Consider the following 113,442-nt stretch of genomic DNA (forward strand, 5'->3'; position numbering starts at 1 on the left):
AGCCTGCCGCTCAGAAGGCAGGCCCTCCCCGGAGTCACGCCCCAGCACACCTGCCAGCCTCAAGGGCACACCCCCCCCAGGTCGCACCCCAGCCAGGGTGGACGGCACCACTCGCCCCCTGCAATGGCCATAACCACCACACCCAGTGGCTACACCAGTGACGCCACAGGGCTGCTAGCCTCAAGGACACGCACCCCCCAGGTCGCACCCCAGCCAGGGTGGACGGCACCACTCCCCCCCTGCAATGGCTGTAACCACCACACCCAGTGGCTACACCAGTGACGCCACAGGGCTGTGCACCACACCTTCTGCTCTTGTCACCTGTTTCCTGTTGATGCAGCTGGGATGAGGCTGATGGCAGGAAACTGGCAGCAGTGTGAGGGAGGGAAAGAAGGGACGGCGGAGCTGCTCGCCAGGCCGCTGGCTGTGCTGCTGTCCCATCTGGGTCTCCCTGGGCAGGTGACCCCCAGAGGTGTTCCAGCCCCAGCCTCCCCAGGCTGACACAGGGACAGGTTCAAGAGCAGGAAGTCCCCGGACAGGTGCATGTGTGCACGCCCCTGTACGCCCACACTGCCCTGCCCCAGAAAGAGTAGCATGCATCAGCTGTTCCTTTTCTGGCTCGGTGGTCAAAGGGTTGGAAAGCCTCCAGGGACACACTTGGGTCAGGGATCCCCACCCACAGGCCCTGCCTCGGCCGGCCAGGCTGCGGGGCGGCCGCCTTCCTCCCTGGAGCTGCTGTGTAGCCAGCACCGGCACACGCCCCACTTCAGGGCCTCTGCAGCGCACGGCTGCAGCTTTGGCATCTCGGCTTCTCGCAACACTTGTCTCAGGTCTTCTACCCAACACAAGCACCTCCAGAAAGGTAGATCCCGAAGGTTTCTTCCGCTTCTTTCACACTTTCCAGAGCTGGCACTGGGGCACAGCGGGTTGAGCTGCCACTCACAGCACTGACATCCGTGTGGGTGCTGGTTCGAGTCCCGGCTGTTCCACTTACGACCCAGCTCCCTGCTGATGCGCCTGGGACCCTTGGCCCACTGTCACCCACGTGGGAGCCCCAGAAAAAGCTCCTGTCCTGGCTTTGGCCTGGCCCAGTCCAAGCCCTTGCAGCCATTTGGGGGTAAACCTGCCGATGGAAGCTCACTCGCGCGCGCTCTCTCTCTCTCTCTCTCTCTCTCTGTGACTCTGCATTGCAAATAAAATACATCTTTAAAAATTTTTTAAAAAAAGAGTTTCCTGACTCACTGTGTTCTGTGCTGGAGACAAGAAGGAAAGAACATGGCAGCAGCCCACGCGCTCAGATCCATGCATCCTTTATTCTGTTACCAACCACTGTGTCCCATCCAAGCAACAGTACACAAACCGGCCATCAACCGCAATCCAGTTGTACAATGATCCGAGGCTTACAGTACATTTAAGGCTTTTAAATTTGAGGGCAAAAAACAAAAAAGGAGAGAGAAATCAAACCAAAAACCCCCAAACCCACACCCCCAACCGATACAAGCAGTGTAGCGATTCTGAACATCGTACGTTTCTGATGCCTGGCTCAGCTCCAGTGTCAAAACCCAAATGAGCTCCTCAACTAAAAAGATTAGTTCAGCGGAATTTTAATCACATAAATTCTTCAAAGCATAAACTTGGAAGTTTCGTCTTGGAAATGTTATAAAATTGTTTTTTTTTCCTTAATAGCAAAACATAGGAATAAAAACATATTAACAAAAGGTATTCAATCATTTACATTACAAACAAGGAGATCTGCTGTTCATTGGAGCAGCCTGACAGAAGGGAACCCCCCTTGGGAATCTATGCACAATGTCACTGCAGGTATGTACAGTACTTGTTAAAAAGTCTCCTGGGAGGACGTCAGGGTAGCAAAGGCCCCGAGGCTCTTGGTTAGACCAACCAGACACTCAAAATAGTAAAACTCTGTTGGCTGGTAAGAAATTTACACTTAAAAAAAAAAAGAAAAAACACAAAACCCCAGTGTCTCAGTGTGTAAGAATGCTCCAGTTCAATTTGTACGGTTACAGTTGATGAGGCTGCCCGGGAGAGTCGCGGGAAGTCATTCTCCACAGAGTTTGTTTTTGGGGAAAAGACGCGCGTGGGAACCGAAATGCAGGAAGGGGTTGTCACCACGGTTGTTCCCCAGTGGCACCGCCACCGCGGCACGAGGCGGACGGGACCCACGAATCCAGCGGCTGAGAAAAGGAGAGCTGAGTGTCAAATGCTGGCAGCGATGGCGGAGACGGGCTTGGCGGGGAAGCAGGAGGAACAGGTGCGTGAGCGGACTCCGCCCCCGACACTGGACGACAGTCCCACGCTCAGCGCTCGTTCCTCCGCCTGCAAGGGGACCAGGAGCTGGGAAATGTCACCTGTTGTGGGGACTGGCAGAGCCGGCTGGGACTCCCCCCCAGCTCTTTGACGAGCGCACCCTGAAGGCTGGGCACTTCCTCCTTCTCCACGAGCCGAGCCGCGGCGGCGGTCGAAGCAGGGGCAACACGGAGGGCTGCTCTGCGCACAGCCGGGGAGGGAACGGCGAGGCGTGGTCTTCAGGAGTTGGGAAGTTCGTGGGAGATGAACTGTTTCAGTCTCTCCAGGTACTGTGCGTACAGCTCGATGTCATTGTGCCCGGCCCCTTCCACCCAGAGGGGCTCCACGGCCCGGGGACAGCGCTCGTACATGGCCAGGCCGTGGGAGAAGTCGATGACCTCATCCTCCGTCCCGTGGATGACCAGCACGGGAGACGTGACTTTGGAGATCTTGTCGATGCTGCAAGACAGAAGGGGGTGGGGACAGAGGGAAGTCCTTGAGAATGTCCAGCATCCTCTACGACGGAGGCCAGTCGCCATCCTCAAGCAAGCGAGGTCCCCCTGAAGACTTCAGACTTCAGAGCGGCTTGGGAGGAAGCCACAGGATCCACACTGTGGCTGCTCCCGCACACGCACGCGCAGTCTCCCACCAGGGGCCAGCGCTGAGACCTGGCATCCCACATAAACGCTGCTTCAACTCCTGGCTGCTCAGCTTCTGATCCAGCTCCCTGCTAGTACGCCTGGGAAGACAGCAGCGGATGCCCCAAGAGCTTGGACTTCCGTCACCCATGTAAGAGACCTGGATATTACAGCCATTTAGGAAGTGAACTGATGAAGACACCTCTCTCTCTCTTTCTCTCTCTCTCTCTCTCTCTCTCTCTCTCTCGGCAATTCTGCCTTTCAAATAAATAATCTTTAAGAAAAAAACCCCACCATCAGAGTGGCATATTTGTCACGGTGGATGAACCCATCTTGGTATACATGTATTTCAAAAGGCTCATGGAAACTGGAATTAAAAGCTTATTCTGATGCAAAAAATATGTAAATCCATGCACTTTTTGAAAACTCCCTATACATCATGATGGCTTGGCTCCAAGTCCCTCCTTCCTCCCGGAGTACTTTCCACTAATTCTTTTATTTTTTTAAAAGATTTATTTATTTGAAAGGCAAAATTACAGAGAGGCAGAGGCAGAGGCAGAGAAAAAGAGAAAGAGAGAAAGAGAGAGAGAGGTATCTTCCATCTACTGGTTCACTCCCCATATGGCCGTAACAGCCAGAGCTGTGCTGATCCGTAGCCTGGAGCCAGGAGCTTCTTCCAGGTCTCCCACGTGGGTACAGGTGCCCAAGCACTCGGGCCATCTTCCAACGCTTTCCCAGGCCATAGCAGGGAGCTGGATTGGAAATGGAGCAGCTGGGACTCGAACCAGTGCCCATATGGGATGCCGGCACTGCAGGCAGTGACTTTACCCACTACGCCACAGTGCCAGCCCTATGAGGGGAATTAAAAAAAATAAATAAACAGGGCAGAACTTTCTGTGTTCGAACGCATCTGTCTTTGGCATCTGTCTTTGGTAAGTTGGACACCTAATCCAGTGCCACTCACACTTCCTGAACGCCTCTTCCGAGAGCCTGGATTAACAAGACAGAGGCTCTGTCTCAGGCAGGAGCCTGGCCCATCAGATCAACTTGAAGATGACTTCTTAATGGCTGTCGTTTAAGCTACCTGCTCATTTAAGAGCCCCCTCCCTTCTCTGTACAAGGACGCTTCGAAAACTTTGTGGAGAGACAGAATTAAAAGACAAGGTTATGGCCAGCATAGCAGCATTGTAGGTTAAGCCTCTGCCTGCGATGCTGGCATCCCATATGGGCACTGGTTCAAGTTTCAGCTGCTCCACTAAAAACCCAGCTCTCTGCTGTGGCCTGCAAAAGCAAAGAAGACAGTCCAAGTGCTTGGACCCCTGCACCCATGTGGGAAACCTGGAAGAAGCTCCTGGCTCCTAGCTTTGGATGGGCCCAGCTCTGGCCATTACGGCCATTTGGGGAGTGAACCAGCAGATGAAAGACCCTCCCCCATCTGCGACTCCACCTCTCAAATAAATATTTTTTTTTAACAAAAGACAGAGTCCGGAGGCCCCCAAACTCTCCAAGACATGCATCCAAGCACCTTGAAGATGCTCAAGCAAATGGGTGATGAGAAAGCTATGTGTGCTTTCAAAATGTTTTGTACCACAATAAGCTCATCTTTTATTTCTAATTTCCCCCAACTTGTTAAGCGTCCTGTGTCGCCTGGCTGAAGAAGCAAGAGAAAGGTCAATCTCGTGCTTGCTCATGGTGCTTGGCCAGTGAGGGCCCCATCACACATGTGGCACGCAGCGCTCTCTGAGTCAACCCCACGTGTTCCACTCAGTGGATGAGTGGGTCGTGAACTGCAGGTTCCTACTTAGGATGCATGGTTGGGCATCTGTCTTTAATCCTGCCCATTACAGCTGAGTCAGTTAGCCAGAGGTCCTCGTGCCCCAGCCGGGAGTTTTTCACCAAGTCTCTCAACAGCATCCCTGGCCCCTGTGGCGGTCACCCCATGCTGCCCAGAACACCTGGCCCAGAGTCCGAGCTATACTGACGTCCGATCTCAGGCAAGCGCAGGCTGCCGGCACTCACCTGGGGAAGGCATCGAAGCAGTAAGTCTTCCTGGTGTCAGGGAATGCCACGCGCAGACCGGACATCAGAGGGGAGTGCAGGATGACAGCAGCGCACTCGTACCGTGAGGCCAGGTCCACGGTGGGCACGGTCCCAATGCTCTGCCCGTACAGGATAATGTTCTCGGGACTGACACCGTAGCTGTGGAAAGCACAGGTGGGGTGCCGTCAGCTGTTGTGCCAGGAGACAGGGACAGAGCAACTCCCATCCCCTAAATCCACAGCCCTTCCCATCCCCCCCACCCCCGCCACCAGCTTACAGCCCCATCACCCATCACACGCAGATACGACCTGGACGACACACGCTGGCGCCTCTTTCGGTGCCAAGAGAGTGAGATCCGGACCTCCCCAACACTTTGCAAGACTAACAGACACACCTCTTCCCCCCAGCTCACTGATTGACTCCATTATTTTCAGCGCCGCACAACCGTCTTTTTCCTACCATCCCCCCTTGTGGTTTCTCTGTAGCCATTCATGCATTTCTCCAGGAGACACGAGAGCAGCTTCAGCGAATTCTAATACTCAGGATGTTTCAAGTCAAGTTTTGAGGGTAGGAAAGAAACCTAACGTTTCCCAGAAGGAGGTCTAGCGGGAGACAGTCCTAGTCACTGCACCCATCAATGATCTCCCCCGACTTTTGTGGGTAATTGGCTGTGTGGAGTGCAGGCTGCATTTCCCAGCCTCCCCTGCAGGTTGGGGCACCCTGAGCACCAAGCCCTGGCCAATGGGATGTGAGCAGAGGTGACCCGAGTGAGCCCCAGGTCTCGGCTTTGAAGAGAACCCCGTGCTCTCTCCTGTCCCCTGGCCCTCCCTGTTCATGCAGAGCAGGTGTACCGGCGAAGCCACCAGAAGAACACAGCAGCACCCCCACAAGATGAGGGGAGGACAGGGGAGCCCATGAAGGAAGCATAGACACAGTGCAGAAGAGGGGCGCGCACGCGCACACACACACGAGAAGATGGGACACCCGTGTCCAGGGCCGGGTGACGGAAGCGACACTGTGCTCTGAGCCGACTCTCTCCCTTGGGGGTCCCGCAGGAGATGGCAGAGGCAGGAGCCCAGGAAAGGGACGGCTGAGCCCCGCGGGGGTCTGGACCTGGAGGAGCAGAAGTGGAATGCGGGGTCCCGCATCCTTTCAGGACCAGTGTGGAAGCCAGGGGATTCTTCACTGGGGGACTCGTGGAGCTGAGCCCTGTCTCCAGGCGGAACACACCTGGCGCCGCCCTCCGCGAATTCCGCCAGTGCTTCCCCATGACCACCGGCGCTGTGCACCCCAAAGCTGGCCCCAGGAGCCAGCGAAACACAGAGCGCCAGCCACGCAGGAAAAGCCGACAAACTTCTCCATTACGACCGAGAACTTCTCATCGTCCTTCCCCCCTGTAGGATTTCACTCTAGGTGGTTTTTTTTTTTTTTTTTTTTTTTTTTAATTATAATTTGCTCTTTTGGGGGTTGTCACAAGGGCAAAAGGTTAAAAGCGACTCCTGGGGCTGGTGCTGTTGCACAATGGCTTGAGCTGACTCAGCACACCGGTATCCCACACGAGCGCCAGTTTGAGTCCTGGCCGCTCTGCCTCCGATCCAGCTTCCCACTAACGCACCTGGGAAAGCAGGGGAAGGTGGCCCAGGTGCTGGGGCCCCTGCCACCCATGAGGGAGACCCGGATGGAGTTCCTGGTTCCTGGCTTCGGCCTGGCCCAGCCCTGGCTGTTGCAGGCATTTGGGAATGAACCAGCGGATGGAAGCTCTCTTTCTGTCTCTTTGTTTCCCTCTGTCACTCAATCTTTCCGGTAAATAAATATATACACATTTTTTTTTTAAAGATTCCACCCAGCAAGCATCACTCTTGTGGCTAAGATGCAGGGGGACCAGAGAAGCAGCAGTGGAGGCTGAGGGACCTGCCTGCATTCTTCATCGCTTCCAGTCCCCGAGGCAGTCTTTCCAAAGCCAAGGTCAGGCCGTTCCCCTGCCCCTGCCCTGGACGTTTCTGGAAGGAGTGCGGCTGCCTCGCCCCAGGGCTGCAGTGGATTCCCACCCCTCCCCCGCTGTAACCACCTCCTCCTCCAGGCTCCCAGGATTTCACTCATTGTCCTCTCATTGCCATGGACACATCCATCTCTGAACCCGAGAAAGGACTTGTCTCTGTCTGTGCTCTCAGCTCCAAATGCAGCCCCGTCTCCCACCTCCAAGCCCCCATCATCCCATACACTTCCAGTACCCTCAACCTGAGGCCCCCGGAAATCTACCTGCAGCCCCGCCCATGTCCTGCACACTGCTGCCGGGAGAACCAAACCCAACAGCCTTTGGGTTCACACAGAGAACCACGCCTTTCTCCGTCATGGCATTGCCTGGCCTCTGCAACCTGGGGTCATACTTGGTGTCTCCTTCCATCGCCACCACAAATGGGCTGGGCCCCTGGGCAAGCTCACCCTGCCCGAGCTGCTGTCTGCCTATCACACCCTTGCGTCTCCTCTCCATCATTTCACTGCTGGCTCCACTGGGAACTCTGTGTTGCTATGGTGGCTGACTGTGTGTCGGGGTGACCGGGCTGAGGATGGCAGCCAGCCGGTGAAATGTCCTTGCGGGGTGCTTCGCCCTCCCAGTGTGCGTGGACCTCATCCAACCAGCGGGAGCTCCGGCAGAAGGAAAAGGCAGAGGAGGGGCCGGTTTCGGCCAAGGAGCGGCTGAAGCGGAGGAAGAGCGGGCAAAGCCGTAGGATTTGGTCTGACAGTAGCTGACAGGCGACTGCAGGAGAAGACAGAGGTGGGTCTCAGTGGGCGCAGGGCTGAGTGCGCACAAGTGGTGAGCAAGAGGCAAGGCACGGGCCCACAGCTTACGGCATGAAGCACGCAGGAAGGGCAGACTGTCCCTCGCCTGCCCCCGGACACTGCAGCTCTGCTCCTCGGGTCTTTGGACTCTGGGACTCTGGGGTCTATCTCCTCTCTCCCTCCTCAGTCCCCAGGTTTCCGATATCTGCACTCAAATGCACACTCCACCAGCCTTCCTGGTTCTTAAGCTTTCAAAGGGCAGAGTGTGGGGTGACCCCGCCCCCATGAACACATGAGCCAATTCCCATAATAAATCTCTCTTAGATGTAGGTATGCACGGATCTATATCCACCCATCCCTCCCTCCCTCCCTCCCTATCCATCCATCCAATCATCCATCCCTCCCTCCCTCCCTACCTCCCTATCCATCCATCCAATCATCCATCCATCCATCCCTCCCTCCCTATCCATCCCTCCCTCCCTCCCCCCTCCCCGCTCCCTCCCTCCCTCTCCCCTCCCTCCCTATCCATCCATCTGTATCCATCTCTCTGCTACTGGCTGTGTTTCTGGAGAATTCTAACACATCAGCGAGTCCCAAATCTTTACCCCCAGCCCTCTTCTTCCTTCTAAGACCCAGAGCAAAACGTCCCCTGCCTAAGGAAAGAGCAGGTGGACAAAACGAAACGGCTCTTGTGACCCCTGGCCTCACACATGTCCTTCAATCTTCGTGTGATCTTGCGAGGGAGTGAACATTCCCGACCCCACTTTATGCGCACGAGACTCGAGGGCGAGGGCTAGGCAGCTGTGCGAGTTTCCGACAGCTACCAAGCGCCAGGGCCACGGATTTACTGCAGGCCCCTGACGTGGCCCCTGATGTGGGCACGTCTCAAACCCAGCATGCCTAAGACCAGAGTCATCGTCTTCTCTCCTCAAAATCTTCCCAAGGACCCGCCCATCAGGGGGAACCTGGAAGTCACACCCCCCTCCCTCACTGCCGATCTCTCATAGCCATAGCTGAAGTCAACTGGAGAGTAGCACCAGTTATGCAAAGCAGGTACTGTTAAATGTCAAGTTCAGCTGAGATATTCTCTCTTTCTCTCTGTAACTCTGACTTCCAAATAAATGAATAAATCTTTTAAAAAAAGGCTGTGTGGGCGTAAGGCCTGCTGTGCCCCTGGTCTCCAGGAGGCCTGTGTGTGTCCCAGAGCAGCCCAGGTTGGGATCAGGCTCGCCCTGGACCCTGTCTGGATTCTGGGGGCCCGGCGCCAACGTGTAAGCTGCCACGCACCCTTTTCTAGGGGAGGCCATGCTCCCCAGGTGAGACCGAACACACAGGCTTGTCCATCGTCACCACGCTCTGAAACCTGACCCTGGGCTTGGGACGGCTCAGGTTTCCTGGGCAGCGCTGGAACCGGATCCCACAGCCCTGCGAATGACCGGATGTCTGGGGCTGTGGGAGAACCACGCAGGGGCCTGGGATTGACTGCATCCCCAACCTCAGCTTCCTGTGACTCTAACATCGCCACCTCTAAGAGGCCCCTCTGTATTACGACCCTGTCACTCTACTTCCTGCCAACCCTGCTGTGGACGTCAGGACTCCCGCTCTCTCCCAGGCCTGTCTTCCAAACTAAGTGTGACCCATCGTCTTCCACCCCGGGATCCTCTTCCCTCCCCATCATCCGAATTTTGCCGAACTCCAGTTCTGGGGTAGGCAAGAGGGTCTGCCAGAGGAGAGGGTGGGGAGGCAAGTCCTCTCCCAACACCGAAACCTCAACTCCATCCCAGCTCAGACGTGGCAGTCCCTGGTGTTTCCCAGTGGAGCCCACGGTCAAGCAGAGAAGATTCCAGTCTTCTAAGGAACGCGGGATGAGCTCAGGAGAAGAGGATACCCACAGGGCAGCCCCGGGCAGGCGTGCACGCTGAGAGGAGTCGCAGGAGAACAAGGAACCAGGTCAGGAGGAACCACAGGTCTGAGCAGGAGGTGGGATCAAGGCTGTGGGGTGCAGCAGCATCCAGGGGTTCAGCAGTCAAGATGTCTGCAGGTGCGGGCAGGGCAGGGCAGGGCAGGGCAGGGCAAGGAAGCCCAACAAGCAAAAGCAGACCGAGGCAGGGACCAGCGGCATGGCCGGCACACAGCAGCTCCTCTGCCCTCTCCCTCACACACTCTCCATCACTAAGCTCCCCTGCTTTGGGGCTGGTGCTGTGGCGCAGTGGCGAAGTCTCCGCCTCTAACAACGACACCCCATCTGGGTGCCAGTTCTGAGCCCCGGCTGCTCCACTTCTGATCCAGCTCCCTGCTAATGCACCTGGGAAAGCAGTGGAAGATGGCCCAAGTGCTTGGGCCCCTGCACCCATGTGGGTGACCCACATGAAGCTCCTGGCTCCTGGCTTCAGTCTGGTCCAGCTCCAGCCAGTGCAGCCAGTTGGGGAGTGAAACAGCGGATGGAAGATTTCTCAATCTCTCTCTCTTAAACTCTGCTTTTCAAATAAAATAAATCTCTAATAAATAAATAAATAATCTCCCCTATTTCCAGCCCTGGGGCACTTCCTGGACCCATCCTCTGCCTGGGCCCACTCTGTTGCACTGTGTCTGCCGCACACATGTGGCCACCTGATTGGGGTGGACATGTCAGGTCACCCAGAGGTCCTTGGGGGATCCACACTGTCGCTGCCCGGCCACGCTCTCCCATGGGCTCAGAAGGCTGCAGCGTGCCCGAGAGTGTTCACGCTACCGCACAGGGTTCAGCGGTCGATCGGGCGGCAGGGGTCCTTGTCCCAGACCACAGACCCAGTTCCCACCCCCACAAAGAGCTCCCCCTCGCGGCCCCTCCCCTCGTCCCGGGCAGACCCGGGAATGCCCCAGGCCCGACCTCTGTCTACGGCTGTGAGCTGCCACACCCGGCTATCGGGTGCCCCTCTCCCCTCCCAATCCATCTTCAAAGCAAAACCACCTCTGTCGGTTCCTTTGCCGGTCAAAGCGCAGCATACTGCCGTACTCGGAAATCCCTGCCTCAGATCAGCCCCACATCTCGCTCCACCTCTTCTCTCTCTCTCTCCGAGCGAGACTCCTGCCTGGAAGGCCCTCACTCCTCGGCCACTGGGAAACCCTGGGCTCCTGCAGGTCCCTCCCAGCGCTGCCTCCTTCGCTGGCTCCCAGCATCTCCATGTGCTCCCAGCAGGTTCTTCCCTGAGCCGTCCACGTGGCTGCATGTGCTTAGTGGACGCTCATCACCCTGGGGCGAGCCCTCCTGGGCCAAGCCCCACCAGAGAGGGTGTGGCTGCATCTCCCCCTGGGAAGCAGTCCAGGGGGAGATCCCTCCGGGAGCATGGAGGCGCCTCTGTGCTTTGAACAGAATGCGACAGTAGCCAAAGGCTACTCCTGAACAAATACAACTGAATCTCATACAGGACACCACCCCCCCACCCCCACCCCCCGCCGCCACCCCGGGGACGTGGGGAGGAGCAGACTCTCGGCTGCCAGCCAGCCAAAAGGAAGACTAGAGGCCTGGCAAACACGGAAGCACTGATGTTTTAGGCACGGTGTACGGTTTTTCTGAAAACACAGCCCAAGATGTGAAAGGCTCACAACTTTTCCCAGGAGGAAGCCGTGGCCCTGGGCAGTGGCTCCCCATAAAGGAAGCTGCAAGTTTTGCTCTCAACTTCTCAGAATGTCGACCCTTCTTTTAAAAAAAATTTATTTATTTATTTGGCCAGAGTTACAGAGACATGGTCGCAATGGCCAGGTCCAAGCCAGGAACTTCATCTGGGTCTCCAACATAGCTGCCAGGGGTCCAAAAATTTAAGCCACCTCCTGCTGCTTTTGCCAGGCTATTAGCAGGGAGCTGGATCGGAAGCGGGGCAGCCGGGACTCGAACCGGCACCTGTATGGGATGCCGGCGCTGCAGGTGGCAGCTTTACCTGCTACGCCACAGCGCCGTCCTCGTCTCCCACCTTTTTGCAGATGCAAGCTACTCCAAGTATGGGTCGGCCATCGCAAGTGCAGGCTGGAACCCCTCCCCGGGCTCCCTGAGCAGCCCTGAGTCAGCGGCAAGAGGGGCGGCTGAGGTCGGCAGTCCCCTGCTGGAGCTGAGAGGGGCACGGAGACAGGCCCCGTGGGAAGGATCGGCGCTCCAGGTGAACATCGGCGTGTCTGGGTTTCAGTGCAAGGCTTCCTTTTCCATCTACAACCGTGAGCAAGCCTGGCCTTCCTGCGTCGTGTTTAAGCTGACGGCCTTGACGCTGTCCTCTGTCGAGAACGCACCCACTTAGCTTCGAAGGAAGCACACTTGGCACGGTTCCGCTGGCTTTGAAGTCAACAGTTTAAATATTTCAGAGCTAGAATTCCTGGTGGAAATACCTTAAGACGCAGGATGAAGATAAATACAGAATGTGATGCGAACGCTAGCCGAGGAGCGGGCCTGAGGACGCCGAGAGACCCTGGTACGCTCCGGGGCAAAGCCTCTGAGCCCAAGACGGACTGCGGCAGGCAAGCAGGTGCACCAAGAGGACCAGCAAGGGGGCACAAGGGAGACTGCCTGAGGCACACGAACGGTGAGCCCGTCTTGTACTTTCCGTGGCCACAGCCTAATGAACGTGCGCTTCGTATTTTAATCAGGAGGAAGAAAAAAAATGCCTATGGCCTAAACTATGCTGGTTCCCCCCCCCCCTTTTTTTTATTTGACAGATAGAGTTAGACAGTGAGAGAGAGACAGAGACAGAGAGAGAGAGACAGAGAGAGAGAGAGAGAAAGATCTTCCTTCCGTTGGTTCACCCCCCCCAAATGGCTGCAGCTACGCCAGTCCGAAGCCAGGAGCCAGGTGCTTCTTCCAGGTCTCCCACGCGGGTGCAGAGGCCCAAGCACTTGGGCCATCTTCCACTGCTTTCCCAGGCCACAGCAGAGAGCTGGACTGGAAGAGAAGCAATCAGGACTAGAACCTGGTGCCCATATGGGATGCCAACACCGCAGGTGGAGGATTAACCAAGTGAGCCACGGCGCCGGCCCTAGTTTTCCCTTTTTTAAGTTGTACCATTAGAGACAGCACTGTGGTGTAATGGGTGAAGACAAGACCTGTGTCTCCGGTGTGCCATGCAGGTATCGGTTTGAGTCCCACTGCTCTACTTCCAATCCAAATCCCTGCTAACAGCCTGGAAAAAGCAGTGGAGGATGGTCCAAGTGTTTAGGCCCCTGCACCCATAGGGAGACCCAGATAAAGCTCCTGGCTTCCTCATGGCTCTGCCCTGGTTGTTGGCACCACCTGGGGAGTAAATCAGCGGATGGAAGATCAATTCTCCCATCTATGTAACTCTTTAAAATGATTAAATTAAGGTTAAGCGCACACACACACACACACACAACAAGATGTACCACTGTAGGTTTAGTGAGTTTTCCAGTGTTATGCTCATCAAAGCTGCACAGATTTCTATCAGTCGTCGGTTGCAATGGCAAAGCCATGGAAACACATTTTAAAGCGTCTGCCACACGGAGCTGTTTGAGAACATTTTAAACATGAAAGGTCAGAGACATCGGCTGGGTATTGGCTTCCTTTTCTGTAATTTTAACTGATTGGTTAAAAGGGACTCTTGGAGACAAGATGATTCTAATTCGCAGGCGTTTCAGGGCTGCGCGCGGCAAGGTGCTGCGTTGGCAGTGGTTATACAGTAAAACCACGGTTGGCGCGAGATGAAAACAGCCTCATGTCTCCCAGGAGCTCACTGGGAGGGCACAAACCTGGCCCCTGCACTACGCGTCTTTGGGGAAGTAAAGATGGCAACGAGGGGCGAGTGTCTGCTCAGCAGTTTAGACACTGCCCGAGATGCTTGCAACCCACACCAGGGAGCTAGGGCTGCAGCCCCAGCTCCACTTGCGATCCCCAGCTCCCTGCCCCTGCACACTGAGGGAGGCGGCAGGTGCTCAAGTTCCTGGGTCCCTGCCTTCCACCATGGGAGACTCCAACTGAGTTCTGGCCCAGCCCTGGCTGCTGTGAGCATCTGGGGAGTAAACCAGCGGACGGAAGACCTCTGCCCCCATCTCTCTGTCTCTCTTTCAAATAAATGAAACATTTTTAAAAAGGAGGAAACTAGACTCAAGCCAAGAAATAGCACTAAAACCAAGGATACAATAAAGCAAAGTAAACGCCGAGGTTAGCAAGTTTATCAAAACATCGCAGGTGAGGGATCCACGTGGGGAGGAGCTGGAGGGACGGCCTCCGAGGCAGGGAGACGTGACAGGCAGTGGTGGCAGGAGGGGCAGACACCCCGGCTGCGTGGGACTGCAGCCTGGCCGGCTGGGGGCAAGGTCTCAGGCCACACGGCAGCAGAAAGCAAAAAGAAGGTGCAGCCAGGGCTTGAGGGGTGCACACAAGATCCCGAGAACACGGAGGCGGCCGCGAGCCGCGGCGGCAGGAAAGGAGATGACGGTGGGGTAAGAAGGGCTCTGCAGGAGTCTGGAGTTGCTGGCTTCAGGTCTGTGGGCTGAGGGACACTGCAGGGAGGGAGGTGAGTAGGGATCATCCCAGGGGCAAGAGCTGGGAAAAGAGGCAGGCGCTGGGAAGCCGGGACTGTCTGGGACTTGGCTTTCCCTAGGCACCAAGTTCTGCTTGGGAATGTACACTAAGGAGCTTCTTCCAGGTCTCCCACGTGGGTGCAGGGGCCCAAGGACTTGGGCCATCTTCTGCTGCTTTCCCAGGCCACGCAGAGAGCTGGACAGGAAGTGGAGCAGCTGGGACTCGAACTGGCGCCCATATGGGATGCTGGCAACTTTACCTGCTATGTCACAGCTTTGGCCCCTTTTTAAAAAATTTTAAAACAGGTCTGAGCCAGGCAAAAGTCAGGAGCCTTGAGTTCCATCCAGGTGTCTCACATGGGTGCCCTTGGGCCATCTCCCGCTGCTTTCCCAGGTGCATTAGCAGGGAGCTGGATCAGACGTGGAGCAGCAGAGGCTCAGAACTGGTGCTCCAACATAGGGTGGCAGTGTCGCAAGCAGCGGCTCAATCCGCTGTGCCACAACGCCACTCCCTCCTCCCATAAACCAGCTCCGGATCACTGATAACACCTAACACAAGGTGGGTACTGCAGAAAGAGTTATTACGCTGTCTGGTTCGGGGAATAATGACAGGCGGAACACCAGAGGCTAAGTACATACATGCATGACTGAGACGCAGAGCAAGCGAACGGTGCTTGGACAGGGAGCTCTGGAGGGAGCGCACGGCCCGTGAGATACCACAGGTGGCCACGACAGCCGGCGCCTGCACCGCTCCCGACTCCCCGTCCTGTGAATTCTCCATTGTGCTCAGAGCACGGCAAATTCAAGTTCTACTTTTTGGAACTTTCTGAAAGTTTTTTTTCCCCCTCAAATGTTTTCCAACCACAGTTGGATGAATCCATGGGTATGGCAAGTGCATATTCAGAACACGTGGGTGCGCAGAGGGCTAGCGTGGGAGGGACCTCACGGCCAGGACCCCACGCACAATGACGACAATGCCACACAGAGTAACCAGGGCTTTCGGGGGGCACACGGCTTGCAGGCAGCCACGATGCAGGAGACATGTGCTACGCCACGCAGCCTGTCTTAAACAAAATCACTTGTTCCACAGGTGTAAGATGCATATCATGCACCTGGTGTGAAACAATGTCGTCCTTGGCCTTGAAGTTTCCTTCTTGAAATCTCGCTAACGGTGCGTGGGGAAGGGCTCTCTCCCTGGTGGGTCTAACCCAACCTTCAAAACAACTCAATTCTCCGTGACATCCAAGAATGATCGCTACTCCCACAATGCTCTTTCTGTGTCAAAGCAAAAAATAAACAGGAGCTGATGTGATGACTTAATTTTTTTTTTAAAGAATCATCTTTCGGTGAAAATGTTACAGTCCCAAAGAACATACAGTTAGCTCTCTTCGGATCTGTTACCATCCACACAGAGAATAACTTGCTTGAACTTAGCTGGGTATAATTGTGCACGAATTGTTCTAATGATAATTGAGACCCTTTTGGTATTCCGCAATTATCTAGCTGTTGGAAGGGCCAGAAAAATCCATCCTTCCTCCCACACTGCACAGAGAGACCTGTTAGTGGTTCCAATGCCACCTACCCGCCAGGCCTTCATGGGCGGGCTCATGTGGAACACCTAGCAAAGGTATCTGTTATCTCAATAAATATTACTTCTTAGCTCCACCAAACACAGCCAAAGGCACACGCCCAAGCCAAGACAGAACCTAAAAAAACAGACACACTGTTCTACCTCCCAGAAAAGCCAGCTGAGGGGCTGGCACTGTGGCACATGAGGTTAAAGCCCTGGCCTGAAGTACCCATATGGTATGCCGGTTCTAGTCCCGGCTGCTCCACTTCTGATACAGCTCCCTGCTAATGCACCTGGGAAAGCAGCAGAAGACGGCCCAAGTCCTTGGGCCCCTGCAACTGCGTGGGAGACCCGGAAGAAGCTCCTGGCTCCTGGCTTCAAATTAGGGCTGCTCTGGCTGTTGCAGCCATCTGGGAAGTGAACCAGTGAATGAAAGACCTCTCTCTCTGGCTATAACTCTTTCAAATAAATAAATCTAAAAAAAAAAAAAAAAATTAAAAGAACCAAGAATTCAAGCGTCCAACTTCCCATGATTTCATCTCAGTGCTAGGTGATTGCAGACAGGAGCGGGGGCAGACACGGCAGGTGGTGGACATACACAGTCCAGTGCACTTGGGTCACTTCAGCTCCCACTATGATGGCCAAAGTGGCCACTAGGAAGTCCTGGGTGGTGACACCCTGGGGACAGAGTACACCGTGACCTGCACCTCTCAGCCCTCGCACTCCAGGTGTGAACTCACATCCAGGTGCCAGATCCCCTGGTCAGTTCCCAGCCTCCCCGGGATGTCTGCTGCCCCTGGGACAGGACCCCTTGCTGCCCACTTGGAAAAGGCTTTCTTGAGGACTGCCACGCGGGAGGCGGCGGGACCACGAGTGCAGGGCAGCCTGGGTCTCGAAGCTGCCCACACACGGGCTCTGGCTCGGCTGGAGCCTGGGCTGCTGTCTCACAGCTCAGCTCCGACTGCAGGTGGGCGGGTGCCCGCCCGGGGCACACGGCCATGGCCGTGGCTGTGCAGGGGTATGCGGAGCCAGCGAGAAGGAAGGACTGGGCTCCTGTCGGGCCCTGCGCCAGCTCTAGGACAGGACAACCATCCTGATTCTTCATCCATAAGGGGAATCCTGGTTTCAGTGAGCGTTCCAGGGGCTGATGCGTGTGGCTGTAGCCTGCCCAGCCCTGATGCTAACGACCCAAGGAGAAAGGGTGAACCACGCCTTCTGAGCGTTCCCCCTCACACACAGACCCTGAATCACCTCTCCCCAACTCCCCAGTGGGCTTCTCTGGTTCCCACGCCCTGAAGCCAGCACGGGTGAGGGGGCCCAGGACCCTCGTCATCTGAAACCAGAACCCGGCTGGCCAGCTCCGCCAGCCCCTCTGGCTGTTCTCTTCTGGGTGCACTAAAAGCCTCAGCATGTTAAACGGACTCTCTGTAGTGGACGGACACAGCCAGGGAGCCCTTCGGCCCCGCTCCCGATGGCTTTTCTGGGCTCTGCCTCCTGGGCCTGAGCCCCTCAAGGGTGCCTGTCTGGTGTTCTGTCCTTGTATTCTCCACTTTCCATTCTGCTTCCCGCAGGTCGGGGTGTCTCAGAGGCCCTGGGGGAATCCCACGGGTGAGCCCCGGTATTTCACAGAGGACACCAGAGCTTGGGGAGACGGACGGCCAGCTCCACCTCACAGCCCCGGGAGGTGGACCACGGCGGGTGTCTGGGGGAGAACTAGGACTCCTGTGATCCGAAATCAACCAGCCTGAGGGTCAGGGAAGTGGGGGCAGCGGGCGTGGCTTCCGGATCAGGTGTGATCGTGGGCAGCCCAGCTCTGCTGCTGGCTGACAAAGTGGAGGGCGCTGGGCCTTCCTGCCCTGGTGTGCGACATGACATACGGCATGACATACCATCTCCAGAACATTCCACCTGCGAGGCTCGGAACCCCAGCGCAGGAAGGTGGCAGTCTGCAGACAGAGGGCACATGGGGGTAGGGAGTGGTGCAGCCTGCACAGGAAGACGGATGCTCCTAATGTCACATTAGGGCCATTTTTATTTATTTATTTGAAAGAGTTACACACAGAGAGAAGGAGAGACACACACAGAGAGAGAGAGAGAGAGAGAGGTCTTCCATCCACTGGTTTACTGCCCAAATGGTCGCAATGGCCGGAGCTGGGCCAATCCAAAGCCAGGAGCCAGGAGCTTCCTCTGGGTCTCCCACGGGGGGGGGGGGGGGCAGGGGCCCAAGGACTTGGGCCATCTTCTACTGCTTTTCCAGATGCATTAACAGGGAACTGGATTGGAAGTGGAGCAGCTGGGACACGAACTGGCTCCCATATGGGATGCCAGCACTGCAGGCGGCAGCCCAATCCCACTACGCCACAGCGCCGGCCCCTATGGCCATTTCAAAAACAGCAACAAGGGTCAATTTTGTGTTATGTATTCATGGAATACAACTCAAGGAAGGTGTGGATAGTGAAAAAACTATGGGTGGATTTTCACATTTTTTGCACCAAAAAAAATCTTTCGATTTCACTTTTCTGTAAACTATTTGACGTTTCCTATTTGGCCACAACAACAACAACAACAACAAAAAAGAGAGAGAGAGAGAGAGAGTGTGAACATTCCTCGTACATCAGACTTTTCCTGACCATGTCTTTATTAGGTCGTACAAAGGAAACTGCCAGCCCCTCCGAAGCCTGGGTGAGATTTTATGGAACATTAAGTAGCAAGGCAATGACGAATCAGCTTCGTCTTTACTGCACGACCTCTGAAACCCAAGGACACTAACACTCACTAGGGGCCGGGGTTTGGCAGAGCAGTCGGGATGCCATCGGGGACGCCACACCCGTACCAGAGGGCCTGGGTTCAAGTTGAGGCTCTGCTGCAGCTTCCTGCAAACACACGCCCTGGGAGGCAGCAGGGATGGCTCAAGTCCTTGGGTCCCTGCCACCCATAGGGGAGACCCAGACTGAGCTCCTGGCTCTCGGCGGCTGCCTGGCCCAGCTCCGGCTGTTGTGGGCACTTGGGGAATGAACCGGTGGGTGGATGGGAGCTCTCTGTGTCGGTCTGCCTGTCTTCCAAATAAATAGAAATAGACTCAAATTTAAGGTGGCACTGTTGGGCTGCAGTGGGTCAGGCCACTGCTTGCGATGCCAGCAACCCACACTGGAGAGCCAGTTTGAGGCCTGGCTGCTCCACTCCCAATCCAGCTCCCCGCCAATACACGTGGGAAGACAGAAGAAGATGGCCCATGTATCTGAGCCCTTGCCACCCAGAAAGGAGACTGGGTGGAGTGCCTGGCTCCTGGCTTTGGCCTTGGACTAGTCCTGGCTATTGAAAGCATTTAGGGAGTGAAGTGGATAGAAGATCTCTCTCTCTCTCTCTCTCTCTCTCTCTCACTCTCACTCTGCCTTTCAAATAAACCTTTAAAAAGAATTCAATAAAATGTACTGGCAAAGTAAAGAAAAAAAGACCACAACCACACAGTGAGTATGTGAGTGTGAATGTGAATGTGAGTGTGTGTGTGTGTGTGTGTGTGTGTTTAACCAACCCGGTAGAGTATTCTCGGGCATATCTGGCAGGGCAGGCAGGGCTCTGGGGAGCCGCACGGTGACAGCACAGTGACTCTCTCGCACGTGGGCACAGCACTGACTTCTCTGTCTAGGAGCCCCTTCCCCCATCTCTACTCTTCACCCGCCGGGGGTTTCTTAGAAAGCACAACAGAGGAGATGCACCCCTCGGGGGCACCCTGTTCTGTTCAGCAGCGGAACGCATTCCCCCAGCCTCACGGCAGGAGGCAGCAGACGTGAACAGTAACGCTTCTCGCAGTAGCACCTGCCACGGGACAGAATGGGGCGGGCTCTGCCGTCTGTCCTTGGACATTCAAGGGCAGCCGCGTGGAGAGCTCACGCGTTGGGGGTTCTCTGTGCCAGATCCGAGCAGCGGACGGGGCTGCGTGGTCCACGGGCCCGCCCCGCGCGGCTTCTTCCATCTCCAAGTCCGCCTACAACGAGGCCCGGAGGCAGCTTCCACGTCGGGTTTTAATTATCCTAGTATGCAGTGAGTGCATAAACCCAGCGGAGCAAACCCCGAGCTCTACTTTGTACACAGGAAGCTATCACTGGCCGCTAAGAACGCTGTGTGCCATGACATGAATAATTCACGATGCCCAGCTAACCACACACTCCATCCCCTGCACCTCCCCATCCCCAGTGCTCACAGCCCGGGCAGCAGCATGCAGGAGGCAGAGAGGGGTCCGCGGCACCGCGAGGGCGCCCCCGGCTTCACCCCGCGAGGCCACACTCCCGTCCACGCTCCCCACCTCTGTGTCTCCCACGCGTCTAATGCAGGTAACGGCTTTGCTCTGGCAGGACGAGAGCTACCATGCCTCCTGTTTCCAGTCCCTTTCAGAAACAAAGGGAAGCCTCCTACGAGCTGCACGCCCACGATGTCGCGAACAAACACGAAGGCAGAGCCGGGCTTAAGACGCCGTGCGCTCACTGCCAACACTTGAGAACTACCGCCGCATCTGGGCTGCTCCTGGCTACTCTCTGTGATGCTCATGCCGGCGTCCAGCGGGGTCCCAGAAGCTGCTCCCCTCACAAGCGCTGCCCCGGCCCCTCTAAGAGCTCTGAAACCCCACCCGGGATGCTGGGGAGCACTGAGCACATCCTACCCCCACGGGCCTTTCTGCACCCTGGGGTGGGCCCACGAGACGGGTTCTCACACACCTGACTCTCCACTGACAATTTACCAGGGTTGACGAATTCTCTTAACCAAGTAGAGCCAGCTGGGGAGGTTTCGCTACTGGATTTTTAATTTTTTAAAGATTTATTTATGGGGCCAGTTCATGTCCCAGCTGCTCTACTTCTGATTCAGCTCCCTAATAATGGCCTAGAAAAAGCAGCAGAGGATGGCCCAAGAGTTTGGGCCCCTGCTATCCAAGTGGGAGACTCAGATGAAACTCCTGGCTCCTGCCTTTGGCCTGGTCCAGCCCTGATGGTTTCAGTCATCTGGGGAGCGAACCAGCAGATGGAAGACCTCTCTCTCTCTCTCTCTCTCTCTCTCCCCCTCTCTCTCTCTGTGACTCTTTCAAATACATAAATAATGGGGGAGGGGGCACAAAGCAAAACTGATGAGCAAGGTTACAGGTTTATAAAGTGAATAATGAACTAATACGTAACAAATATCTCAGTGTTTTTGGCCCTGCCAGTCACACACACACAGGCTGTCTGCCCACCCCCAGGGGCCGGGGGTAGAGAAAGGAAGAATTTTCTCCTCCAGTGGCGACTGAGTACTCGGTGCCACAAGCCGAAGAGATGACAGATGACGTCTCCCGAGTGTCCAGCCTAATATCCGGTCATCAACCCTGTTTTATTCTCAAGCAAGAACACCTGGCTTCCAAGACCTGCCAATCGATGGGTGGCCACGGCCATGGCCACAGCCATGGCCACAGCTGACACACACCTGCCTCATTCCCTCTTGTGACGGACACAGCCTTTGGGAGAATCCGTGGCTTCAGGTCACTGGTTTGATGATCTGGAAAGACGAGCCACTGTATCCTCAACAAGAGGTCCGACTTGACTCCCATGTTGGGGGGTCCTGCAGTTCCGTTGTGCGCCTGGAACCACTGAGTTGGATGTGGCACCAAGGGCCCTGAGCCCACAGAAGACCACTCCTGGCTCTGCAGGCATGCATGGGGCCCACCAGCTCAGAGGGGACCACCCTGTCTTGAGATCTCCCAGCTGTCCAGGGCGGGCAGAGGGTCAGGCCAGGATCTGCCTCCTGCAGCTCCTCCCCTTGGAGTCACTGTCACTTCCACACACAGGCCCAAGTGGGCCGGGAGTGGGTGGAGCAGGCCCGGCCAATAGGGCTTTCCAGGGAGGGCTGGGGCCTCCCCCATTGGCAAATCATAGCCGTGGCTCTCAGAGGGCTCCCTGCACACCAGGGACCATTCACACGTGTGTGCATGCATATGTGTGCGTGCATGTGTGTGGGGCATGGGTGTTTGTGCATGTGAGTGCAATATGGGCATGTGTGTGTGTACACAATGTGCTTATGCACCCCCCTCCCGCTCCAAGCAGGGGCTTTGCTCTTGTTTTTATTTATCTATTCATTCATTCATTCATTATTTGGAAGAGTTACAGAGAGAGAAGGAGAGACACAAGGAGATTCTCCATCTGCTGGTTCACTCCCCAAACTACTGCAAAGACCAGGGCTGGGTCAGGTCCAAGCCAGGACCCAAGAGCTGCATCCAGGTCTCTCACATGGGTGGCAGGGACCCAAACACTTGGGCCATCTGCTGGTGCTTTTCCCAGGTCACAAGCAGAGAGCTGGATCAGGAGTAGGGCAGCTGGGACACGAACTGGCGCCCATGTGGGATGCCGGCGTCACAGGTCCATAGGTTCACTCCCCAAACACCTGTTCTGGCCAGGGCTGGGCCAGGCCAAAGCCGGGAGCCAGGAAATCAACCTACATCTCCCACATGGGCAACAGGCTCCCGGGGTCTGCAGTAACAGGAAGCCAGAATCAGGAGCCAGAGCCGGGCACTGAGACCAGATACTCTGACGTGGGATGTGGGCCCCTTAACCGCTGGGCCAAACGCCCACCTCCACCCTCACAGTATTAAATGAGCAGGTGCCACACCCTCACCCTCACTAGGAGGCCCCAGAATTCAGGGTCTGGCAACAATCAAGCCACATGACAGCTGTTCTCAGGCTCGCCCCCGGCTCTACCGACCTGGGACACTCACAGCCCCCACGGCCTGCAGCTCTGGGGACACGGCGCTTTGCACCTGATGCTTCCCCAGGGATCTCAGGGAAATCCTCTGGGTGTCTGCCATCTGTTATTCTATCCTGGGACACCGACTGTTAGCCTAAGGCTCAAGAGTCGCTCGGAAGAATGCAGGCTATTCAAACCCTCCGGGAAGGCACAGGGAACCCTGCTGACACTCGGCATTCTGGGTGCCACCTGAAAAAAGGACCGCGGGCAACCAGACACCGTCTGGCCAAGTGCCCAAGGGCTCCGCTGGAGCGCACTGAACCAGCGAGCCACACTAAGAAAGTCCTCTCTCTCGCTACACAGGAGGAGACAAGATGTCGAGTTTAGTTCCGGTGCAACAGACACTTAGTGTCGAGGTGAAGATGCCCGGGTCCCACATCCGCGTCCCTGGGTTCGGTTCCCAGCTCCGGCTCCTGATTCCAGCTTCCAGCCAATGCAGACCCTGGGGGCAGCAGGTGCTGGCTCCCGGAGCTGGTTTCTGCCACCCACGGGGGAGACCTGGATCTCATCTCCGGCCCCAGTCGTAGCAGGCTTTGGGGGAGTGAACCGGCAGGTGGAAGCCCCTTCTGTCTGTGTCACTGTCTTTTAGAGAAATTGTAAAGTTCAGTTTCCAAGAGCCTGGAGATGGCGTCAAGGCCAGGTCTCCTTCAGAAGTCATCACACCGACCACAGCACCTTGAAACAAGCTAGTGTACTTTTCTTTCCCCTTGCTGGCATGGTGAGTCTAGCACTTCTTTCTCTGTCTTGGTCTACAGGATCTGGGCAGGGCTAGCACGGGCAGGTGCAGGAGCATTTCAGCTCTCAGCATCAGGCAGCAGAAGGCACAATCAGTTAATGGAGGACAGGAGGAAAGCACTGGACCAGGGGAAAGATTCCATCACGTTTAAAAGGGGACAAATCTTAAGAAGCAAAGTAGCCAGCGCCACGGCTCACTAGGCTAATCCTCTGCCTGCAGCACCGGCACCCGGGGTTCTAGTCCCAGTTGGGGCGCCGGATTCTGTCCCAGTTGCTCCTCTTCCAGTCCAGCTCTCTGCTGTGGCCTGGGAGTGCAGTGGAGGATGGCCCAGGTGCTTGGGCCCTGCACCTGCATGGGAGACCAGGAGGAGGCACCTGGCTCCTGGCTTCAGATCAGCGCGGTGCGCCGGCAGCGCACTGGCCGTAGTGGCCATTGGAGGGTGAGCCAACAGAAAAAAAAGGAAGACCTTTCTCTCTGTCTCTCTCTCTCAATGTCTAACTCTGCCTGTTAAAAAAAAAAAAAAAAAAAAGAAGCAGCAGCAAAGTAGATGTCATATTCTGTGTCCACAATGCAAACAGTAAGAATAGGGGGAATAAATCAATCCAGAGAGAAAGGAACTCCTTGAAATATAGATATAAATACACACACACACAAAAAAACTCCAGTAAACAATCCTGGAAACCAGGAAAAATCAAAATGGCAGTGAGAGCCTTATGCATAAAAAGACAACAACACCTTGTGCATTCACACAGCCAAAGCTGTAACAACGCTCAACTGGAATATCAATGCAGAACTTAATGAACATGCAGATATGCACCCTTGCTAACCTCCCGGGGCAGGAATTCTCAAACACTCCACGTCTGCACCAGCCCTCCGCTCTCACGGAACGTGCGAGGATGAAAAGGCGGATGATCTCTATTCCACGGGTCTCTGTGTGCTGAGAAACTCCAGAGAAAACCTTCCAGAGACACGAAAGGACGTCAAAAAGTTCATGGAAAGTGGAATTAAAATCTGGTTGCTTTGGTGCAAAAAATTTTGAAATCAGTGCACAGCTTCTTCGTGAACTTTGAAAGACTCCTTATGTGCGTGCATTTCAAATTTTTTCTCACACAGAAATAATCTTTTAATTCCATTTTCCACAAAGGGAATTTTATTTATTTGAAAGGCAGAGAGAGAGAGACAGAGACAGACAGAGAGCGCTCCCACATGCTGGCTCACTCCCCCAGTGCACACAACAGTGGATATTTGAAGCCAGAAGCCAGGAACTCCATCTGGGTCCCCCAAAAGGGTGGCAGGGACCTAACTACTCGAGCCGTCGCCGCTGCCTCCCGGGGTCTGCACTGGCAGGAAGCTGGAGTCAGCAGCGGGAGCACTCGACCTGGGAAGTGGACACTGTAACCCTGCACTAAATGCCAGCCCTCTACAGACTCCCAGAAGCACCCCTCCCTGTGGGTTGTTGGAGGCAACAGTGGGCAGGTTAGGGAACCTCGTATCCAGCAGGCACCAACAACTCCCAATGCGACCACTCTACGGACCAAGCTCTGTTGGTTTGGAGCACCGCCCACTGTGCCTTTACCATGACATCCTTTGACCCCTGGTGACTCTGGAAGAAATAACAGCGTACGAACACAGTAACAGAGGCAGGCACTGGGACACAGTGGGGGTCAAGCTGCCTCTTGCGACACCTCCATCCCATTCAAGGGTCTCTGGCTCAGAGTCCCAGCTGCTCGGCTTCCAACCCAGTGTTCCGCTGATGTCCATCTTGGGAGGAAGCAGGTGATGGCTCAGGTACTGGGGCACTGCCACCCACGAGGGGGACCTGCTGTTGTGGGCATTTAAAGAATGAACCAGCAGATGGGAGATTCTCTCTCTCTCTCTCTCTCTCTGTCACTCTAAGTTTCAAAGAAACTTTTTTTTTTTTTTTAAAGAAATAACCTTGGGGCTGATGTTACAGCACAGCAGGTCAAGCCACTGCCTGAGAGGTTCCAGTTGCTCCACTTCCGGTCCAGCTCCCTGCTGATACACCTGGGAAAGCAACAGACGATTGCCCAATGCTTGGGCCCCTGCACCCACTTGGGGGACCTGGATGAAGCTCCTGGCTCCTGGCTTTGGTCTGGCCCAGCCCTGGCCATTGTGGCCATTTAGGGCATGAACCAGCAGATGGAAGATCTCTCTCTCTCTCTCCCTCTCTTACTGTCTCTTCCCCTCTCTGTAAGTCTGCCTTTCAAATACATAAAAAACAAACCACCTCAAGAACTGGTTCTATTCAAATCATAACCGTAGTGACATAACTAAGATACTTAGTAAATACTGGTGAAAGATTCCGGAGATGAATGACGAGACTTGGAATAAACACTGACAAAGCAAAGCAGTGCTATCCTCTTCACTCTGACGGAAACCCACCCAAGCGATACCTGGGAGCAGAAAACTTCATCCCTGTTAAAACTGAGAGTGAGAAGGGGGAGACGGAGGCCCTTCAGTGTGGGCGCACCCATGGCCCCCGCACTCCCAGAGGCCCAGGGCCGCTGTGCACCTGCACAGACACAGCAGAACTAACAGCAGGTCCTCCTCAGAGGCATCGGCAAAGCTCGCCTGTGGCTCCAGTTCATGTCTGCAGCCTTGTCTTTTCCCGTCTTGCAGGGCACACCCTTTCTGTTTTACACACCGTGCAGGGGAGGGAAGACCCAAGCCAGCCGACAGTCAGAAAGCATGGCAGAGGGTGGCGCCCCACGTCCACGCTGACACCCGCGAGCCATTAATAAATGATTGTGACTGCAGGTTTTCTGCTTAGGACGGAAAGGAGGGACGGGAAATGCTTAGACGGGCTCCGCCGTCAATCCTCGTTACATCCTGATGCTTCCAAGGGTACGGGCCAGGCCCCTGGGATTCTGCTGTGCTGGAAACAGACCTGCAACTGTGCAGAGGGAAGCCCCTCGGTGTTGGGTGCACCGAGCCCCCGAGAGTCCCAGGGAATCATTATTTTAACCCCATGTAAATGACGTGACTGGGTAAATAGTGCCCAAAGGCCCGCGTGCTCCGTCACCTCCCTGGAGAGCACCCGACATGGAGAGGGCTTCCCACGGCCCCTTCGCTTTCTAAAGAAAAAAATGGAAAATTCATTTATGCTACTTGAAAAGAAGAGACACAGACAGACAGGGCTCTGCCCTCTGCTGGTTCACTCCCCAGATGCACGCAGCAATGGGGGCTGGGCCTGCGGCTGATGGTGTCTCCTGGGCAGGCCAGGTGAGGCCCCTTGGTCCTGGGGTCCCTGGCAGTGGGTAGACGGCCCCCACGTGGTGCTGCCCCCTGGGAAGGGACCTGGCTCACGCTGGTTCCTAGCAGTACAAACGGCAGAACCTGTTCCTGGCTCTAACCCCTGCCTCCTCCAAATGCCTCAGTTTCCAACAGCAGCCCGAAAGGCAAAGACTTGGGAACGGGGGAGATCTAGGCCAAGGCCAGCTCGGCACGCGCGCTGCATCTGGCGGTGGGTGCATGGCTTGGCCCCTTTGCCTCCTGCGAGAAAGGCCCTCCCAGACCCCACCTCAGACAGCTGTGGCTTTGAGAGCTGCGCAGAGAAAGCTGTGCCCTGACAGCCCCGGCTCCCAGCAAGTGCTCCACCCGCAGCGCCTCCCTCTGGCTCCCCGCACCCTCTCTCTTCCCTCCCCGGGTGCTCAGAGCCACCAGGGATGGAGTATCAGCTAAACACATTTAGAGTGTAATGCCCAGGATCCTTCCCAACACTGTATTGAGAAAATCATTTTCACATTTATTTTGCTCAAAGGCCCCAGGCGCCTGGACAGAGCCAGTGTGTTTCTAACAATGCAAATATCTAGCGTCCTTAATGTCTCACATGGTAAATGAGACAAGCGTGGAGCATGGATAGCGTGGGGGCTGGGAAAATGCAGTGTCCCCTGTGCTACAACCCCCTTTGGACAACGTTAGGACAACGAGACAGAAGGAACGCAAAGACTCAACACTGGCACTGGCCAGGCCCTTCACTGGCTGACACCAAGTGACACTGACCATCAGCAGGAACGAGACCACAGGAGAGACTCAGCCACGGACAGGTGCACCCGCAGCCGCACAAGCCTGGTCAGGACCACTCCAGGGACACTGCTCACACGCGCTGCAAAGTCAGCGGTGACCCCGGGGGTCCTGCCTGGGATGCACGGAACAGGGGGTGGCTCACCGTGAGAAACTCAATTACAAACCCTCCTTGGTGTTCGTTTGCAGACAAGGGGGTGACTCAGAATCAGCAGGGAGCAGCACCCCCACTTCGGAAAGAAGCAGGTCCTGCCATCTGGCTCTGGAGGTCGTCAGGCTACGTGAGACAAGTGCGCCCCAGGACAGAGGCCAGTCTCACTTACAGGTGGGACCCGGACCAGCGGAGCTCACAGAAGCGAAGGACGGAGAGGCGGTTGGGGGGGTGCTCGGAGGGTACAGAGTCTCAGTTATGAATTAAACTAGGGCCAAGCTCTCCTGGGACGGTGCACGGAAGCCTGAGACAGGGCCTAAGAGGGAGACCTCGCATCAGGCGCTCTCACAAACCCAGGGGCAAAGCAAAGCAGCAGAAGCAAACGGTGGGAGGCGAGGGCCAAGCTGCCTGCACTCACAGTTGTGCTGGCTTGATGGTTTCCTGGGTGCAAACTTGAAGCACATCAGGCTGTACATATTAACTACCTAGATGTCAATCACACCTTGATACAGCTGTACACGCTATTTGTCAATCGCACCTCAATAAGGTGTGTGTGTGTGTGTGTGTGTGTGTGTTTTAAGATTCCTTTGGCCTCCAGTTCAAAGTGATGACCCAGGCCCAGCTGTTTGCATCCCAACCAACCAAAACCCACTGGAAAAGCAGAGGAGTTCAGAAATGAGTAAACCCACGGCAGCACAGGGAATAAGAAATCGGGACAAAATAACGAGACTTCAACAGATGCACAGGCAACAGACGTGTTCGGGAATGCGCTGAGAGAGGGACTGCGGGGAAGGTGGGAGCCACCCCAGCCCCAGGGAGGCTTTGTGCTCCAACAGAGCACGCGACTCCAACAGGTGCATCACCCAAGGTCCCGACAGGGAGTCGTAACAGATCCGCCACGCGCCCCAGCACAGGCAAGCAAGCTCTGTGGAGTGAGCTGTGGGGTCCCGTTAGGGCTCCCTGGGGAATCGTCCTGTCTGGGGGCCTCCCTTCACCCCCAAACAAAGCCTGCAGGGGAACACCGAGCTGGGAGGGGAGCCGGCCACCCTCCCTCCTGGGAAAGGCTGGGTGAGGAACCCTGCTTACACCACAGGGAGGGAGCCCAACCTGACTACCAGGCTGTCCTCCTCCACGGAGAGCCGAGAGCCAGAAATGACAAGGACGCTGCTGCCGCCGGCTGCACGAGGGGCCCACCCCCAAGGATGCTTCAAAGGAACTCACAGAAATGGCGTGCAAAGATAAGTTTATCTTCGAGAAAAACATTTTGGAATCTATGCATACGAGCTTATTTTTGCACCAAACTAAGCTTTTTTTAATAGAAAGCTTTCATTTAATAAATACAAATTTCATAAGTACAACTTTTGCATTATAGCGGTTCTTCCCCTCCTACAGACCATCCCACCTCCTACTCCCCTCTCATCCCATTCTTCATTAAGATTCATTTTTAATTATCTTTATATACAGAAGATCAACTCTATACTAAGTGAAGATTGCAACAGTTTGCACCCACACAGACACACAAAGTATAAAGCACTGTTAAAACTAAGCTTTTAATTCTAGCTTTCCACAAACTTGCCATAGTACCCACGTGTCCTCATGGATCTGAGAAAACACATCTCTAAAACAAGAACAGGATGTTATGAAAAAGGATAAGACATGAAAATGCGGAGGTCGGTATAAATAGGGCTCATAACAGGAAGGAGCCATGGAAATGCGGAAAAGAAACCTTCAAAGAAATACTAAAGGAGCCCTCTCAGATCAAAAAAACCTGTGTCTCCCACTAGGGAGGGTTCCCACCAAACACCCAACATAAACTCGTCATAATTTTAAGGTCCTCCATTGCAATATTTTTGTAGAATTTCAGAACACCGAGAATAAAGAAATGACCCTAAAAGCTTCCTCAGGAGTCAAAAGCAAGTTACTGACAAACACACACCAATCAGCCCAGGAGCTGGCCCTGCATGCAAGAGGTTGGAAGCCAGAAAGCTTCAGGGCAGCTGACCGCCAGCCCAGAAACAGACCATTCAGTGGCTTCTAGAAAGTTCATCACCACCACCCCCTTTTTTTTTTTTGGAAGGCAGAAACAAGAGAGTGTGCGAAAGCAAAAGAGAGAAGATCTTCTACACACTGGCTCATTCCTCAAATGCCCCCAATAGCCAGGGCAGGGCCAACCCAAATCCAGGAGGCCAGAACTCAATCCAGCTCTCCCCCATGGGTGGCAAGGACCCAAGGACCCAAGAGCTTGAGCCATCACCTGCTGCTTCCCAGGGTGCACACTAGCAGGAAGCTGGAATCAGAAGTGGAGCAGCCGGGACTCGAACCAGGCACTCTATAAACTGGGATGTGGGCTTTCCAAGTGGCATCTTTACTGCTGAGCCAAACACCTGCCCACTCCCATTCCTTTGACAATAATAAGAACAAACTCCAGCAAAAGTAGAAAGAAAACCAACAAAGGGCACACAGAATAAAAACAAACAAACTAATGATTCCACCCAAGACAGTCAACACCACAGGGCAGGCCCCAAGTGGCCCTGAGTCATGGGAGGCAGGGGTCTAAGAAGGGAGAAGAGGGGGCTCAGGAGATGAAGCGGGGGTGGTGCTGGGCAAAAGAAGCTGGGGACATCGCACCCAGGATGAGAGCCCATCACAGGTGACCACAGAATCCGGGAAAAGTGAAACCCAGTCCAAAGCCTCCCTGACGCAAAGATGGCACCAGACACACAGCAGCGCCTCTAAGCTGCAGGCGGAACACACAGTGGCCCCGAGTGCAGAAAGGTCTAGAAACAGTGCTCACTGATCTCGCTGGTCCAGAGGCCCCGAAGTTTCACGGCTGCCACGGACATGGTTGTCTCGTGAGCCGTGTGTCTCAGGAGTAAGCTGACCTGCTGATCTTGAACTCTGAGACCAAGGATGGACACCACGACGAAGGTGTTAACATGTCACTCCCTCTTGCTTCACTCCCTACGAGGTCTCCTCACTGTCTCGCCTGCACACCTTACACCTAATGACTGACCTCCCTGTATCGCTCCAGGCGTCTGGAGACCCCAGTGGCGCCCCTTCGGTCGGGGGTGGTCCCCCTGTATTTCACCAGCGGTGACTGTGTGAGGGAAGGAGGCAGCACGGGCGTTAACCAGCCTGACTGTGGAACTGCTCCTCGCCAATCAGCTGCCCCTGCGAGTGCTGGCACACAGCCGTGCACCTCCGCGTCACCAGGTGCCACCTGCAGCCACCAGTTTAAGAATCTAAGAACCAAAACTGAATATTGATAAGGTAGGTGGCAAGGAGATGTTAATGGGTGAAACATGGGGTTTAACATTGTGAGAAGAGGGGGCCAGTGCTGTGACGTAGCGAGTAAAGAGGCCGCCTGTAGCACTGGCATCCCCCATGGGTGCCGGTTCGAGTCCCAGCTGCTCCTCTTCTGATCCAGCTCTCTGCTGTGGCCTGGGAAAGCAGCAGAAGATGGTCCAAGTGCTTGGGCACCTGCACCCACCCAGAAGAAGCTCCTGGATCCTGGCTTCAGATCGGCTCAGCTCCGGCCATTGCAGCCATTTGGAGAGTGAACCAGCAGATGGAAGACCTCTCTCTCTCTCTCTCTGACTCTGCCTCTCTGTAACTCTGCCTTTAAAATAAATAAATAAATCTTCAAAAATAAAGTTATAAGAAGAAACTGGACCTAGACAAATATTTGAAACCTTCAAAACAAGTCACAAAAGAACTAAAACTTGTGAGGCAAAGAGACTTGGCCATAGTTTAAGTGGGAGTGGGAATAAATTTTGGAGGAGGGTTTTAAAATCTATTAAATAGCTTTGCATCTGATGGGACCATTCAGGAAGTGTGGGCTGGGGTGATGGCTAAGACACCAACAGGGACTCCCATACTGGAGTCCCTCAGCAAGTCCTGGTCCTATTCCCCACTCCAACTTCCTGCTGGTGCGCCCCCTGGCAGACAGCAGGTGATGGTTCAGGGACTCCTACCACCACCCCTGGCTTTGTCCCAGCTCGCGCCCTGGCTGGTGCAGGCACTCAGGGAGTGAACCAGTGGATGTAGGATATCCGCCTCTCTCACATAAACATAACTACCCAGGTAATGTCCAACTGTAGAACCCCGGCCCTAATCTAAATCATGTTCTTGTCACCCAGCGCTGGGTGAGGAGGATGGGGCTTCCGACTGGGGGTTCAGTTAGGTGAGCGGGAGCCCCCAGCAGCGGATTGGGAGACCCTGTGTGCATTCCATTGCAGCCCCATCTGAGCTCTACGACAGAGCAGCCTCGGGCCCCCAGCAGCCACGGCCAAGGGACAGCGTGGGCTTCCCATGCTGAGCCAACCCTGGCTGCCTTGAAGACCAAGGTCGACTGCCAAATAAGGATTTGAAAACCACTGTTACGATGCGCTTGGCTCCAAGTGCCAAAATTAACAAGCCTAAGACTTACATTTAGCATGGCTGAAGAAATAAAAACCATTAACTACACTAAACTACTAGACCAAAGTTTTTGCTAGACTAAACTCCTAGACAGAGCCAAGTGTTAGCTAGATCCAAATACGAGATCAAGGTATTAGATGAACCAATGAATTAGATACACAAAAGTATTAGACCAAAGCTTCGAGTTTGTTTCGTTTTGACCTCGTTCGAATGTTCACTGGCCACGGGGTGACACAGCACATGTTCCATCGCAAAGCAAGCAAACCACAGTTAAAGGACATGTCTGAACCACCAGAAATAAATGGTATTTTTAAAACCAGCTAAGAATCAGGATATAATAATAGGGAGGTTTTTTTAAAGGTTTATTTGAAAGGCAGAAAGAGAGAGAGAGAGAGAATCTTCTACCCATTGGGTCACTCCCCAAATGCCCCAAAGCCAGGAGCCAGGCACTCCGTTGGGGTCTCCCACATGGGTATTAGGGGCCCAAACACTTGGGCCATCATCTGCTGCCTCCCCAAGTGCACCAGCTGGGAGGTGGATTGGAAGTGGAAGAGCCGGGACTCTAACCAGCACTCGTGTGGGATGTGGGTGTTGCAGGTGGTGGCTTAACCCACTGCACTGCGATGCAGCCCGTAAGGGAGTCATTTCTGAATCAGCTCTCAGCCAGCGCCGCGGCTCACTAGGCTAATCCTCCGCCTGCAGCACTGGCACCCCAGGTTCTAGTCCCGGTTGGGGTGGTGGATTCTGTCCCGGTTGCTCCTCTTCCAGGCCAGCTCTCTGCTGTGGCCCGGGAAGGCAGTGGAGGATGGCCCAAGTGCTTGGGCCCTGCACCCACATGGGAGACCAGGAGGAAGCACCTGGCTCCTGGCTTCAGATCGGCGCAGTGCGCCAGCCGCAGTACCAATGGTGAAAGGAAGACCTTTCTCTCTCTCTCTCTCTCTCTCTCTCTCTCTCTCTAACTCTGCCTGTCAAAAATAAAATAAAATAAAAGAATCAGCCCTCAGTGAATGCAATCTTGCCCACAACAAAGCGTCCTGTGCTACTTGACCCCAACTTCAGGAGCACCTGTGCGCAGTGGCGGGGCCACCTGTCCCTCCTCAGGCCTCGGTACCTGGCGTGCTGCACCCTGGGAGCAACGGTCCCCTCGCACTGCCCGGGTCACCCCATTCTGAAGTGCTTCTGTTACCCGAGAGCTGGTCCCCAAAACACTGCTGAGCAGGGGTGTGCTCACCTGGGACAAAGAATGGGTCTCAACAACGGGAGAATCGACTCCTCGAATCCCACCACCTCTCCCGCGGCTGCTGCACTGCAGGCTAGCTTCCGCCGGAAACCCAAACAGAAGCGAACTATCTCACAGCGACAGCTCTTTCCCCGAGGCTGATAGGACACTAAGTGGAAGGACAACCAAGAACCGGGATGGATGGGAAAAAAATGAAAAGAGTTGACCTCAGCAGAGGAAACGCTGGTGTTCTGAGCAGGGCTGCTCACAGCCAGGTGCTGAGTCAGTTACCAGTCAGGTGCTGGGACAGGGTGCACGGAGACTGGGTGACCATCCACACACAGCACACAGCCGGGAAATGATGTCGCTTGCCAGGGAGTTTTTAGAATAACTTAAAAGCAACCAGGGGCAGGTGCCTGGCACCGCAGTTCAGGGGCTTCCGGCACCTGGGGTGTCCGGCTGGAGTCCAGCCACCTGCTAATGCACACCCTGGGAGGCAGCAGCCGATGACAACACAAGCGACTTCACAGGGCACGGCTCAGCTCGCCGGAGAAGTGGCCATGGCCTTGACCGGCCCCAGCTGGAACTCAAGCATCACCTGTAGTGGGATGGGGGGGGCACCCAAGATGGTTTCCTCGTCAGTAGCATCCTGCTGGAGCGAGCGACTCTGCCAAGAGACCCCAGATGCTCCCACAGCCGGTGCCTGTGGTTCCAGGGTTAAAGGCGCCCTCTTGCTTCCGAGTGAGTCGTAGGTCACAGGCCCTGTCTGACTTGAGACAGGAGCCTGTCTGGGATGAGCCTGGTAAACCCTTAACTGAGTACTGCCGGGCCCCAGGCTGCTGGTTGCAATAAATGTCGCCTATCCCTGGAGTGTGCCTGACGCCAGGCCCCCCTGCGAGGCTGGTCCAGGGTCCCCCAGGAGGCCCTCCCAGCTTCTACAGCCCTCCCTTAGAGCTGGGCACACAGTAGGGGCTCCAACAACACATCCCAGCGAGTTCTCAAGACACTGACTGCCCCCCATCTACAGAGATGCGGTTCAGAAGTGAAAATCGGTCCTTACTTAAATGATCAGAAGCAAAAAGCTGATCCAGATGTTTCCAAAAGAGTTATTATGGCTCTCAGAACCAACAACAGGGGAGCCAGGCAGAATGGGAGGACTCTAACCCAAGAGCCCGGGCAGGCGTCTTGCCCAGTGGTCCTGTCTCCAGCTCCCTGCCAGTGCAGAACCTGGGAGGCAGCCGGGCAGGTGGAAGTGCTTTGGTTCCTGTCACCCACGTAGGAGACCGGGAGGGAGTTCCCAGCTCCTGGTGTCTGAGGGCTGAGCCCCAGCCATTAGGAGGATTTGGAGGGTGTGTCAGCTGACCGGAACTCCGTCTCTCTCACTGCCTCTCAGATACCTATTTAAAAAAAAAAAATTCTACTGTCCTCAAGAAAAAAGAAAACAAACAGGGTAAAATACAGGCCGCTGAGGCTGCGAACCACGCGGACACCACCGCTGTGTCCACAGGCTGGCGGAAGCAGGTGAAAGCCGACTCCGGCATGAACGGCAGCAGATGAACTCAGGCAGCCGAGACCCTGGGAAAGCTTCAAATCCAGAGCCACGCGGGCTCCGTGCTTGCTAGTTAGCGACCTGAGCCGCCGCTGACCGCCTCTCCACGGCCTTCTCCCAACCCCTCCAATGTGAACAGTGGTTCCTCTCCTGTGCTTTCCGGGACCTGGTCACCACCTCCCCATTCAGAAACAGCGGATGCTATTTTTCCAGTGTCCCATCTTCTCCTCTTCCTTTCAATGGCTCAAACAATGTTATCTTATCAAGCTGACACCTAAGGGCTACGACTATCTATACCACCGTTACCATTTCCCCATTTTACAGAAGAGAACAGTGAGGCACAGAGCGATGAACCAGCACAGGCAGGGTTTAAGCCCGAGCAGCCGGTACCTTCAATCTACCAGAAGCCACAAGACAGAGGGCGAAACGGTCAGAACGCGGCCGTCAGCCCAAGTTCTGAACCGAACCTGGTGGCCAGAAAAGAATCGGTTTTTCTTCCTCCCTTCATCGGATTTCCCAAAAATTCACGAGGCATTCAGTCTTCAGAATCCCGTGGAGCACTGAAGTACAGAGGACTGCGCAGGGGGAAGTCTCTCCAAGGGCACTCACAGCCATCTTTGCAAATGCAAATAGAGCCACTGCTTTTGTGCTGTGGCAGACTGCACGGAGCATTTAGCCGGCACCTGACTGACACACCTCGAGCAGGGGGGCGGGCGCAAAGGCGGAAATTTCTAAACATTTAACTTACTGATATTCTCAGATCCTGGGATTCTGAGGGGAGATGTCCAAAAATAGATTAAGTAACAATAGGAATGGGGACTAAACTTACATTGTGCTTTCTCATAAAAATGGGAGCATGTGATCCCAGTGCGTGTGTGTGCACGTGCATGTGTGCGTGTGTGCGTGTGCATGTATGTGTGGGAGAGGGAGACACACAGCACTGCATGCACGCTCTGGGCACTGAAGACCACAGCAAGGCCCAGGCTGAAGCACAAGATCTGGCCTTTTCTCACTGCATGGAGCCTGCAGCCTTGAGTGCTTCCGGGCGGCGGATCGACCCCAGTGTCCTGAGGACATCGGACTGCGGACTGGGGCTGCCTCAGTTCCGATTCCGGCCCCTGGGGTCCAGGGAGAGTCACCTCTTGGGGTCCTCGGTTTCCGTGTCTATGAAACGGAGGCAACCACGGCTCGCCACAGATATGGCCAGAGTCAAAATTAGGTGATGGGGCCGGTGCTGTGGCCTAGTAGGTTAAGCTGCCGCCTGCAGTGCCGGCATCCCATATGGGCGCCGGTTCAAGCCCCTGCTGCTCCTCTTCCAGTCCAGCTCTCTGCTGTGGCCTGGGAAAGCAGTAGAAGATGGCCCAAGTCCTTGGGCCCCTGCACCCATGTGGAAGACCAGGAAAAAGCTCCTGGCTCCTGGCTTCGGATTGGCCCAGCTCCAGCCATTGCAGCTGTTTGGGAGAGAGAACCAACGGATGCAAGACCTCTCTCTCTGTCTCTGCCACTCTCTAACTCTGCCTCTCAAATAAATAAATCTTTAAAAAACAATTAGGTGATGTGTGAATAAACATGCTCAGCACAAAGCAGACATCCAGCGAATACCAGCTGAACCGGAACCAGCACCTCCTGCCAATCTCCCAATCTATCGAGAGGAGGCACAAAGACACACCGGGCTGACCCTGACCCCCCAGGTGTGACAGCAACTGCCGCCCGGCTTCCAGCTCCAGGCCAGGGCTCCCTGTAGCACTCACTGTCCACTAATTCTAGATCAATGGACACATCCCTGGAGTTCCTGACTGTGCTATGTTTACCAGGCGCATGTTGAAAACCCTGGCCAAACCCACAGTGTCCTTCCCTGGTTAACTCTTTGGCCGCTATCTCCTGCCTCTCTCAACTCTGCTCTCGCACTGCAACCCACCCTTCAGTGATGGCACAGCCCAGTGAGCACAGCACACCAGGGCAAGCGTGGCTCTGTGGCCAGCCCCTGACCACGCAAGGCAAGACGACGCCACTGGGAAATCTGACATCTGTGCATTTCCACACACACGTGCTTTTTCTTAAAAAAAAAAAAAAAAAAAAATCAGCGCTAACAGCCATGGTGGGGGGGGGGGGGGGGGTTGGTAGGGGTGGACTGTGAATGGTGCAGTCGATGCTACAAGAATAGCACAATGTACCTGACCACTGAAGGTGGATGACGGCGCCATCCTTGACCGTGCGTGTAACCCCTGAGATGTTCCATCATGGAGTTCCGCTTTGCTTTCCACAAGCAACACGGCAAGACGAAAGACATGGAGATCGGCCGAAACCGCGGGATGGGCAGTCGGTGACGCGGCGGAGAGAGACATTTCCAATTGTCAGTTCTCGTCACTGCCAACTGACGCTTGGGGCTCACGTGCAGCCCCAACCACAAGCACTGCAGGGTCTGCTCTCAGAAGGCAGCGGCCGGCAATGCGGGCTGCGGACCGGGGGTAAGGCGCTGGGGGGACGACTCGGAGCGCCACATCAAGGGCTCCTTCACCCTCCTCCAACCTCATCCACATGCGACAGAGGCTTCTCCAGAAAGCCAGCTCCATGCCCCCAAAGGCAGGCCAGGCTGTGACAGATCAGACGGTGGGTTCTCTGGGTCTCTACACCCCCTCCGTCTTCCCTGGGCTGGGCGACACATCACAGCCAACCCTGGAATGGAGGGGACATGGGCAGGAAGCTGACGTTGCACCAGCTGCCTGATGGATGCTTCCCTTCCCAGAATCACAGGAGATTCAGACCCCAAACCTTGAACCTGAAAAGAAAGTGGCCCCAACGCTAACCCCGCCTTGCAACAACTCCACCCTGTCCTGCTACGGGCACTGGCAGGTCTTCTGTGCGTGGAGCACTGCGCCGGGCTCGGGGTGAGCCAGATGCAGGTCCTCAAGGACATGGCATTCACTGTTCAACAGTTTGTTTATTTATTTGAAAGGCAGAGAGAGAGAGAGAGAGAAAGAGAGAGAGAATATCTTCCATCAGTTGGTTCACTCCCCCAAAAACCTGCCATAGCTGGGGCTGGACCAGGCTGAAGTCAGGAGCCAGGAACTTCGTGTAGGTCGCCCATGTGGTGGCAGCGCTCCAAGTACCCGCGCCAGCCTCTGCTGCTTTCCCAGAAGCATTAGCAGGCGGCTGGGTCAGAAGCAGAGGAGCCAGGACTTGAACCAGGCACCCTAACACGGGACGTGGTGACTTAACCCACTGCACCACCATGGGCACCCCTAGAAGATGGCATTCCTACAAAGGAATGAGATGCCATCGTCACGAGCCAAAGGACCAGGCAGAACGGCTGGAGGCGAGGTCCGGGGTGAGGGGGCAGAGGGAGGGAAGCCGGCCTCGCTGGGGGGTTGGGGGGCTGTGAGCAGTCCAGGATGCCCCACAGCACCCGCGGACGGAGAAGAGGCTGACGCCGCTTGTTCGGGGTGGTAATACACCCTGCAGTTCTTCAGTAAACAGGAAGATGCATGAAAACGGAAAAAGAGGGAGAAGAATGGATTCTTAGACAGGCCTCTGGATCCAGAGGCCGGCAGGAGTGCCTGGGCAACTTGGGCCCTATTTTCAGTTCGGGGAGGAACTGAACAAGGGCCAGGCATGATGTGTGTGAAAGCCACACCCCTCCCATACTTAACCCTGCTCCAGCGTCTGTGGGTCTCTGCTGTCTCTAATGCACCCCATGTCAGGATGAGGGGTCTCTGGGCATGATGGAGTGGGAAGCAGGACGCAGCCGGTGGCGAAGAGAGCTCCAGCAAAATGCAGGGTGCACGGAGCCTGCTACGGGAAACTGCTCATGTGCTGCTCAGCGTGCTACAGGGAGCATGGAGCCCCAGCGGGCTCTCCTGGGTGCTCAGATCAGATCAGAGCACACGGCGACCCCCTGTGGCCACAGAGAGCGATTTCTGCCTGCGCCTGGCCCCTCCATGCTGGGCTCCCTGGAGGCCTGCCTTACAGGCGCATCACCGGTTCCCCAGCATCAGAGCTTGGACAGCAGGACTCCAGCCAGGGCAGGGGCACAGGCGGGTCTGCCGCTTCCTGCAGCTCTGTTCTTGGTTTCATGAAGTCCCTTTTTTTTTTTTTTTTCAAAGTCAGAGTTACAGACAGACAGGGAGAAGGAGAAGGAGAGAGAGAGAGAGAGAGAGATCTTCCAGCTGCTGGTTCACTCCCCAGATGGCTGCATCAGCCAGGGCTGGGCCAGGCCGACGACAGGAGCCAGAAGCTTCATCCAGGTCCCACGTGGGTGGCAGGAGCCCAAGCACTCGGGCTGTCTTTCACTGCTTTTCCCAGGGACATTAGCAGGAAGTTGGATTGGAAGTGGAGCAGCCGGGACTCAGATGGGATGCCGCCATCACAGGTGGAGGCTTTACCCACTACAGACCCCACTCCTCACCACTGCATGCTGCTCTTACTCTGCTGCATGGTCTGCTGGGGAATCATAAGCACCACCGACGCACAGCCGGACTCCTGACCTATGTCCAGTCCACTTCCGGTGGAGTCAAATTCCCAGGCACCATCCTCACCAGCGACGCCTCCTGCCGCTGGGCATCAGCAGCCGCTGCCAGTTGTGCCTCTGAAAGCCTGCGCCATTCCCCCCACCTCTGCCACTAGCACTCTGGGCCAACCCACGGCCATCTCTCGCCTCGCACTCCCCAGCCGCACCCCACTGGTCTCCTCACTTCCTTCCCTGCACACCAGCTCCTGCGAGGCATCAGCAACCCGACCTTGAAAAGCCTAAGCTGGGTCAATGTCACTCCTCGACCCAGGTCCCTAAAAGCCTCCCATCTCATGCTGCAAAAGCCACAAACTTGGCAGGAGTCTGTGATATCCTACGTGAACCCTAACCCCATCACTCTCCATCCTCATCTACTGTCCTCTGTCACCCGCACCCCTTTCCGGCCCTCCTCCAGCCATCCTGACAGTCTCGGGATGTGCTAGTCAAGGTCTCAGTCCCTCGGCCATTCCTGCACAAAGCCAGCCCCTCACCGCACTGGGCGGGGGAGGACACTCTCTGGAGGCAGTCTATCCTAACCAGCCTTGCAATACTGCAGCTCACAGAGGAGGGCGCTGTGGAGCAGCGGCATCAGCTGCCTCTTGGGACGCCGGCTGCTGTGAGTCCCAGCGCCTCCGCTTCAGATCCAACTCCTTGCTAAAGCGCACAAGAAGCAGCCAAGGATGACTCAAGTGCTTGGCTCCCTGCCGCCCACGTGGGAGACCCGGATGGAGTTTCAGGCTGCCGGCTTCACAGGCATTTGGGGAATGCAAGGCTCCCTGTTAACTGCCTTGCAGGTAGATGGAAATATTTCAAAACTGCAGTGCACACACCCACTATCTGGTACTCCCATCACCTCGCCCTGCTCCGCGTCTCTCTCATGTCCCAACAAACCACTGTTCACGTCATTATCAGGATGACCGTTTGTCATCAACACTTGTGAACAGACTTCTCATGAGCTGGCTGCTGTTTGCTTTGCTCTTAAACTAAATATGTTTGTTAAATAAGCAGGATCAGAGGCGACTGAGAGAGGGCTATTTCAGAATTCGCACTCCGGGGAGTGGAGCATTCCAGGTGGCCTGGGCAGCCCCGGTACAGGCCCTGGAGCTGTGTAGCGAGGAGGAGGAGGGCCAGGCCAGGCAGGGCCTCTCCACATCCTTAGAATACCTGAGCCACACAGGACGGCAGCAGCAGGTGAAGTGGCCGAGAGAACTGTGATTCAGAGGTACTCACCTCGAGGGACCGGCAACCATGTCCCGGAGGCCAGCAGCTACCAAAAGCTTTTTTAAAGAGACTGGGCGGTAGGAGAGTGGGCTGGGCTGGGGTGGAGGGTGAGGGGGCCCCGCAGGGTGCAGCGGGTTGAGCCACCACTAGCAATACCAGCATCCCATGACAGAGCACTGGTTCGGATCCCGCTTCCTACTAACGTGCCAGGAAAGCCAGCAGAAGATGGCCTGGGTACTTGGGTCCCTGCTACTCACGTGGGAGATCAGGATGGAGTTCCTGGCTCCTGGCTTTAGCCTGGCCCAGATCTGGCTTCTGTGCATCTGGGGTGGGGGTGACTAGCAGATAGAAGATCTCTGGCTCTGTCTCTCTCTCTCTCTCCCTTTCTCTCTTTCTGTTGCTGCTTTGCCTTTCAGGTATATAAAAACAGGTAAACGTTAAAAATTTTTATGTTTCTGGGGCCAGTGCTGTGGCACAGTAGGTTAATCCTCCACCTGTGGTGCAGGCATCCCATGTGGGACACTGGTTCTAGTTCCGGCTGCTCCCTTCTGATCCAGCTCTCTGCTGTGGCCTGGGAAAGTAGTAGAAGATGGCCCAAGTTCTTGGGCCCCTGCACCCACATGGGAGACCGGGAAGAAGCACGTGGCTCCTGGCTTTGGATCGGTGCAGTTCCGACCGTGGCAGCCATTTGGGGAGTGAACCAACAGAAGGAAGACCTTTCTCTCTGTCTCTCCCTTTCACTGTCTGTAACTCTAACTCTCAATAAATAAAATCTTAAAAAGAAATTATATGTCTATAAAAAACATAGATTTATAGTTACTTCAAAAGCAAATTCACAACTCCTGCTATAAAATAGGCGACCAAGTGCAAGATGAATACTGCCACCCCAGGCAAAGCAGGGGCCAGCAGATTCCAAGGAAGGAGAACACAGCTCCAGGAGGCACCGTGTTCCCCAGCTGCCTCCCTCAAGAACTTACACGTCCCAGGGTTCCTAAAACACAGACAGCGTGCACCTGTCCCAACAGGCGCCCTGGGGTAAAACGCTTTCCTCGAGCCTTGGCCAGGCCTCAGCTGCAGGCCTGCCCCACCCAGGGCTCTGGCCATGGGGTCCATCGTGCTTCCAACAAGGTGCCCTGGGGCGATTCTGACCCTCAACTTGTGAACTCTGTTGTTGCACTCATGGATTTGCTGCTCGGGTTTCATCCATGCACCAGGCCAGGCTGTAGGCACCTGAGCCAAGGCAGGGAGCTAAGCTGGCCCTACAGATCTGCACCTGTGCCACGTCTGGGGATGAAAGAGAGGGAGGCGGGAGAATGGGCGGTGCGGTCATTCAGGAACAAGTCTTCCAGGGCTCCACAAGGGGGAGGAGGAAGTGGATATGAAAAGCATTCAAAGGAGTAAAGATCAAAACCTGATAGGAGGGAAGGCAGGAACGAGGACTTCCCAGTTCAGGGCCTGGATGACCGGGAGCTTAACTGGGGCTCAGAACAATGAAGGGCTGTGTTTGCACGCCAGGTGTGGCAGGACCATCCCGGGCGCCCAGTCCACAGGGAGCCAGAACCTGGACAGAGAGCCCAGCCGTGTGCACGGAGGCGACAAAGCCACACTATCTGTCATCACAGCTCCGCGTCATCCGCCCCCAGCCTGGCCTCCTAGAGTTATCTGAAGTTGTCCTAAGAAAACTGATTCCAATACACTGTGCCATGGCACGCTCTTTTGTAAACGGTTCATCCAGCCTGGCCACAGAGTCCAGAGTGAGCTTAGAAGGTATTAGCACCTGAACTGCCTTTTCCTAATATTCAGATTAAAACAGTACGGGTTTTCACAAGGTCAAGCAAACACAGAGAATCTGGAACATCCTTGAGTTACTTCGGAGAACAGGGATAAATCTAATTATTTCCGTGAAGCCACACACAAAGATCTTGCCCTGTAGCCTCACCGGGCATTGTGGCCAACATGGCTGTTCCAGTGCAGAGGGTCAGGGTTATGGCCACGACCATCACTCAGAGGCTGGGATTTTCATCTGGGCAAGGCGGGGGTGTGGTCTGCCGAATCAGACTTAACATCTGGAGCCGGGCTCTCCGTGGAGGCACCGCGCGTTCAAGCTTGTTTTACACTTTGTCTCCAGAAGCAACTGCTCAAATTCTACCATCGTCCTTTACAAGCAAGGGAGCAGGTCGGCGATTAGTCTAGGGGGCTGGGCTCTGCCCAGTGATTCAGCGAGGAACCCGAGGAACAGATAGGCGGCTTGGGCTGAGTGCTGACCTGGGATGACCCCGACTTCCTGGAAACAGAGGTTTTCAATTTCCCCCATGGTGTCAAGGGCCCTTGAACACTCTACAGTAATCAATAACGTGGGAGGCACCAACCAGCTGCAATGCACGGGGCCTGACAACCAGGAACCCCAGGTGCAAGGCATTATGGGCCCATTCATATTTTAAAAGGAAGCTTGCAACTCAGGTCCCTTGGCCAACCAAGGTCAGCCTGGGGACAAAGAGCAGCTAGAATGTCCTGAATGGAGTGGACGAGAGACAGGGCTCCCGTGCCCCCTCCTCACCGTCTGTCTCCAACTGCATGTCCACTCCAGGCTCTGCTCCCTGCTCACCTCTTAAAGACCTAGACCTGGAATGAGCAAGGTGGAGGAACGGTGTGCAAAGTCAGGCAGGTCTTGGATGATAGGTGAGGATAGGCTAGGATCCCCTTGGCGGGGACAGCGCTGTGCAAGGTAAAACACGAACACACAGCACACACCCCAGCACAAGTCCTAAGCGCTTCTTCCCAAAGCCAGTTCCAGCCGTGAATCACCCAAATGGAGAAGACTCCGCTGAGGCCAGGAGCGTCTCCCTGGCTGCCCGGCTGTGCAGAGGCAAGTGCACGCCACAGACCCCCATCCTCCCGCTGCCCCCCCATCAGCTGGGCAGGAGGACAGCGGAAGGGGAGGAAGCTCTTTTTCTGTAGCCTGTCACTCCCACGGCGCTCCGACACCGAGCCACAGGCGGCCGTGACGCCACTGCTCCACTGACCTGGTTTAAGGCGCGAACTGCGGCCTATTCCTCCAGGCCACTGCTCTCCGTGTCACACAGGAGGGGCCCTGTGCAGAGGGTGCTGTGCAACCCAGCACAGCTCCAGGGCAGCAGGTGCAGGATGCAGGAGGCGCAGGAGGGCCTCCCCCCAGCCCCAGCCCCCTACTCCAGCCAAGCCCCTGCCCCCAGGTCCCCAAGGAGTGCCCCTGTTTCTGTGCACTGCTTTAGCACCAGGCGTGGCTTACCCAGGGCCACAATGCAGTGAACTAAGAATGGGCACGGGGCGGGAAGCTCTGGGTGGGGGGCCGAGGCAGGGGAGGGGCAGGGACATGCAAACCCCATGGAGGAGGGAGGGGCCTGCTGGGGAGAGGCCACAGAGGGACAGGGACATCTGGCCCATGCCAGCCCTGGAGACAGGGAGGGTCTCGGGGCCCAGCTCCAGCCCCTTGAGACTTGTGGCTACTGCTTCCGACCCCCACCCTCACAGAGCCCCTTTTAGTGAGTTCCTAGTCACCAAAGCACTCTGATGAAAACCACCCACAGAGCTGTGCATGAACAACCTCACACTCCCTCTGCTTCACCTCTTAACCCATTATAACGAGGGCCAACCCCTACAAGGGCTCTTGGATGTTTCTGGGCTGGTGCACCTCAGCTCTGGCTGCGAGCGCACACAAACACAGCTCACACACAGGCGCTACAAAACACCTGGAAAATTCTCAAGCGCAGCCAGGGCTGAGGGCCAGCACACCAGACTGAAGTCATGGAGCTTCCCAGCTATGGCAGGAACAGCAAATCCAGAAACATGAGCGCTTGGCCCCAAAACCTTCTGCCCTGCACACAGGCGGCTCACGCCCCACTGCCCCACGTCTCAGGGGAACAGAGTGTGAAGTCCGTGCGTGTGCAGTGCCTGGTTCAAGCGACTGCTAGGGCTTGGACGCCTGGTCCCCTCCCAAGCACCTGTGGAAACTTAACAGCCTCCGTGAGAGGGGAGGAGGCCGTAACAACTTTGTGCCCTGGTGAGTGGATCGGGGCCCTGTCACAGAATGAGTTTGCGACACTCTCTCCCCTCACCCGCACCTGGCCCCTGGCTCCTGCACCTGCTGAGTGAAGACACAGCCCCCCTCCCTGTCCTGAGCAGGCAGTGTTCCATGCACCATCCTCGGAGTGGAGACAGGGCCCTTGGCAGACGCTGGACCTCCCAGCCCCCTGAACTTGGACTAGTGGTGAAGTAATGAGAGGGTTTCAGAGAGAGCTAACTTTCCTAGTCTGAAAGATCCTGCACTCATCTTGCTCTGGTCGATCACATCTTTCAGACAATATGGGGAATCCCATTAGTTAAAGCAAGCCTACCAAGGCAGCAGGGGTTGGAGGCAGAATTACAATGTTGTCCTATCACCTCCTGAGTGTGCTGAGACCTGGATTCCCATACCTAAGGGTTCCTCTGTCTTCAATATGAGACGGAGCAAAACCCAGCGCCGAGGGAGGGTAAAGCCGCTAACAAAATGAATGTTGTAACTCCCAAAGCCAGATCCTGGAGTCTTAAGTGGGATTATCAACGCTGAGCAGAGCCAAGCAGCTCCTGAAGTTGGAGAGGGGACAGAAACACCAGCAGGGGTGACAGGCAGGCAGCAGCCTCCATGGTGAACCCCGAAGAACCACAGGCGAGAGCAGGATAACTGGCCCCCACACTGTTAGAGCAGTTTGGTTTTAAGTGTATAAATCCCAGAGGCAGAGAGACGGAGAGAGAGAGGCAGACACTGGGACAGAAAGGGGAAGGAGCACTCCCATCTGCTAGTTCAGTCCCTGTGTGTCCACAATAGCCCCCCGCTAGGGCTTGGAGTCAGGGACTCGATCCAGGTCTCCCACATGGGCGGAGGAACCCACTCACCTGAGCCCGCACCACTGCCTCCCAGAGTCCACATTGCGGGAAGCTGGAGCCAGGAGCCGGAGCCAGGCACAGAACCTGGGCACTCCAACACCAAAGATGGGCACCGAATGCCAGCCCCACCATTGGCTTCAAGACTGGATTTTAGCTACGACTGAGCTTCCTAGGGTACCCTAAATGAGAGCAAAGGCTCCTGGGACGGAACACATCAAGGAGTGACTCACACTGAAATCCTCTGGCCAGATCTTTTGTACCTGAGTCACTGGAGAACAGTGAGACACCTTACTGTACATGGACAAGTACAGTTTGGAGGCACGGGAGGGACAGCTCAGATTCTGGTATAGCTGCACAGCGAAAAACCCACATGACGGCAGGGGAGCGTGCCTGGAGGGCCAGGCACCGCCTGAGAGCCCCTGGAAGTGGGCAGTGGATTCCCCAGACACACTCTACCTCCCACAGGTCTGCTCTTGGGAACACACGCCTCCTTCCCAGCGTGACGGGCTCACAAGCCACCATCCCAGCTCCCTTCCTGGAAACATCGCCGTCAAACGGTATCGGCAGCACGTGCCTTTCCTGGTCCCTCCTCAGTGGAACTCCAGCACGCACCCCAGGCTTTCTTCTCTTCTCCCTCGGAGAGATCACACATGTCCAGGAAGGGAAGCATTTTTGCTACTCCCAGGCGAACTGCACTCTGGGAGCGCAACAAGCAGAAGGTGGGCACTCCACCACAGTCCTGCTGGCACCCAGGTTTTCCAGTGACAGATCCTCAGGTTACAGACGCAAAAGTGACAAAGCATGGCTGTATTTCCAATGCCTCCAAATCTATTCCACACACTCGACCACGGCGAGCAGCCTGGGACCAATGGTACTCGGAGGATTGCGCGAGCAGTGGCTGGCACTAGGCCCCGTAAAAGTACAGTTAATGATGAACGGCGTGTTGGTGGAGTGAATGAACAAGAGACAGGGTCTTTTGTGATCTGCCTGTCCGCGTGTAGGCACAGCTATCGCCTCTTTGTCTCCCTCTCTCCTGCGTTTGCCTTGTCTGTGTCCACGTTTCTCTGCCTGGCACCAAACACCTCTCTGTTGCACCAACATCAAACAGGAGGATGAAAGATGTGACGAGAGAGAGAGAGAGAGAAGGAGGGAGAGAGGGAGGGAGGGAGAGAGAGATCGGTCTTCCATGTGCTACCTCACTCCCCAAATGGCCTCAACAGCTGGGGCTGGACCAAGCTGAAGCCAGGAACCAGGAGTCTGGAGCTCCATATGTGTCTCCCACGTGGGTGGCAGGAGCCCAAGTACTTGGGACATCGTCTGCTGCTTCCCCAGGGCCTGAGGGGAAGCCGAGCAGCTGGGACTCAAATGGGTGCTTCGATTCGGGATGTGGGCATTGCAGGAGTGGCTGAGCTGGGCACAGAACACCGGCCCCTCTTTGGGTTCCTCGGTTTGTTGGTTTGCGCTTTCAGATCGGTGTGATTCAGTCTCCCCTAAACCACAGTCCCACTTCTGCACTCCCTGTTGGAAGCCGCTGGGGTTCACAACGATGCCCCAGATGGATGCGTGGTGAGAGGACTGGACGTGCCTATGCCCTCTGCACCCCCAGGCAGCCTGTCCATCCTGAGCCTGCTACCCCCGACCCCAGTGACTGCACAAGGCTCCCAGAGAGACAGCCCTCATTTTACAGAGTCCTTTCTACAAATAGTTCTGAGTGACTGCAAGCCATTCCCTCAAGCACTTGCACTCCAGGCATCTCAGCAACGCAAATGTGAGGTGCGTCCTCGGCTTGGACCAACCCCCCAAGCCCAGGCTCTCAGGGTCTCTCCCCATTGTCCCGCATCATCCCACATTGACCTGCCTCTTCCCAACTCCTTGAAGCCCCTCCCTTCTACACCTTCCCCAGCAACCTTCCAAATGCTTACGACACTCGTGTATCAGCCAAACAGCAATGATCACCTTCCTCACCCCAAATGTAATTCCTCTCGGATCCCTTACCCGAGCTCTCGTGCCCACCCCAGCATTTGTCACGTGAGGGGTTTCAGGGCTTTGATCCATGCATGTGGGATCAGCAGTCCTCCGTCACAGCTGGGCAGCTCACTATGGTGGGCGCAGGAGCTGATGCAGACAGGTAATGACACAGGGTGACGAGAAACACAAAGGCAGGCTTATCAATCCTTCTCCGCTCAATGCAGACACTCCAGTGTCGGAAGAACACCACTATAACAGATACAGCACAGCTCAGACCTCAAGCCAACACATCAGAACCCCTTCCTGGCGTGCACTGGTACCCACAGATATCACACTCTGGAGGCGAAATAAGATCCAACTCTTTGCAAGAAATCCCACTGGGACAAACTGAATGTATCCTATCTATTTATGGGGCAGCCACGTGTCCAGTTCCCTAAGCAAACACTGAGCGAGTGTCTGTTAGCTGAGACTTTGCCAGCTGCTGCGAACTCAGCACACATCCAAACACTGTGCTGAGTGCAAGAGAAGGGGCTGAGTGGCAGAGGTGCAGGAGACACCAAAGCTCGCCTGATCCAGGCAGGACCCAGCCAGGTGGGGTGCTCTGGGCATGCCAAGGGCAGCTGTGAACAGGAAGAGGCAGGGCACGGTGCTGGGCCCGGGTCTGACAGGCACACCTGCTGCCGGGGAATAATCTAAGGGCAGAGACAGAGACAGAGCACAAGGCCAGCTCTCCTGTCACTATCCTGGACAGAAGGGCCCCCGCCAAGGACACCAGGGTGGTAGGGATGGAAGAGAGTCTATGTGGGGCCCAGAATGGGGGCATGAGGGGAAAGGGTGCACCTGCCGTGGCAGGGACCTGAATGGAGCGGTAAGTGGACGGAGTTAGGAGACAGGGTGTGTTCCAGGAAATACTGGTGCAGAAGAATGGCAAGAACAGTGAGAGAGGAGAGACGGGAGGCAGGGGGGAGGGGGTAAGGGGCTGATTGGCTTCCGAGTCAGGTAAGTCCTCGGTTAGAATAACCCAGACACAGAAATGCACCTCTTGAGACATCTGATCCATGTGACTGTGCCGTGCAGTGGAAACAGTCCTAAATTAGTAGTCGGGAGGCCGATGGCTGGTCCACCGGGAGATTATCATGCTGCCAACGAGCGGCCAGGAGCAGCGGCCACACAGGAGGGCGGAAATCAATTTAGCAGCTCCCAGCCAGCTCGCTTGTTCTCCTTTTTTCAGCTGAAGGCAAACAGACCCTACCCGGCTACAGGCTCTACCAATTAAAAAAAAAAAGTTGCCTGTGAAACACCTGCTTCAGGTGTGCACACACGGATGTGATCAAGACACAAAATGTACTTCTAACGGCGATGGGTCATATCCAAAGGGAAAAAACCTCCAAAACAACACAGAACAAGATGTCCCAGGCTCCTCCATTCAGACTCCAACTTCCAATCTGTTTTACAGGTGAAAAAACCAATTTAGATTTCTGCGCTGGCAGAACATTAAATCCTGGGCAAAATTTGGATACACCACCAGCTGATTCAAAGTTTCACACTATCCCTAACAACGCTTATTAACTCGACACAATGTAACAAATGTCTCCAGGAAGTAAGACGCCTCAAATATGCGATAAAGACACACCTGCCTATTCAGGGCAAAGGGCGAGTGGAGGAGGGCCTTCCTCTTCGTGTAGACACACACACCTACAAGCAACATCCTGTAGACTTGTTTATATGAAACCTATAACCTCTTTATATAAAAATTATATATAAATCCAAGGTAGGATTTCACTTTACGAAAAGAACCCATGGCAACCGTCGCATTGATACCCTAACCAACGACTGATGGTGTGAGACTGGAACAGGTGGCCTTTAACGACCCATGCATTCTGACCCTACACACGTGCATATAATGCACTTTTGTCCACCTACACCATTTTCAAAATCTACAGTCCCAGGAAGGACATGGACTTCTGCAGCAACCAGTGTTAAACACCCAGTGCCTCCCGGTGGGACAAGCGATCCTCCCAAAGAGGTAATGGGCATGAAGAAGAGTACAGACAGGCACGAAGTCCTCAATCTTGGCCAGGTGCTTGAGCCCAGCACACAGACTTCAGAGAAACCTCGCAGGTGTCCAGACCCACGAGAGTGCCCGTGGTGCTGCACTTCTGGCCACGCTTTCAACCCAAGAAACCCAATCTCACCACAGACATGAGCTCAGGCATTCGCATCACCACTGCTATGAGACAGCAGGCAAAGGTCGAAAATGTCAAAAACCAGGGCACAAGGACACGCGGGTGACCAGACTTCTGTCTCGGACCAGAACAAAACCGGAGTTTTTCTGTAAGCCCTAAACCATGCCCACAACTGGCGCCAAGCACGCAGAAGACAGTGAATACTTCCCGGTCCCATGAAGGCTCGTTCAAGGTCAAGGGAGTCCCCAGGCCATGGAAGTCTCCAGTTCATCCCGGGCCGGCAAGGAGACTCTGCAGAAGCCGTGCCCCAGCAACCTGCCCCACCAGGAGGCTGCCCCTCTACGATGCCCAGGCACTGCCCCCGGGGTCCCTCTGCAAACCAGAAAGTCCTGTCGAGGTCACCACGACAGAGGTCGACAAACCCCCGTGCGCCTCGCCCAAGGTCACTAGTGCGCGAGGCCCCTGGGTTGGGCGGGGTGGGGGCGCAGCTCGGACAAGCGAGTTGTCCCTTTGCGCCCCGGGGCGCTCAGGCGCACCCCTAGGCTGCCACCTGCGGCGGCGACCAGAAGCTCCCAGGCCCGGTCTGGCCAAGCGCTCCCGACCCTGGGCTCTCCAGCAACAGCGAGGGGAGCCCGCCCGGCTCCCGGCTGCAGGAGAGGACGAGCGCATGCCGTGGGGGCCCCCCCGCCACCCCACCCCGCCAGCCCGCGGCTGCCTGCCGGGCTCACCGGGTGCGCAGCGCCTGCCACGCGGCGTCAATGTCCGCGTAGAGATTCTTCTCGGAGGGCTTGCCCGAGCTCACGCCGTAGCCCGAGTAGTCGTAGGAGAAGATGTTGCAGTTGATGCGCGAGCCGAGGCCGATGTAAAAGCTGCACATCTGGCCCAGGTCCACGGCGTTGCCGTGCGAGAAGAGCAGCGTGTAGCGGCTGGAGGGCGCGCAGCGCACGAACATGCAGCCCAGCCGGTTGTCGCGGGCCGTGCGCGAGAAGAAGACTTCGACGGCGTCCAGCTCGCGCTGCGAGTACTGCCAGTCGGCGCGCTCGCTCAGGTGCAGGCTGCACGCGCCCGCCGCCGCCGCCGCGCCCGGGCCCTCCTCGGCCGCCGCCGGAGGCTGGGCCGCGCCGGGGGCAGCGGCGGCGGCGGCGGCGTTGGCGGCGGGGGCCGGCGCCGGGGCCGGGGCCGCGGCGGCGGCGGGCGCGCCCGGGCCACGCTGCTCGGGCGCCAGCACCGTGTAGGTGGGCTCGGGCGGCAGAAAGGCCAGCTTGGCGGCGATGCGGCTCGGGCAGGGCGGGCAGCAGAAGAGCCAGCACAGCTCGCCCAGCGAGAAGCCGTTCATCCTGGGGCCTGGCTCGGGCATCGGGGCGGCCTGGCGCCCGCCGCCGCCGCCGGCCCTCCGGGGGAGCAGGGCGCGCGGCGAGGCGGGCGGACGAGGGCGCGCGGAGGGCGGAGGCGCGCGGAGCGGCGCGGGCGGGCGGGCGGGCGGGGAGGCGGGGCCGGCGCGGGGCTGGCGGCGGCCGGGCGAGGTCAGCGGCGGCCCCGCGGCCCGGGCGAGGCGCGGGCGGCCGGGGCCCGCGCGCGGCACACAAAGCCGGCGGCGGCGGCGGCCATGGCCGGCTCGTGCGCGCCCCCCGCGCCCGCCGCCGCCGCCACTTCCGGGTTACCGCGCGGCGGCGCCCCCCCCCGCCCCGGGAACGGCGCGGGCGCGGCAGGTGGGCGGTGCTCCCGCCGTCTGGGGGAGGGGGCGTGCCCTCGGCGGCGGCTGCCCAGGTGGGCTCTCCTCGCTCGTTGGGCTTCTCCCTCCTCCCCGGAACGCCCCTCTCCAAATCCGAGCTTCCCCGGGTGTGTAGATGCTTGGGGAAACGCCGGGGGTGCAGGGGGACTGGGCTGAACCCCAAGTGTTCCGCTGGGAGTGTGTGTGGCTTTCTGAGTGGCCTCGCTCACCTGAAAGGCTGGGCGCCAGGTGTGGTGGGCTGCGGGGCCCCAGCGACCTCCCCTGCCTCCTGTGGCCGCTTTCGCGCAGGTGGTAGCAAGGGGGCGGGTGTGGTGCTCCAGTGCCTTCCAGTCCGCGGAAAACTCAACTGTGGTCTCAGAGCCATGCAGGGTTCTGTGTGAACCCTGCTGAGGGCTGCATCTCTGGGCCCTCGTGGGGCGGACTTTCTGAGAGTGACTGGGAGTTTGGTTTCACCAGGATTGTTTTGAGGACCAGGATTTTTCACTGGCCTGAAGATGGAACCCCACCCTCCCCCCCAGCCCCACTTCCACCCCAAACCTGGGTCCTCTTGCCCAACACTGGGCACTGGGGTGTTGGAAGAAAGGAGTTTCTTGCAAAGTGCAGAGCCAGGAGCCCTGTCTACTCTGGGGCTCAGGAACCAAGGTTCTTACACATAGAAGTTGGGGGTGGCAGGAGTGTGTGTTGGGGTCTCCCGCGGGCCCCTGGTTGGTGCTTGTGGCCCTCCTTGGATTGGTCAGCAATGTTGTGTTCTTTTGGGGACTTGGGATGATGGCCAAGTGGGCCCTGGTCCCAGCAGGTGGGAGTGACAGTTTGCCTGGGGCCTGGGATTCCTGGAAAAACTCTGAAGACCAGAGGGAAGAGCATGATGTTATCCGTGGGGGCTGTCAGTGGCCTTGTGAGTCTCATGTCCGGGAACCCTGTGGGGCCAGCTGCACCGCTCTCTGTGTTTGGGGAGCTGATTTTAGCAAGAGAATGATTTGCAGTCATCAAAGCAGTACAAGGAAGCCTTGGGCTAAGGGACGGACACTGGGAGAGGGTGCAGCCCGGGAGGACAGCATCTAGCAGGTGCATCCCCCCACATCCAGGGCCTCAGCTTCAGTCTCAGTCACAGAGAGTCCCAATAACGATGTACATTCACTGTCATCTTGGCAGTCACTGTTAGGTGAATTTTTTTTTTCCAAATACAACTTTCAGCATCTTGGAGCTAGGTGTGCTGGGGTGACAGTGTCACGGAGCTTTGCCACGTCCTGGCAACTGAAGTCCCCCCTCGGGAACCCACAAGAGAGGCCCTTCCCAGACATGGCCTCGCTCCGGACCTGTTGTTTGAACTCACAGACATCGTAGGAAGAATTCTTGCTTTTGCGCTGGCTCTTGGAAAAGACATATTTTGCACACTTCCTCAGAATGAATTTGGTTGGCAGGATTGGGTTTTCTGCCGTAAAAAGCTGGTAAGCGCTTCCATGGTGGGGCGCTTTGCTTGGACACTTTGTGTCTTGAATTCAGCATCTGCAAAAGTTCATGGAAATGGAATTTAAAAGTAAGTTTTTACAAATATGTCTCCTTATTCATTTTCATTGTATTCAAAAAGTGGAGGGGAAGGGTGAGATTTCCATCTGCTGGTTCATGTCCCAAATGCCCACAACAGCCAGGACTGGGCCAGGCTGCAGCCAGGAACCTAGAAGACTATCTGTGTCTCCCCTATGGTGACGTGGACCCCAGTACCTGCCGCCTTCCCGGGGTGCACGTTAGCAGGGAGCTGGATCAGAAGTGGAAGAGCCTCACCTCAAACCAGGTACTCTGATAGGAGATGCACGCATCCCAAATACCATCTTAGCTGCTATGCTACACACTCACCCCCAAATAAGTTTATTTTGATGCACAAACATATCCTCATATGTATGTGATGTTTCTCATGCCCGCAGCTCCCACTGTGTTTGGTGCTCAAACTATAAAAGATACACAAGACAATCTCTGCTCGCAGTTATCTTATGACCCAGTGAACCAAAGATTCAAAATGTTTTCTTACATGCCTGGAGGAGAGGGGATCGGCTCCACACAAAAGCTAGGGGAGCTGGGGATGAATCCTAGTTTTGTGGTGGTGTTTCTGTGGGGAGCTACAGTCATGGACAGGTGCGTTACCCCCTGGTCTAACTCAGGACAAGAAGAGAACTTTGGGAGTGGACATGCAAGGGTGTCCACCCTGCCCTCGTCCCTGTTTCTCGAATGCCACTCTGCCCACCTGTCTTTTGCTAAGAGTTGAATAGCTGACAATTCGTGAAAGGGAGCTCCGGTGAGAGCCTGCAGGATGGGCCTCTGTGCTGCTAATGGAGAAGCCAGCCTTTACATTCCAAATGGTCTAGAGGCAGAGTTAACATCCTTAGGAAAATTAAAAACCAAGTGTTGTTTGTTTATCCCTTCCTTCATTCCACAAAGGATTTGTGGACTGCGATTCCACCTCATGCCAATAAGTAGGCAAGTATATAAAAGGCGGCCGTTCCTTTCCCCGCCATTAGAAGGTTGCAGAGATGGGCTGATGGAGCTTGTTTGGTTCAAGTTACTCTGAGTGTTAGATTGAGATGCCGTGGCCATGCGTGGAGGGCAGAGCTGCAGGCGCCTCTCATGTCACGCCACGCACAGCCAGTCATGAAGTTAGTGTGGCTCCGTGATATGGGGGTGGGGGGATGGGCGGGAATGTGTCCACGATTGAAAATTTCAGAAGCTCAGCGCATCTCTAACCCAGCCACGACAGACATGTCAGCATGCCTCGGTGTGTTAGCTGAGAGGCGTTAACAAACAGTGCAGAGAGAACGTGTTTGCCTCAAACATGAAACTTGGAGATTACCAGCTGCCTGTTTTGACCTGAAAGAATTTCTGTGCAGTTCCTGACACTCCAGTAGAGAAAGGGCTAGCTGTAAGTGCAGATGAGCAAACATCTTTGTGAGGTGCTAACCAGGAAGCAGTTGCTCACGGACCTGGGGGAATGGATGTGGACAAGGTCGTTGTAAGATCTGCTGCTTGAGTAATCTAAGCCAGCCAGGATTGATGAAACACATTCCACGTAGCTAAATGCATTGGTCTCTATTCATTATTTTTTATTTTTCATTTATTTGAGAGACAGAGAGAGAGAGAGAGAGAGAGAGAGGCATCATCCATCCATCTGCTGTTTCACTCCCCAGCTGCCCCTTCCAGACTAAACCAGGCTGAAGCCAGGAGCCCAGATCTTAATCCAGGTGTCCCACATGGGTGGCAGGGACCCGACTACTTGAGCCATCACCCGCTGCCTCCCAGGGTGCACCTTAGCAGGAAGCTGGAACCAGGAGCAGAAGCAAGATTCTGATATGAGGTGCGAGTGGCGTCTTCACCACTGTGCCAGATGCCCACCCAGTCTGTGTTATTGTGCAGGTCTGCTGGACGTGCAGTTGCTCAAGACCTTGATTTGCAGAAGCCAGGCCGTGTCAGCCATGGAATCTAAGACACACTGCCCGATTTTACTTTTTTTTTTTTTTAATTTGGGGCTGGATGCTCCAGGAAGCCAGGAATCACGTCTCTTTTGCTCACATGTTTCCCCCACGATTGGCATAAAGACGATGCCTGGTGAATAGTCATGAGGTTGAGAAATTAAAGAATGAATGAGTGAGTTGGTGAGTGCCTTAAAAGACCAAGCCCATTCCTAGTGGTGTTGACAGGGGCTGGCCAGGGAGTTAGCGAGCAAAGGCTCCAAGTGGTTTTCCATTAGCCTTGCACCTGCGGGAACACACCACCCCCTTCCCACTTTCCCATGATGCACCTGAGCCGTCTCCCTCTCTCTCCTTCTCCTCTGATGCTCTGCCTTTAAATAAATAAATAAATAAATCTTCAAAGCCTAAGTCTTTTTATGTCACTGGAGTGTTTTTGTTACCTTTAACCTAATGCAACTGTAACATATTGTTCTTAACTGACATTGTAACATATTGCTCTTAACTGCTGTCTCAATAAAAGTAGTTCTTTTTGATACATAGTAGACCACTTATGCCTAAATCCTGCTTGTTCCTCCATAGAAAAATACTTTAGATTTTTTGAGGCAGTCTCTATTAAACAAACACACCTGAAGTGTGAAAAAAAAAATGAAAAAGTTTGTAGTTTTGCAAATAGGACCAATGGGATCCACGATGCTTTGAGGCTACACCAGGGACCTGTGCCAGCATCCATTAGGAAAACTCCCCCACCCCCTTCAACTACCAGAACCTTTTCCCGCCTGGCCTGTGGGCTCTTCTGCACCCGTGTTGTAAATGAGATCACCAGGACCCAGCTGGGGTGACCACCAAGAGCCACAAAACACTGAGAACGCACTGCTGAGATAAGAATTGAAAGAAAGCAACTCCAACCGCCCACAGAAACATGTTTTCACACTTCCTCTCACTGAGGTCTTCCAGGGCTGATTGTGTGACTGTGTGGCCTCACACCTGCATCTCGCCTATTCCTGGTTTCCCAGCAGGGGCTGGGTCCCTGGACGGGATCGCAGGCTTTGGGGTGGGTGAACCGCGGGAGGATGTGACCACATCCATCCTGCTCTTCCTGTGGACACCGCACCCATCCTGTCTTCGCACATCTCGGGAGCTCACCACGCATCTGTCAATTGGCTGGAATTACGTTCCCGGCATTTCTAACAGCTTTTTAAAAATGTGCAAATGTGTCATAGTTAGACTGGGTCCACGCAGTAATACGTCAGTTTTGTCTTGGTGAGTTTCTGAAAGGGAAAAGTGAGAAGCAACAGCCTCTCTTCTCCCATGCTGAGCTTGCAAACCTAATTTTAAGGTGATTGTGAACAGTACTGCAGCATCAGTTTTTATGCTTTTCAGGATTTTGGCAGCACACGAAGGATAATTTGTACATTATTCCAGGAAATTACAATGGTAACTCTTAAATGCATAGTCCAAAACCTAGTAATACCAGCATAGGACCAGACAGACAAACCAACATGACCTAGCTGCATAAAAGGATTTCGCGTAACGTTGAGATTTTAGATCAGTGAGGACGTATTACTCTATTGCTTACATAGTTGAAAAAAAATATTTCCAGTTCTGAGGAATCAAAGGTTAAAGTTTTGGGGGCTGGCATTATGGTGCAGTGTATTAAGCTGCTGCCTCTGATGCCAGCGTCCCAAATGAGTGCAGTTCGAGTACCAACTGCTCCACTTCTGATTCAGCTCCCTGCTAATGTCTCTGAGAAAGCACCAGAATGTGGCCCTGCCACCCACGTGGGAGACCAGGATGGAGTTCCAGATCCCTGGCTTTGCTCTGGTCCAGCCCTGGCTCTTGCGGCCATTTGCAGAGTGAACCAGCAAATAAAAGATCTCTCTCTCTCTCCCTCTCTCTCTCCCCACCTCTTCCTCTATCTCTGTAACCTATAAAACAAATAAATACTTTCAATAAATAAATCTCTTAAAAAGTCAAATGTTTCTTTTTAAAGATTTTTATTTATTTATTTGAGAGGAAAAGTTACAGACTGTGAGAGGGAGAGACAGAGAGAAAGGTCTTCCTCCTGTTGGTTCACTCCTCAAATGGCCTCCATGGCCAGCGTTGTGCCAATCTGAAGCCAGGAGCCAAGTGCTTCTTCCTAGTCTCCCATGTGGGTGCAGGGGCCCAAGGACTTGAGCCATCCTCCACTGCCTTCCCGGGCCACAGCAGAGAGCTGGACTGGAAGAGGAGCAGCCAGGACTAGAACTGGCGTCCATATGGGATGCCGGCACTGCAGGTGGAGGATTAACCTACTGCACCACAGTGACATCCCCAAATGTTTGTTTTTTAATGAAAGCAAAAAAATAACAGGAAAATTGTAAATAAAAATTTTGTTACTTTGAGCATCATAGCAAAGGCAGACACCGTGCAAGGAAAGATGGGTGATTTGCGTAAATTTTCAGCGTTCTGTACATGGAAATACTTGAAATGATGTTGAAGATTCGCTGCCCCCAAAAAGGAAGATCCTGGTGGAAGGAGGAGACTGAGCAGCCATGAGTCGATGACTTTTGAGTGTGGGTCATGGCTCACAGGCTTGCCTATACTCTGCACTCCACTTTTACATGTTTGAAATTTTCATATTCATAATAAAAATTACATTTTTAAGTCTTCAGGATTTTGACAAATTAGGCAAAAGTAATTGCTTCAAAGTCTTTTTTTTTTTAATATTTATTTTATTTGAAAGTCACTTACAAAAAGAGAAAGAGAGAGAACAATCTTCCACCCACTGGCTCACTCCCCAGGTGGCCACAGTGGTAAGGGCAGGGTCCAGCCAAAGCCAGGAGCCAGGAGCTTCATCTGGGTCTCCCCTGTGGGTGGCAGGGATCCAACAATTAGACCTCTTTCTACTGCTTTTCCCAGGCTATTAGCAGGGAGCTGGATGGGAAGTGGAGTGGCCAAGACACAAACCAGCGCCTGTTAGATGTTCCAACTGCAGGCAGTAGCTTTGTCCATTAAGCCACAACACCGGCCCCCAAATTCATTTTTAAAGAAAAGTCAAGGGGGCCGGCACTGTGGTGTATTGATTAAAGCTGCCACCTGCAGTGCTGGCATCCCATATGGGCGCTGGATGCTTGACTTTGATCCAGCTCTCTGTGATACCCTGGGAAAGCAGTGGAAGATGGCCCAGGTCCTTGGGTCCCTGCATCCACTTGTGAGACCGGAGGAGGCTCCCAGCTCCTGGCTTCGGATTGGCTCAGCTCTGGTTTTGTATCTATTTGGGGAGTGAACCAGCAGATGGAAGACCTCTTTCTCTCTGTCTCTGCCTCTCTGTAACTCTGCCTTTTGATTACAATAAACAAATCTTAAAAGAAAGAAAGAAAGAAAGAAAGAAAGAAAGAAAGAAAGAAAGAAAGAAAGAAAGAAAGAAAGAAAGAAAAGTTAAATCACACCAATGGGGGAAAATGGACAAAATACGTGGAAAAAAATCTTACTAAAAGGAGTGGCAACAAGCAGTAAGCACATGAAAAAATGTTTATAGAATCATCAGTTTTAAAAAGAGCAAATTTGAAAAAGTACATGTTTAACCTTCTTAAATTGACCCGAATTAAAAATAAAGACCACCAGTGCTCTGTTGGACACGGTGTGGGAGAGTAAACACTTTCATGTTCAGTTTTCTGGTGGAAGTGTTAACTGGTAGAACTTTCTGGAAGGAAACTTGACAATGTATATCAAAAGGCTTAAAAAACATACCCAACTTGCAATCCAGTAATACAGGTTGGAACTTGGTCTAAGGAAATAAGTCATTTTTCACATAGGTTTTAAATACCAGGATGTTTATGACAGCACTGTTTATAGCAGCAAAACAAAAAAAAGACTTCGTTGTTAACATCAAAGACAAAAGAAGCAAACAATCATCCCTTCAGACAATAGATTATGTGCCATCAAAACTGAAACTAAAGAATTGTATTTATTATTATAGCAAAATATCCACAGTATGTTGAGTGAAAACAGAACACAACATAGGTACAATATGTAAACATACTTGAAAAGTTTGTGCCCGGATGGAAATGTGATTATGGGGGTTTTGGTTGGTTGGCTGCTTTTGATGTACGCATCAATTCTGTAAGTTCTAAGCACCAATTAATTTGATAATTAAAATTATTTTACACCAACCACACAGCAGAGGAGGAATGGAAGTAATTTAGGATAATCAGGATGCTGGTCTAGCTACAGAAGTTACAGCCCTGAGATAATAATGTGCTGTTGCTGTAAGAATAAAGTCATGTTATCACAACTGAGTTAGGCAAGGCTTTGCGAGGGAGACCTAGTGAGAGCCATAAACCCAGTCACTCTGCAGGACAAGGGTGAACAAGATGGGCCTTCTCTCCCTTCTTCTTCTTCTTCTTTTTTTTTTTTTTTTTTTTAATAGACAGTGAGAGAGAGACAGAGAGAAAGGTCTTCCTTACATTGGTTCACTCCCCAAATGGCCTCCACAGCCAGAGCTGTGCCAATCCGAAGCCAGGAGCCAGGTGCTTCCTCCTGGTCTCCCATGCGGGTGCAGGGCCCAAGCACTTGGCCCATCCTCCACTGCCCTCCCGGGCCACAGCAGAGAGCTGGCCTGGAAGAGGAGCAACCGGGACTAGAACCTGTATGGGATGCCAGCGCCACAGGCGGAGGATTAACCAAGTGAGCCACAGTGCTGGTTCCAGTTCTCTCCCTTCTCTCTCTTCCACCCTCTCTCTTTGGAGTCCGTAGGTTACCGTGGTATGAACACTCTGACCACACGTGTCACCTTGACGGAGCCAGGGATGCCTGGCTGGCAGATCAAACAGTTTCGCTGTGTGCACCTGTGACGGTCATTTTCCAGAAGAGATCAGCATTTGGAGCAGCAGACGCGGAGTTAGACCAAGGGCGGCAGCATCACTCCGCTGAGGGCAGAATGGCAGAGGAAGGGTGGATTCTCGGCCACCCACAGCCCCACCCCACGCCCTATGACCTCAGACTTAGCAGGGTCACATGATCGGCAGAGCTCTCAGGCCTGCAGACTGAGGGGCCCCTCTGTCCCCAGAAGGGTCTTCCCACTCACACACAACAGGTGCTGGGCCTTCCTGGCCCGGATCCCGAGGTGAGCCATGTCCTGCAGTAAACCTCTTACCTCTGCCTCCATCCAGCCCTTGGTTCTGTGTTTGGAGGGGAACCCTGCACAGCCCAGCAGCCCCCAGGGAGGACGCCCCGGGCCAGCGCCTGCCCTTGCTGTTCTGCGTGACGTCATCTCTCCTGACCATTTCTCTCCTGGACAGCACTGCCCACCACCTGGTCACCCCTGGGCCTTGCCCCCCACCCTGTTCACCCCTGCTTCCGGCCCCTTCCAGATTCTCCCTGTCCAGACCCTCCAGGGCCCCCACCCTGCAGGATGCCCTTCCTGACCTTGAACTCCTGGTGTAGCCCATCTGGGAGGCACCTGGCTCCACAGTTCCATCCCCAACCCTGCCGCCCCTCTGCTCAGCCCACTTTACCAATTCCCCTGCCTCGTTAGGTCAAATGTGTAACAAATATTGCCAAGCCTCTACTCTGTGCCGTGCAGATCAGTAGAGAGCAGGATTCCCAGGTCTGGTCCTAAGTCAAAGCTCTTTTTCTAATACTGAGTTAGAAAGAGTGAGAGACAGCTTGATTTGGCTGGAGGAGCCCAAAGAGGGGGATAGGTGTGGATTTCAATCCTGATTTTGCCACCTCGGGCGAACCACTTCCACGAATCTTATAAACGCGTAAGAGCTCAATATCTGTTTTGCATTTTTGGCTGGCTAAGCAGTGCCAAAGAACCTGGATTCAAATCCCAGCTCAGGGGGCAGGTGTTGTGGGGGCAGGGGGTTGAGCCACCGCTGTGGATGCTGCCATCCCATATTGGAGTGCCAATTCCGGTGCCTGTTCCTCCACTTCCATTCTGGCTTCTTCTTGATAATGCACCCGGAGGCAGCAGGACATGCTCCGAATTCTTGGGTTTCTGTTCCCCACCTGGAAGACCTGGATGGAGTTCCCGGCTCCTGGCTTCTGCCTGGCCCCGCCTGGCTGTTGTGGAAGTGAGCCATAGGATGGAAGACTCTCTCTCTCTCTCTCTCTCTTGCTCTCTCTTACTCTCTCTCGCCATTTCCAGTAAGTTCTTTTTGACTCATTTTGCTTGGGGCTGTGCCTGCAGAGCAAGGTGTCTGGGACAAAATGACAGGTAATGATGTTAATAGTAACTATCAAGGCTGAGACTTACTGAGTACTCTCTGTGCTCTTGGAACAACGTGTTATTAACAGGTGCACCTTCCATGCACAGAGCGTCTTCACGAAATTTGTGGGGAAAGGGTGTGATGACAGAACTACACACGGGTTTCAATTTTCCTGCACCAAAATAAAATTGGAATTCATGTTTCCCGTGCACTTTCTGAAGTTGCTCTCACAACGGTGTGTGTATTATTATTTCTTTCAGATTAGAGGAGGAAACGGGATTGTTAATTTCTGCACAGGGTTTGTGAATGAACCATGGGCTTGCCCAAAGGGAGAAAGACTCGTGGCTGTGGCGTCAGTTTCACAGCCACAGTGGCTGACAAGACGGGCTCTGCCCCATGGTTCCACCTCTTAATATCAGAGCTCGGGCTCAAATGTCACACAACACTCGGCGCCTGGCGGGAGCAGAGTGAAAGGGAGCCATTGCAACGTTATTCTGTACCTCGATGCTGCCTGAATTTGCATTTGTTTCTTCAGAAACGAGGTGCAAGACCTCATAGAATGCTGCTGTGTTTGTGTTCAGACCAGTGTGGTCTTAAAATACAGTTTTTCGTATTTCCACAACAGGAGGGCAACACAAGGAAAAGGTACTCGGAGCGCGGGGAGGACGTGACAAGGCTGCACCACAAACGTCTAATGCGTCCAGTCTTGGAGAGGAAGCCATAAGTGTTTTTCCTCCTGAGATAAATTCCACCCCTCACAAGTGCCACTGATGCCCCACCTCCAGGGATCATTCTAGAAACTTCTCCCTTTTCCTATCAACTTCAGTCTCTCCCGGTTCTTGGATTCTTGCCAAGTCTCCCCCTCTCGTGAACAAGCCAGCCCTCACTTCCCCGGCATCTCCCCAGCTACCGAAGCTTCTGGGCACCTCGTCCCCTCGCTATTTCCACTTTGTCAACATCCGATCGCCCCACAAGGCAGTGGTACCCTGGTTTTCTTCACACTGACACCATCCGAGTATCTTGAACAACTCTCAAGACCCGGGTCACTCCCCAGACCTGGACGCCCCCTTCCCCGGTGGAGGAGCCCCGGCAGGCATCAGTACTGGGAGACTTCGGGTAATCCCAGTGTCCACATCAGTTTGGGGATCATGGTCATGACTTCTGGCCTGGCTGCTCCCACGAAAGTCGCCAGCTGCTTGCCTGTAGCTCAATCGAACTCTCTCCGGTCACTCTGCTCCACTTCTCCAACGTGCCCACCAAGCGCGTGTAAACCCTCTGCTCCCAGAGCCTTCGACAGAATGCAAACCTTGTGCCGCTTCCATAAGAGAGTTTGGTGAGACAGTGTAACCACAGTGGAGGCAGGATCTGGAATTCAGCAAATGATTCACCTTATCTGGTTTGCCAGAAGCGCCAAGAGGGTGGACCCAGCTCTGACAACAGAGGCAAATCCTGCCCGACAGGCAGAACCTGCCCCTTATCCACTCAGCTACCATGGCACACCTGCTCTGTGCCTGTATAGTGAGGGCTGTGCATGCAACAGTCGGGAAGGTGCTGCCCTCAACTCCTGGGAAAGAGGCAGTCAGGGGAGGCTTCTGGGAGGAGGTGGCTTTTAACAGAAGAAAATAACCAGGATGTGTAGCAACAAGCAGTGTAAGCGGCAGCCCGAGGAGTCGGTGAGAAGTGGAGAGGAGAGCTCAGGTTGCTGGAGCCTGCTTCTGCTACAGACAGCACCGTGCAGGAAATGGGTTGCATCCACATCTGTGAATGGGGAGGAGGGGCCGCAGGACTGGGCAGAAGGAAAGCTGGCCTGCGGTGTGTTCTCTCCAAAGGGCCCAACTGCTGGCACCCGAACCTTAGCAGATCAGAGGAGGCCGAACACATTCTCCATAGTCACACAGCTTCCGCATCTCAGAACAGAGCCTTGGATCTGGTTCTGATGCCCGGGCTCATGCTCACTCCAGGGTGTGCGTTCCTAATGGGAGGGTAGGGGTGGACAGGGATATGGTCTCCCAGGTCTGAAACCAGCTCAGGGGGTACAGCATGATCTTAACAGTGATGGGGTTTCTGACTTCCCAAAGTGCGACAGAAGATAAACCCATACAGTATAGCTGTGCTATTATATTGCACTGGAGGGGAAAATGTCTAAGAAGGCCTGGAAGGGGCAGCCATAAGGACCAGAAGATGGAGAGGTTGCGCTGCCAGGGTGGGGAACCGTTTGCCAAGGCCACCGCAGGTGGACTCGAAATTTAGCGACTCCGGAGCAGGCTGACTTTTAAGTTGAAAGTGTTGCATGGCCCACGAATGATGTCGTAAATATCTAAATGGCCGTCTGCAGAAAGAAGGCTCGTCACACCTGCAGGGGAGTACCTAAGGTGGGAGATCATAAGGTGCAACATGAAATTCAGTATTCCATGTTGGGCACGTTATGGGATAATAGGATGTACTGAGGTCAGCCCCAGGAACTTGACCTCCAGGCAAAGGGACTCATCTGGAATTTTCCATGGGGGGAGGAGAGGGTCACATGTGTTTTAGTGTCAAGGGTGGGTTGGAGACAGGATCCCTGGAAGGCGGAAGGTCACTGCAGCAAACCCAGAGAGAGACAAGAGTCTGACTCAACCGTTGGTAACAGGAAGCAGAGACAAGCTTTGCAAGAGATTAACAAGGAAGAATCAGCCAGATTCTTAAACCTGAGAAGGCATGGCTCCATGATCAGAGTGCAGAAAGGGAGAAGTCCAGGTGACGGAGAGATGAGCTGAGAGGAGGCAGCAAGACATGTGGGAGGAGCTATGGAAGAAGACGACCCGGAAGCCCTTCCCCCCCAAAATAAGGGCCAGCATTTGTGAGGAATCCTGGGAGGTTATGGAGGTAGCAGCGTCTGGGGAAGCCATGGCAGAGGGTGATGTCCCTGGAAATGCGGGTGTGGAGGTCGAAGGGCTGTAGGAGCTGCCATGATTCAGGGGTGGAGGAAGAAGCCTTGAGCGGACTCAGGAGATGGGTACTGTCTGTCAGAGAGGAAGAGCTGCAAGCAGGAGGGGCCGAGATGACAAAGGTTACTGAGCAAGACATAACGACGTTTGATGGAGTTATTAGGGGGAATCCTTGCTGCTCGGGAAAATGCATTCAACTAGGTGGACGCAGGCAGCAAGGAACTGAGGGTCATGTAGTGGCCAGCAGCCGTCACCACTGAGAGTGTGCACTGTGGAATCAGCTGGGCCTGAACCCTGACCCTCAACCATGTGGTCTGCAGCTGGGCTCACGACTTCAGGGCTCTCATCGGCACACCTCCGGGTCGTAATGGGGCGTCCAGGAGACCAAAGATGCAGTGGGGGGTGTGCATGAAGAGCTTGGGGTGAACGGGTGGCTTAGAACATCTGGAACCCCGCACACCTCTGGAAGCAAGGAGCTGAGGCCGAGGCGTCGGCAGGGCTGTGCTTCCTCTTAGAGCTCTAAGGAAAAGACTCTCCTGCCTCTTCCAGCTTCCGCGGGCCCAGACCCTGCTTGGCTGTGGCAGCGACTCTCTAACCTCCGCCTCTGTCCCCGTGGGGACTTTGTCACGGTGTCTGTCTGATCTGTAAGCAGTCCTCTGCCGAGCTCTGCAAAGATCCCTCTCACTGGATTTGAGGCCCGCCATCCATCCGTGAGGATTTTTAATGCAGAGATTCTTGATGGATTCCTTCTGCCAAGGCTCTGTTTCTAAATAAGCGCGTATCCCAAGGTTCCGCCTAGAAACAGATTTTGGCGGGACACCATTCCACGCAGTCCACCCCGGGGCAGGGGACCTTCTTTATGCCAGGGGCCATTGAGATATCTGTGGTGTCACTCGTGGGCCACACACAATTATCAACTTAAAAATCAACCTGATGTAGAGATTGGATGGCGAGTCCTGCCTGCAGATGCCGTGGCAGGACCAGACCACAGGATTTGTGTGGGGGCTGTTCCCTCCCCTGGTTCAGGGGTCTAGAGGGATTGGATGGTGGTGAATAGGAGAGAACTGTGACTTTTTAAAAAACTTTTTAAGGAAGAATATTTCTCTTTCTTTCCTTTAAAAAAAGATGTTTATTCATCTAAAAAGCAGAATGACAGAGAGAGGAGAAAGAGATCTTCCATCTGTTGGCTCACCACTCCCCACCAATTGGCCACAACATCTAGGGCTGAGGCAAGCCAAAGGCAGAAGCCTAGAACTCCATCTGGGTCTCCCTCATGGGTAGCAGGGGCCCAGGTATTGGGCCCTTACCTACTGCTTTCCAAGGCGCATCAGCAGGAAGCTGGATTGAAAGTGGAGCAGCCAGGACTCAAATCCACATTTTGATATGGGCTGCAAGGCCGGCCCAGGATGGTGTTTCTGGAATAAGATAGAAGAGACTTCGTATTTTTGCAGTCTTAGGGAAAGCTACGGTCAGAAGAAACTGAAGACTCAGGAGGGAACACTGGTGGAGCCGGAAGAGGAAGGAGGTAGAAATTCCAGAGTCGATGCAGAGGAGCAGACTCGCCCGAAGTCGACATTTCTCCACGGCAGTACGGTGAAGACAGACCGTGCGAGGTGCTGAGCAGGGGGCTGTCCGTGCTCCCCACCTGCTCAGGGGAGTGTGGGGTGGTGCTTTATGGGGACTCAGAAAGGAAGAAAGGGTCGCGTGGGTTTGAAACTTGGCCTTGGGCATGTGGCGAGCCGGCCCTAAGGAGTTCCCCTGAAGCCACTCATTGAGCAAAAACCTTGCTGAGTGATGACATCCACAGCGCCAGCCAGCCCGGCTCGATCCAGCTGAATCAGAGCACAGAGCCCCAGGATGGGTTCTTCTCAAAAATGACTCAGCTAATTCAAGAAAGGCAGGCCCAAGCAGTATGGGCGCTCTCCCAGCAGCAGAAGAACAAGACACCTGAGAAGTTGGCAGTCATCTGGTTTGACACGCAGGCTTTTTTTTTTTTTTTTTTTTTTTTTTTTTACAGGCAGAGTTAGACAGTGAGAGAGAGAGAGACAGAGAGAAAGGTCTTCCTTTCACCATTGGTTCACTCCCCAAATGGCTGCTACAGCTGGTGCGCTGCGCCAATCCAAAGCCAGGAGCCCCCTCTTGGTCTCCCATGCGGGTGCAGGGGCCATCCTCCACTGCACTCCTGGGCCGCAGCAGAGAGCTGGCCTGGTAGAGGAGCAACCGGGACAGAATCCAGCGCCCCAACCGGGACTAGAACACGATGTGCTGGCGCCACAGCCGGAGGATTAGCCTAGTGAGCCGCAGCACTGGCCAACATGCAGGCTTCCTAGCAAAGCCACCTCCATACCCCTTTCCACATCTCTGAGCTTGTGGATGGGATTTGGGATTTACAAGGACAGGGAGCCATCCTGGGGGCTGGGAGGGACATTGTGAGTCAGATTCCGCCATGGATTTCGGGGATGACTAGACGGAGAAAGTCATGCTTAGCCATGCATGTCCAGCTGGGGTGCCTGGAAGAGTTAGCCGCTGGGATTTGCATCAGTGTTTCTTTGGGGCTGCTGCATCAGAATACAAACAGATGTGAAGCTTTGCCAGGGTGTCTGCAGTCCAAGTCCATGCTGGAGCATCAGGGGGAATCAGTGCAGCTCAGATGGCAGAACTGGATTCACACCACCCTCCCTCTGCCTCCCAATTGCTACTGTCGAGGGAGGTGGAACTGGCAGGAGAGACCAGAGAAGTGCCAGACCCAAGGGAGAAAGAGCCGTGAAGCCAGCGTCAGCTTAGGTTAGCTAAGAAGTTAGCATAAGGAGCCGATGCCTTGGCTTGCGACTCATATCAGAGAGCTGGTTCCGGTCTCACCTGCTCTGCTTCTGATCCAGCTCCCCACTAATGTGCCTCGGACAACAGTGGCAGATGGCGCAAGGGGTTGGGTACCTGACACTCAGGTGGGAGACTCAGACGGAGTTTCTGGCTCCTGGCTTTGGCCTGGCCTAGACCTGGTTGTTACAGCCATTTGGGGAATGAATCAGTGGATGGAAGATGTATCTCTCTCTCTCTTCCCCACCCTCTCTCTCTGTCACACTTTCAAATAAATAAATACATCTTTATGTAAAAACGTTAGAAGAAGACCCACAACCCCTCTTGCTTCAATAGCCTTGCGATAGCCAGGACTCTTGGCTTCCGAGATCCAAGTTCAGACTCCAGCCCTTTCAATCCAACACAGCACCTTTGGCCTTTAGTCCGGTGCCTCGGTTTGTTGTTGACACATCAACCCTATGAGCAGCCCTTTGCTTCAGAATGGGTGCTTAGCCACCCGTGACCTGCCCAGGTGTTGTCACTGGGCAACTGGCCCAAGCCTTGTTTCTCCACCTGCAAAGGCCAGAGAACAGGAACATCTGGTATCCCAAATGTGTTGAGAGATGTAGATTAAGTCAACCCACATGCAATATGATTAAAGAGCACTGTGAAAATGTCAAATGCTATAAATACAGAGAGCATGATGATCACTGAGAAGTAGCTTAGTTAATTGGAGCCTGTCCCCAGAGCGATCCTGTAATTGAATGGCTGTGTCTGGGACGCCCTGGGGCAAGGCAAGAACCTTTTATGCAAAGAGACAGGTCAAATAATTGGCAACCTCACTAACCTCCGAGAAGTAGTTGAACCCCAAGAAATAACGATACTCATTCTGAAGTTGGTTAAATATGAGGGTCCTTCAGAAAGGTTTTGGAACAATGGAATTAAAAGATAAGTTTATCTGGGAGCAATACATTTTTGAATTCCATTCACATAGTTTTAAAAGGCATAGTTATTGAGAAAGTGGGAGGGGGACAGGGAGAGGAAGAGGGAGCGGATGGGGAGTGGATGGGGAGAGGAGGGGGAGAGAAAGAGGGAGAGAGAGAGAAAGAGAGAGAGAGATTGATTTTCCATCTTTTGATTCACTCCCCAAATGGATGCAATGGCTGCAGATGGACCAGGTTGAAGCCAGGAGTTCTGAGCTCCACCCAGGTCTCCCATGGCAGGAACCTAAGTATTTGGGCCATTTTCTGCTGTCTTCCCAGGTGGTTAGCAGGATCAAAAATGAGTTAAAAGACTGGCACCGCGGCTCAATAGGCTAATCCTCTGCCTGTGGCACTGGCACACCAGGTTCTAGTCCTGGTCTGGATTCTGTCCTGGTTGCCCCTCTTCCAGGCCAGCTCTCTGCTGTGGCCTGGGAGTGCAGTGGAGGATGGTCCAAGTGCTTGGGCCCTGCACCCCATGGGAGACCAGGAGAAGCACCTGGCTCTTGCCTTCGGATCAGCGAGGCGCACCGGCCGTGGCGGCCATTGGAGGGTGAACCAACAGCAAACAGGAAGACCTTTCTCACTGTCTAACTCTGCCTGTCAAAAAAAAAAAAAAAAAAAAAAAAAAAAAAAAAAAAAAAAAAAACAACCTACCCAAAACAGCAACCATATGCACACATACATTAGCCTAGGTATGAAATCAACCAGAAATGTACAAGATTGGCTGTCAAGAAACAGGAAAAAAAAAAAATCGGTTAAAGCCCCAGCCTGCAGCGCCGCCACCATCCCAGAACTGAATGTTCCACTTCCAACCCAGCTCCCTCCTAATGTGCCTGGGAATGCAGTAGAAGATGGCCCAAGTGCTTGGGCCCCTGCACCTATGTGGGAGACCTGGACGAAGCTCCTGGCTCCTGGCTTCAGATCAGCCCAGCTCCAGCCATTACAGCCATTTGGGGAGTTAGCCAGGGGATGGATGACCAATCTCTCTCTCTTTCTCCCTCTCTGTCTCTGTCTCTACCTCTCTCTGTAACTCCATCTTTATAATAAATAAAAAAGATATATATTTTTAAAAAGGCCACACTCTCTGCTCCCATTAGACTCTCAGCTCCACATTTGTTTCTGTTAGCATCAGAACCCCTGGCACCGCACAGTGCCTGGTCCTAAACATATGGTCCCAGTCTTTGTGTCTGGAGCACTCTCCCAGTTTCACTCCATACTGGCTGATTTTAGAAACGTCTTCCAATCCCGTGGTTCTACGTTGACTTCCTCGTCACCCCATCTTGGTAAGATTATAGAGACCACGCTCTCTCACCGTCTCCAGCCCCCACTACTAGCGGTGAGGTGGGCACGGCTGTGCAGGTGGCAGAGGCTGGCTGTGCTGGCTCACAGAGTCATCTCTCGAGTCTGAGTCACGAGGCGCCTGCTCTGCGGGCCATGGCTGCGCTCTGTAAGCCACTGGTGTCGCAGCTCCATCCAGGTACTTGTCCTCTTCCTCTGATCCGGTCACCCTGTCTCCAGGGCTCAGACACCCACCCACCCCAGCCTCTCCTCTCCAGAGCCATTCCTCCCCCACCCCACCCTCCACCCCCGTGCCATTTCACAGCAGGGTTCACGCAGTGCAGGTGTCTGGCGCTCCTGGGGAGACATGGGGGAGGGGGTCTGAGATTCCTCCCCCTGCTTTAATTCTGCCAGTCCCCGCCTTTGTCACAGTCACTACAGGAAGAGGGTCCCTGGTCCTCACCCCCACCCCATCCCTTTCCCACCGGGGGTGCCCTCGTCAATGCTAGCCAGCCTTGGAGCCTGGTTCTCCTACGTGGACAGAACACCAGCTGTGTGGGTGGCTCAGAAAGTCCCTTTCTTTCTGGAAGTCTGGTGCAGTGAGGTTTGTTCTGTCCCCTCCACATGCTCGTTGGTAAAGACCACTCACCTATCAATGTTTAATTATCAGGGACTAACGTGAAAGGGCTTTTCCTTTGTCCTGTCAGAAAGGCCACAGGATAGATTCTGTAGATCAATCAGTTCTGAGGATGTAGCCAGGAAAGTCTGAAGATATACACTTTGGAAGCCAAAGTCTTTGGAGGGGCTGTGCTGCAGATGGAGATGGTGTAACTGGATTTTGAGAGAGCTTCTTTTAAAAAAAAAAGATGTATTTATTCATTTGAAATTCAGAGTTGCAGAGAGAGAAGGAGAGGCAGAGACAAAGAGAGAGAGAGGTCTTCCATCTGCTGATTCACTCCCCAAATGGCCACAACAGCCAGAGCTGGGCCAGGCAGAAGCCAGGAGCCAGGAGCTTCATCTGGGTCTTCCAGGCAGGTGTCAGGAGCCTAGGTACTCGGGCCATCTTCTGCTGCTTTCTCAGGCACATTAGTGGGGAGCTGGATCAGAAGTGGAGCAGCTGGGACTCGAACCAGCACCCATACGGGATGCTGGCATGGCAGGCAGTGACTTTACCCACTACACCACAGCACCAGCCCCGAGAGAGCTCCTTTTCTTTGTGCTTCTTCACTCCTCTTCCCTGGGTAAACACAGCACCTGCCTCCCCTGTGCTCGTCACGGGCTGCCAAGTTTTGCCATGGAAAACTGTGCCACATTACACAATGTTGGCTGTGACCTCAGCGCCACTTGTGGGAGCCTGTAGTCCTGCCTGGCCCGTGCCCTGTTCCCAGTGCCTCCATGCCTGGTATTGTATACAATGCTGGAGTCACAGGTCGTGGGAAATCGACACAGGCTGACCCACGTCTAGAGGACTAGCTGCTCAAAACCATGCCTTCTGGGGAACTCTTAAAAAAGGTTTGGGGTTCAGTGAAGACCTCCGGAGCTGACTTCACGAGTTTCACAGCTCTTCAGGCGGGTCCAAGAAATAGAAACTTGGACTCACTGGCAAGAACCGCAGAGACAAGGGCCCAGGGGTGAGGGAAGGCAGGATTTTGGAGAGCTCCCCAAGCAGAATGGGCTGCCTCCGGGAGTGCTCCCTCCCACTGGAGCTGGTATCAACGTGCTCTCTCCAACAGGCGGCCCTGCTAGAATTTTGAGATGCTTCTCATCCAGAGATCCTATTGTTCTGTGTGGTAGCTTTCATACTTATGTTTCAAATATTTTCTCATTGCTTTATGGTGCAAGAGATACATACACTCATGATTAAAGCGAGGTTTCAGGGGCGGCCACTGTGGCACAGTGGGTTAAGCTGCAGCCCGCAGGGCCAGCGTTCCATGTGGGTGCCAGTTCAAGTCCCAGCTGCTCCACTGCCAATCCAGCTCCCTGCTAATGCACCTGGGAAAGCAGCAGAGGATGGCCCAAGTGATTGGACTCCTGCAACCTCATGGGAGACCCAGAAGAAGCTCCTGGCTCTTGCCTTTGGCATGGCCCAGCCCTAACCAATGCAGTCATATGGGAAGTGAAACAGTGGATAGAAGATTTCTCTCTCTCTCTCTCTCTCTCTCTCTCTCTCTGTAACTCTGCTTTCAAATAAACAAGTAAATCTTTTTATAAAAATGTTTTCTGCTGGGTACATAGAGGATATGAATGGAAGATGATAATTACTGGAGGGTATTAGAAGTATGATGTTGAAATGATGCCTAAGATAGCACGAGGGACAGACTGACTACTGCCAGAGAAGACAGAGGGTTTTCTCTAAAGGAGGTGGGTTTTAAGCTCATTTTTTGCAATTAGACCAAGGTGTTCATGTTAAAGAAATAGCATGTGCAAAAGTATAAAAGAACAAGTGCACAGGAGTATAAATACCAAGAGCCTTTTTTTTTTAAAAGAAAATATCTATTTTATTTGAAATGCAGTTACAGAGAGAGAGAGGGAGAGAGAGAGAGGGAGAGGGAAGGAGAGGAGGAGGAGAGGGGGAAGAGAGAGAGAGAGGGAGAGGGAGGGAGAGGAGGAGGAGGGAGAGAGAGAGAGAGAGAGAGAGAGAGAGAGAGACTGGTTCAATCCCCAAGTGGCTGCAATGAGCAGAACTAGGCCAGACTGAAGCCAGGAGCCATCCTCCGCTGTCTTCCTAGGCACATTCGCAAGGAGCTGGATCAGAAGTGGAGCAGCCGGGACTCGAATCAGTGCTCATATGGGATGCCAGCACTGTAGGCGGTGACTTTAACCCACTGTGTGGGGCACAACATCAGTCCCCAGCAAGGGCTTTTCAAAGCAGTCTAAGACCAGATTTTGATGCCCTGAAGAGCCAGAGGTCCTGATTAGGTTTGTTATGGGAACCACCCGGAACCACTGGTGACCGGGGATGCAGACCTTAGATTGGTGTGGTAGAAACTAGCAGAGTTTCGCATGAGCTGCAGTGGACTTTGGAGCTGTTGAGGCTGGGCGGTGCCTGACGCGGTGTGGTGGGGCTGGGATCGTGGAGGTAGTAGCTATCTCCGAGCTAGAACCGCCCAAAGTGATGTGGGATTTTGAGGAAGCAAAGTTGGCTGACTGTGACTCAGAAATATCTGTCTGTGGAGCCTGGGAGGAGGCAGAGAAAACCTGCAGGGACAGGAGAAGTTGAAGAGTCAGACTTGGAACACAGAGACTTAGAGGCACACGTGGGACGTGCACTGGGGACGGTCTAGGCAATCTCAGAGCTACTGGCCGAGGGCCAAGGAGGGAAACAGAGGCTTGCAACAAGGACGGGAGTTAGCACGCTCTCTCCTGGGTGCAAATAGGAGCCCCCTCGACCCTGGGGGCAGCTCCTGCTTTCCTGCTAAGTAGTTTCAACCATGAGGGCCCACGTCCTTACGTCACCGCATCCTCTGGTTACAATGACGTGGTCCGGACCTGACTCAAGACAGGCTAACAGAAGAGTGGCATGACCCCCGACGGGCTGGGGAATCAGCATCAGCCGTCATCACCCCGCGACCAGCCTGGGGTCCCCCATGTGGCTGACTTCCTGCTCTCCCGCCTCCCTGGGGAGTTAACCCCAGCTGTGTGGGCTTGCACTCTCTGGGGCTGCAAAGGCACAAAGACCCGAGTTGTTTCCATCATGCTGAAGACGCCAGTTGAAAGGAAGAGAGGTTGAGATGACATGAGTTAAAAACAGGGAGAAAGAGCGCTGGTGGCTTTGGGGTTTGTGGCTGACGGTTGCAGGGCCTCTTCCCAGCTTGGCTGTTGCACCTGGAGACCCTACGCCAGAAGTCTTACTTCCTGCCTTGATGGCATTGGGTTGGATCTCTGGGCTTCACAACCGGGTGCCCTACCTAATACACGTGGGGAGGGTGTTGTCTGTAAGACCTGCCTCCCTCCACCCTGAGTGTCCCGGGCCCTCAGCACAAAGGTCAACTCCCTAATGACAACGTCCTTAGTCCTAGGAGCAGGAAGGGACCGCTCCCATCTCTGAATCACAGGGTGCCCGGAGCACCGTGCATCTCACCCTCACTTCCAGAGCCACTTGGGTGTGTGCGTGAGCTTCCACTGCGAACGGTGGGTCCCCCCACAGAGCAGGAACTTTGGCAGTAGGGTGAGGGTTTGTTTATTTCTTTTAATTTGTTTGTGCTCATTATTTATTTAATTGAGACAGACACACAGAGAGAGGGACAGAAACAGAGATGGGGACAGAGAGAGAGGGGGAGAGAGAGAGAGCGAGAGAGCGCTCAACTCTTGGTTCACTCCCCAAATGCCCTCAGTGGCCAGGACTGGGCTGAGTTGGGCTAAAGCTAGGGGCCAGGCCAACACTGCAGCCAGGAACTCAATCCAAGTCCTCCCATGTGAGTGACAGGACTCAACTGCACCCCTAGGGTACGCATTGGCCGGAAGCTGGCATCAGGAGCTAGAGGAAGGTACCAGACCCACATGTTCCGGTGTGGAATGCTGGCGTCTTCTTTCCTTTCCTTTCCTTTCCTTTCCTTTCCTTTCCTTTCCTTTCCTTTCCTTTCCTTTTTGACAGGTGGAGTGGACAGTGAGAGAGAGAGACAGAGAGAAAGGCCTTCCTTTGCCGTTGGTTCACCCTCCAATGGCTGCCGTGGCCGGCGCACTGTGGCCGGTGCACCGCACTGATCTGAAGCCAGGTGCTTCTCCTGGTCTCCCATGGGGTGCAGGGCCCAAGCACTTGGGCCATCCTCCACTGCGCTCCCGGGCCACAGCAGAGAGCTGGCCTGGAAGAGGGGCAACTGGGACAGAATCCGGCGCCCCGACCAGGACTAGAACCTGGGGTGCTGGCGCCGCTAGGTGGAGGATTAGCCTAGTGAGCTGCGGCGCCAGCCGGAATGCTGGCATCTTAACCAGGCTAAGCACCTGCTCCTGTCGGCACTTCTGAATGCCCCTTCTCACCTCCCAATGTCACGGCCAAAAGAACCTCAAGAAAATGAAATTAAAAGAGAAGTCTTATTCAGTGTAAAAGAAATTTTTCTCTCTTTGTCTTCAAAGGTTTGTTTAGTTGAAAGGTAGAAAGACAGACAGGGAGAGAGAGAGATCTTCCATCTGCTGGTTCACTCCCCAAATGGCCACAACAGCTGGGGCTGGGTCCGGCTGAAGCCAGGAGCCAGGAGTTCTGTTCAGGTCTCGCACATGGGTGGCAGAGGTCCAAGCACTTGGGCCATCCTCCTCTGTTTTCCCAGGCACCTTAGCAGGGAGCTGGATCAGAAGCAGAGCAGCTGGGACACGAACTGGTGCTCTGATATGGAATACCACGTTGCAGGTGGTGGCTTAACCACACCAACCCCCCAAAGAATCTTAACATCCGTGCCTAGGAGGGGGTCTTCAAAAAATTCATGAAAAAGCATACTATGCAAAAGCTACATACAGATTTCAAAACTTTCCACCAAAGTGAACAACTTTTAATTCCATTTTCCACAAACTTTTCGGAGTACCTGCCGACTGCATAAAGTCTTGGGTAAAATCTACTGGATGGATCGGGAGTAAAGTTTAACCTTTGTTAAACAAAGGTACTGCAACATTTAAAGGTTGAAAGGAAAGAATGGGGAGAGTGGAGCAGTTTCTCCAGTCTTTTAAAGTCAAGTCTGTGCAATAGAGAGGAAGTATGTACAAATTATTCTGAATTAGTCCTGTGAAAACCAAGCAAACAGCATTGTAGTTAGCTACCATCGCTTTGATGGAAACACAGAGGCCATCAGCGTAAAGCCAGCATACTACCCTTTCAGGCGACCTCCATAATGGAAAGGTACTGGGCTAGGTGTTCTCCCCTTTGTATCTGGGCTCCTCAAGCTTGGTCCCATGCTGGAGACTCTTGAGGGGATGCTGGGAGAAGGCGGGCTCTCCCTCAGTCCATCTGGGTGGGTCTGGCAGGGTAGGAAGCGTTGGATCAAGACAAGCTCCCAGGGACTCTGACGCTGCAGGTTCAGTGTGAATGATCCTCCAGTGACTCCCCGAAGGAGCTGTCCCGAAACACCAGCAGTGAGCATCACCAACTGCTACTTAATATGTCCCAGCCTGGCTACCTCACTCATCCAGGATGGGGCAGGGCTTTGGGAGTTAGAGAAGATCTCCAAGGGGTTCAAATGTGCAGCCAAGGCATTTGGACAAAGGCGTTTGGACGATCAGCTGGGACACGGGATGGGAGGCAGTGTTGTGATGCAGAGGGTTAAGCCCCGCCTTGCCACATCAGCTTCCCATATTGGGGTGCTGGCTCCAGTCCCAGCTGCTCCACTTCTGATCCAGCTTCCTGCTAATGTGCCTGAGAAGGCAGCAGATGATGGCCCACGCCCTTGGAACCCTAGCACCCATGTAGGACACCCAGATGGAGTTCTAGGCTCCTGGCTTCTGACCTGAGCTAACCTCAACCATTGCAGCCATTCAGGGAGTGAGCCGTTTGAGGAGTGAACTGGTAGATACAAGGTCTCTCCCTCTCTGTCACGCTACCTCTTAGGTAGATGATCGATCGATCGATAGATCCTTAAAAAACAAAACAGATGGTGGTTGGAATGCCTGCAACCCATATTGGAATGCTTGGACTCAAGTCATAATTCCAGCTAATGCACACCCTGGGAGGCAGCAGTAACGGCTCACGCAGTTGGGTCTCCGCCGCCAGCGTGGAGGACCTGGGTTGAGTTCCTGGCTCCTGGCTGTGGTCTGGCCCAGCCCTAGCTGTTGTGGGCATTTGAGCAGTGAACCACTGGGTGTGAGAACCCCTCCCCTGCCTCATTCTGCCTCGCAAATAAATAAATAAAAGAAATAATTAGCTTTATTTGTTCCTTCTTTCCTTTTGTGATGTGATGAGAAGTCTTCAATATGTGCTTCACATTATTTTATTCTACAGTGCTGGCCTGGAGTCTTAAAATATTAAGTTTACATTCCTACATGCTAACATAGGCTTTCTAAGTTCCTAAATGCAAAACAATTAAAGATTGAGAACATCTTGGGATAATGAGCAGCTTCTGCGCTCTGCCAGTCAGTAAAATCTTGGGCCTTCCCATCAGGTGGGAGATTTGAGAAATTTTCAGATTTGAGAAATTTTGTGATAAATGCATCGTTATGCAAAAGCTGTGCCATTATTTCAAAATGTTTTTGCATCAGAACAAACTGTTTTAATTCCTTTTTTTAAAAAGCGATTGGGTTGACAGAGAAAGAACACACATACATATTTTCTTTTTTTTTAAGATTTATTTTATTTATTTGAAAGACAGAGTTACAGAGAGAGGTAGAGACAGAGAGAGAGGTCTTCCATCCCCTGGTTCACACCCCAGATGGCTGCAACGGCCGGAGCTGCGCCAATCCAAAGCCAGGAGCCAGGAGCCAAGAGCTTCCTCCAGGTCTCCCACACGGGGCTAGGGGCCCAGGCACTTGGGCCATCTTCCACTGCTTTCCCAGGCCACAGCAGAGAGCCGGATCAGAAGAGGAGCAGCTGGGGCTAGAACAGGCACCCATACAGGATGCCAGCACTTCAGGCCAGGGCGTTAACCCGCTGTGCCACAGCACCAGCCCCACACATATTTTCCATCCACTGGTTTACTCCCCAGATGATTGCAACAACCAGGCCTGGGACAGACTGAGCCAGGAACAGGGAATTTCAGGTCTCCCAAATGGATGGCAGGGGCCCACGTGCTTGGGCCATCATCGGCTGCCTCTTGGGATACATTAGCAGGAAGCTGGACCAGAAATGGAGCATCTGGGACTCAAACTTGGACTCCAACAAGGGGTGTGGGCATCCCAAGCAGCGGTTTAACCCATGGGCCACAGTGCCCATCCTTGCATGAAATTAGATTTCTAGAAGTAAAGCTCAGGGGCCAAAGGAGAACTCTGTTCACAAACGAGAAGAGAGACGAGCAATCACTGAACACGAAATTGTGCGGGAAAGCACCGTAGTTCCCAGGAATCTTGGCCAGTGAAGAGGCCAAGAGCTGACGTCTGTCCCGCGCAGGCCTGCCTTCCCGTGTGCCTTCCTGTCCTTGTCAGGCCCCGACGCGGGTCCTCACTTGTGGCTGCTGCAGTTCCTGGTCAGAGCGCAGAGCAAGAGGGAGCTCCTGTTCTAGATCTGATTGGAGCAGCCCCGCCCCTCCGCCGGCGCACCTGCTGGGCTCCCAGGATTTCCTACCGTGTTGCGTAGGAGAGTCCAGCACAGCCTCCCGGGGTTCTGGAGCAGAGAACTGGTCACCACTGGAAGAGCAGCCCCTGGGAGGACCCCTGGGTCCTCGCCGAGACCCCGTCCTGGGATCTGAGCTCTGGCTCTCCACACCCATTGTGTTGTCAAGTGGGATGGGCACGAGATCAGGGCAGCACGCACATAGAACATTCTAGGTCGACCAGGTCTGGAGGGCACAGGAGGTTGTATGGCGTCATCGCCTTCTATTGCACACAGGCCCTGCTCACACCTGTTGGCGGGCTCTCTGCAGCCAGGTACGGGGAGGAGGCAGACATCAGAGCCAGGTCACCTATTAACCAGCTCAGCCCACAGCTTGAAGTCTGAGAGGCTGTAGTGGCCTCAACTCCACGCAGGGGAGGTTCTGAAAAGAGCCAACAAGGCACCGGACGGCCTCTCAGTGGGTGGAGCCTCCCCAAGTCCACCTGTTGTCTAGCTGATAGAGAGGGAGGAGCAGGCTGAGATAATAATGGATTGTTCATCTTGGAGCAGAGCAAGCAAACTCAGCAAGGGAGCACCCGCGGGCGTGGTTCGTTTTGTGATGACTCAGAAGCCGAGCTGTCCCTGGAATCCTGCGCCTTTTTATCGGCACGCGCAGGTTCCCGGGAAAGTGCAAAGACAGCGGCTTCCACAAGGACCAGCGTTTTTCCAGGGAAACCTGAGAGGGGGAGGCAGGAGCAACGGGGGTGACGGTGTTTGCAGTGATGAGAAATGAAGACACAGGCAGGGGAGAGGATGTTGAACATTTACCAGGGAAACCACGGGCGAAGGAGGCTTGGAGTGGAGGTCAGAGGAAGCAAACTGGGAGGAGAGAGGCACTCATAGGAGGATTTCAGACCAATTCAAGTCCCAGCTGCTCCGCTTCTGATCCAGCTCCCTGCTAATGTGCCTAGGAAAGCAGCGGAGGTCAGCCCAAGTGCCTGGGCCCCTGCACCCACGTGGGAGACCCTGATGGAGTTTCTGGCTCCTGGTTTTGGCCTGGCCCAGTTACGGCTGTGCAGCTTTTTGAGGAGTGAGCCAGTGGATGGAAGGTATCTTTCTCTCTGTTTGTCTCTCTGTCACGCTGCCTTTCAAATAAATAAATAAACTTAAAAAAAAATACCCTGTGAAATTCTTTTAACTCTGTGCCAAAATGCCAATACCACCAAATAAGCACAGGAGGTAGAATTGGTGTAAAATGAATGAATATTTTTTTAATTCATTTTATTTACTGAAAGAGTTAGAGAGGTAGAGCCAGAGAGGTCTTCCATTCACTGGTTCACTCCCCAAATGCCCGCAATGGCCATAGCTGAGCTGATCTGAAGCCAGGAGCCAGGAGCTTCTTCCGGGTCTTCCTCGTGGGTACAGGGGCCCAAGGACTTGGGCCAGCTCCTACTGCTTTCCCAGGCCATAGCAGAGAGCTGGATTGGAAATGGAGCAGCCACCTATTCCAGTTCAGCTCTCTGCTTTGGCCCGGGAAGGCAGTGGAGGATGGCCCAAGTGCTTGGGCCCTGTACCCGCATGGGAGACCAGGAGGAAGCACCTGGCTCCTGGCTTCAGATCAGCGCAGCGCGCTGGCCACAGCATGCCAGCCATAGCGGTCATTAGGGGGGTGAACCAACAGAAGGTTCTTTCGCTCTGTCTCTCTCTCACTGTCTAACTCTGCCTGTCAAAAAAATAAATAAATAAAAAGATTTTTAAAAAGAAAAAAAAAGGAAATGGAGCAGCCAGGATTCGAACCGGTACCCACATGGGATGTCGGCACTGCAGGCTGGGGCTTTAACCCACTGCACCACATCACTGGCTCCTAATGAATAGTTTTAAGAAAGTTTTGCACACAGAGAAAATTCCAGATCTCTGTGATGTTGATGGGGGAGGCGTTCTTATCCCGATACTTGGATCCAGACAAGCCAAAGGACTCATAGCAGCCCCAGGAGCACACCTTATGATGCCAACCGTGGCCGTGGCTCCCACCTGGAGGGTGCCTGGCTTGAGCTGACCCATGGCTGAGTTTAGGACTTTTTAACCTTACGATGGTGTGGGAGTGTCACTCATTCAGTACCAACTCTACTCTGAATGTTGGTCTCTCCTTGGTCAGGGACTTGCAGAGGGACACTCTCTCACCATGCTGGGTGGCAGCAAGTGAGCCCTGTGCATGGGGCAGGAGAAGCAGCAGACCCTCCACCGTGCACGGTGTTTCTAAGCTGTGATGTTCAGCAGGTGGGATGTTATCAAACGTGCTTTCAACTCAATATTTTCAAGTCATACTGGGTTTATCAGGATGCAGTCCCCACGCAACTTAGCATGTGTGTATCAGCCAGACTATGCATTTGTGTGAGGGTACTTCAGAAAGCTCATGGAAAAGTGGAATGGAAAGATAAGATTATCTTGGTGAAAGAAGTTATTGGAATCCACACATGGTTTTTTTCATAATATGCATGTCCATGAATTGTTTTTTTTTTAAAGATTTAGTTATTTATTTGAAAGGCAGAGTTACAGAGAAAGGGAGAGTGGGAGAGAGAGAGATATCTTCCATCTACTGTTTCATTCCCCAAAAGGTCACAACAGCTAGGGCCGGGCCAGGTTGAAGCCAGGAGCCAGGAGCTTCTTCTGGGTCTCCCACACAGATGCAGGCGCCAAGCACTTGGGCCTTCTTCCACTGCTTTCCCAGGCCATAGCAGAGAGCTGGGTTGAAAGTAGAGCAGCCAGGACTTGAACCAGTGCCCATATGGGATGCCTGCACTGCAGGCGGAGGTTTAGCCACAGTGTGGCCGCAGGACATTTGTTAATTCACTACCCTTGACTACCTTAGCAAGTGAGCTACCACTTTCCCTGAGCTTGGCAGAGTTGAAAAGTTAATTCTTTCTCTCCCATGCACTTTGAAAACTTCTCCAAGAACCCTTCTGCTTCCCACTAAAAGGCTGATGCATTTCCCCCTGGCTGGTGACGCCCAGCTCCTTCCATATGCTTTGTGAATCCTGTGGTCTGGGCTTCTGTTGGACACACCTTGGACAGGATCCAAGAAGATCTCTTTCTGCCCTGCCCCTACCCAATGACAGGATGTATCAGTTAGCTTCCCGTTACTATAACAAAATAGCTGACCAGCCACTTTCTAGGGAAAGGAGGTGTGTTGGGGCTCCTGGTTCTGGAAGTACAAGTTCTAGGAGCCTCGTCTGGCAGTGACCTTCTTGGCTTTCAGCGTCCTGAGGAAGTGCAGAGCATCACATAGCAGAAGGCAAGCAGCAGGGCTGGAGCCGTGGTACAGCAGCTGAAGCTGCTGCCTGCAGTGCTGGCATCCCATATGGGTGCTGGTTCGAGTCCCGGCTGCTCCTCTTCTGATCCAGCTATGGCCTGGAAAGCAGTGGAGGATGGCCCAAGTGCTTGGGCCCTGCACCCGTGTGGGAGACCTGGAAGAAGCTCCTGGCTCCTGGCTTCAGATGGGCGCAGCTCTGGCTGTTGCAACCATTTGGGGACTGAACCAATGGATGGAAGACCTCTCTCTCTCTCTCTCTCTCTCTCTCTCTCTCTTCCTGTGTCTGTGCAAGTCTGTCTGCCAGTCTCACGCAGTTTCTCCTTTCTCTGTCTCTCTGACATCATCAGGGTTTAGTCCCAATGACCTAATCAAATAATCCCTCCCCAAAGGCCCCAGTTCCGAACATCATTGTTGGATGAAGCTTCCCCCTCGCAGCATCCTAATGGAAGACTTGGGAGAGGAAGTCGCATGAGTGCAGGGGAGCAAATATTTGCAGTGCAGACAGGGGCGACGACTGTGACCAGACCAAGGCTGCAGCCAGAGCCGAGCACCCCTTGGAGCACTCGCACTTTGGGCCGGCTCAGACCTGCTCAGCCGGTGAGCCTGCAGCTCGGCAGCAGAGGGAGCAGCAGTGCCCGCCTTGCAGGCTCCGTCATTAAAATACATTAAATTCCACATAGCAGGCTCACGATCAAACCTCGCTCTCCCTCTGTTACGTCTGTGTACGGTCAGACTTCGGTATGTCTGTGTGTAGAGGCCGAACCTACCAGGCATCATCAAAATTTTGTGGAAATGCGGATTATGGAAAACCGGTGCATAGGTTTCGAAAGGTCTTTGCATCCAAAGAAGCTTACAATCCCGTTTTCCATGAAGTTTTGGAAGTATCTTCATAGCTGAGACTCACTCTGTCTTTCTGTCTCTCTAGACCATTTTTTAAAAAAGATTTATTGGCCGGCGCCGCGGCTCACTAGGCTAATCCTCTGCCTGCAGTGCCAGCACCCTGGGTTCTAGTCCCGGTAGGGGCGCCGGTTCTGTCCTGGTTGCTCCTCTTCCAGTCCAGCTCTCTGTTGTGGCCCAGGAGGGCAGTGGAGGATGGCCCAAGTCCTTGGGCCCTGCACCTGCATAGGAGACCAGGAGGAAGCATCTGGCTCCTGGCTTCGGATTGGCACCCGTAGCAGCCATTTGGGAGGTCAACCAACGGAAGCAAGACCTTTCTCTCTGTCTCTCTCTCTCTCACTGTCTAACTCTGCCTGTCAAAAAAAAAATTTATTTATTTGAGAGGCAATCTGCAAGATGAGATGGCTTAAAAGGATCCAGAACCTTCTAAGTCCTCATCATTTCTCACGTTCCAGGCCTTTAAAATCCTATGAACCTCAGAACTGGGTCACTGCCAGCAAATCCCGGAAGCTTCTAGAACCAGTGAAAGAGGAAGGTGTTACACAGGCAGGTGACTCCAGCTCAGAACTGACATTCTGCCCTGGGATTTAGGTTTGTGCGGCATGCCAAGGTTCGGGTATGGACTGCGTGTGTGTCCCAGGGGTGCCTGTGTAGACAGTTACCCACCCTTGTGAGGTTTTCAGAGGGTGGAAACTTAAGCTTGCTGTGATGCTTAGGAGGGGGTCTTTGGGAAGTCATGAGGATTAGGCAGGATCGCTAGGGTGGGGCCCCAAAGGTTGAGCCCCGGGAGCTTTCTAAGAAGAGAGAGACGCTGGGGCTTCCCTCCTGTGTGCTCCCCACTGTTTGTTACCCAGAGCCCTCATGACCCTGGAACTTGGCCAGCAAGAAGGCCATTGCCAAGTGCATACCTTTGAACTTCCATAGTGCATACACCTCTTTTCTTTATAAAGTCCAGCTGTGGGTATTTCGTTATAGTAACATAAAATGGATTAACTTACAGCATTCCAAAATGATTCCTTTCACATGACCGTAAACAAATTCTTCTGTTTTCAGCCAACTTCCATTCGGTGACCACTTACGGAGCACTTCCTGAGGGTCAGGCAGTGAAATAGACAAATCAGAAAGGGGTCAGGGCTCCAACCAAGGCACAGGTGCAGTGCAAGGAAGCCACAGGTGCGGTGTCTTCAGGTCAGAAGGGTGAAGGAAGTCTTCCTGGGGAAGGTGGCACAGCACATTGATTGTTTTCATACACAGATGTTTGATTCCATGACTGTGCCCTTGCTCAGTTACTCCAAGCCCCTGCACCATACCACGCAGGTACCCTGCGTACAAGGGTGAAGAAGGACACCAAGCTCATCTATGAGGCTTCCCCAGCAAGCACCAGTGACAATAGCACGTGACAACAACGATAGCACCAGTGCCTCTGAAGCAGGAAGGTGTCACTGGGAAGAGACCAAGCGATGGCCGGGCTCTGCTCGTCACGAGCAGGGTGACGGATGAAGTCACGCGGGGCACAGAGCCTTAAGGGCAGAGACAGCCAATATCGCCATAGTGTTAACAACAAACACACTTCCAACACTCACGACGCCTCGGATTTCCAGCGCGGTGATCATTCCTAACGCGTGACTTGACGATGCCTCTTTCGGGAAAAAAAAAAAAAGAGAGCAAGAGAGGAAATTCACCATCTATTGACCAATCGAATTTTCCATTTTCTGCTAAAACACAATCTGTTTCCCTCCCGGAAAACCACAGTCTCCCAAGGAGGAGAAGAAACGAGACAGAAATACAAACAGAGCCCCCCTGCAGGGCGGCCAGCAGACAGAGGCTTCTGCCGGAGATGCGCCAGTTGATGTCACGGTGAAATCAGAGAAAATTACTCACCGCTGCAAAACGAGGGGAAACCCGGGAAAGGCTGCGGAAACCGTGTCATTTACAGTGCTCCATGCCAAGGTGCCGTGCCAGGCGCTCTTTTGGTTTTGCTATTGTGAGTAAACAAAGGAGTGTTCTGGAAGCAGCTCTTGCTTCTCCTCTGAGCTCCCTCTGGGTGATGGCGTTCTCCCGCCATCTCCTCATTCAAGTCCAGGTTCAAGGAGAACAGCATCTCCTGGGGTCCAACTCAGCCTCCTGTCCAGCTCTGTCCACTGAGGCTGCAAACTCGCCAGCTGTGTTTTTAGTCAAATGTGGATGCCTTGAGTCCAGCCCACAGACGTGGCTGCAGCCACCCACACAACACTGCTGACACTCGCGTCGTCACAAACCAGTGCCGTCCGAAACTGGGAAAAGAGTCCCAGAAGACGGATGACGGTGCTGGTTGGGCGACTTGGTGAATGTACTCAATGCCACTGAAAATGGCTAAGATGGTAAATTTTACGTTATGCATAATTTATCACGGTGCGGTTTTTAGATCTGGTCTCAGGGGAGCAGCTTCCAGGCAGAACCCAGCCCCTCCCGAGGGAGACGCTGTCATGGCGTGAGACTGCTCCAGGTTCTGGGCCAGCTCTCTCTGTGCCTCACCGCCTGTGTCACCTGGGAAAGCTTGTGTGTGTGTCTGTTGGCTTGTTTGTTTGGAAAGGCAGACAGAGACGGAGAGGGAGGGGGTTCCCACCTGCAGGTTCATGCCCCAAATGCTTACAACAGCCAGGGCTGGGCCAGGCCAAAGCTAGGAGCGAGGAACTCAATCCCAGTCCCCCACATGAGTGACAGAGACCCAAGCGCTTGAGTGGTCACTGCTGCTTCCCAAGATGGCGCTAGCAGGAAGCTGGAATCAGAAGGGCCAGGACTAAAAGTGGACAATCCGACACGAGGTGTCTTAACCGCTAGGCCAAATGCCCATCCATGGGAAAAATCTTTCAGGCCTTGGAATCCCTCCCTGCACGTACAAAGCAGAGGAGTACTGGAACAACAAAAGGAGATCATTTAAAATTCATACACACCAAGTGACAGGCCCCCTGATTTGTCGCAGGCTGAGAGCAGTTCAGGAAACAGGACTTCCGGTGCCACGTCCCGACAGAGCTAGGTGACCCGGGACAGCTGCTCACCCTGGCAGTGCCTGCCGTGTAGAAGATCAGTAGCTGTTGCTACTCCTTCCTTCCATTGCTGCTCCCGCCAATGGAAGCCAACATTTGGTGCTTACTGTTTACCAGGCCCTGTTCCGTGAGTTTTGCAAGGGTCAGCTCATGCAGTCTCCCCAGCCGGTGTCTCAGAGGTCAAGCTGCAAGCAGGGTGGAAAGCAAGCAGGACCAGGGGAAGAGGCTCTGCCACGCGCTCTTCACCCAAATGCGTTACACAGAGTGTCCCAAGCACCGCTGGAAGTGCTGCAGCTATGTTAATTCATTTATTTCTTCCCCTGACACTGTTGCTACTGTTAACGGGAGAAGGCAGTTTCCTTTGGGAGGGTGGGAAAGAGTTCATCACTCAGGAATGTAACTGCTGAGCCCATTATGCAGGCAGGTGACCAACAGGTGACCAACTCCTTCTGCACTTAACATTGAAAGCCCTACATCCCAGGGACCCCTGCCCCTCAGAGTCCTGGGCAAGCTGCCATGGTCGTTGCACACACAGTAGCAGGCTCAGGGAAGCTAAAAAACCCAAACAGATCGCTGAAGCAGGAGGAGCTATAATTAGCAAACAAAAGAGCTGATAGCACAAACTTCCTGCTTATCAAGGAAATGAAAGAAAAAAAAATAGGTAGCAAACAGGGTTGAATGTTTAACAAATGAATAAACATTTCAAGTAACAAGAGCCAGCACACAAGTCTCAGGAAACTGGTACAGTCATCCATTGTTGGTGGCACAGCCGGAAATGCCCCCGAAATGCAAAGTGTGTGCGGGTGGCCAGGACCACGGGACCACAGGGCCACGCTCAGGAAGTGAGTCTAAGTGAGAACAGCTGATTTTGGATCTGGGCCTGTGCGGTGTTTCCAGCAATATGATAGTGTTGCATAAGTGTCAGCAGGAAAAATAAAAACATCTGATGTGTTGACAGGGATGGCCGACCGTGGGGTGTCTTCCCCTTAATTGCCACTGTTGCTGTTGAATTTGTGTACCAAGTGCAGAAGAGGGGGCAACACCCCTCGCTGACCCATTTCTCTGACTTGAGTGGGCCTGCAGCTCCATCCTGGCCCTTTCACTCTTAATTGTCTTTTATTGTCCAGGCTGAGCAATCACCCTTCTTCCAAATCCCTTCGGCTCTGACTTCTTCCCTCTCCTGAAGTTTCCAGCTGGCTCCATCCCAGCCGGGTCCGTGATTTGCAGGCCCTGAGACCAGCAACCCGACCTGTCTCTCTTCCTGGTCACTCTGTGTGCCTGACTGTCCTTACAGAAGTATTGGCTGGGGAGGCTGGTGGTGTGGCGTAGCAGGTTAAGGCAACCCTGTGATGCCGGCAGCCCATAGGGGAGCCGGTTTGAGTTCTCGCTGCTCCACTTCTGATCTAGCTCCCTGCAGATGCGCCTGGGAAAGCAGCAGAAGATGGCCCAAGTGCTTGGGCCCCTGCACTCATATGGGAGACCCAGATGAAGCTCCTGACTCCTGGCTTCTGCCTGGCCCAGCTCTGGCTGTTGCGGCCATTTGGGGAGTGAACCAGAGGATGGAAGACCTCTCTCTCTCTCTCAATAACAACAAAAAAGGATTAGCTGAATCCAGTGCTTTGTTGAATTCCTCTTTCTTCTTCGTCAGAGCAAATGGGAACACGGAAGACAGAGCAAGGTAGGGGAAGCTTGGTATGGACTGAACGTGACAGTGAGGAGGGGCATTTTATGGGTAATTTGCAACTCCTCATGAGGAAGGCAGGAAAGATGGAAGTCAGATCCCGGTGTCTTTAGAGGAAGATCCGCAGACCTGCAGCTGTGTGTGTTGGGACTTAAGGGCAAATGGAACATGAGCTGGAGTCACCCAGCAGCTCGTTCGACCCTCCTTGCAGGGCGGAGGTGGGGAGGGGCGGCGTGCCCCGGTGAGCCACCCGCAGAGCTTGCTCAGGCCTGCACCCGCCTCTCCCAGGGAAGCCTCACCCACGGCAGCAGGTGCCCCTCTGGCCTGCCAAGGTGCTGGAAATGTCGGCCATCCGTGACCCATTCTCTTTGGGGGTGGCAAGGGTTGCCCACAGCTGAGTGAGCAGCTGGGCTCTCACTGGCATGCACAGTCACCCCCCGCCCTCTCACCTCCCAGTCTCAAGCCTTCCATCCACCTTCTCCACGGCTGAACAGCATTTCCCAGCACTGGGGCATGAGGGTCCAAGGGTGCAGGACCCTGTGGGGACCACAGGTAGGCGTAGACCCCCCAGGGCACAGGATTGGGAACAGAAGGCCACGAGGAGGCTGTCAGGCCCGAGTGGAGAAGTGAACTTGGTGCAGTGACAACAGGGCACGTTACCCTGCTGTCATTAGCGCTGTCACTAACTATACACACATCGTGTTTGCACTAACCCATGTGATCTGCATGAGAATCTTTGACGCCCAATGTACAGGTGAGGCAGATGAGGTTCAGAGAGACGAAGTAACTTACCCACATTGTGCACTGAGCCAGGATTCAAACCCAGGCGTGCTGACACTAAGCGGCTGACACCGGAGCTAGGCAGCCATCTGCAAGAGAAAGTTCCAACGAAACGCTCAATGCCCACAAAGCATGACCTGGCAAAAAAAGCTAAGGAGGCAGCAACAAGTTGATCCCATTCCCAGCTCTGCCAAAGCCCAAGCTAGGCATATGGATGGTCTTGGGATCTCAGCTGCTCACCTTACAGCGGAGGGCAGGAGGTTGGGTAAAGTCCAAGAGACCCCCCCCTTAACTCAACGTGAAAAATCTCCCCATTCAATCAAGAGGCTCCCCAACAATGTTATGTGGCCGGCTGTTTCGTTCAACAGAGACAAAGCCAGAGGAAGTCCGAGGCTTCCAAGCTGGAGAACATCTGTTTGCAAACAATTGAGGAACTTTCTTTAATTTCCAAAGGAAATGATTCAACTAGAGCAAAGGTCGGTAACGCAAGCCATGGGTTCAGTCACACTCTAAACATCCAAGATTCACTAACAGCTCCCCGCCAGCTGAGTCAGCAGTGGCTTCTGTTCTCTCTCCCCAATCCGTGTGTGTGTGTGTGTGTGTGTGCAGGCATGCAGGCTCCTGATCAAAAATACCCTTCTTTTGGAAACCATGGTTCTCAAACCTCCCAGCCTTAGAAACACAATGTCTGGGACTTGCTCCAGGCAATGGAGTTAGCTCCAGAGGTATGCAACCAGGTTTGTTCAAAGAGCTGGTTTTTGTTTTTGTTTTTGTTTTTTAGAGCATGCTCTCACTCTTTGATTGGCTTCCCAAATGCTTGCAATGGCCGGGGCTGGGCCAGGGCTGAACCAAGAGCCGGTAATTCAGTTCCGATCTCCCACCAGGGTGGCCCAGGGGCCCAGCCACTTGAGCCATCCCTTTGCCTCCCAGGTCTTGTGAAAGCTGGGGAAGCTGGAATTGGGAGTGGAGCTGGGAATGGAACCCAGGTGTCTGGATGGCGAATGTGAGCAGCTTGACTGCTGTCTCAGGCCCACCAATATGGAGCCGGCTGAGGACTGCTGTGGGACCATGGCCTTGGCCTCAGGGTAGCCATGCAATGCCACATGGGAGCCGTGGCAAGCAGCAGTGGTGAGCTCAGACAGAGCCTAGGACTTGAGAGGGAGACCCAGGCGGACCCAAGTTGGCTGACCCATTGTTTGCCCTACATGTTAAGTTCATGGAGCTGCTCAATGCCAAGTTGATATTGAAAACATCTGCACCCAGCTGTGACGGTCAGTGCTACCTGTCAGCTTGACCAGACTCAGAGATGCCTAGACAGCTGGTTAAACCTTATGTTGGGGGTGCGTCTTCGAGGATAATTCTGGAAGATCAGCATTTGAATCAATGAGTCAGGAAGATCTGCTCTCTGTAGTGTGAGAGGGCAGCAGTCTGCTAAGGCCTGGATTGAACAAGAAGGTGGAGGAAGGGCGAATCGCTCTCTTCTCGAGGTGGGACATTTGTCTCCCCCCCCCCCCCCCGGCTCTCGGGCCCTTGATCTTGCACTAGGACTTGGGGCACTGGCTTCCCTTGTTCTGAGCTCCTTCAGGTGAGGATGAGGATGGCAGCTTCTGCTTTCCTGAAGTCAGCAGATCTTGGGACATCACAGCCTCCATGACCATGTGAACCAATCTTCAGTAAGAAATCTTTCTAGCCGGCGCCGCGGCTCTCTGGGCTAATCCTCCGCCTTGCAGCGCTGGCACACCGGGTTCTAGTCCCGGTCGGGGCGCCGGATTCTGTCCCAGTTGCCCCTCTTCCAGGCCAGCTCTCTGTTGTGGCCAGGGAGTGCAGTGGAGGATGGCCCAACCCCATGGGAGACCAGGAGAAGCACCTGGCTCCTGCCATCAGATCAGCGCAGTGCGCCAACCGCGGCGGCCATTGGAGGATGAACCAACGGCAAAGGAAGACCTTTCTCTCTGTCTCTCTCTCTCACTGTCCACTCTGCCTGTCAAAAAAACAAAACAAAACAAAACAAAAAAAAAAAAGCAATCTTTCTGTGTACCTCTATGTCCCATTGGTTGTGTTCCTGTGGAGGACCCTAATATACCACCCCACTTCCTGCTCCTCTCTATTAAACATGGTGGAAGACATGGAGCTGGCGCCTTCCTCTCAGCAGGTGCTACCTGCTACCTGCGGGTGATTCACTCTGGAATCAGGCCGGCTCCGGAGCCGTTCCAGATACTCCATCCCAGGAACATCCTCCGGGCTGCTTTGTAGCCAGATAACGTTGGGACTCTGTTTTCTTGAGGACCGAGTGGTCAGCAAAACAAGCTAGTTGGGGAATGCACACAAAAATAGGACTTGGGGAGACGAGGTGGTGAGAGCAGGGGACAGAGTGTGGTGGGCCTTCAGAGCAGTGATTTGCAGTCTTAGTTCTACCTTGTCTTTACCTGAGCTGACTTAAAAACTGAAGGCTGGGTCTTGCCCAAGAAACTTGGGTCTTGCCCCAACCGGCCTGGGGCACAGCCTAGGCACGGAGACTTTCAAAGCTGCCCTGAACACATAATGTCTGGGGCCGAGCATCTGGCCTGGGTCTGAGTCCCGGCCCCAGCTCCTGACTCCAGCTTCCTACTAATGCGGACCCTGGAAGGAGCAGTGATGGCTCAAGTGACTGGGTCCCTGCCACCCACGTGGGAGACCTGGATTGAGGCTCCCAACTTCAGCCCTTAGAAGCCCCAGACGTTGAGTATTTGGGAAGTGAATCAGTGGATGGGAAAGCTCTCTGGTCGGCACCGCGGCTCACTAGGCTAATCCTCCACATTGCGGTGCTGGCACCCCGGGTTCTAGTCCCAGTCGGGGCACCGGATTCTGTCCCGGTTGCCCCTCTTCCAGGCCAGCTCTCTGCTGTGGCCTGGGAGTACAGTGGAGGATGGTCCAAGTGCTTGGGCCCTGCACCCCATGGGAGACCAGGAGAAGCACCTGGCTCTTGCCTTCGGATCAGCACAGTGCGCTGGCCGCAGTGCGCCAGCCATGGCGGCTATTGGAGGGTGAACCAATGGCAAAAGGAAGACCTTTCTCTCCGTCTCTCTCTCTGTCCATTCTACCTGTCAAAAAAAAAAAAAAAAAAAAAAAAAAAAAAAAAGCTCTCTGTCTCTTTCTCTCTCTGCCTCTCAGAAAGATTTTTAAAAATAGATGTGGTGGGCATTATGACATTGCAGGCAAAGGCTCCACGTGGGACTTTAGCATCCTTTATTGGGGCTCCTGGATCCCAGTCTTGCTTTTGCTTCCGATCCAACTTCTTACTAACACACATCCTGGGGGCGCCAGGTGATGGCTTAAGAATCTGGGTCCCTGACACCCATCTGGGAGACCCAGATGGATTTAGAGAGATCTTTCACATATATGGCTTGTGTATATATATATATATATATGTGTGTGTGTGTGTGTGTGTGTGTGTGTGTACATGCATATATATATTTAATATAAATGGAATTATACTAAATATGTACAATATACTATTTAGTTTTAAAATTGTTTTTTCCTTCAAGTAATATTGTTCTATAAACATTCTTAAATGGTGATAGGTAGTCATTTATAGGGTTATTTAAAATATCTGAGTAGTGCTTCCTATTGTGGGTTTGTAATAGTTTTCACATCATTCTCTTGCTAAACACGGAGGTCACTTTAGCTTTTTCATCGTCATTAATAGTACTCTTATAAACAATCCATTACACAATCTGTTTTGTGCTCGTCAGTAATTATTCTCTGAGAATCAGTGTTTGTCATCCTCGTTAAGCTTTGTCAACAGGGTGGCTGGAGAATGGCATTTCAGAATTGACTTCTATTTCCTTCTTTAAAAAAAAAGTTGCTGCTCAAGGATCAGGCCTTGTGCCAGTTTAAATTTCAGCTACTTTGCTTATGACCCAGCTCCCTGCTCGTGTACAACCTAGGAGCAGCAGATGATGGCCCAAGTGCCTGGGCCTTGCCACTCACATGGTGTCGCTCCCCCTCTTCGTGGAGGAACGACACAGGACCCTGCGCTGTTCTTTCGTCTGCTCGGCCCTCCCCGGGTTTGCTGCTGGTCCTTCCCGGGTTGGCTGCTGGTCCTTCCCGGGTTGGCTACCATCCCTTCCACCTCCGTGGAAGGGCGGTTCCCCCTGCCACATTCCCCACTTCCGTGGGGGAGCGGCACACTGCTGGCCGGCTCTCTCGGGGGCTGCACAGGTGTTCCCCTTAGATGTTCCTGGTGCATGCCGTCTCTCTCCTCCTTTATAGTCCTCCTCCACCAATCCCAACTCGGCTGCCCACACGCCGAGTATGCTGCTCTCCTCCAATCAGGAGCAGGATCAGCTCCTGGAGGTCAGCACTCAAGTTGGCAAGAGGCAGCTGCGTAGAAGCTGTTTCCTCCTCTCCCAGCGCCATATTGTGGGAGAGCAGATGCATAGAATAAGTCTTAATTCCAGTAACTTAGTCTAGTCCGAGTTGCTCTCAGTTGCTCCCCACACATGGGAAACCAGAAAGTGGTCTGGGCTCCTGGCTTTGGCCTGCCCAGCCCTGGCTGTTGCAGTCATTTGGGGAGTGAACCAACAGATGGAAGATCTCTCTCTCTCTCTCTGTCTTTCTCTGTTGGTTGACCTGCTTTTCAAATAGAAGAAAACATTTTTAAAAAATGACTGCTGATTGAATATCTATACGCGTATGTCGTATTATGGGACATTTGCTTGCGTTCTTGTTTTTAAGCCATCTGTAGCTTTTTTCTGTGAAGTGCCTCTTGGAGTCCTTGGCCCTCCGTGTTCACAGAGAGGATGGCGAGGAGGCTGTACGCACTGTCTCGTTCTTCACCGCAATGCTTGGCCCTGTGGCTCTCTGCTCTCCTTCCAGAACCCCAGGAACACATGGTGGGTGTCAGACTAGATCATCTTCACAGGTTTCCTGATGGACAGGGCAGACCTGGCGTTCCACAGGGCGGGCCGGAGCTGGGCCCGGGGAAGCTGGAGCCAGCAGCCTCTGCAGGAGTGATGCAGCCAGGAGCAGGGAGATGGGAAGGAGGTCCCTCCCCACCCCTCCTCTCGGCTTTCCATGTCCTTCCAAGGCCTCCTTTTGGCCTACAAGGACATCACCAGGCGAGGGACCTGGGGAATGGAATTGGCTGCATCGCAGTCCCTGCTCAGGGTGGGCTTCTACCTAGGAACAGCATACAGGAGGGGGAGGTGTGAGGGAGAGCTCCCTCCTGTCCCCCGTCCCGCTATGCTCATGTCTGGAGTCTGGCAGTCCCCAAGGCGCAGGCCTCTGCTCCACTCCTGGCGAGGGCCTCGTGTGGGAGAGCAGCAGGCGAGCAGACGGCTGTCGGAAGTGCAGCCTGAGCCGTGGGCTCGTTTCCCAGCGGCTTGAGCAAGGCATCGACCCAGCTTCATGGCCCGGTCACCTCCCAACGGCCCCGCTGCCTCTCAAGAATGCTTAGCTGGGCATCAAATTCCACCATGTGTATCGGAAGGGACAAGCCAAACAGAAAGCGTGGTACCCCCTGATCGGCATGGTGGGGGTGGCTCTTGGGATCCTGGCTGTGGTGTTGATGCTGTGAGCATCTCAGTAGCACCAGCAGGATGGGGATTGGTGGGTGGCAGCTTGGGCAGTAAGTAGCAGGGCTGGAGGTTGACCAGATGCCTGGCTTCCATAGCAGCAGCAGGAGGCACAGGCTCCAAGTTCATGGGAGCCAGGGTACAGGCAGCAGTGGGCCAGCAGCCACAACCTCACAAGATCAGGATGCTGGACTCTAGCTAACCCCATTCCCCTGTGAGTGCGCTCTCGCTCACTTTCTCTCTCTCACTCTCTCTTGCTCTCTCGCTCTCTCTTGCTCTTGCTCTCGCTCTCTCCCTGGTTTCCCATAGTTCCAGTCTCCAGATAACTTCGGCTTACCCTTTCTGCTCCTCTGGCCTTCCCAGTGCTCTGCCAATCCCCTCTGTCTGGAGCAGGCCTTGTGACTACCGTCCATCCGGCTCGACCTTGACCGGCACCTCTTTCCTCCGTAGCTCAACAGCCGCTCTAAGCATTGTTCTCAGCCATGTGGCGTCTGGGAAGGATCCTGTGACTCCAGGAGATGCCCCCTGGGGTGTGGGTCTTCTCCTGTCCCTGCCCTTCCTGTGTGAGCTACGCCACGGAGACTGTGGCTAGGGTCATGCCCACTGGTTTTTTGTTACACAACCAGCGGCTGCTCTTCGTCTGGGTCATCTTCCTAAGCTAAAAAGGAGTAGACCCCTTCCTGGCGTGGAAAAACCAGGCTTGTCCACTTCAGATCCCCGCACTCCAGCCCTCACGAGGGCTCAGCTGCGCAAAGTCAATGGCCGCACTACAGCAACGCAGGCTGACTCCCTGGAGCGGGTCTCGGCGCGGTGCAGGGTTCACTCTTGGAACATGGCTGGGCAGGATGTCCAACTCCAGGGCCCTGGTCTGCTGGCTTTGCCTCTGCACTTTGCCTTCTGCACTTGCAAGGTGCTTGGGTTCCAGCCACTGTGTTTGCAGACCCGTGTTCTCCTTGGCCGTGACGGAGGACGTGCTGGCTGAAGTCTACGTGCCTTGGCCTCCGTCATGTCCACTACTGTCCGTGGCCCTGTCGCTGTGCCTCTTCCTGCCCTGACTCACTCTCCAGTGAGGTAGAGGGGATGTTTATGTGTTTCTTGCCAAGATGCAAGCTGTCTGCTTAGATATGCTGCCGTAATTTTTTCAAATTGCAAGCCTCAGAGTGCCCAGTATATCCACAAAGTTGTACAATCGTCATTGTTATCTAATTCCAGATCATGTGTCATCACTCCAAACAGAAAGCCCGACCCATTGGCACTCACTCCTCCTTCCCTCCTCCCTGAGACTCCAGCAACCACTAATCGACTTCCTGTCTCCATGGATCGGCCTGTTCTGGGTATTTCCTGCAATGGAACCATCCTGTATGGCCTTTTAAGACCAACTCATTAGGACTGGCGCTGTGGCATAGTGGGTAAAGCCACCGACTGCAGTGTCGGCATCCTATATGGGTGCTGGTTTGAGTCCGGGCTGCTCCACTTTCAATCCAGCTCTCTGCTGTGGCCTGGGAAAGCAGTGGAGGATGGCCCAGTCCTTGCGCCCCTGCACCCACGTGGGAGAGCTGGAAGAAGCTCCTGGCTCTTGGCTTCAGATCGGCATAGCTCTGGCCATTGTGGTCAATTGGGGAGTGAGCTAACGGATGGAAGACCTCTCTCTCTCTCTCTGCCTTTCCTCTCTGTGTAACTCTGACTTTCAAATAAGATAAATAAACCTTTAAAAAAAAAAAGACCAACTCATTTTGCTTAGCATAGTGTGTGTAGCCTTACTTCATTCCTCTTCATGGCTGAGTAATATTCCATTGTATGGGTGGACCACGTTTGGTTATCAATCATTAGTTGATGCATATTTGGGTTATTTCCACTTTTCGCCTCTAATGAACAGTGATAGCCTGAGCACTGGGTGCGACTTTTTGTGTGAAATTGCCGACAGTTCTCTTGAACGTGAATCCCGAGGTGGAGTTGTCGGGTCACCTTAGAACCCGAGGTTAAACTATCCGCAGAGCCTGAAGGTTGTCCACAGTTGCCCCACCCTTCCACCCCCACCAGTGCTGTGTGAACACTCAAATTCTCCAGGGCTACAATTTGATAGCGATTAGATTGACGAATAACTAAAGTATCCGGGATCCGAGAAATTTTCATGGAAAACTTGTCCAGGGTCTGTGGCGAGGTGTGGTTTCCAGGGTGTCAACCGGGAAGACCATGGACCCTGGCGGGGGGCGGTGGGGGGCTGTTTCCCGGACCTCCAGACACAGCTGTGGGAACGTCCCACATCACTTCCCATGAGAAATATCAACTTACAGAATATTCTGGAGTTTGTAATAAACATGTGTCATTCTTTGGTCCCTGGAGATCTCGAGTTTTTCCCTATGTTTGGAAAATACTTTGCCATGCAGGGTAAAAGTCTGGACATACTGCCCGCCCGCTTGCTTCTCCAAGACCCACGGAGTTGAGCAATGAGTGGAACTTGGAGGAGAAATCTGGTACCTGTGCAGGGCCAATGCTTTGGGTGTGAGGCGGCCACACGAACTGTTCAAGAGTGGGTGGCCCTGCGTGTACCCTGGCTGTGCCGTCACGCATCCCACATGAGGCCCCCTGGGCCAGGCAAGGGGTTTCCGGAGAGTAGCTTACCGGCCTTCGTGATTTCCCAAGGGACCTGGAGGTTTCACCGGAAAAGTCAGGTTTCCGGCGTATGGCGTTTAGGGAGGAACCTGCAGCTCCGGCAGCCCTGCCCTCGTGGCGCCCCCAGCGGCTGGAGTGCGGAGGTGCACAGGGTGTGACCTCTCCCGCTGGCCACGTTGTCATCCCTGCTCCTGCTCGCTTATTTGCCGCCCCCTCCTGCCGCCAGCAAGATGACTGAGCGAGTGGGGATTCCACGGTTCCTGCCCACGCAGCACGCAGCACTGCCCTGCCTGCTGAGCGAGTGCATGGGTTTTTGAATGAGTGACCCCACCAAGCACTCCCATGGGGTCTGCAGTAAGCTGGCTTTCCTTGAAGTAGTTTTATGTACATGAAGCAAAATATGTAATTATTTAAGCTTATTTTGAAGGTAAGTTATTTTTTATTAAAGGTTGGTTTATTTATTTGAAAGTCAGAATTAAACAGAGAGAGCAAGATACACACACACACACACACACTCAGAGAGAGAGAGAATCTTCCATCTTTTGGTTCACTCCCCAAATGGCTACCATGGTCAGGGCTGTGCCAGGTTAAAGCCAGGAGCCAGGAGCTTCTTCCAGGTCTCCCACATGGGCACAGGAGCCCAAGCACTTGGGCCATCTTCTACTGCTTTCCCAGGCCATTAGCAGGGAGCTGGATTGGAAGAGGAGCAGCCAGGACTCGAACTGGTGCCCATATGGGATGCTGGTGTCACAGGTGGTAGCTTTACCTGTTAAACAACTCCAGCCTCATTGAAAATTATTTTTAATTAATTTTCAATTTGATCTCTCTATATATATAGATATCAAATAATTATGTATATATCAAATATATATAGAGATCTATCTACATATATAAGGATAAAATAATATATATGATGTACATATGATTTATATCAAATTATATATGTGTATATATATATATATATATAGAGAGAGAGAGAGAGAGAGAGAGAATTCTGATTTGCTGGTTTATTTCCCAGATACCCACAAGGTCTGGGGCTGGACCAGGGCTGCAGCATGGAGCTAGGAACTCAATCCTAGTCTCCCATGTGAGTGGCAGGGATCCAATTTCTTGAGCCATCAGTACTGCCTCCTAGGGTCTGTGTTAGCAGGAAGCTAGAGGCAGGAGCCAGAGATGGGATTTGAACCCAAGCAGTCCAATGTGAGACATGGGCATCTCAGCCGCACCCTAACTGGCTATCTTTAGAACCATCCAATGGGTGGTATGTGGGTAAAAGCTTAGCCAGAGGCTCTCTCGATGGAGGAGCACTGGTCTGTGGCATTAGTGGGTTTCTTTCTCTCTCTCTTTCTTTTGGTCTTCTATCAGCTGGTTCATTACCCAGGTGGCCACAATGGCCAGAACTGAGCCAACCCAAAGCCAAAAGCTTCCTCCAGGTCTCCCACGTGGATGCAGGAGCCAAAGGACTTGGGTCATCTTCTGCTGTCCTCCCACGGACCTGGATTGGAAGTGGAGCAGCTGGGACTTGAACTGGTGCCCATAGGGGATGTCAGCACTGCAGGCCAGGGCTCTAACCCACTGCGCCACAGCACAGGCCCCAACACTGGTGGGTCTCTTTGCCTTCAGTATTCGCAGTAGACTTGACTTCAAGCTACCAGCTGCCCTGACTGAGGGCAGAGCTGGGGGAGGTGCCGGCAGTAGCAAGCGAGCACATCGAGTTTTCACCGCGCAGGTAGAACAGATGTGAATATCTCCGGAGCAAAGATCGTTGTACAGGGGGCAAGATAATTTGGAGGTGTTGGACTTGGAACAGTTATTCCATTCAGTTCCAGCATCATTTTTTATAAAGATTTATTTTATTTATTTGAAAGGCAGAGGCAGAGAGAGAGAGAGAATCTTCCATCCACTGGCTCACTCCCCAGATGGTCGCAAAGGTCTGAGTTGCGCCCATCTGAAGCCAGGAGCCAGGAGCTTCTTCCGGGTCTCCCACTGGCTACAGAGGCCCAAGGACTTGCGCCATCTTCCACTGCCTTTCCAGGCCATAGCAGAGAGCTGGATCGGAAGTGGAGCAGCCGGGACTAGAACTGCTGCCCATACGGGATGCTGGCACCCGGGCGGTAGCTCCATTGCTATGCCACAGCGCCGGCCCCTCCAGTAATTTATTCAATGGTACGTTTACACATAATTTAACTTTGAGCAATGGCTGTGTCAAGTCCCCAAATCACAGCATTTTTGAATATTAAGAAATCAGCTGGGGGCCAGGCTGTGGCTAGCAGGTAAAGCACTGCCTATAATGCCAGCATCCCGTATGGGTGCCAGTTCAAGTCCCGGCTGCTCCACTTCCGATCCAGCTCTCTGCTATGGCCTGGGAAAGCAGCAGAAGATGGCCCACATCCTTGGGCCCCTGCACCAACAGATGGGAGATGTCTCTCTCTCTCTCTCTCTCTCTCTCTCTCTGCTTCTGCCTCTCTGTAACTCTGCCTTTCAAATAAATGAATAAATCTTAAAAAACAAAAACAAAAGAAAGAAATCAGCTCTAGGGACAAGCCGGCTCCTGCCCGCTACCAGGGCAGGCACTGATGTTTTTATGAAGGTCCCTGTTTGATTCCAGACTGCAGACAAGTTTGGGATCAATTGCTTTGGAACAATGGGGCTGAAACTCGGACATGCATCATGACTGCCTGGAAGGCTGGGAAAATGACACATCGCTCTCCCCACCGCCAGTTTCTGAATCCCTGAGTCTTAGGGTGAGGCCCAAGATTTCGCCCCTCAAGGAAGTTCCCCGGTGATGTTAGTGCTGCTGCTGGTTCAGGGACCCCCCAGCCCAGGTTGAGAGGTTGGCTTCCTGTTGCAGAGTGGGTCAGGTGTGGGTGAGGTCAGACTACCCTACCCCTTCCCGTAGGCACCGAGAACAGTAGGCACAGCGAACGGCAGGCGCCCAGGTGCAGCGTTCTGGCCCCCGTGATGTCACAGCCATCTCTGCTGAAGATGCCCTGGGAGTCTCAGCTGCCCCTACAGCAATTTGTCAGTTCTTTCAACCCCTTGCTCACCTCCCCGCCCGCTGCCCCAGGGCAGAGGTGAGGAGGAAGAGGGAGAGGAGCCTTCATTGGAAGGCCATTACCAGCTCCCTAGAGGCAGTCACAAGTGCCCGACCTCTGTCACCATGGAGACTGAGCAGTTATTGGTGGCCAGGGATTTGGAGGCAAGAAGGCTGACTGGCTTTGTTAGCCCTTCACCTTCACAGACTCAGAAAAGTCCGAGGCTGTGTGGGGGACGTGTGATCAACAGAGCCGTTGCACACACGTGTGTGCTACCGATTCCTTACGAGCTCATGCAGGTTTGCAGGCCGGGAAGTCCCCCACTCGGCTGTCTGCAAGCCGCAGGCCCAGGGAAAACCGGGAGGGGCTTGGTGTGAAATCCTAAGAGCCATGGGCGGGTGCGTGGATTCCAGCCCAGGGCCAAGGGCAGAGAAGATGGACCATCCCGCTCCAGCAGTCGGCCAGCGGGGGAGTTGAGTCTTCCTCTGTCTTTTATTTTGTTGTTCCAGGAAGGCCTTGGACAGGTTGGGTGCTGCCCTCCCACGGGAGACAGGGCCATCTTCTTTTCTGAGTCCACAAATACAAGTGCTAGTCTCCTCTGGGCACGCCCTCCAGGACACACCCAGGGCATCCTGTGGTCCTGCCAAGTAGCCACAGGCCATGGAGCATCGGGCAGGTGTTTTGTCTGGGCCCTGCCCTGTGAAGAGCTAGGAGAGAGTGTTGTCACAGTCTCTACTGTGTTAGGCTACTAGAGGGTAGGAGAGTTTATCAGGTTAGACATGGGCAGAGCCACGCATCCGAGTGAGTGACAGACGCCTTGCCCTCTGCAGCTCGGCCTTGTTCGGAGCCCTCTCTCTAGGTTCCCGTCTTTCCTGCTTTCCCAGCATCCTCTGACAAGGCAGGGGCTGTAGGCCCCTTCCCTGTGTGTTCCCGGACAACTGCTCCACGTTACCAAGTCTCGGTTTTCTCGTCGGTAAAACAGCCGTGGAAGATGTCCACCACAGAGTGCGGGTGGAGGTTTATGCGACTCGGCGCATTGAGAACTCAGTGCGGTGACTGGCAGGTGACGGACGCTCTGCCGTGTGACACGGTGAGCAGAGAAGCAAAACCGGACTGAGGCTGACACTCACTACCTTACTCCCAGGGCGTTGGAAGACGATCAAGAGCAGGGGAAGACCAGGGTCTCAATGCTCAATGTCCCCAAAGGCTTGGAACCTAGGGTGGCGCTCCGGGGAGGTGTCATTAGGCCACAGGGTGGCGGGTGCCCTCAGAGGGTGCTTCTTGTATGAGAGCGTTGGTGTCCAGTTCGTGTCCAGTCTCTCTGCACCCTGGCTCCTTCCTCCCCTGTCATCCTCACCAGAGTCCAATGAGCTCACCCGATCTTGAACTTGAACCTCTGAAACTGTGAGCTAAATAACTCTTTTCCCTGCGTAAAGGCAATTGTCTCATCTGTTTCATTACAGTGAAGCTCTGACAGGGACGGGTCGGGAAGGGAAGGCAGAGGGAGTGGATAGAGCTTTTGAGACTGGGGACTTGGATGAGCAGCTGTCAGGACATCAGAGGGGACAGTGTGGGAGGCGTCCAGGGAACGCAGTTTGAGGACCAGACGACCCAGCGGCCACCTTGCAACCTTTAGCAAGAACATCCCACGCGAATTCAGTGTCTGCGAGGAAAGCGAACTCCAAAGAAACCCTCAGAAGAAATTAGATCTAAGAGGGGCTCTGCTGTCCCCAGCAGGGAGCACAAAGAGGAGTAGAGTGACTCCATACATATTCATCTCCGCATGGTGCCGCCACAGGGCTGGCACAGCTCACCCCGGAGGCATCAGCAAACGCTGCTTGAAGACGTGAATGAAGTGGGAAGGGAAACAAAGCCCTGGAAAAAGGCCTGCGGCTCTCAGATGAGAGTTCCCACACTGAACACCATGCATAGCGGTCTCAGGAGCTAGCAAGAGCGAGAAGGAAAGCCCGAAGCGAAGCTGCAGACGCTGTGGACAGGCCACACAGAAAACGCAAGCAGCCGATCAACCCAAACGTAGTGCAATTTAATGATCGAAACGTGATCAAAGAAATGAAAGGTCTTTTTTTTTTTTTTAAAGATTTATTTATTTATTTGGAAGACAGAGTTACAGAGAGGCAGAGGCAGAGAGAGGTCTTCCATCCGCTGGTTCACTCCCCAGTGGCTGCAATGGCCAGAGCTTGTGCCAATCTGAAGCCAGGAGCCAGGAGCTTCTTCCAGGTCTCCCATGAGGGTGCAGGGGCCCAAGGACTTGGACCACCTTCTACTGCTTTCCCAGGCCATAGCAGAGAGCCGGATCGGAAGTGGAGCAGCCGGGACTTGAACCGGTTCCATATGGGACACTGGCACTGCAGGTGGTGGCTGTCCCTGCTAGGCCACAGTGCTGGCCCCAGAAACGCAAGTCAGAATACCTAAGAAAATACTTCCTTTTGCCTATCACAATAAGAAAGAAGAACAATATGCCAGACAGAAGGACAGGAGCCTGGGAACTAGCCACCTGCCCTCTGCTACTGGGAGGAAAAAGAGCTAGTTTCAAAAAACCTCCTTAAGATAGAGGTCACCACAGAGTTAACCCTTTAAAGGATACAATTCAGCAGTTTTCATACACCACAAGGTTGGTCAGCCATCCCCATGATCTTCCAGGTCATCTGTATCCGCCCCCAGAGCATGTTGGGACCTTGTAACAGGTACCCCCCGCCTTGCAGCCCCTGCCAGCCGCTAACACACTTTGTCTCTGTAGACAATGCCGTTCTGTACCACGCCTGTGATGGCACCATGCAACATGTGATTGTCGTATGTAACTTCCTTGGCACCTTAGAGTAGGATTTCCAAGTGTCACCCACATCCTAGCATGTGCCGGCCTGTCACTCTGCCTATGGCTGAATCGTATTGCGTGGAGTGGACAGACTACTCGCTAGATGATGGACGTCTAGATTGTGAAGAGTGCGTCTGAGCACTCTTGCACCGGTTGTCGTGGTAACATAAGCGCTCAGTTCTCGCAGGTATATACCCAGGAGTGGGGTGACCGAGTCACATGACAGCTATGTTTGAACTTTAGCCAGTAAGACCAAAGGACCTATAAGACCGCCGCCCCCAGCGTAGGCATCCCTTCTGGGTGCCAGTTCAGCACCCTGCGATTGTGCCTGGGAAAGCAGCAGAGGATGGCCCAAGTGCTTGGGTTCCCGCACCTGCATGGGAGACCTGGAAGAAACTCCTGGCTCCTGACTTCGGCTTGCCCCAGCCCTGGCTGTTGCAGGCATTCGGGAAGTGAACCAGCAGATGGAAAATCTCTCTCTCTCTCTCTTTAATTCTGCCTTTCAAATAAATAAAATAAATCTTTTTAAAAAATTAATTGTGCCTGTAATTCAACCATGATACCTGATTCTAGAATCTACTGGAAGGAATAATTATTGATGGCTAAGAAATTCACCTAGAAGAATGATCAAAATGATAATGGTGTAGTTGTAGGGTATTTATTAAATAAGTGACAATCCATCCATACTTCAGTGAAATGGAACATAGAATAATTCAGAAAAATTCTATGGAGGTTAATTCTAGGTGGTATGAAGGTTAATGGCATGGAGATATTTAGTTGAATAAATGCAGACTACACAGATTATAATCCTAATTTTATTTAAAGATGTATAAACTATGGAGGAGAGCTATAAGGACATTTTTTCAAATGCTAACAATAGTATGGTTTTTTTTTTTTTTTTTTTTGGTAACAGCTTTTTGGAGAAATAACTCACATAGTATAAAAACCATCCATTTAAAGTGTGCAATCCCAGTGGGTTAAAGCCCTAACCTGAAGCACTGGAATCCCATAAGGGTGCCGGTTCTAGTCCCGGCTGCTCTTCTGATCCATCTCTCCTCTGGCCTGGGGAGGCCGTGGAGGACGGCCCAGATCCTTGGGCCCCTGCACCCACGTGGGAGACCTGGAAGAAGCTCCTGGCTCCTGGCTTCGGATCGGCTCAGCTCCGACTATTGCAGCCATCTAGGGGGTAAACAAGCGGATAGAAGACCTCTCTCTCTGCCTCTACCTCTCTCTCTAACTCTGTCTTTCAAATAAATAAAATAAATCTTTTAAAAAATAAAATGTGCAATTCAGTGGATTTAATATATTCATGTCCACATATTATGGATAAATAATATTAATTGTATGTATAGACCACATTTTTGTCTATTCATTTGTAAAAGATTTATTTATTTGAAAGGGAGTGACAAGAGAGAGGGAGAAACAGAGAGAGAGGGAGAGGGTGAGGGAGAGGGCGAGAGAGAGATCTTCCATCTGCTGGTTCACTGCTCAAGTGGCCACAGAGGGGGCTGGGCCAGGCTGAAGCCAGGAGTCTGGAACTCCATCTATGTCTCCTTCTTAGGTGGCAGGGCCCCAAGCATTTACCATCATCCGCTGCCTTCCCAGGTGCATTAGCAGGGAGACGGATCGGAAGCAGAGCATCCGGGACTCGAAACAGCACTCCGATAGCTGATGCCGGTGTTGCAAGCAGCGGCTTAGCCCATGGAGCTACAAGGCTGGGCTCTATCTGCCTGTCTATCCAAAGTATAACTTAACCATCACCACAATCAATTTCACACCCATTTTCATCACCCCAGAAGAAACCCTGTCCCCATCAGCAGTCACCCTTCATTCCCCACCACCTGCCCCTCCCCCTAGGCACCCACCAATCCCCCCACCTCTGCAGAGTCATCTGGATTTTAGATACACAGAATCTTCCTTGTGACTGGCAGCCTCCACTTTGCATATTTGCAAGATTTATCCATGCTGTAACATGCATCAGTACCTTGTCCTTTTTTTTTTTTTTTACGAAATATTAGGTTATATAGCTATACCTCATTTTATTTATCCATTTATCAACTGATGGATATTTGGATTGCTTCCAATTTTGTTTGTTTTGAATCATGCTTCTAAGAATTCTCTTGTATAAGTTTTTGTGAAGGTACAGTTTGGGGACCTCTGTTGTGGCATGGTGGGTAAAGCCACCGCCTGTAGTGCCGGCTTCCCACGTGGATGCTGGTTCGAATCCTGGTTGCTCCACTTCAGATCCAGCTCCCGGCTAACGGCCTGAGGAAAGCAGCAGAAGACGGGCCAAGTGCTTGGGCCCCTGCACTCACATGGGAGACCCAGAAGAAGCTCCTGGTTCCTGGCTTTGGCCTGGCCCAGCACCAGCCAGCAGGGCCATCTGGGGAGTGAACCAGTGGATGGAAGCGCTCTCTCTCTCTCTCTCTGTATCTTTGTAACTCTTTCAAATAAATAAATAATTTTTTAAAAGGATACTAATTTGTATTTCTCTTGAGTGGAATTGCTGGGTTGTTTACTCTGTGTTATTTGAGGAAGAACTCCCCCCCCTTTTTTTTTTTTTGACAGGCAGAGTTAGACAGTGAGAGAGAGAGAGAGACAGAGAGAAAGGTCTTCCTTCCGTTGTTTCACCCCCCAAATGGCCGCCATGGCTGGTGCGCTGCGTCGATCCGAAGCCAGGTGCTTCCTCCTGGTCTCCAATGCGGGTGCAGGGCCCAAACACCTGGGCCATCCTCCACTGCACTCCCGGGCCACAGCAGAGAGCTGGCCTGGAAGAGGAATAACTGGGACAGAATCCAGCGCCCCGACCGGGACTAGAACCCAGGGTACCAGCACCGCAGGCGGAGGATTAGCCTAGTGAGCCGTGGCGCCGGCCAGAAGAGCCCCTTTCTAAAGCCCCACCAGTAGCATATGGGAGTTCAGTTTTAGCTTTGATATGTAGGTCTTTGATGCATTTTAACTTTGGATAGGGTATGAGCTAAAGACCCAGTTGTTTTTTTTTTTCTTTTCTTTTGCATGTGGATATCCCGTTGTCCCAGCACCACTTGATAAAATTACTATTCTTTCTCCACTGAGTTGTGTTGGCATTCCTGTAGATAATCAATCGACCATAAATGTTGAGGTTTATTTCTGGACGCCTAGGTTGATTCTCTCGATTTGCACGTCTCTCCTACGCCAACACCACCCTTTTAGACCCTTAGCGCAGTAGTAGGCTTAAAATTGCGAAGCATCAGATCTCCAACTTTGTCCTCTTTTAAAGATGGTTTCACTAGTCTGGGTCCCTTGAATTTTCATGTAAATTTTTAAAAGTATTTATTTATTTGAAAGACAGAGTGACGCAGAGGGAGAAGGCGGTGGGGGAGGGGGGACTGAGAGATTTTCCACCTGCTGACTCACTCCCCGGATGGCCACAACATCCAAGACCAGGAACTCACCCTGGTCTCCCACATGGGTGGCAGGGACCCAAGCCCTTGGGCCATCATCTGCTGCTTTCCCAGGTGCACCAGCAGGGAGCTGGAGCAGCACTCCGATACGAGATGCTGGCTTTGTAAACGGTGGCTTCATCTGTTGTGTCACAAGGCCGGGCTCTGCATGTCAATTTCAGAATCGGTTCATCAATTTCTGCAAAGAAGACAGCTGAGATTTTAATAGGCGTTGTGTTAATCTGTAGGTCAAGTTGGGGAGTGTTTCCACCTTAACACTAGTAAGTCTTCTTATCTAAGAACATGGGATAGCTCTAGACTTCTTTAGGACTCCTATCATTTCTTTTCATCATGCTCTGTGGTTTTGGGTTACAGGTTTTGTATTTCCTTTGTTAATGCATAGTTCTTTTATTGTGATCATACACATAGCATGAATGTATTAAAGCCATTCGTGATGTCTGGTTCATTGGCATTAAGTGTATCCACATGGCTGTGTGACCACCACTGTTGTCCAGGTCCTGAATGCCTGGATCATAACTCTGTACCCACTGAACCGTCATTGGCCACCTCCTCTCCCCCTAACTCCTGGCAGCTACCAACCTACGTTCCGTCTCTGTGAACTTGACTCCTCTGTCCATCTTAGTGGAACCCTACGATATTTGTCTGTTTGCGTCTGGCTCATTTCACGTAGCATAATGTCTTCAAGGCTTATCCACATGTAGCATGTGTCAGGATTCCATTCCTTAAGCCTGAATACTATCACAGACCACATTTTGTTTATCCATTCATCTGTCAACACTTGCGTTATTCCATCTTTTGGTTATTGTGAATAATATTGTTATAAATGGGGGTGTGCAAATATCTGTTTGAATCCTTGCCTTTTTCACTTAAATTTTATTTACACTATATAAGTTTCATACATGAATACATGAGTCCCTGCTTTTTTTAAAAAAGATTTTATTTATTTATTTGAGAGGTAGAGTTATATACAGTGAGAGGCAGAGAGCGAGGTCTTCCATCCACTGGTTCACTCCCCAAATGGCCACAACAGCCAGAGCTGAGCCAATCTGAAGCCAGAAATCAGGAGCTTCTTCCAGGTCTCTCACGTGGGTGCAGGGACCCAAGGACTTGGGCCATCTTCTACTGCTTTCCCAGGCTATAGCAGATAACTGGATTGGAAGAGAAGCAGCTGGGATTAGAACCAGTGCCCATATGGAATGCTGGTGCTGCAGGCAGAGGATTAACCTACCATGCCACAGCACCAGCCCCAAGAATCCCTGCTTTTAATTCTTTAATTTTGGGTCTACACCAAGAAGTGAATTTCTGGATTACATAGTAATGCTGTATTTATATGCTGTTGAGTCATGCATAATAGTTCATTCCCATCTATTTCTTTTTCTGTATTTTTATATTTAGTGCATAATCATGAAACCATTATTGAAAGCCAATTATTTGAATGTACTGTGCATTGTGAATGGACATGTGTTCTGTGAGTCCTTCCACCTTTCCTATAATCTAAGAACTGATACACATTTACCATAGAATCATTTGGTGACAGCTTGGAAGCTTGTCTCATTCTTCCTGCAGACCCGAGGATCACAACGTGATTGGCACAAGGACCCTGGGCTTGTGGTCTTAGCAGTGAGACTTGGCACTCAGGTCCACTCGCCACCTCTGAGCCACCGTCACACCACAGAGCCCCCCGTGCAGCGTGGCCGCGGGGGAGATTGATAGCTGCTCCTGGGTGTGGATGAGTCACGGAGTCTGCTGATCATCGGTCAGTGCCACCCTCTGTCTTCTGACTCAGCGCCCTGCTATTCATGCACGAACCATGGGGTCCTCCTGATCCCCCCCTGGCAGCACGTAGAATGGGGAGGAACAGAGTTCAGCCGAGAAGCTTTGGCAAGCAAGCCGACGAGCAAACGGGAACAAGAGCCCCGGGACTTTCCTAAGACAAACAAAGGATTTAAAAAAAAGAACAATATTTAGCCTAACTCAAAAGTCCCACTTCCAGATGGAGAAAACAACTTACTGCAAACAACCTAGAATATTGCAAGTAGCTCTCATTTCCACCAAAAAGGAAACCTTTTCCTTCTCATCACAGGGCCAAAACAAGACACATGGAAACTGAGCTAAGAGGTGTTTCTAAGACTGGAAAATACCAACTTCCAACCCGCGGTCCATCCTGACTCTTGGTCCATCCCAGCTTCTCTCATTTCCTGTTAAACTACTATTGTCCCCCAAACTTTAGATTTCCCTTAATCCTATCTCCTCCCCTAGGAAACTGTCAAGCGATTGCCCTTTGGCAGTAGTGAGTCAAAGCTCAAGGCCGCTGTCAAATATTCCTGCTTTGTCAGCCAAGGCTTACAAGGAACGACACTGCAAAGTTAAGACGCAAACGGATGTGAGGAGGCTGTTGATACCGGACCTGACCTAGCTGTGAGCAGAGGGATGGAGCCGCAGGGGAAGACACCAGGCATTGCCAACATACACGCTATTTCCGCAAGTATCATCGAGGACGTAAGTCCCACGCGACCCGGGGGGCAGAGTCCAGGGTGAAGAGACCCGTCTCACCCCAGCTGACTCTTGGCTTCAGTAAACACTGCACACCAAGGAACAGAAAGCTGTGGCCAGTGGCCCAAACCCAACCCACATCTACTTTTGTATGACTGTCAACTTCAAAATGATTGACAATTTTTTAGGGGTAGGAATTCAGCCCAGCTGTTGAGATGCCTGGATTTGATTCCTGACTCTTGCTCCCAACTCCAGCTTCCTTCTAGTGCAGACCCGGGGAGGGAATGGTGATGGCTCAAGTAATTGAGTTCTTGCCGCCCATGTGGGAGACCTGGACGGAGTTCCTGGCCCCTAGGTTCAGCCACTATGGGCCTCTGGGAAGTGAACCAGTGAATGGACGCTCTCTGTCTTGCTGTGTGTATTTGTCTTACTGTCTATCAGATACATTTTTTTTTTCATTTTTAACACTGGAAGAAAATCAAAGTGATATGTTTAAAGCAAATTAGCATTAGGTAAAATTCTGTCTTCGGAACACTCACTGCCACGTGCATTCTCCCGTGGCTGTGCCTAGGGCTGCCTTCACCCATGAGTGAGACCGCGGAGTAGGAGCACCAGGGCAGTGTGCACAAGGCCACCAACGTTACTCTCTGTGCAGGAGGTTTGCCACCCTCTGGTGTGAGCTCTTTCCCACAAAACGCAACAGCCAGAACAGAAGCAAGCATCAGGCTGTAGCCACCACCTTCCAGACAGGGCCCTGGCGCTGCGGGTTAGCCCCGGGGTTAGGGAAACCCTGCTCAGCTCCCCACGTCTCTGTTTCAGCAGGGTCACTCTGGATACGGGGAGGGCGCGGGGCAGGCCCAGTGACGGTCCTCTGGGATCCCGTGTCGCAGCACCTGGCAATGGGCATTTGGTGTCCCTGGACCACACGTGTGAGAGTGAACGTTCCCATCCTAATCCCAAGAGGGAGAAAAATACCCCAGGTTAGCTCTGTTTAAGAAAAACCTGTTGGATGGGGAATTTGGATGTGGTTTCAAGAAAGGTCTGGAGGAGCCGGGTGCCACTGACTACCCACGACCCGTGCTTCTGCACCAGGCCCTCTCTCCACACCCTGGGCTCAGGGCCAAATCCAGGCACAGCCAGGGGCTGGGGATATTGCCTTGCGACATCCCAAGGGCCATCTTCCATCTTGGGTTGGATGAACCGTGCTGTGTGATGCTAGAGGTCAGGACGGTTCACAGTCCGCGATCTGAACTCAGTGTCGGGAAGATCCTGTCCACAATTTTTTTTTTCTGAGTAGAGCTAGAGCAAGCTCTCCTGGGAGGCGAGGAGCTCACTGCTTTGACGGAGATGCCGTGGGAAGCCGGCAGCGCGGTTGGTGTCGAGGACCTGTGGGTGCCGGGATGCATGCCAGGATCAGGAGGAAGACCGACAGCAGCCAAGAGCGTGGGCTGCAAAGTCGACGCTGCCATGTACGGTCACTTGGTAAAGCTGGTGAAGGTGAGCCTCAGCATCTATGTCTGTAAAATGGGGGGTGGGGGGGCATGGTTCTGGGCTCCCCAAGCGCCCAGGAGCGCTGGCTGAGAGCTGTTGTCGTTACACTTGTGTTACAAGAAGTTGTTGTTGGCCGATGGTTGCGTACATCTGTTGAGCCCGAAACTTGGTAGGAAAATTCCTCTCTTCAAAACTATTTGAGGATGAGGGATGGAGGAAATGAAAAAGAAAATAAATAAAACAAATCTCTTGAATTGCGTACCAGCCTCGGGGCAGCTGCAGACTGTCCTACATGTGTGGTGACCTCCAAGAGCCCTTCATCAGGGCTGTTGCCTCCAACGGGCTCCTGGAGCTTCTCCCCACGCTCCAGGAGGCTTGGGTGAAGAGGAGAGACGACTACCAACTGCCAAGATGTCCATGTGTTACCCATGACGGCTGGCAGGGCTCTGGGGATCAGAGAATATTACATTAGTGTGTTTTCCTATTTTCCCCAAATGCTTTACAAAACCACTCATCAAGAAACCCATTTGGCCGAAAAGCAAATGTCGGCGGTGAGTAATGAACACCAGCTTCCGTCACATTTGCTCTTTTCTGGAAGTTTCTGAAGCTCCGAAGTTGCCAGCTTCATGGGGTAGTTGCATGCAAGGGAGATTTTTTTTGTAAACCACAGGGCCTATGGACTGCTTCACAGACATCAGACAGACATAGCGAGCACAGGACAGGTCAGCTTAACCCCTTCTGTGGGGATGCAAATTCCTTGACTTCGTTCGAACCTGGGTCTCCCACTGGGTGCCAAGCGCTGTACAAAGACCTCGGGGCCACAGAGGTAAACTGGACATGGATCCCTGCTAATACACCTGCGAAGGCAGTGGAGGACGGCCCGAAGCGCTTGTGCCCCTGCACCCACGTCGGGGGAGACCTGGTGCAGTTCCAAGCTCCTAGCTTGCTGTGGCCGTTTGGAGAGTGAATCAGCAGATGGAAGATGTCTCTCTCTGTGTCTCCTCCATTCTGTTATGTTCAACATAAATAAATTTTTTTTTTTTTAAAGTTCTGTGTCAATCCAATTTGCAGCCCTGCTGGCCATATGGGATTCCGTCCTTATCAGGGCCGACTCACTCCCCGCTGAGCTGGTCAGGAGTTCCCTATGCCGGCCCCAAGCGTCCTGCGGGGGCGCTGTTAGGAAAGGTGCTCATGCGTGTTTGAAACAGGGACCTCCGTGGTTCTTGACCGCTAGCAAGAAGGCAGGCACTCGCCTGCGGGCACTTGTTTGCATTTTCAGTTCCAGCGGCTGTCGTGTAAGTCTGATGGGGCGGGAGATATCATGTCCATCCCCAAGACTTCTTATTCACGATCAAGTTCAACGCTTGTGGGTGTTGGAGATGGAGGAGCAGAGGACGGGTTTTGAACACCAAGGTTGATGCAAGGGCGGGGCCCGGGAGTGGCGGGCAGCAGGGTCTCGGGTGCACCCAGCATTTCTCGCAGGGCATGGGCAGAGCAGTGTTTTACTTCCCCACTTTGCACACGAAGGCCCTGGAGTTCAAGAACGTGGAGTAGGCAACACCCTGGGAGTTCCGGTTCAGGTTCTTGACTCTGCCTGGAAGATCTAACCTCTCCTACACGGCCTATTAGAAGGAAAATCTGAGAACAGACTGTTCCGCATCATAAATGAGTTTATTAACCAACGTATTTGCAATGGAATGAGCTACAGTCCTCTGGGCATACACGGTGAACTGGACAGGGACTCCCCGGAGAGGTGACTGTGTTCCCTCACGTGGTAACAGGGACTTTGCAGATGCGGTTCAGTTGGGGGCCTTGGGAGAAGAGGTTCTCCTGCAGTGTCTGTGTGGCCAGGAGAAGTTACACAGTCCATCTAAGAGGTGGGCAGGAGGACCAGAGTCAGCCACCAGAAGTGTGGCATTCAAAGCCGGAAGTTGTCCGAGGAAGGGGTCGTGGGACAAGGAATGCAAGGGACAGATTCTCCTGCCTGGGGCTCCCAGGGTAGGCGGAGCTGCTGGCACCTCGATGTGAGCCCAGGGAGACAATTCTAGATTTCCCACCTCTAGAGTTTGCTGTGAGACAGCAAACGTGTGTTTTTTGTTTGTTTGTTTGTTTTTTTGACAGGCAGAGTGGATAGTGAGAGAGAGAGAGAGACAGAGAGAAAGGTCTTCCTATTTGCCGTTGGTTCACCCTCCAGTGACCGCCACGGCTGGCGTGCTGCGACAGGTGCACCACGTTGATCCGAAGGCAGGAGCCAGGTGCTTCTCCTGGTCTCCCATGCGGGTGCAGGGCCCAAGCACTTGGGCCATCCTCCACTGCCTTCCCGGGCCACAGCAGAGAGCTGGCCTGGAAGAGGGGCAACCGGGACAGAATCCGGCGCCCCGACCGGGACTAGAACCTGGTGTGCCGGCGCCGCTAGGTGCAGGATTAGCCTATTGAGCCGCAGCGCCGGCCACACGTGTTGTTAAAGGCCGCAGTGTTTGTGACAGCTTATCACAGTGGGCGTGGGCATAGGTCAGAGGTACTCAGCACAGCACCACTGGCTCAGAGCCACCCGGAAAGACTTGCTTAGGGATGGCAAATGCAAGGCTGGAGTTTCCATGCGTGAACACCTGTAGGGTTAAATGCAGAAAATACATATTGAGCAACAGTGTCAGGCCCTTGTGAGGGTTAAAAACAGAGCTCTTCCTGCAAGTGGCTCCCAGGCTAGGAATGGACGGAACGTGCTCCGGTGATCCCCACCAGCAAGGCAGAACCCCTGGGGGGTTCCGAGTGCCGTGGAGGGAGGACCGAGAGACAGCACCAGGGACAGGAGGCGCTGGGATCTGACGGAGCAGATGGATGCTGGCATGAGGATGGTGCTAAGGAGGGCAGCCCAGATGGGAGCAGCTCATCAAAGGCATCGAAACAGAAATGGGCTTGGAGCGCCATGGGCTGAATGGTGTCCCCCGCAAGTTCTCATGTTGAAGCTGTAACCCCTGACGTCACTGAGCTGGAGGTGGGGCTTCAGGGAGGTCATATATGGGTGGGCTTCATGCTAACAGGGCAGGTGCCCTTAGGAGAAAAAGAAGACATGCCCGGGGTCTCTCTCTCTCTCTCTCTCTCTCTCTCTCTCTCTCTTTCTCTCCTTCCTACACAACAGAAGGCCACGGGGGCACACAGCACAGCAGCAGCCATGGACAAGCCAGGGAGGCCTCATCAGACACCACCCAAGCTGGCACCCGGACCCTGACCTTCTTGGCTCCAGAACAGGGAGGAAGTCACCGCGTGAGGTAGCCCAGCCCCCGGGGTTCGGCTGGGCCAGCCTGAACTGACCACTGCTGACAGCAGCAAGCACGCAGCGTGGCTGGGAAGACACGGCAAGGCCAGGACAACAGGCTGGCACCAAATGGCCCTGAGGCTTGAAGCATCTGGCCGGGACTCGGAGACCGCGCAAGTCCCTGGAAGGGTGCGTTAGTGGCGGTCGCAGGCAAGGGGTTCTGGGAAGAGCCCTTGGGGCCAGCAGGGAGGCTGCTGCTTTGCCTTGCTGGTCTGGGAGACGCTGAAGAAGGCGCCGCTGTTCCGTCCTATCAGCAAGGGGAGACGCAACAGGTAAACAAGGCACCGTTCATGGGCTGGGGCCAGTATGGCAGCCAGGGCAGGGGGCCCTCTGCTGCCCAAGCCCCCAGCCCCTGCCACACGCATGCATGCCTCTCACACGGCACTGTCTCCCTCACGCGATGCCCCTGACATGTGTGCACAGGCTCTCACACGCGGTACGCTCTCTCATGCATGCGTGCGCTCTTTTGTACACACAGGATGCTATCACACTTAAGACACATATTGAGCGCATTTTCAAAAGTTCGTGGACAACACAATTTAGAAATAAGTGTTTCGGGGCGGGGGCAAAAGTTTTGTGAAGTTCATGAACAGTTTTTTCATCATATAGATTTTCCATAACATTTTTGAGGACCCCTTTCTCTCTCATGTACACACACACACACACACACACACACACGAACACACACAGACTCCCTCCAGCTGCTGCCCGCGCTGTTACCCTAAACATAGTCTGCGGGTTGCAGACTCAGAGGCAGAGCAGGTGCGGGAGTCCTGCTCTGTTTCCCGTATGTAAAAGGCATCTCCCGCTGGACGCAGCTGTCTGGCTCCAGTGGGCAGCTTCCAGTGCTTCTGGAACAACACCTTGACAGCTTTTCTCCAAGGCAGGCAAATGAGCTCATAGTGAGTGACGGGGAGTCGGTTCTGGGACAGGGCAGCCTGGAAGGGAGCGCACTGGCCAGAGGTCAAGTTTAACCAGAGACACACCTGGGCTTAGCGCATCCCTACTAGGAAGCACCAGCCACCAGAATTCCCGTATTCCCAACCCACAACCCCCTGGCGCTCACGGGCTGCACACATACAACTGGGGTCAGAAGTGACTGCTTCCAGCCAACCTCGGCGCGCCTTCCCCATCCCCACGCGTTCATGCATATGGCTCCATCTTGGTTCTGCCAGTCACGTCTAACGCTGCCCAACAGCTCCTGGTGCCGATGGTTCTGCTGCCCTAACTACAGCCCCTTAACAATGTCCCACCACGCACCTCTGTGTGCACGTGTGACGTGGCTGAACACAGCTCCACAGAGGGGAGAAGACTCTGGTTCCTTCACTCAGTTCTCCTTAAACAGTAGTTATCTTGGGGCCACCATTGTGGCATAGTGGGTAAAGCCGCTGCCTCTGACACTGGCATCCCACGTGAGTCCTGGCTGCTCCACTTCCCATCCAGCTGCCTGCTAATGTGCCTGGGAAAGCAGCAGAGGATAGCCCGAGTGCTTGGGTCCCTGCCACCCACCTGGGAGACTCAGAAGAAGCTCTTGACCCCTGGCTTCAAGCATGGTCCAGCCCTAACCATTGCAGCCACCCTGGGAGCGAACTAACAGATAGAAACTCTCTCTCTCGACATTAAAAGCAATAAGCAATTTTTAAAGTTAGCATCTTTACGGTTCACAGTCTGGTTTGAGACTTGACTATTTCGCTTTCACTTTTCATCTTCCCCCAGGGGAGCTAATTTCCATGGGGTGCCAGGGTGATCTTTTCGGGAGGGGGGCTTCTCTTGTCCGTCCTCACCAGCATCTGCTTGCCCTAGGCTTGGGGTGCCTGGAATTGGATGCTGGTGCGTGCGCCTGTTGGCTGCTGGAGGCTGTGGTCCCCATGTCTGCAGGCTGCACTCCCTGAGCCGTCCCTGATGCGACCTCACCTCCACGGGCTGCCAGCTTTGTCAG

The 113,442-nt window shown here is 53.7% G+C and overlaps 1 protein-coding gene across 1 annotated transcript; it reads right to left on the reverse strand.

Annotated features, from left to right (window-relative positions):
- Nucleotides 1-1,294: 1,294 nt before the first annotated feature.
- ABHD17C (abhydrolase domain containing 17C, depalmitoylase) lies at nt 1,295-51,119 on the reverse strand. The gene is made up of 3 exons (XM_051834208.2): nt 50,230-51,119; nt 4,965-5,144; nt 1,295-2,766 (listed from the first exon to the last, which is right to left on the reverse strand). Exons 1-3 carry the CDS (start codon nt 50,856-50,858, stop codon nt 2,547-2,549), a joined length of 1,029 nt encoding a protein of 342 aa, XP_051690168.2. The 5' UTR covers nt 50,859-51,119; the 3' UTR covers nt 1,295-2,546.
- Nucleotides 51,120-113,442: the final 62,323 nt, after the last annotated feature.

The sequence above is a fragment of the Oryctolagus cuniculus genome, chromosome 12, assembly GCF_964237555.1.
Source record: "Oryctolagus cuniculus chromosome 12, mOryCun1.1, whole genome shotgun sequence".
NCBI classification, from domain to species: Eukaryota; Metazoa; Chordata; class Mammalia; order Lagomorpha; family Leporidae; genus Oryctolagus; species Oryctolagus cuniculus.

Bases quoted from the DNA above. Each gene is read 5' to 3' on its own strand.
- ABHD17C (XM_051834208.2), bottom strand. From the start codon at position 50,858: ATGCCCGAGCCAGGCCCCAGGATGAACGGCTTCTCGCTGGGCGAGCTG. The intron at 5,145-50,229 runs GTGAGCCCGGCA...TGCTTTCCACAG, and splicing joins TGGCAGGCGCTGCGCACCCG to CTACGGTGTCAGTCCCGAGA. The intron at 2,767-4,964 runs GTGAGTGCCGGC...TCTGTCTTGCAG, and splicing joins TGCTTCGATGCCTTCCCCAG to CATCGACAAGATCTCCAAAG.